A 135354-nucleotide genomic window follows, 5' to 3' on the forward strand; every position below is an offset into this window, starting at 1 on the left:
GCGCGTGCTGAATTATTGGAAGAGGTAGCCAAAGGCGCATCTATACAAGAGATTCAAGCTAGGTTGAAAAAAGGAAGTAATGCCAGTGAAGTCAAGGAAAAAACTCCTTCAAAATCTGAAAGCAAGATCCCGGATGACCTTATTCAAATTCAAGCTTACATGAGATGGGAGAAAGCCGGGAAACCAAACTACTCTCCGGAAAAACAAAGTGTAAAAATTCGAAAGCCACTTATGTTTTACTGATTATTGAGTTTTGCTATACGTTTAAAGTTGTGTATGATAATGTTTCTTTTTCCGTTGTGCAACGAAATTAATTTGAATTTCATCATCAACAGAAGGAATTTGAGGAAGCAAGAAAAGAGTTGCAGATGGAACTATCTAAGGGAACCTCATTGGATGACATCCGAAAGAAGATTGCGAAAGGAGAAATAAAAACTAAGGTTGCAAAGCAGCTAGAGAAAAAAAATTACTTTACAGTTGATCGGATTCAGCGTAAGAAGAGGGATCCGATACAAATAATTAATAAAGTTGTCTCGGAACCAGTTGTAAAAGTACTCACAAAACCGAAATCCTTATCTGCAATTGAGCTTTTTGCTGAGGCGAAAGAATCTCAAGATGATGGCTTTGGGGTGAAGAAAAAATTATTCGGTCTTGCCGACAAGCAACTTATGGTAAGTGGGTGCTGCTATACCTGTTTTTCCGTCTTACTGGGATTTACTTACTGTTGAAGAAACTAATTGTGGAGACATTTGTTTGCGTTCTAAGGTACTTGTAACTAAGCTTGCTGATAAGACGAAGATTTGTCTAGCTACAGATTTCAAGGAGCCTCTTATTCTTCACTGGGCTTTATCGAAAAATGGAAACGAGTGGTTGGTAAGTACTGGCTTGTTAATGGGTTATGCGGTTATCTTACTGAAAGTGGAACTGATAGTGTTCGCCTTTAGAAAATCTCTGACTATTCTGTGAATGTTTGCAGCCACCACCTCAAAATGCCCTTCCACCAGGCTCAGTTCTAAAAGAAAAGGCTGCAGAAACAGAATTTTGCGGTGTCTCGTCTGATGATCCTCTACATAAGGTGCTCTCGAACTTAAATTGGTTACCATTATGTAGGATCTAAGAAGTGTTAAGAAAATGGTTTCGGAATTCTTTTAATGCATTTTTCACCATTACAAAGGCAAACCTACTCACTTGGAAAATGCCCCTTATTTTGATGGGCCCTAAGATTCGTATTTCTTTGGTTTTTTTGATTATATTGGACTATATTGAAATGATTGATTATATTGTATGCGCATAATTATGTGATGGTGCAGATGATGGTTGCTACCAAGAATCTCATAAACAACCTCTTTGTTATCACTAACGAGGGTAAGGTTGCATGCAATTGATCTCCAAACCTTGTCGTAGGTGGGACCCATTTGATGGCGTTGGGGTAATGGAATGGGATGTAATATGTTCCTTGGCATCGGTAAATATTGCCTTGGAAAATTTTCACCGTTGGATGAAGTCCAAAAGGAGAATACATTGTAGAGTTTGCAGCTAACACAAAAATTATTTTGCAGTTAGGTGTTCAGACATTGGAGATCGAGGTTGAAGGCAATGATTTTGTAGGTATGCCTTTTGTCCTTGTGTCTTCTGGAAATTGGATAAAGGACAACGGCTCGGATTTCTACATGGACATCAGTGTCAGACCCTATCAGGTTTGCTGTCTTTGGTCTTAAATTATCTTCAAGAATCCCGTATTGATAACTATTTTCGTCGTGCTCTTTTTTCTTTGATTGACAATGAAATAAAATTTTCTGAATGTTGTCCTAACAGATGGATGCTAGTGATGGAAGTGGGACTGCAAAGTCACTATTGGAAAAGATAGCTTCACTAGAGAGTGAAGCACAAAAATCGTTCATGCACAGGTTAACAAATGCTAAAATAGTTAATTTTTCTGATTGACGTGGGACATAAAAACATTGAAAAATCATGTCTAGTAGTACACACGTAAGCGTTAAAAAGATGGGTTTTCTATGCCGAAGTTTTTGCATTTACTCATTTTTCTGCTTGTATGAAAAGATCTCAGATATGAATAATTTATGTACAAACAGATGAGAATAAATGTAGTATTAAATATAACATTTTTTCCTTTTTATAGGTTCAACATTGCAGCAGATTTGCTTGAAGAAGCAGTCAATAACGGTGAGTCGGGTCTTGCTGGGATTTTAGTGTGGATGAGATTTATGGCCACTAGGCAGCTAATATGGAACAAAAACTACAATGTGAAGCCACGGTAAATTTCTGCTTGTGCTTTTCTAATTGTTGTGATAGAGCAACATAATTCGCTAGCTAATTCGCTTTTTAAATTCGTGATTCGCTTAAGTTTGCCCAAGAATGGCCCAAAACCAACCATAATTCGCTTTTTTGATTCGCGATTCGTCAGGAGATTAGCGAATCATGTGACACTGGTCACGGTGCATATTATATTAGTTCTGCCGTTTGCCTTTTCTGCTTATTGTATTAGTTCTGTTCTTGTTTCTTTCTGCAGTGAGATAAGTAAAGCTCAAGATAGACTTACAGATTCTCTCCAGGATATATTCACAAGCCGGCCTCAGTATCGGGAACTTATCAGAATGATAATGTCAACTGTTGGTCGTGGAGGCGAAGGAGATGTTGGACAGAGAATTAGAGATGAAATTTTGGTCATTCAGGTCAATTTCGGAACCTGTCCGGTCAAAGTTTCTTTCCATTTTTCTCTTGTGAGTCGGGATTGATTAGTGAGAATTTATTGTTAATATGGTTACCACAGAGAAACAATGATTGCAAGGGTGGAATGATGGAGGAATGGCACCAAAAACTGCATAATAATACAAGTCCCGATGACGTTGTCATATGTCAGGTATTATGAAATGAATGATACATTTCTCTTTGTCAGTATATTGTTTTGCTTACAGATCTTCTCGTCTAGGCATTAATTGATTACATCAAAAGCGACTTCGATATCGGTGTTTACTGGAAAACATTAAATGAGAATGGGATTACTAAAGAGCGCCTCTTGAGTTATGATCGTGCTATCCATTCTGAACCGAACTTTAGAAGTGACCAGAAGGAGGGGCTTCTACGCGATCTTGGACATTATATGAGAACACTGAAGGTAGTCATTTCACATTCCTAACTGTAGCTTGCTTTGCATAATTACTGGAAGGGATCTCTATTTAATTCAAATATGTAGACAGTTTACTGCATATTCTACCTCAGAAAGTTGGATTATTAGACAAATGTGACCATCTTACCTTAAATGCGGACCATTGTTCTTATAGTCCTGCGAAAAAAAATTATATATTGTGTTAATTTTCGACTTATGTGGCGTTATGATATTTTGCAAATTATTCCCACAGTTCCTTGGAAATAGGCACCAGTCTTTAGAAGTTGTTTGAATAATTCGTAGACGGTGAACAAGACAGAAAAACAAGTGGGTGGAATCAATAAGTGGACGAGAGATTAAGAGAGATAATGAATTTGTGGATGAAGTTAAGAGAAAAATGTGGGAATCATTTGTTAGGCCGTAACAATTCGTTACATGATCACCCATGGGTGCACTTGTGTGAACGCACCCACAGGGTACCTGTGGGCTCGGGCCTACAAACCCATAATAATGAGCGTTGATTTGCATACAACACATTGATGAGTTTTACTATTTCCCAAAACCATATGGCATTAGAAGGATTACTCACCAAGCAATATATGCAAGTCCACAACCCAATATTTTAGCAATGTGGGATCTTCCTCACATGTGAAATACTTCCAACATCATTTCCATATAAAGAAAAAGAGTAAGTGGATAAACTAAAATAAAAAGAGGTGCAAATACCAAAGGAGCTAGTACCATCATTTATTTTGTTCGTGTATTGTAGATGCATACTAATCCCTCTTCGATACCATCCTTGTTCTTTGCTTTTCTAACATCGTGTCATTTTGGTTCACGCAGGCAGTTCATTCAGGCGCAGATCTGGAAGCTGCTATTTCGAATTGCATGGGATACAAAGCCGAGGTATTGTCAGTTAACTTGCCTTCTGTATATTCTGCCGTGTTTTTTTCTAAAGACCTGATGTATTTGTATCCATGTGATGTCCTCAGGGTCAAGGCTTCATGGTTGGGGTGAATATAGATCCTGTTCCTGGTTTGCCTGCAGGATTTCCGGTAATTTTTACCGCCAACTGTTTTGTTGCTTATTATTTTGGTTGTACGAGATCAAACTTAATGTATTCGTTTGGCGTAAATTTTTTAAATCATTTTTTCAGGACTTGCTTCAATTTGTCTTGGAACACGTGGAGGATAAAAATGTGCTCCCACTGCTCGAGGTACTTAGGCTGTTACATACATCTTTATTTTGATCTCTAGTTCAGTCTTTTTTTTTTTCCGTTATCATAAACTATAATTTTCTCGAGTCCAACTCCAACTAAATGCAGGGATTACTAGAGACACGGCAGGAACTCCGACCATTGCTTTTTAAGTCTCAAAATCGGCTCAAAGATCTTGTATTTTTAGATATTGCTCTCGATTCTTGTGTGAGGACAGCCATTGAAAGAGGTTATGAGGAGCTGAATAAAGCCGGACCTGAGGTATAAATACATAATTTTTTTGTCATTATCGAAAATCATTAGTCAGTCACCCTGTCCGTGTTGGAGGATCGGGATCTCTTGTTCCGACTTTGTTTTGTTTGATTTTTTTTCATCTTCCACGAGTACTAACAAAATTGTTTGAGAGAACATTTATTTTCTGACAAATCTTGGTAATTATGTGTAATTACAGGAAATTATGTACTTCATATCGATGGTTGTTGAAAATCTTGCTCTGTCATCTGATGATAATGAAGATCTAGTCTACTGCTTGAAGGTATTTACTGCTTCAAACGGATGGAAACATTTTATTTTTGGTATAATGTTTAAATAGTCCGAACATATTTATTCTTGAAGGGATGGAATCGAGCGATGGATATGTTAAAGGGTAAAGACGGAGATTGGGCGTTGTATGCAAAATCAGTCCTCGACAGGACTCGTTTATCACTTGCGAGGAAAGCCGAGTTGTACCAACAAATTTTGCAGCCATCTGCGGATTACCTGGGTTCACTTCTTGGCGTAGATCAGTGGGCTGTATGTCAATAATAGTCGTTGTTTCTATTTTTGCGGCTGTTTAGTCTAGCAATGCACTGAATCAAGCTATCATTCTGATATATACTGCAGGTCAATATCTTTACGGAAGAGATTATTCGTGCTGGATCAGCTGCCTCTCTATCTGCTCTTCTTAATAGACTGGATCCCATTCTTCGGAACACTGCTAATCTGGGAAGGTTGACTTCTGATAAAAATTGTTCAAGATCCGCCATGGCTTCTTGTTGTCTATTTTATTGATTCCAGAAATATTTTGATTAACCCTGAACTTCCCCGTCCAGTTGGCAGATTATCAGTCCTGTTGAAGCTGTTGGATATGTTGTGGTTGTGAACGAATTGCTGTCTGTTCAAAATAAATCCTACGCACAACCCACTATTCTGGTTGCGAATCACGTAAAAGGAGAGGAAGAAATTCCTGATGGCACCATCGCTGTGCTGACTCCAGATATGCCGGATGTCTTATCTCATGTTTCTGTGCGAGCAAGAAACTGCAAGGTTCTTTATTCTTTCAATTTTCATATAATATTTTCGGCATCGTAACTTCTCTATCAATCTCGATTTTTGATGTTTAAAGCTAGAACTTCACATGACCAGGTTTGTTTTGCCACGTGCTTTGATAGCAAAATTCTCTCTGACCTCCAGTCAGCCGAAGGAAAGCTATTACGTCTTCATCCAACATCAAATGATATACTCTACAGGTAATCTTGTTATACTGTACCATAGTACAAAAATGCGGTAACAGTCATAGTTGCGGTAACGGATACGGTGATGCGGTAACGGGGATGATATGGTTTCCGTATCGCCAAATATTGACCAAAACCATGATATATCGCTTGGAACAACCTAAAATACGGTTTTTGTACACCTTTACGATGCGGGTAATACCGGTTCGGTAAATCTGAAAACCTTTACGATACAGCCGATACGATACGGTTCGACCTTGTTTTTGCACTATATACTGTACACTTCGTCCTGGTATGTGGTGGCTTTATCCGTAAAATTATTCTATTGCTTCTCACTTTATGTGATTGCGTTCGTTTGTTTCGCAGTGAGGTGAACGAAAGCGAGCTAAAAGGGGCTAGCTCAAGTGAAAGTGATAATATGTTGCCCTCGGTGAGCTTGGTTAAGAAGAAATTCGGTGGTAAATACGCCATAGCGTCTGAGGAGTTCACTAGTGAAATGGTTAGTGTTTCAGTATGTGAAATTGACTTTGTGAAAGCTTCTCACAGTCGGAGCAAAGTCGTAGCAAAGTGATGTTTTTTTTTCTTTTTTGCCAGGTTGGAGCAAAGTCGCGTAATATCTCATATCTAAGAGGAAGAGTTCCGTCATGGGTTGGAGTCCCCACATCTGTGGCTCTACCTTTCGGAACTTTTGAGGAAGTCCTCTCATATAGCCCCAATAAGGTTATCTTCTATACTCTCGTTGACATTAAATTTGCTGGAATTTTTGGTTGATCACGATAGTTTTCGAAGTGATAAGACCCATCAGAAAAATTCAGAAGTAATGGCCCAATAAGTATCGAATATAACTTGAAAGCTATTCTATTATATTACAAAAGTTGTTTAGAACATCTCAAGTACTACCTTGTACTTTTTGAAACTTGACAAAGCTAAATTCTTAGACGGAGCACTTTTTGCTCTCTTTTGTTTGAGTAAGGTTTTATGTGTGTTTCGTGTTTTCATATGTTGCAGGAAGTTAAAGATAAGCTTGATGTATTAAAGAAGGAATTAGATGGCGGAGACTTTGGAGCTCTTGCAAAAATACGTAGTACAGTTTTAGGTCTTGTCGAACCACCTCAACTAGTAAGGCCCTTTGTGCACCAGTCTATTAATTTTGGTTATTTATGATTGGATTATCTAATATATCCATGTGGAAAATCATGTGATGAGGAGTGTGTAAAACTAATACAACTAATGTGAAGCATATTTTTGTAATAAAAAAATGTTCAATGTTTGTTCTTTGTTTCTCTCATTTTTCTTCAATTTAGCCGATGAAACACGAGAAAGGTTCGTTTAGATCTTTTTTTACCGAAAGACGATTATGTTTTAGGTTGAAGAGCTAAAGAAGAAGATGAAGAGCTCTGGAATGCCGTGGCCTGGTGATGAAGGTGAGCAACGTTGGCAACAAGCATGGACAGCAATAAAAAAGGTGAGCGATATTAGTAGGTTGTCAGGGTCTTTTGTTATATGAAAAAAAGTAGTTGATAAAGCTTATTTTCACAAAATGTGTTGTTCTCTTTGATACGGAATTATATTATTTAAGATGTAAGTTGAGAGCTATGTTACGTATTCAGGTTTGGGCTTCAAAGTGGAACGAAAGAGCATACTTCAGTACGAAAAAAGTTGGGCTAGATCATGAATATCTCTGCATGGCTGTCTTGGTTCAGGAAATTGTAAATGCAGATTATGCTTTTGTTATACACACAACTAATCCGTCTTCTGGGGATTCATCAGAAATATATGCCGAGGTAATGCAGTATTAACCTCGTTTAGGTGTCCATTACGTATCATTACTCGTTTTTAAATGTAAACGTCTGATTTGAATTGGCGTAGGTTGTGAATGGCCTTGGAGAGACTTTGGTTGGGGCCTACCCGGGTCGTGCTCTAAGTTTCATCAGCAAGAAAAGCGATCTCGACTCGCCGAAGATTCTGGGATACCCAAGTAAACCTATTGGCCTCTTTATAAAACGGTCTATCATCTTCCGATCTGATTCAAACGGTGAAGATCTTGAAGGTTATGCTGGTGCCGGACTCTATGACAGGTATGTTGGCAATGGCTTACAGTATTTTTTAGTCTCTCTCGTTCATGGATATCGGCTTCTTAATTGAACTAATGTCGATGTCTTCACCTCACTACTCTCTGACCCCTCTTCGTTCTGCCGCTTAAAATATTGTTTGTACATCAACAATATTTTTTTACCAATTGAAAAGTTTTCTTGCCTTAGTGCGACCGTATCGCCTCTTTCTAGTTCAGCCATATCCTTATTAGTTCCTTTGTCCCTTTAAAATTTACTATATAACACAATCAAGTGAGAGCTTTTAGATGTTGTGTCGCAAATTTAAAGGGACAAATGCGTTATTTTAGTAACCTTTAACCGGGGAATGATTTGTGTCAAATTTTTTCAAGTCAGACTATTTGCCTAATCAAAAGTATCATGACAACTATTTGGGGGCGAAATATCTGTTTCGTCATGTCTTTACTCTGTACCCTCAACTAAATACCAGCTCTAGTTTAGTTCGTTAGGCGAATTTGCAGCTTCAATGTGTTTGGGCAAATAAACTTTTAAAAGGGTTGGCGGGGCCTCTTAGCCCTTGTCGAGATAAAAACTATCGAGGACTGTGTTTATAGAGCATTGAATTTTGTTCCGTATCAAACTAAATAAGGTTTGTCGTCAAACAGTGTGCCAATGGATGAAGAAGAAAAAGTTGTGCTAGACTATTCAGTTGATCCATTGATCAACGACAGCAAGTTCCGTCAATCAATACTCACAAACATTGCACGTGCTGGGAGTGCGATCGAGGAATTGTATGGGTCTCCTCAAGATATTGAAGGTGTGGTTAAAGAAGGGAAGATATACGTTGTACAAACACGACCACAAATGTAATCATTTTCTTGGCGCATCTCCAAGAAACCGTCGTCTAGGCAAGTCGTATCCCTCTTCCACGAAAGATTGTTGGGAATGCAGGGTGTTGGAGAACCGAGCCACAGAAGTTGCAAAATGATAAGCAGTTTATGAGAGAAAGACCGAATAGGACATAGAAGACGGAAAACAGGTTAAACCATCAAGTCTTACACTTTTACTATATATGATCAGAAAGTATTTATGATTTTTCTGATTATGAACAAGATTAAATGGCTGTTTAAGTTGTAATGAGAAGAACAGGAATTAGTACATAATAAGCTGATCATGCAAACTTATAAAAAAATTACTTGTATATCTATATAAACTTGCTATTATGGCATTTGCTATTTAGCCATTTTGTTCTTGATTATGATTAATTATTCTAGAATGGTTTCAACTATTTGGGGTTAGGCATTAGTGCTACCAAATGACTTGAAACTTGTTTAGCAAGTAATTAATAGCCAATGCTTTAAGTTCATGCCTCCTTTGTCCTTGCACCTTAAAATGAAAGGGCTAATGAAATTCGAGTTTAAGTCGACAGTAGATATCGTGTTATGGAATCAATTTAATATAAAAGTTTTAACTGATTATTAAAAGTCTATGATATGTTATATGTTCGAGAAGGTCTTAGTAAATAACGATTATTTGTGAGGTTAATAAATCACTCTTATGTGGTAGGATGTGATGGGGTGAGAGTTTTTTTATTTTAATTTATCTTTTTTGATTTTGTATATTTTTATATTATTTTTTTGTTTTTTTATGGTGATTTATAAATCACGGTTATTGATTAGAAATTTTTGTATATATTCTCCGAGAGATGTTAGCACCCTGTCTTTTGGTTAATATGCAAATATATGTATATTTATGGGATGGCACGGAAGTCGGCAACATTAGTTTTCTTCGGATAAAATTTAAAATTTTGCAGAAATAATCACTCCTATGTTTTACTTATTTAGCATTATTTAGTTGCAAAAATTTTTACATCATAATTTAATGCGATGTAAAATGACTGAAATTGATTGAGGAGTGAGTAAAATTAAGGTGCATAAGATCATGATGGTTATGGTGATAATGATGATAATGCTTGTAGGAACATCCATCAATCCATAACGTAGAGAACGTAATCCATTGTTTATGTTATGTATTGGGAATGAATAACATCATCATGGTGATATACTTGATCATTTACATTTGGCATGGTGCCCCATCACTTGATATGTTGCCTAAAGCGTGCCATAAATGAAGCCCCCAATTCTTAAAAAATTAGTAGAAAAACTATTTTATATTCTACCATTAACCTAATTATTAAGACTCCTTTTTATGGTTTATTTTGGAATAATAACTTTAAAATTTTATTGATTTTAGTTGGTTTATATTAGATTGAATAAATGCAAACTTAGTAATAACTTCCTTAAAATAAATTTATACTCCCTTTATTAAATTTTCTTAAAATAAAGCGTGCGCTATCATCTACTAATACTGTATTATCAGCTTCTTTTTAAGGAGATCCAGTATTTGTTATTGTAGAATATTTAAAAGAACATATCTCATATATTAAGGAATAAGTTGATGGTATGAATTATTTTATAGGACAAATTACTATGAAAATGCCATGTGGAATTTTATAGTCTTTTTATTAGATTATATGATTTTACTTTCTCAAAGGTTATTCTGTACAAATACAAGGTGTTCGAATGTACGAAGTTCTGTATATTAGGGATGGCTTAAAATATAACTACTCTATTCCCCTTTGATGTACTATTTGCTTTTTGCAAAAAGCATGTATTTCAATATTCTATAAAAGCATTTCATAAAAAATATAAAAAGTGCATAATAAAATTTTACACATTGATAAATTTAAGATGATCTTACATAAATATATTTTAACTTGTAGTTAATAATTTACCTTCAAATGTTTCAATCCTTAAATTTGTTTTTAATCCTTAAATTTTATAAAAAATTATTATGTATTAGTTTTATATGAGGAATTGAATTTGAAACGATAATGATGAATATATTGAACAGCAAAGGAAAAAACCTTAATGAAATGAGAGTCAGAAAAATTATAAGTTTGAGATTAATTTGATTGAAGCGTATGAAGAAAAAGGTGAATATGCTTTGTTTGACACAATAATGGCTGCACATTCACATATCCATATTCCCTGTTTCAATCCATGTATGAATCTGCTTTTTGCTGTATTTTTCTTTATTATATTCTCTCTTTTTTCATTCCCTTTTATGCTTCACAAACATAAAGAATGATTGTTAGCTCATACTTGGTTTTAGAAACACAAATCTTAAAATCAATTTTACCAATATATAATTGAAAAATCCGTACGGGTTGAACTTAATAAATAAGTCGTTAGGTTGCAAATGTGACTTTCTGTTGGAAATACTTTACATCATTAAAATAGTGGATTTTAGACTTCTATATAATGTTTGGCGTATATATGATTTTAGAAAAGAGTGAATCTCATTAAGTGTGTGCAAGTAAAACATTCATTGCTCGTGGATTTGTGGCCCGAGTCTACAGGTGCCCTGTGGGTGTGTCTACACGAGTGGGCAACGGAGTGATTATATGACGAATTATCACGGCCTAACACTTCACCACTGCATGTAATTTCACATTGGTGATTTTCTATGAGATTTTAACTAGCATATATAAGCATGAAAGGTTACTTCTACGTATATCAAGTTTGTGTATAGTCAGCTTTTTTTTTATGTGGCTTATCTAAGCAAGCTTGTGACGGTTTGTCATTCATCTCCATAGGACATGACACAAAAATATTACGTGTAGTCAGCTCTGTTCTTATGAAGGTTAATTTGTCATTCCATCAGCTTGTAATTAACATGACACAAAGTGAGTGAAACAAGAACAAGACCATGCTGGTGTCACAACTCACAAAGCAATAAGTTGTTTTGAAATGGTGTTTGCTGCCAAGGCCCCATTATATGTCACTTTTTTGTTGGTACTACTTCACTTCACTCCAAATTAATCACTTTTGGGTTTCAATAATCATTGTTCAAACCAAATCTTAGCCGCGCTTTGATCAACCACAAAAAGGCATGAATCAGAGGAAAAAGCATTCTCCTCTTATAGAGTTATCAGAGAATGAGAAAAAAAAAAGTTAAGATTTAATTAAAATTCTTAATACCCTCAATTCTTAAAAAGATTTAATCTATTAGCTTTTTATTACATATACTTATGAATGATAACTATGTTGTTAATTAAATAATACTATAATTCCTAGAGAGTTTTCAATTTTTCATAATAATCATTAATGTATGCTTATTGCTCATCATTCTCTATATATTAGACCGATGACATTAACGGCCCGTTTGGTTAGTGGTAGTAAATGGTAATAATAGAAATGTTTAAAGTGTAAAATTTCATCAAAAGTCTATGTCATTCTCATGGTTATGAAACTTTTATCACAAAATTTTTTTTTTTTTTACAAATTTCCATTTCCACCTAATATTACTTCTCCCAATAGTAATGCATTGGAATGAATTTTATGAAGAAAATGAGATGATTGAAGTTAGACAAGCATAGCCATCAAGGTAGTCAAGAGATTTTTCAACCAAAATTAAACTAGTTTTCATTCTCATTGCCACCGTTTATTACCATTTACCAAAAGGGTCGTAAGTGGTTTACATCTAGATGGGTTTGTAGGATTGAATGTAAGCAATCTTAGTATTATAGATAGACTGTTTTCAATTGTTCATGGTACTAAATATCATTTGTAACTTCAAATAAATAGAAAGTGCATGTGCTCTAGTAAACAATATATTTTGATATAGTCCATTTCTCTCTTGCCCCATGAAATTTAACCTCAATTTTCATCCACGCATTTAACTTTCTTTTTTATTTCATTTATGTATTTTTCTAAATTTTCAAAAATATTTTTATATTACTTTTTTTAATTGCATTGATTTGCTCATGCACTAATCATAAAGTAAATTTAAGTTAATTTAATAGAATAGAGAAAATATAACCTAAAACTAAATAGTTATAAATCTTTCTTAATCAAAAAGGAACAAATGTATGCTTATTACTAAGAATACTTCTATTAAATATGTAGATGTGGTTGAAATATTCTAGTAATTAAATTCATATTTTTATTATTTTGTAGAATTTGGTTGAAATTTCGCAGTACTATTATTTTTTTTTCTCTTTGAATCTACCTTATAATTAAAAAAATCTCAATCTATATCTCGATCAATGCAAGTTAACCCACATAGGCACATTCCTAATATATTATTGCATCTAGTATCAATTGGATATACACATTATGAACATATTTAGTGGCAAAGCGACATAAGTCGGGGAGAGGCTCGACCCCGTAATTTAAGTATGTGCGATGAATTTCATTTGCTTTTCTAATAAATCTATAATAAGAGCCAATTAATTATGTCAAAGTTAAGTAAGATTTAATAGTCGAAGTATGATAATAAACTTTTTAATTCATGTAATTTGTTGGATCAATTCTCATCTAATTCCCTATTTTCTTACGGGCTTAGAATAAAAAAATAAAAAAATAAATAAAATACGCATGACAAAATGGCATGCCTTAATGGCCCCTACACAAGAAACAAACATGATCAAGAATTAACATTTCTATATTAACCTATTTTACTCCTGGAAAACGACATTTTGAAAGTCTTCTCAAATACCATGTAATACAAATATCCAACAAATTTTATGAATATTGAATAGTGATCATTGTTTCATTGTCTGATACTCTGATTGAATTATCCCTTGTTTTCCTCGTTGACATCGTTGACACAATTTAAGTATGTAATGTACATATTGTGAAACAACAATCTTATTATATTTCCTTCATTTCAAATTACTTACAAAATTTTCTTTTTCATATCATTTAATGTACTAATTCAATTTTCAATATCTCAAGTTATGTATAATAAAAAATAAAAAATTGGATATTAACAGTTTTTGCGTTGAAATGAATCAAACAAGATCTCACTTAAGTATATTTTAACTTATAGATTAAAAACTAATCGCAAATAAAGAGTGATAAATAAATAGTGTAATAATCTTAAATGTTGCAAGTAATTTAAAATGTATAAAATAGTTGTTAAGGACATATTTTTGTTATATGCTGCAATAAAAAATATTAAATTTGAAATATTAAGATTTGAAGAAGTTTATTAGTAGTATATGCCTACTAAACTAATGCTCTATATTGGGACTAACTTTAATAGGTTATAATATCAACTCTAATATGTTATAATATCAACTTCAATAGATTATAACACCAACTCCGAATAGGTTATGACATCAATTTCCAATACCAACTTTAATGGGTTATAACATCTGTTGTGATTAGTGTGACTTGAGTGCACAATTAAAATGTATATTCATGTGTGTGTGACTCTTGAGTTATGGAATCTTTAAGGGTGTAATTATGTGGGTGAGTATTCATGGGAATTATGGGTGTTAATGAAAGTTAATGAAGAAGAAGAAGGGACTTGATTTATGTATGCTCGATCAGAATTCTGACAGAGGAAGCAGAGAGGTCGCTCGACCTACCCGCTCGACCGAGCGAGCCATATTGGTAGGTCGAGCGGTCAGACAGAATGCTTCAGAATGCAGCTGATACTCGCTCGACCGAGCGAGCTCTCTGATCCGGTCGAGCAGATCCTCTGATGTGCATGGGATGCTGTTTTTCGACCTTTCAAGTTCTTGGAATTATTTTATATTATTCATTACCCTATATTAATGTTGTATTCAGGAGAGCTATTGATATTTTTGTATCTAGTACTATATATAGAGCTCTCATACTCAAGGTGAATATCATCCACAAATACACTCCAAGCCAAACACTAGCCTATATCTCTTCTCTATTGTAATTCTCCATATTTGAGAGTTCTTTGAACTCCTTTTGATAATATAAGAGATACTACACCCCGGAGGACATAGCCTTAGTTGGGTGAACCTCGTTAAATCTTTGTGTCATTTTATTGCTTTATTTTCTCCTACAAACATTGATATCATTGATAGCTTAATTTGTTTGTCACTAAAACTTCATACACTCGATCTTGGTAATATTGGAGTTTGAAACACATTGTTCGAACTCTAATACATCGTCGCTTTCAACATCAACTCCAAATACCATCTTTATTAGGTTATAATATCAACTTTATTAGGTTATAATACCAACTTCAATAGGTTATAGCAATAATTCCAAATAGGGTCAAACGCGCACGTCAATTTTCAAATTCTTTTCTTTTTTTAATTGTTGGGCATGGGCCTAAAGAGTCATCTTACAGTCTCTCAGAAGTGGCATTGTTTAGTTATTGCCTATAAAAATAAGCGCATAGAAGCTAATGACTCGTTTGGTATTTGTGCAGTTTTTATTTTTAAAATTGTGTAATATATATTATCTATAATGAATAATAAATTAGTTAAATATGGAGAATATAATAATTTAAAAAATTGACAACTAAATAGTAAAAATCACTTTTTGATTTCTTATTTTTGATTTTTAGTTTTCATAAAAACAAAAAACTAAAAAGATACTTCATAGCAAACGAGCCTTAAAATTTTCAATGTGTGTATTGGAGAGAATACACATTATCCCCTCCCCTTTCTCTTGTCATCCATTAGTGTTTTTCATGTTTAAAATCATACTCCATATATCACTTTATCTCAATTAAAGTATGTATGTATCACTTCCTCAAGTAAAGATATGAGTTCAATGCTCCTTATCTCTCCTCTAGTCCTCCGGCTTTTCCTAGCCTTAGTATTGTTTTATGTCATCAAACCGATCCTGGGTTGTTCCTGACCATAGATAAGATAGACATTTGCATAGACACTTAAAAATTTGCAATTTATCATTAGTTCTTTTATCATTTAAGAATTATATAATACGTCTACATTTTAATGCTAATTATAATATATAGGATATATCTTTGTTATTTTTCCAAACACTCGTTTAAGTTCAGAATCGACATTCTATAGAGAGGGCCGGACTTATTTTTTATCCAACTGAAATCACTTAAAAAAATAATAATTAATCATAATACTATCTCTTACTTTTTCAAACACTTTGACAATAAAATAGAGCATGTTTTGATCATAACACCAAGTATTAATACCTACAACCCATCATCACATGGTCATAACTCCAACAATAAAAACAGACCCATTTTCCAATTAGCTTCAATTCATTCCAATTTAATAGCTTTTTCTCATTTTCTATCTCTAAACCCAAGAAAAAATACAGGGAAGTGATTCAAAAGCAGTAGAATAGAAGCAAGTATTCATTTTATTTATCATCTTTATCCATTCAAAAACCTTGGAAATGGTAAAATAAACATTAATAACAAATGCCCATAAATTTATTATTCTAGTTTAAATCTACAATGCAATTAAATAACAGTACCCATAAAGAAAAAAAACTTATTTACCATTACAATACAAGAAAAGGAAGGAAAAGAAGAATTAGAAGAAGACAAAATAAATGTAGACAAGAAGAAGAGATAAAACAGAGCATGGAATTTAGATGCTTGTTCAATATTTCTTCAATCATTTATTTTGTTTTAATCTTCTTCTTTGTTTCTTCTTCTATGGTTTCCCCTGTTTTTTCTTCCATGGATTCTGGTTTTGCTATAAAACCAAGCAATGAAACGCAGCGTTTTAGGAATGGTGTTGAAGTTCAGCGGTTAAGAAGAAGTAGAGAACATCTTAAAAAGATCAACAAAACTCCTGTTAAAACAATCCAAGTATGTATATTTTGATTTGTTTTTCTATCTTTTATTTTTTTAGTAGAATAAATAAAATATTGCATTTTTCTTTATTTTTGGTTAATGGGTTTTCATTACTAATTTAAATATTCAAATTTTATCAATATCAATATAATTATGCATAACGGGATTATGGTGCTATTTTATAGGGTTTTGGTAAAATTATATTTTTCATAAGGTTTATGAATAATCCCTAAAATACAACATTGGATAAATTTTTAGTTTCTTTTTTTTACATTTGATATTATCTATATCTTGAATTATTTGAAGGAAATAAATTAAAGAGCTAAGTATAAATATATGAAGGATTAATCATGTCAATTTATATATAATATGATGATATATAATTTTAACCTTAATATGAATAAATTGACTACTAAATTTAATGAAGTTACAATATAATCTCGGGCTTGCCTATATTACGACTCAGATCATTTAATCAAAATTTATTAATCATATAGGAAGAAAAATGAGTGTAGTCATTGTTAATAAATATTGTTTGTATAATCAGAGTGTAGATGGTGATCTTATAGATTGTGTATTGGCACATCAACAACCAGCATTTGATCATCCAATGTTGCAAGGTCAAAAACCATTGGTATGATTCTTTTTTATAAAAACCCAAAAATATTTTTAATTTTAATTTATTCATCAATTTCCTTCTAATACTGTATTTTGGAAAATTGTAAAAATATTTTTTGATAATTTGAAATATTATTACAGGAACCACCTGAGAGGCCAAAAGGGCATGATAGTAACAATAAGTTCGAAAAAAGCTTCCAATTATGGCATTTAACAGGAGAAGAATGCCCAAATGGGACAATTCCTATTAGAAGAACTATAGAAGATGATATGATAAGAGCTAGCTCTATTAGAAGATTTGGAAGAAAACCTCGACAATTTGTTAGAAGAGATTCTACTAGTTCTGACCATGAGGTAATTTTTTGTATTTTTTATTCCAACTCTCAACATTTTTTACAAAATTATGATAATTTTTAATGTTTAAAATCATAGGGTTTTTCGTGAATATATCTTTTGAACAAAAGACAATAAATGTACATTTTCTTAAAAAAATATTGTCTTTTTTTTAAAGAGAGCAAGACAGTTTCTCGATGAGATAATTGTAACATTTCTCAGATTTCTGAGAAATGGTTCTTGAAGATGGGAAGAAGAAGAGCAAAGCTACAGGATTGAATTCTTCCTTTTTTTATTTGATTGATTAAAAATTCTTATCTGAAATAGGAGGCATACAAGCATATATATACAGGAGAGGAAAAGAAGAGGGAAAAGAGTATGGGCCAAAACAAGAGGGCCAGCCCATGGACCAAAACACAAAATACACATATCAGTAATACCCCCCCTCAAGCTGGTGGGTAATCAACAGATTGAACACTCAGCTTGGACATTAACTTGTGGAGTTGTGGAGATGGAAGAGATTTGGTCAGAAGGTCAGCAAGCTGATCAGAAGTAGGGACATAGAGAAGCTTCAATAATCCTTCCATGACTTTTTCCCTAGTGAAGTGGCAATCCAATTCAATGTGTTTCGTCCTTTCATGGTGGACTGGATTCTTTCCTAAGTGGATTGCTGATTGATTGTCACAACACAACTTGACAGGTTGTAAGTGTTGAATCCCCAGTTCAGACAATAGACGTACAAGCCATGTTATTTCTGAGGCTGCTGAGGCTATAGCTCTGTACTCTGCTTCAGAGGATGATCGAGAAACAGTGGATTGTTTCTTTGATTTCCATGAGATAGGACTTTTCCCCAAAAGCATGATGTATCCTGTGATAGACCTTCTTGTGTTTGGGCAAGAGGCCCAATCTGAATCTGAGAACCCTTGGAGAGTTAGTTCATTACTGGATTGAAGAAGGATTCCTTGACCTATAGAGCCAGCTATGTATCTTAACATATGTGAAAGGGCCTTTGCATGCTGAATTCTTGGACTTTGGAGGAATTGACTGAGAGTTTGTACCCCAAAAGCAATGTCTGGTCTGGTATGTGTGAGGAAATTTAACTTGCCCACTATGCATCTGTACAGAGCAGGATTATGATAGAAATCTCCTTGATCTGCTGCTAATTTGATGTTAACTGGAAGAGGAGTTTTGGCTGTCTTAGAAAGATCCATCTCACAGCTTTCAAGGAGCTCCTTGGTGAACTTTCTTTGTGTTAAGATGATTCCTTCATTTATCCTTGAGACTTCAATGCCAAGGAAATAATTCAAATCTCCCAAATCCTTGATGCTGAAGACTTTGTGTAGGTGATTTTTGAGGTCATTTAGGATGGTTGTGTTGGTACCTGTAAGAATAATGTCATCTACATAAACTGCAACAACACACAAATCCACATTATCATTATATATGAATAAAGAATAATCATTCTTGCTTTGTATAAAGTGTTTGTGTTGTAATTCAATAGTAAGTTTTGCAAACCATTGCCTACTAGCTTGTTTTAACCCATAGAGGGACTTGAGTAGCTTGCATACTTTTTGTTCTGGATTAGGAATACCAGGAGGCATACGCATGTATACTTCTGTATCAAGAGAGCCATGTAAGAATGCATTGTTGATGTCAAGTTGATACAAGGGCCCCAAACATCTATATGCAACAAATCAAAACAATTTTTGCTTCTACTTCCTGTTTTTGGAAAAGAATTTCTAGTTTGTTTTGCTCTAGGGCAAATTTGGCAAATACAGTCAAGACCATTCCTATTTGCTAAGTTATCATTAACAAGCTGTAGCCTATTGAATGGTATATGGCCCATCCTTAAGTGCATCAACTTCAGCTCTTCTGTAGCAGCAATGTTGACAGAGCTTCTTGTTTTACCATCATCAATTTTAACTGCATAAAGTCCGGACTCCAGATTACCAAGAACCAGTGTACTTCTCTGTGAATGATCCTGGATCATGCACTTGTCATGTGTAAAGACTATATTACAATCCATGTCCTTACATAATTTGTGTGTTGAAATTAAATTGAACTGAAGTTTTGGAACATGAAGCACATTTTTCAGAATAATACCATTTTCAAATGTTATAGTTCCAATATTTTCTATTTTTAGTTTCTTTCCATCAGCCACTGTGATTTTGTTAGGTGATTTGTCAAAAACATTGTAATTATCAAATAATTCTAAATTAGAACAAATATGATCAGTGGCTCCACTATCTATTATCCACTTTGAATTCAGACAAGTTATTGAACAAGGACTTTTACCTGCTGTGTTGGCCTTTTCTATGGCTTGAATGTCATTGCATTTTTTGCTTTCTTTAATCAGGTTTACTAATTGTTTGCATAAATCAGTTTCTGGATCTGGTTCATCATCTGATTCTTCTTCACAAGTCATGGCTGCCACTCTTCTTCCTTTTATTCCCTTGTTGTTCTTCTCATTCTTGGGATAACCTTTTAGCTTGTAACACTTATGTATGGTATGGTTTGTCATTTTGCAATACTCACAGTACAGGTTGTTCTTCTTAAGGGTTGTAGGTCTGTTTATCCCACCTCTAACTCCATCACTTGCAGTGAATGCCATGGTGGAATGTTTGTTGAGCACATCTGCTATTTCTTGTTGTCTCTCATCTTGTATGAGTAAGTTGTAGGCAACAGAAATATTAGGAAGAGGATTCATCATTAGAATATTTGTTCTAACAGCATTGTGTTTGTTGTCCAATTTCATGAGAAATTGTACTAATCTTTCATCTTGCTGATTTTTGATAAATTTCTTTAAGAAATTGCATGAACAGCCATTGCATGTGCAGATTGGAGTAGGGTTTGCCGCACTGATTTGGTCCCAAATACCTTTGATTTTTGTAAAAAATACTGCAATAGGACTATCGTCTTGATTAATCTTGCTTAAATTTTGTTGTAAAGAAAATAGTTGTGGTCCTGATATTACTGAATATCGATCTTCAAGATCTTTCCAGATCTCGTAAGCAGTGGAGAAATATAAAACGCTCTTTGCTATAGTATTGTCCACAGATCTGAGTAGATATGAAATTATCATGTTGTTGCATCTTTCCCAACCTTTGAAGAGAGGATCATTGGGTTCAGGCTTAATCATGCTTCCATCAATAAAAGCAATTTTGTTCTTCATTGACAAAGCTAAAACCATAGCTCTCTTCCAATCAGCGTAATTATCACCATTGAATTTCTCTGAAACCAAAGAAACAGTAGGGTTTTCATTTGGGTGAATGTAGTATATAGAATTTGGATCAGCAATTGGATTTTGTGAAGTATAATTCGATTCAAGCATTTTGAGATCAAGAAAGACAAGGAAGAAGAAGGTGATTCAAGAATTATGAGATGAAATCTTTTGATCGGAATTTTGGGAAATCGATATTGAAGAAATTTCAGAATTGAGATACAATTTCAATGATTGTAGAAAAGGAAAAAAAAAAAAAAAAAAAAAAAAAAACGCGGAAGATTTGTAGGAGCAGATCTCAATCCGCTCTGATACCATGTAACATTTCTCAGATTTCTGAGAAATGGTTCTTGAAGATGGGAAGAAGAAGAGCAAAGCTACAGGATTGAATTCTTCCTTTTTTTATTTGATTGATTAAAAATTCTTATCTGAAATAGGAGGCATACAAGCATATATATACAGGAGAGGAAAAGAAGAGGGAAAAGAGTATGGGCCAAAACAAGAGGGCCAGCCCATGGACCAAAACACAAAATACACATATCAGTAATAATAATTTCAAAAAAAGTGTCATATTTTAATAATTATGTTAGTTTGACTATTTAATCTATGTATGAGGAGTGTCTTACGGTGAGACTGTCTCACACAAGAATTTGTGTCGTTTAAAACATAAATTTATGTAATGATATAATTTTAATACCAGAGATAAGTAGAATTTTTTGTAAATGTAACTTTTAAAGAAAAGATGTAAAAAAAAAAGGCAAAGTACTTGAGTTTGTTCATCATTATCACCGTATGCTCATTTAGTTAGTGGTATTAATGGATAATGAAAATAATTTATAGTGTAAAATTTTATCAAAAATTGCATATTATTTTCATGGTAATAAAATTTTGATCACGAAAAAGTTTTTTTGTTTCCAAATTTCCGTTACCGCCTAATACCACCTCTTCCAATAATAATGCATTGGAATGAATTTTATGATGAAAATGAGAAGATTAAAGTTAGACAAGTATGACATTAATCAAGGTACCAAAGAGATTTTTCAATCAAAATTACATTAATTTTTTATTTTCATTACCACCGTCTAAACGGCCCCTAAAGGTCATAGTTAACACAAGGCAAAGGGGTCAAAAGACTTGGAAAAAAGATTTTTAAAGTTTTCTGGATGTCCCTCATTTTTTTTGAATTATCCTATATATGACAGAAATAAATAAGAAATTTCTTTAAAAATTTATTGTTTTATTTCGTTGACATAGCCTTACAAACTAAAATTACTATTTAAAATAAATTAATTGACTATGGAAAAAGAATTTAAATTCATTTTATAAAATATTTCCCTCCAAAAAACTTAAGCAAAATTCATTTCATCGTATTTTTCTAAACTAATAATGGGAAACAACATTACAATAAAAGGTTGTGTATGTCTTGACATGTTAAACTGTACCGAAATGAGGTTAAAATAGAGCTATTTAATGGCGTCAAAATTTATTTTAATAGTTGTAAAAAAATAACATGAGATGATAAAATACTATTTTAAATATATTCAAACTTCTTCAAATTAAACTAGTTTTTATAAAATATTATATGTTAAATTGGAATAAACAAAAATCTCACACTCGAAATAAGCAAACGTATATTCAAACTAGTTACTTTATTTATTTATGGAAAAAAGAAATTTGTACGTTATTTTTTATGGATATATAAAAGTTAAAAGTCATATGAGATTTTATTATTTTTAAAATAATGAATTTACTTTTTAACATTGTCAATATTAAATCAAAATGTGATTTACTCATTAATTTACTTATTAAGTTTCGCTCATTAATTAATTTACTTAATTTTATGCAACAAATTAATTAATTTATTTATATATTTATTTTTCATTAATGAGGAAGCTTTCACTATTTAACCATTTCATATCATGTCAAAAAAATTCAAACAAACATTTTACTAAAAATAAAATAAAAATTTAGTAATAAGAAAACATTAATGTAAAATCAGAAATATTGGTATGAAAAGATTTGTGTTGTACTCCTATGACTGAAATGAAAGGAGAAATATTTATTGTAGTTAGTTGTTCTTTAACTTATCCTCATTTAATTTTGGACAGGTTATTGCTTTATGTAGTAATACCTCATTTCCAAATTTTTCTTCATTTAGTGTAGTTCTACATAATTGTCTCTTGTATAGAGAGTTTAATTTAATTTCATTAATTTTTATTTCTTGCAAAAAAAATATTTCCATCAATAGCATTATTTCGGATTTTCTTTTTGTGTTTTTCTAGTATTCGATTTGGCTTTATTTATTTTTCTTAAGGAAAAAATAATACATGATATTTCTCTTGCTTTTATCAATCTTAACCAATTTAATTATACGTAAAAGTAGAGTCGTTATATTGTTGCAGATAATAGCAATAATGCTAAAGTCTTAGTACAGTTGAATTAAATTGGACAAGATATGCCCTAATTTATAATTGTTATTGTCGTTTATTAGTTGCAGCAACTTTTTTATGAGATCATCTCATTATAAAGCAGATCCATACAAGGAATCTAAAGTCATAAAATAAGTATACTTGTTCAAAGTGATGTTATAATTGATTTATTAGGACTTTTTAGCCCATTAAAAATGCCACAATTAGATGAGAATTTGTGTATTAGCTATTACTCAGATATTTGATTTCTATAATCAATTAAACTATAGATATCAAATATTTTATAAAACCACCAATGAATGATTTTATCATAGAAAATGGTATATAAAGTCCTTAAAATTATAAGTAAGCATAGAATTATATCATCATAAATTTCAATAACCTTGCAAAAATTAAATTTTATTTTGATTTAAGAAATTCCTAACATTTTATATATTTTGTGATTTTACAGCATGCTGTGGGATATGTATCTGGACAACAATATTATGGAGCAAAAGCTAGTATAAATGTTTGGTCACCAAGAGTGTCTAATCCTTATGAATTCAGCTTATCACAAATGTGGGTCATTTCTGGTTCCTTTGGAGATGATTTAAACACAATTGAAGCTGGTTGGCAGGCATGTTATTTTCTCATTATCCTTCTATAAATTAAACTTCAAGGGTTAATGGATGCTAATTCATTAAAATCAACTTTTATTGGCAATGTTTGAAAATTAGTTATGAACTGTTGGGTAGTTTGGTAATTTTGAAGCCAATCCTAACACTGTTCATTGTTAGTTATTTATTAGAGAAAAATATGTTAAAAAGCCAATGAAAAAATCTATCATTTTTAACTTTTGAATTTAACTTAAAAGTCTGCTTTTTAGTTGGGTTAAATAAAAATCTTAAACCAAATAATTTTTTTTAAACATTTTACAAAATCACATGCCCATTAATTAAATCAATTAATATTTGATATTTTAATTTTTCTAAACAAATTATTTATTTCAAGGGAATTGTTCTAGCTAGAATTATTAATTACTTCTAATTTTTATAGGCACTATAAATCATAAATGGAGTATTACCCTGTTTCTCTCATTAAAAAAACTCACATGTTGTAATTTGAAATAATGAGGAATATTAATATTTTGCCTAGTGTTGTTAATTGTTGAAATTTATTGCTGGCTACTACTTACCCAACATCTCAATTACTAATAGAAGTCAAGAAATGTGGCTAATTGTGGGCTAAATCAATTAATACTGTTTCAGGTTAGCCCAGAGCTATATGGTGACAACTACCCTAGGTTTTTTACATATTGGACTGTAAGTTGCCTTTCTACCATTTTTGTACTTCTAAAAAATTAGATAATAATAATAATAAAATAATAACTTCAATTTGCTCAAAATAATCTCAATTATTAGTTAGAAATATTATATAATAATTTTAAATATGAGATATATTTTCTTAAAATAATTTGATTTCTGCTCATAACAAACTCAAATTGGGTGCAATATAAGAGAAAAATATATCAATAGTTAAAATTATTATGAAATAATCATTAATTGAGATTATTTTGAGCAAATAAATAATAGTTAAAATTATTAATGTCTATTTTTTCTTTTTTTTTCTTTGAGGTGTATTTCTAATTTCTAAACAATAAAAGAAAAACTACTCACTATCATAAGATGCACTACATGGATAGGGTTAATTTAGGTCCAAGTTTGCCGTATTCATAAATTGGTTATTTAATTAAAAATCATATTAATATTGAATCATGAAAAGATAGAAATATGGCAATCAAGTTCATTCAGCAAACTTAAAAGACTGTTTTATTTTAACACTTAATTTATTTGTATTAGTTGACTTATTTAACCTGTGCATAAGTCGTGTCTCATAATAATACTATTTATCTGTTTCATATGATAATTTATGCAATTATATTTTATAATGTTGACATTTATGATTATGACTAATATACCTTGCTACCTTTGATATTGCAGAGCGATGCCTATGAAGCCACCGGATGCTACAACTTGCTATGCTCTGGCTTTGTTCAAACTAATAGTAGGATTGCTATTGGGGCTGCAATTTCACCTACATCATCATACAAAGGAGGACAATTTGATATTAGCTTGTTAATATGGAAGGTACTTTTTTTATTTTTTTAGTACTTTTTCTGGTCCATTATATTTACAACTGATATTAATATTTCACTATATAATATGTCACAATCAATTACAAGAACGGAGATAATATGTGATTACTTTTTCAACGAGATTAGAATTACATAAAAATAATCCACCACTGACTTTTGAAATTAAGCTCAAATTAATTCCATTGAAGATCAATAATATTCATAAAGTTTAAATTACTGACACAAATATTTTTTACTCTACCTAAAATTATTTAGTTCGTATAAATAGTTAGAATGAGAAATAAAAATCTTATATTACACGTTATAAAATTAGTAATAATATGAGTCATAAGTTGAACTATAAATTTTTGTGAATTAAGCTTAAATTATTTAAAATTTTCAAATAATAATATTTGTAAGACTTGCAAGACCTTAGATTTTACTACTAGTACTTGACTATCATTGTACTTGAAGACATGGAATGTTTTCAACAATTGCATGCACATGTTTGTATTATTAATCTTCCTAGCAAGATGGACATGTATGATGTACCTACTTAGATATAATATGCCTTATAAAGCGTCTATAATTAGTTTATTACTATATATAATTAAAAAGATTCATTTTACAAAAAAAAATAAAATAAAATACTAGATTGTATTTTTTTAAAAAAATTTTAATAATAAGAAAACAATTTTAAATTGGTAACCCATTAAAAAATCAATCTGATTAAGTACTTACACTGATAAAAAAAAAATAAATTTAAATCAATACATATCTTAAAATCTCACTGAAAATACTTAAAAATATCCTAATTTGATAAGTCATTTGGCACAAACTAACATGTGTAAAAGAAAAGGGACCAATATTTTCGGAAAAGAATCAGAATCAGAATTTACAAAACTTTATTTGCTGTTCATAGAAACATGATCGAAACTTGAACAAAAAATCCTCTTACCCTTTCCTATTCGAATTTAGTAAGAGTAGTTTTCTTCTTTATTGCACGCCTGCACTACATTAGGTTAGTGCGTTATAGCTTTCTTTGATTATTTTTTAATCACAGAGATATCTCATTTTGTTTTAATTAAAATAATTACTTTTTTCATCATAAGTAAGATTTTAAATTTAATTTTTACTTAATCCTTTTAGTTTTTAGTCTATCTGATAATAAAAAAAAATTATATAATAGATGCCTTTTGTTTTTAGTATTTTTTTCGAGTTTACGAGATTCTATTAATTATATCCTTCCGATTTTTGTACATCTAAAGTTACCAAACAAAATTTATGTGTACTGTGAAAGTCATTGCAATAAAGGGACATTTTATAGTTATTGAATTTTTAAGTCATTTATTAAAATTTTGTGATTTTAAGTGTTTTTCAATACTAATATAAAATCTTAATAATTAATTTTAATTACTAAATAAAAATAAAAATAAATTATTTAAAATAATACAAGGTTAAACCTATATCAAGGGTACCAAAACTAGATCTTATTCACTTTCCATTTCAAATTAGTTACAGCAAGTTACAACATATGACTTTTTGTTTAATTTTTAGATATTAGGGTTGGAAAAAGAAAAATAAATTGGATTAACAAATGCCCTAAGTAGGGGTGATTAAATTAAATTTGAATTCGTAAGAAATCTTTAGAAAATTTATAGCATACACGATAAATTAATTTGAGACTATCTAAGAGAAAATATAAACTAAATTCGAGATTAATATAGTTAAAAAAACAATTTATCCATAGTCATGTCAATGTTCTTAAATTGAGCTTAGTGTCAAATTTTGACCGAAAAGTTCAATCAATATGTATCAGAAAATTTATCTATGTAAGATTTTAACAGAATCAACTCGGCTAGGTATTAAAAGCCATTTAATAGCATTAAGGTAATGAAAGGTTATATATATTTTCTAAAAACAATTTTCTTATTAATTTTTAAAAATTTACAATTAAAACTATTTAAATTTTATATAAAAAAATCCTAATACAAAATTAGTAGTAATTCCACCACTCGAAATCACTCATCTTCAATTGATTCCCCCATAACTTTTCTATATTATTATGGAATATATATTTTGTGTTGATTACTTCGAGGTACGTTGTAATAGTCTATTTCGAGACCATAGCCATTAAGCCATATTAAATAAATTAAACTCCAAATAATAAAATCCTGCACAACTTAGTTTATACGGCAAACCATCTCTATGTTTTCACGCAACAACCTTGCCTAGTTATCGTTACCATGCACTTGGAAATACGGGAAACATGAAAAAGGAGAAAAAATAAAGTATAATACCAAATAAATTATTGATTTACTACTAATTAAACAATATTATTGGGAATATAAATAAGCATTGTATTGATAAAACAACTCTATCAAAATTTTAAATGTTCATTTATTTACTTTGTCACCCTCACTTACATAATGCATTCCTTACTATTAAGTTTAGCTGAATTTATTGTCAATGTGAACATATAATTGAGATAACACGAGATATACACACTTTATAAGCTAAGAAGATATCATCCTAAAGCTATAAGGCAATGGGAGGAAGGGCTCCAATGACTTATATAAGTGTGCACTCCATTATTCATCGATGTGGGATAAATCATCCGAACACCCCCTCACATGCAAACCTTCGTCAAATTCACATGTGTGAGTAATCAATTAGGGTAGGAACGCGATTCTTTTTGGGCTTACCATTTTAATTATATTGATCGAACCAGCAACTCTAATACCATATTAACGATCCATCTCAATCAAAAGCAGTTGATGGTTGAGGCCTTCTGAATATATTTTATATACTCTAATAGTTAGGCTCCATCAATATGTGAACGTGGTACAAGTCTCTTTATCTTTAAGGTAAAATTTCACTTAAAAATAGGAGTGAAAGAGATTAATCTTGATTTGGGCTTCAAATAACATACTCCCTAGTTCCTATTAGCTTATATGTCTCTTTAATAATCATTTTTCTTGAAACGGTATTACAAATTAAAGTTATAATATATTTTATTATTCAGGATCCGAAGCATGGAAATTGGTGGCTGGAATTCGGGTCAGGTGTTTTAGTCGGATATTGGCCATCATTTTTGTTCACCCACCTACGTAACCATGCAAATATGGTACAATTTGGAGGTGAAATAGTAAATTCAAGGGCACAAGGTTTCCACACTTCAACACAAATGGGAAGTGGTCATTTTTCTAGTGAAGGTTTTGGAAAAGCATCTTATTTTAGAAATTTACAAATTGTAGATTGGGGTAATAGTTTAATTCCATTATCAAACCTTAAAGTTTTGGCTGATCACCCAAATTGTTATGATATTAGAGGTGGCATTAATAATGCTTGGGGTCAATATTTTTATTATGGAGGTCCTGGAAGAAATGTTAGATGTACCTAGCTAATTAATTATTAGGGCACACTAAATTTTATTTTCTTATTACAATTTTGTTTGGGGTGCCTTATATATCTTTGGGGTTTTGTCAAAATTGTTAATGGGTTTGTGTTTTTTATTAGTTTTTATTTTTTTAAAATAGGAAAATTTTGGGTTCTTGGTTTATAGGTGATCCATTAATCACACTAGAAGGCTTTGTATAAATTTTATCTTGGAAAGGAAATGGTTAATATAGCATATTAGTGTGGTTTGTCCTTTATTATTTCTTGCCTTTTATTTTTCTTTTCATATATTGTTCGTCATATATATATATATATATATATATATATATATATATATATATATATATATATATATATATATATATATAACGAATTCACCCTTTATTATAAGTTAGTTGACATGAAATTAAATGAATGAAGAGTAGGAGTTAATAGGGAGGGCATTTTGACAGCAAAATAAACGCAAAATCATGATGGATCGAGGTGATCACAACAGGACTATGAATGAAGAGAATGAATGAGTAAATTTGATAAATACACCACATGCATCAATTTAATGTCATTACGAACCTGAATGATTATTACAATACAATACACAGGATAAGGACTTCTACACTTTCATGGAATTCATGAAGCATATGTATTAATTAGTCAAGAATTCATTATATTTATTTAATGGATATTTTAGCTACATTAATATATGTGTCGTCATCATCAAACTTAGTGTATTCCGACCCTTTTATAGAAAACTATGATTAGGGTCTGCAGAGAAAATAAAGACGGCAACTCATGCCGATAAAGAAAAATACGGTCAAAGAGTCTCTCGGCTCAAGAAGGATCTTTAAAGAGAGAAACCTATAACTATCCGTAAGCCTGCAATTTACAACACACGTTGATCATGAAAATAATTTTTTTTACACAAGGAATAATTAATGTTAGTAACGAGAGTTTATTTACTAGGTTAATTCATAATACTTAATAACAATAGTTTATTATAGATAATATGATATTTATATATAAGGACATTCATACATACTAGAAGATTTTTTTTATTAATGTAAAGTAGGCTGAAAAAAAGAGGGAACTAGATAAGAGTCTAATTTATGACCTTTTTTGAAATAGTGGAACTTGATCTAAATTGGTAATGATTATAATCTTACGGTGTGGTGTTAATCAGCTCAAATTCTATATTTTGTATCAGTTAGTGTGAGAATTATAGGTTGACTTAGTAGTTAAAAATATTTTTGGAAAATTTCACGTGGTAACCCTGAGATTTAGGGTTTTTCACATGGTACCTAAAACTTTTAAAAAATTCATGCGGTAACCCTGAGGTTTACCAAATTGTTCCACCGTGACCTTTTGGCACATAAAACATTAGTAAACGTTAATTTCGAAGCTTTTAAGGTTATTGTACGCCTATTTATGCGACTCACCATTTCAAATGCCATCAATTTCAACCCTCCAAAACATAAACCCTAACTCTACCATCTTTCATCCAAATTATATTTTCCCCCAAATCCAAAGAAGGTAAAGTCAGGGTTTATGTTTTGAGGAAAAGGTTGAAACTGATAGCATTTGAATTGGTGAGTCGCATAAATAGGCACATAACAGCCTCAAAACTTCGAAATTAACTTGACTAACGTTTTATGTGCAAAAAGGTCATGATGGAACAATTTTGTAAACCTCAGGGTTACCGCGTGAATTTTTTTAAAAGTTTTGGTTACCACATGGAAAACCCAAAACGTTAAGGTTGCCACATGGAATTTCTCAATATTTTTTTATTTTGTAATTTCAGTTCAATTTTCACCATCTAGATGATAAATTAATTAGATGATAAATAAATAAATTAACTAATAAAAAGAGAACTAGTGGAATAGTACATCTAATTTCAATGTTTTATTTTTTTTCAAGCTATGAGTTGTCGTCTTTCATCCTTGTTCAGATCCTAATCATAGTTTTCATATGAGCGGAGATATGATGATGATTTTTTCCGGAGCTCTAAAAAATTTACAGATTAATTTTTATTATTGCATTGTTTCGAATTGTAAAGACCTTTTATTATAATATCTATTTTTATCATAATTGTTCTGAATTATAAAGAATTTCTAAGTCTATAACCGTACACATATTAAAGATCACAGTGAATAATACACCTTTAAATTTCTTTGGAGTGTTTTATTTGATTATGTGTGTTATTTATACTGCACTAATTTAAACCCTAACATATTTAAGTGAGCATAATAATAAAATATTATAAAAAATTAATATTGATAAAATTTACATAAAAAAATCATGTAAAATTTTAACTTGACTATATCTTAGCCTATATATCTAAATTAAAAATAAAATATAAATTGTAAGTAATTGATACTTAGTAAATAACAAATGAAACACTATAAGAAACTGAGAAAATACAAAAACTTCAAACCGGAAAACAACATGAGGATTTGGATTAAGGCCTATTGTTGTCAGCACTGGGTCATGAAACAAAAGGTGCAGATATCAACTACTCCTACTTCCATACACCAATTCTTACTAAAGACCGTCTCTTAGAGAAAAATCTCATTTTGAGCCGGCTCATTTTTAAAATTAAAAAAAAATAATCAAATACAATTAATTACTCTCTCTTTCTTCCATTTTAAAACTTCTTCCTCTCAATAACTGTACAACTTTTATTTATGATTCTTTCAATTTCTCTCTCTTTCTTCCCAGACATTGATTTTCTTTCTCTTCCTCTTCAAGTATATTATTTTGGATTGATTTTCTTCCTCTTCATCTTCAAGTATACCATTTTGGATTTCTTCTCAAATCATATTACAATGGAATATTTAATGTGGGAATTCGATTGTTTTGAAAGGTATAAAAATTTAAGATTTTATTTGTTGAAAATGATCGTAATTATAAATTTACAATCTTCTGTTTTTTTTAAAAAAAAAAAAACTAACCTTCATCAATGGTGAAAACAATGATGTCGAAGAAGACAACAATGTGTACTGTTTGAGATAAGGTAATGAAAGCAATTGGGGTAATAAATTTATATATTTAGGGATATAACCAAATATAATTGGTATTATAACTATGAACATTTGACATAGGTTGATGTAGTTGGGAGTATAACATTGTTTAGTGTGGGTTATATTATTTTTTAGTTGGGGCTGTAACATAATGTAGTTGGGAGTATAACATTGTTTCGTTGGGGTTATAACATGGTTTAATTGAGATTATAAAATTGTTTAGTTGGGGTTATAACATTGTTTAGTTGGGGTTATGACACAGTTTAGTAAGGGTTATAACATTGATTAGTTGGGGTTATATGTTCAAGTTGGAGTCAACACATTTTTTATACATATGACTATATATCATCATACAAGCAAACATGCATAGTTATAATACCAATTACGTATAATTATATTACCAAATGTTCAGAATTAAAACTCCAAACCCTTTTACAAAAAGTTTTGTTCAGTCAACCTAATGTCAAATATTCATAGTTATAATACTAATTATCTTTGGTTATATCCCCAAATATATGAATTTATAATCACAATTCTTTTTATTACCTTTCTCCAAATGGTAGACATTGTTGTCTTCTTCAACATCACTGTTTTCCACCATTGATGAAGCTTAAGTTAAAAAAAATCAGAACATTGTATTCGAATAATTACAATCGAATTCAAGCAATAAATCTTTCATTGTTAGATGATTTGAGGAGCAAACAATGATGGTACATTTGAAGCTTGTACAAGGGAGATGAAAAAAACTGATTTCTTCATTTCAAGGAAGTAATAAACATGGGGAAGAGGAAAATGGACAGTTACCTTTCACACGCGTAATTTTTTGCACCTGACAGCAGTTTTTTTTAAATGAAATTAACCTCATAGCATTTTTTTAAAATGAAATTTAATGGGCTGGGCTCTTGAGAGCTGTCTCTAGGAAAGACGGTCTCTCAAGAGACTGCCTGACTTCTATATGATGATATCTTAGGCCAAATCACAGGTCACGCATGGGCGGATCCAGGTGCCCTCTTGCGCCCTCACGTGAGAGCACTACATTTTAAAAAAATTTACATAAATGGCTACAATCGGATTTGAACTTTTGACCTATGCGTTATGAGGCAAGGTTTAAACCAGCTGTGCTATAGAGTTTTCTTTATTAATAAGAGTTAATTGCACTTAATATGCATGCAGCAGTACAATAAAGCTCAATTAAATGCACTTAATTCCCAATACCTATTTAAAATCCAATTAATTTTTCTTAACTATCCCCTTTATTTTTCTTTATATATTTATAATTTTAAAAGAAATTTTTTTATCAATTATGCTCCCTTAAGTTTCAACTCTGGATCCGCCACTAAGACCAAGCCAATAAGAATTGTGGTTCTATATTCCGATCGTTACATTATCATTTTTCAATTGGTTTTCACGGATTCTTATGATGAGACTATCGGCTATTTTAATGTATATTTAGTTATTTACTATCTTAAAACAATCACTTTAAAACCTTAAAGTGATTTTTAAAGTGATTATTTGTTGTAAATGTTACTTTATTTATCAAATAAACAATAAAATAAAGTTATAAGTTTGTAGAAGGAAACAAATTACATATGACAATTGATCTGTGCACTTTATACTATACTTTTATGCTCCCTTCCCTTGCATTTTATGGCATTTTGATGTGTGATTTCGCATTTTCCATGTGGTTTTACGCTTGGTTGGAGTTTTGTGTATCTTTGATTATTTCAGGCCATTTTACTCCACTCTTGTATTGGAAGCGGATCACTCATGAGCATTAGAATGCGTGCTTCGAGATTTGGAAGATTTGGAGACCGCATTGCGACACTTTTGTGAGCTCACGGGCCCATTCGGACATACTTTGAGTCCCGTTGGGTTTCGTTTGTACTTTTGCCGCGTTCTCATGAAGAAAAGTAAGCACAAGATGATAGGCCCGGGCGGGTATTTTCATACCCGGGTGATTTCAAGCAAGAAATAAGAACGTAAGCATCCAAGCCCAGGACCCGGTCGGGTCAAGCTTAAACCCGGCCGAGTTTGTCTAAAATCACTTGCTGGAATGATCAACCCACGGACCTGATCGGGTCTTGCTTAAACCCGGTCCGGTCTGTCAGAAACCCGCTCCGGTCCTGCTTTAATAACCGTTTTCCGCGCAGTTTTCTTATTTAATCACTAGGGAATGTAATAGAACGGGAGGTTAACAATTTTTCTCAGTTTTTTAGAGACTTTTAATTCTTCACTTTAGGGAAGAAACTTTGTAACTTCATTTACTTTCCTTCGTCATTTGGTATTCGAATTCAAGTACTATTTCTTTATCCCTTTTCTTGTTATTATTTTTAATCATGTTTCTTTTAATGAATTCTTGTTTTGTTGCAATTAATATGTGTGAGTAGTTTCTTAATCTAGGGTTAGATGGAACCCTAGCCATGATTTTGATGATGAATTATTGAGTTCCAATCCCTTTTTGTTATGCATAATCCTTGTTCATGCTTGATCTCTTATGCTAGTTAACTTACGTTTTTCAATGGAAACTTTGGAAATTGTGGTTAACAATTTATTCTTCGTTAACGAAAGTTAGAGTTGAATGAATTGCCTTTTAGATCAAGGACTTGATAATCTTCATGAAAATAGATAGATTTGATTGTTGGATCTTATAGAATACTATGCTCAATGTCATTACTATACTTGATTCCATGAAAATAGGTTTGATAGTATGGTAGTGAAGCTAATAATCTTCGAAAGGAGTTATTAGTATTTTTAATGGTGTATTCGTCCCATTGAACTTGGTTATGATTGTTGTAAGGGTAGTAGGATCTCATTGTCATCATATCATGCTAGTGGGGAAATTTATCCCTAGATGTCTTAGTATCATCGATTTACCCTTCTAATTTAATTGTTTGTGCTCTAGTCATTTAGTTAGTTTAGACATATATTCTCCAAATTTGTGTGTTATTTAGAATCAATTGGTAGCCGGAAAATAATTATTTACTACGTTGTTCTCTGTGGATTCGACCTAACTGCTGCTATACTAGTTGCATATTAGGATTTGTTTGATAGTACATAAACGACCTATCAACAATCAAGAACTATGCTTATGTTCACCACCGAAAACTCCAAGAAGCAGATCTTCAATCCCGAACAAAGTAACAAGAAGATTGTGTTTGAACTTGATATTAATTCTAGGCAAGATGCTCTTTCCTAAAACATTATTTCCTCCCTACTACTAGGGGTGTTCAAAACCGGGTACCGAGTCGACCCAGATCCGGAAATCCGGGTACCCGCTTTTTCGGGTACCTAAAATTGTGATCCGGTTCCGACCCGGTTTAAATCGGGTCGGAAACCGAATACCCGGTTTTCTTAGAATGTTTTTTTTTTTTCTTTGTCTTTTTTTCGTTCAACTATGTGTTTTTATCTCTATTTTTATTTAAAATATTTTTTTATATAAAATTAAAATACTAACTCTTTAAAAATATTTAGCTTAATTAGTCATAAAAGAAAAATTAAGAAAACTAAAGAATAATATTGTTACACATTGGTTTAAGTAAGAACAATTATACAAAAAAAGTTTATCTACGGGAGAAAAATTATATTAAGATTCAACCCAAAATTAGCTTAATAGATACCATCATTATTTTATTTATGAAAAAGTAAAAAAAAATAAAAAAATAAAAAACCAGGTACCCGGTTTCCAAAAATATGTGACCCGGATCCGAATCCGGTACCCGGTTTAAAAACCGGGTATCCGATCCGGATTATCCGCTTTACAAAAACTGGGTAAATTATCCGGTTTTGAAAACCGGATACCGGGTAACTCGGATCGGATATTTCAAATCGGGTTTTTTTGCACGCCCCTACCTACTACGGTGCTTGAGAATAAACCAGAAATATGTTTTGAGATACAAAGAATTATACTAAATTCCTAGCACACGAAATTTAGAATTATGTAAGAAAAACTTAAATGGAAGAAGATACAGAAAATTACAATCGAGGATTGCAAGTTCTCTATGTAAAGTGCTCGAGAAGAAAAGAAATCAGAAATTGCATCTCGAAAATAACTACACAAGCCTTCTATATTTATAGAATAACTTACACCTTTTTCACGAAGCAAAATGTTACTCCATGAAACATAAGATTGGTTCATGAACTAATGTCGTCTTTCAATCAATCTATCCCAATATATCTGGTTAAATTACCACATTTAACCGTTGGTAGTTACATTATAACTAGCAAACGGATAAAATAACTTTGCAAAGAAGAATCCGCAAAACAGCGCGAAACGCGCGGGCCGCAACCTGCTGTTTCCACAAAACAGTAGCTTTTCTTTCCTTTCTTGCGAGCCGCGAGTTGTTTCACGATCTGTGAACACTTCTTTTTGCTAAAAACAGAAACTTTGCAACCTTGGGATATATTCAAATTAATTTATTTAAATTAATTTATTTAATTTAATTTCCGATGACCATTATACGTTCTAAATGACAACCTTATTTACTATTGAAAAAGTCTTAATGTGGTTAGTTATAACTTTAAAGTTATGATTTACTCTCTTAGAGTGATCACTTAGAAAGATGGGCTAAATATGTACACTCGTTTTATAGTAAAACGGTCTCATACAAGATAAACTGATTACTTTTTGTTTTTTATAGAAAAATTTGGGGTTACGCACATGTCATGTATATTGCATGTAGTTTGTTTTTTATTATTATGTTTTTGCATGTAAGTTGCTTATATAATGCACTAAACTAATCATAGCCAAAATCTGAATTTTGAGTCTAATTCTTGTTAATTCTAATTGTTGTTAGTTATATTAAATATAATCTGTTTTGTTATGGTTTTGCTTGGTGTTGCAGTTGTTCTGGTACTGTGGTTTGTTTTCAGCTGTGGCTATAGAGGCTGGTGGCTGGTTTCTTCTGCAGTTGGTCTTCTAGTGTTGGTTTGTGGAGGTGTAGATCAGGTTTCTGTTGTTGGTTCAAGTGTTTGTGTGCTGCTGGCAGGTACTGGCTGTTGTGTCTGGTTTACTCATCTCTCTTCACCATGGCGTCTTACATGCTAATATTTTCAGCAAGAGCGGGCAATCTTCCAGAGTTGATCCCCATTGTTAAATCATCTTTGACAAACTTAACGGTATTATGCCCTCAAGATTATTCATCGCATAATTCTTTATCACAGTTGAATTTTAATGTTCTTTACACATCCTAATTGTTGTGAGGCTGTACTTATGGATGATCTGTATTTGGAATTGGTTGACGATATCAGGCTCCAAGCAGTCATTGAGAATGCAAAAACCTACGGATTAGAAGAAGATGATTTAGCAGCATTGAAGTCTCTTACAGCGATAGAATCAGATGAACATCAGTTAAAAAAAAAACTGTCATATCTCACTTGATGTCTAAATTTGCGAAGTTATCTGAGGTATAATTGCTACTGTACTTTTATTAAGGTGCTTAGTCAATTGTTGGATTGTGAAATTAACTTAAGTACAAGTGCTTTGGTAAAAAGTTAAACTTATAGCAGAAAGTTGATATGTATTAAATGACAAGAGAATAATTGAACTTTTAGAGACAATTAATTTCAATCATCCAACCTTTTTATGGTGTTTTTTTTAAGCTATGCTACATATCTTCTAAATGGACTTTCTTTGGGTTTAATTTAGTATTTGATTTGTATGGATGAATTCCCTCTTGCTAGACATCTTTCATGTTTTTTTATACTGCTGTACATCACCCTTTGATGGTGAACGACTTCAATTGGAAAGAACTATTTGCTCATATGCATGGAGAGCGATAAAGCTGTGCATGTCAATGTCATCCTGTATTAACGTGCTTCTGTTAGGTTACTCTTTCGTGTTTCTTTTATGTAATTGTGTTGTGCGTTTACCAAAAATATATCAAATCCATTTATGCAATTATTAGTACTTGTTTATGACCGTGTCTGGAGATTATGTTGAGACATAGGTTGTGTACTTACTGCAGTCATTATATGAGTTATTCACAGTTGCTTTACAATCCTCACATAGCAGCTGTTTGGAATCCTCAGTGACACATCAATAACAAGCACTGGTGGATCCACATCAGCAGATAGCAGCATGTCAGTTGGTGATCTTGGAATATTTAGGTTTTGTTGCGTCTTTTTCTATATAAGTTGGATCAGAGCAGGATTTATTACCCTTCTCTCCAACAATGTACTTCTGATAACCTCATACTCTTCTACGTTAGATATCAGTCTCCATTCAACAATAGTATTTGTTCCGCTAGAAGTTTTCGACAATCAACAAATAAGTTGGTGAGGCTGTCAAAAGATACTGATTGGCTTTTACTTGTTGTGCAAATGTTCTTTTATAGGCTGTATTGATACAGAATTTTCAGAGAGTCAAATGGGAAGTTGAGTATCTTAAAAGCCTCAAGACATTTCTGGAAAACAGCACAGGTATTAAGCACATCGCGTTTCAAAGAAATGACTTCGGTATTGAGTGCTTAAAAGAGTCAGCAGAGATTCTGAAAAGGGATGAAAATGTCAAGGAAATCGTGTTTTGTGAATCGAATATTGGTACAAGAGGTGCAGGGATGATTGCTGATGTTTTGAATGTGAATGATAGCTTAGAAGAGTTGCAAATTTGGGAAGATTCAATTGGGTTAAGAGGAGGAGAAGAGTTGTCTAAGATGATTGAAGTTAATGTATCTCTGAAATTGTTGACGGTTTTTGATTTGAGCTTGTTTGTCGCATCCCTTTTGATTTCTGCAGTTTTAGCCACGAATAGAGATATGGAAGTTCATATTTGGAGTTCTGATAAATGCTCCAAAATGGTGGAGTTTGTGCCAGAAAATGGTACTCTAAGAATATACAGGCTTCACATTTCAGGTACAGTATAATACCAGACAGCTGCAGCATATAATGGATTATTCGAAATTGTAGATATGTTTGATACTAAGGGTCAATCAGAAACAACTTCTTTGTTATTTCTAACAATGTAAGGTTGCGTACATCTAACCTTAAACTTCGCTTAAGTGGGACCCATTTAATGGATTTGGTGGTGGTTGTTGTTGTTATCTTCCTATATAATTAATGGCATTGTTGTTGTTATTATTCTTGGATACTGATAAAGGTGAATTGTATATTCGGGTGTTCTGATCGGTTTCAATTATGATGTATCCGGATAGTTAATTTTGGTTCCTGCGTAATTGGATTTTGATATGCGGGTCAAATTGTTAACTTGATTATCGGTATCTGGTATTGACTAGAGCTGTGCATATATCAGCTGCTTGTAGGGTTGCCTGTACACTTGGGATGAATACGACAGTTATGGTTCTCGATATGACAGGAGTAAGACTAAAATCGAAATGGGCAAGGGAGTTTAGATGGGTGTTAGAACAGAATAAGATTCTAAAAGAGGTTAAATTGTCAAGATGCTGCTTAGAAGATAAAGCAGTTCAGAGACATTACATTTAGATAAAAACTGGTTTGGTGGGGTAGGAGTAGAGCATTTGCTTTGTCCATTGAGCAGATTCTCATCTCTACAATCCCAAGCAAACACAACATTGAAATCTCTCACCTTTGAGGGAGAAAGGATGAAGATAGGGAGAACCAGGTTAGAAGCGATCCTACAGATGATCACGACTAATCAGAGTGTGGTTAGGTTCGGGATATTTGATGATCAGGGACTAAGACCAGATGATATTGTCAGTTTTTTTCGGAGTTTGGAGAAAAATGCGACGTTGAGGTACTTATCATTGAAGGGTTGTAGGGGGGTTAAGTGAGAATTAATTTTACAGGCAATTATGCAGACTTTACAGGTGAATCCATGGATCGAAGAGATTGATCTTGAAAATACGCCATTGGATAAGGCAGGAATGACCGATGGGATTTATGAGAAACTAGGATAGAATGCAAAGTCCGAAGAACCAGATATGAACTGGTTCAAGGATATGCCAATGACTACACCCAAGAGTTGTAGAGTCTTCTTATGTGGGCAAGAATATGCAGGTAAATCCACGAACCATACTTACTATCTTCTTATGTGGGCATCATAATTCGCTTTCTGAATTAGCGATTTGCAATTCGATTAAATAATCGGTGCAAAAAATAGCTCAAAATTGACCATAAAACGCTTTTCCGATTCGCAATTTGCAAGGAGAGAAGCAAATCAGGTGACACAGCTCTGGATTGGTCTCTGCATAATTAGAGTAGACGATACATATGACCTAAATGCAGTTTTTAAAATGCAGGTAAAAGCACACTTTGGAATTCAATATCCTACAATTTTTCATCAACAAAGGTACCCCACGTAGACCAAGTTCGGACTTTGGTAAACCCAGTTGAGCGAGCAATCAAATCAGACGGCATGAAAATAAGAAGTTTCAAAGACGAAGACACTAGATTTTTTCGATATGGAATCTGGCAGGTCAACAAGAACTCTATTCTATGCATGACTTCATGTTCTCAGGTCATGGAAGTGCATCATTTTTCTTAGTCACAACAAGTTTGTTTAAAATAACCCAGTAACCGAGAGGCCAAAGACCCGAATGAGATTGAAGAAGAATTATATAACTGGCTTAGATTCATAGTTTCTAATTCAAGAAGAGCAATCCAACAATGCATGCTACCAAACGCGACCTTAGTTCTAACACATTTCGACAAGATCATTCAACCTTCTCAAAATTTTCAGGCTATAGTGAAGTCAATTCAAGGACTGCGAGACAAATTCCACGGGTTTCTCGAGTTTTATCCATGATCTATATTTACCGTTATGCGAGATCATATCTTCATTGTTATTTGTACCAGCTACCAGGATTATTATTATTTATTATTTCACACAAAAAAAGTACTTTTATTAAGTATTGGGAGAAAATTGTGAATTATGGAAAGCATGAAGTCAACGAGAAATGGTTTCATTTACAGGAAAGACTTGGAAAAGGTTTTGAAAGAAAGTTTCCAGAGTCAGATTCCGGGTATGAGTTCTAAGGTTTTCTGAGAATTTGGAGGCGAGAGATTTAATGAGGATGATGCTAAAGCTAGAACTCTGTTATGAACAAGATTTGAATGATCCAAAATCCGCCATTTTAGTTCCTTCATTTCTCGAGGAAGGGAGACAAAAACCCCAAAAGTGGCAGCTCAGTTCGACTGATTGTTTGTACGCAGGACGACACCTTGAATGCGATGATTCAAGCTGCACGTTTCTGACTCCTGGCTTCTTTCCTCAATTACAGGCAAGCCTAATGCCTCATTTTTACCTTATGTAAATTCCCTTCTTTTTATTGACAAACGATTATATAGTTGGTATCTTCTTGGAAATAGAATGTAAACCGATCATAATTTTCGCTTAATCGAGTAAATGGCATGACTACACTATTTTGGAATGCAGGTGCATCTCCATAATCAACTCATGGCACTGAAAGATCAGCATGGGGCAACTTACAGCTTGGGAAAATCGCTCATTTCTATTAATATCAATGGCATTGACATTAAAGTAGAGCTTGGTGGACATTTGACTCATTAAATCGATATCTTGGCTTGTTCGACCAAGAATCTAACGGAAACTGATCGAGAACATAGTTAGACCTGAATGTGTGAAAAGTTTGACCCCTCCAAGATATCGAAAGACACAATTTCTTGCATTACATAAACTTAAAGAAGCACTTCTCACTGTCTCAGCTGACGGAATGTACGATTACCAACACACCAGGAGTGCAGTATCTGATGCAGGAAAGCCCATCATACATGCAGGCTTTGATTTTGCTAGGGATCTCTAATCAGATGATGATTTTCGAGAGGTACTTCACAGACGATACCATGATCTTTACAACCTCGCAAACGAACTTGAGGTTCCACCTGAAAATGAGTCACAAAGTTTATCAGCAAATTCAGAAACTCAACCGAGGGTTGATCCATCTTTCAGTGGAATAGCCAAGGTTGTGGAGCAAGTCTTACAGAGGTTAAAGATCATCGAACAAGAGATCAGAGATCTAAAGCAAAAGATCCAAGGGTTGAGATACTATGAGCATAGGCTTTTGCTCGAACTACACCACAAAGTAGATCATTTAGTCAATTATAATGTTCAAATTGAAGAAAGGAAAGTGCCCAACGTGTTCTTCTCCGTCAGAACAGAAAACTACTCGAGGAGACTCGTGACCACCATCATTTCAGGAATGACTGCAATGAGACTCCGTATGTTGTGCGAGTTTAGGAGAGAGATGCACGTAGTAGAAGATCAAATGGGATGTGAAATAATGCAGGTCGATAATCTGGCAGTCAAATGCTTAACGCCCCACATGAATAAGTTCATGAAGCTATTAACATTTGCACTGAAAATAGGAGCACATTTGGCTACAGGAATGGGAGCAATGATACCTGATTTGAGCCGAGAAGTTGCCCATCTGCTCGATTCTTCTCTTGTGACTGGTGCAGCTGGCGCAGCTGGTGCTGCGGCTTTTGGTGCAATGGCAATGGGAAGTAGCAGTAGGAAGAGAGAGAGAGATCACGGGATATTCAACAGGATCAGAGAGCAGCACAGCAGCGGGTTCTCGATTTCTTGAGGGATCGAGATTGTTCAACAGCAAGAGATATCGCAGAGAAGTTTGGACTGTGGAGAGTGAAATATAGAGATACAGGCCAAGTTGCATGGATCTGTAGGAGGCACATGAGTTTACGGAACCATGAAATAGTTGAAGTACCCCTCTGAAATGCTGTATTAGTACAATTAAACCTGATGTTTCCCTTCTTTAGAACTCACTAATCTTCATTAATTGCTAAAATCTTTTCTAAGCTGAGTGTTTTCTGATGTTATTCGTTCTTGCATAATGCAATATGTCACTGAGGCTTAATACACAAACGTCACTTGGTCTGACTCAATAGCAAAGACTATGTACAGCAATGAGATAATTACTGATCATTCACACTATTATTCTAAATCAGTTTTTAATTTCTAAGGCATCATGTAAATTTGACTACCAATAAGCAGAGTGCAGTAAGCCCTTTTGGAACTCCCTATAGTTTAAATCTTCTTCAAAAAACCCATTTAAACTTTTAAAAATTTATATTTAAAAACTTAAATCTTTCATAAAAATAATCTTCATTTCAAGAGATTTCTATAATAACCTCCTGAGTCCTGATTCTTACCGGAAGATTTAATCTTTCTTTTCCAATTTCCAAATAAATTAGCCTTTTTCTGGATTATCTCTCTTCCTTTTACTTTTTCCAGAAAAAAGAAGTTCAGCAGGAAGATGAGGGGAGGAGAAGATAATTCGCCTGAGAGACAACAAGAGGAAATCAAAGTAGCAGCAGGAAGATGTTGTGTAAATCTAAGTGAATGATCAAGTGTTTTTTTGAAACACTGTTGGTTTGTGATTATAGCATAGTATTAACTGAATGTGCTATAAATTTAATTAATAATATATAATAATACCAATAGTCATTATCATTATTCAAATACATTATTTTCTTGGCCAAAGGCTTCCCTAACTTTGCGACTTTTTCCTGGACCTTCTCCCACAAAAAGAACATTATCAATTATCTAAAAGAATTAACGATTATAAAATTAAATACTAAAGATTAATAGTTTTACTAACTTTTTTGATTTTGTAGTTTATTTACAGTATGGTTTCTTGATTTTGAAATACAAATATCAAGTTGCCCATTGCTTGAGCAGGCATTTGTAAATGTTGTCTCAAATGCTTGATCTCACATTAGCAATACGTGTAATGCACAAACACTAAAAAATGCTCAAATAGTGACGATACAATTGCAATAGAACATATATTTGTTGTGATTTTTAAAAATTACGACGAATTTTACGATGAAAAATAAGTTGTCTTGATTTTTTGACTTTTGTGAATTGTGATGGTCCGTCATTAGATCCCGTGGTAGTCGCTATCGTAAATATTCAAAAATCGCAAACAGACTTAAGAAAACGTTGGTGGAATTTATATTTAGCGATAGTTAGATCCTGTCGCTATAAAATAAAAGTGAAATATTTCCTCCGTTTCATAATACCCCTACATTTTCGTTTTAAGTAATAAAAGAATCATTTAAAGTTCTACCTACCCCTATTGTTATCCTACTCTATACTCTATACTTTATAATAAGATATTATACTATACTCTATAAAGTAAACAATCAGCTACAGTGTAGGTCAATCACTTTTCTTAATCACCGTGCCCGTAGCGACTAAAACGGAACGGAGAAAGTATAACATTGGGAGAGAGGGAGAAGACAAGTGTACCTACCGCATTCGACATAAAGAATGACTGCTGCAGAGAATGATGAAAGGCTTGGTTTAAAAAACGTGGAAAGCCATAATCCACAGAATAATCTAACAACTTCATCCTTTTCAATTCCCCGACAAGATTACATGCCCTCCCACTCACATCTCACTCCAAAAGATGACCACAGAGGTAAGCTTGGACATAGACGAGGAAGGAATGGTCCAAAATTTTCATATTAATATTTTTTAAAAAAAAGATTTTTATTGAGGAGTGAAAATCATCAATATCTTAATACGAATTCATTTATGTACGTTAGATTGGCAGTAACACTAACGGGTTTTATAACATAAACAGAAATTTAAATAATTTGTTTCCAAAATATTACAATTTTTTGATTTTTAAAAATCGCATCCGAAGCTGGGTATCTAATTGGCATAGATGGTGAGACTTGCACGGTAAAGTTTAGAGTTTTAACCGTGTTTTCAAAATAAACAACCTCCAAGAAAACTGAATTAGATTATTATATCACGCCTTTTCATTGAACTATTATTTGCCTTCCTCAGTTTGTTACATTATTAATTTTGTACATGTTATTACTATTTTTGTTAGTTAAAAAAAAATAATATATATGAAGATAAGATGACAAAAAGGAATGTGTTGATTGATGATAGAATTATATATTTTCCCATTGCCAGATTTAACGTACATCAAATTAAATAATTGGAACAAGTCAAAAGACAAGTTATGTATAGCCAATTGACCAGTATATAAGGATTACATTTTGTTGATGTCGTTGGTATTGAACTATTTTTTTTGTTTTGTTACTTTTTAGTTTATAGGATAGGATAATGATAGAAAACTATGGTCAAGGTCTAAGGAGAGAAGAAAGACGGCAGCTCATACCCATAAATGAGAGTGCGGTCAAAAAGTTCTTCGACTCGAGAAAGATCTTTAAAGAAAGATAGGATAATGATAGTATACAATTAAAATATTTAGAAAAACTAAAATCATAGTATATGTGAATGAAAAGCTAGTCAAATATTCCGTCTGTTCTGCTTGAAATTTTTATATTGTTCAACAATTAATTTGACTTAATTTGTATTTTATTTTTAACCAATAAAATAAAATATAGTTTTGTGAGATATTGTTTGATTCGTTATAGTGTATACTTTATTAATATTAATTTTTTTTAATTTTTAGTTATGTTACATAATAAGAGAAATTAAGGATTAAAATTATACAGTAACCAACATAAAAAACAAGAACAAATATACCCAAAATTTTAAAACACAAAGTAGCATATTTAAAACATTAGATAGAATAACAGGATAATAGAACACATTGCGGAAAAGATAATAAATTATACAATATGCTCACAAATAAATTAAGTTGAATCCTAAGAATTCTTAATGGAACAATATGACACAACCATAAAACTAATTTTTATTTATAATTTAAAATTGTTTTTGAATATTTGATGCTTTTTCCATAATAGAAATAAATTAAATCCAAAAATACATATAAATTCTTCATTTCAAAGCCTTGGACTTCCATCCACTCACACTCAGTATTCACCCTTGTCCCTCTCAAATCTCAATTAACATCATATGTTTTTCTGATTGGATAATAAGAAAAAAATAAGTGAATATAAAAATAAATGGTTAAAATAAATAGATATAACATGAGGGTGAAAACAATGCAAAAGGAAAATGACGTAAAATTAGTGAGACTTAATAAAATAAAAATTGATGTTAATTGAGAGGCATAGAGAAAGTATGAGCCTACAAGTCAGTTGGTAAAGACTTGTATAATTTTGTAGGCAACCTTGGAACTACGTTTACTTGTAAAGGAGTGCTCATGTAGGTAACGACACCAGGTTTCTCTGTCATATCGATTTCATCTAATCTAACACCATTTGGTGGGTACCAATCAAAATGGTGCAAAAGATGACCTAAAGTTAAAGTCAACAAATTTATACCCATTTGTGCTCCAGGACAGATCCGTCGACCCGCCCCGAAAGGTAATAACCGAAAATCATGACCTTTTATGTCCACATCTTCTTTTAAGAATCTTTCAGGTTTAAACTCATTTACGTCTTGCCAGACATTAGGGTCACGGCCCAAAGCCCAAACATTCACATGGACCACTGAGCCCTTAGGAATATCATACCCACCAATCTTGACATGGGCTTTGGCCCTATGTGGCAACATTAAAGGGGTTGGAGGGTGCAACCTTAAGGACTCCTTAACTAAGGCTTGTAAGTATGGAAGGTTTGAAAAATCTTGTTCGGTTATTTTTCGCTCCGGCCCAATAACACGATCCAGCTCTTCTTGGGCTTTCTTTTGTACTTTTGGATTTCGTATCAATTCAGCCAAAGCCCACTCTACAACAATTGCAATTGTATCTTTACCAGCAATAACCATATCCTGCACCAAATGTGAAACAAGTCAATACAAGAAGTTTAATAACAAATTCTCAAATAAGACAGTTTTATGATGAGATAATTTATATTAAATTGGCCTAATATACATTTACAGTCTTAAAGTGATCACTTATAACCTTAAAGTAATCATTTACAATCTTAAAATGATGAATTATAACCTTTAAGTGAAGCTTTAAAGTGATCACTTAGAGAATTGAGCTGATTATATAGGCTCATCTAGTCGTCTTAATAAAAGACTCGTTGATGTTTAATACTATAGTGGATGTTTAAATTAATCTAGTTGAACAATTTGTCCAATTTTGAATTGTCTTGTAATTAGACCTTTTAAAATGAGTATTAGTATGGAAGATAATAAATGTTAAAATAGCACATTAAAGAATTACTCTTACGAGAGATGTCTCTCAGTGAGAAAACCTCAAACAAAAAGCCTATATTCTCATAATATGAAAGTGATTGACTTTTTAACTCATTTATGAAGCGCTTCTCTCGATGAAACTGCCTGACACAACAATTTGTAACAAATAAATAAAAAGAGAGAGATTGTATGCATTCTACCTCTACTAGATTAACCTAATGTGCATTTACAGTCTCAAAGTGATCACTTACAACCTTAAAGTAATCACTTACAATCTTAAATGATGATACAGAACCTTAAAATGATGTCTTAAAGTGATGAATTAGAGAACTGAGCTAGTTATATACGCTCGTCTAGTTGTCTTAATAAAAGACTCATTGAAGTTTAATACTATAGTGGATGTTTAAATTTATCTAGTTGGACAATTTAGTCCAATTCTGAATTGTCTTATAATTAGACCGTTTCAAATGAGTATTGATGTCAAAGATATTAAATGTTAAAATAGCGCATTAAAGAGTTACTCTTGCGTGAGACCATTTCTCGGTGAAATGACCTCAAACAAAGAGCCCATATTTTCATAATATGAAAGTGATCGACTATTTTACTCATTTATGAAGCGCGTCTCTCACTGGGACCGTCTCATACAACAATTTGTAGTAAATAAATAAATAAAAAGCGAGATTGTATGCATACTCACCCAAAGAAGACCACAAATAGTGTCATCCCCAAGATCATATTCATGTTTGAAAGCAAGCAATGAATGAACAAAATGTTGGTTTGCAACATCCTTCATATCCTTAGAGTTAACATCAACATATTCGTGAATGATATCCTTAAGAATTATGTCCAATTTATCATCAAGATTTGAAACCTCTTTTTTTTGTTTATCAAATGATAACAACAATTGTCTTAGCCATGGAATATGCTCAGCCAACATGCTAAAATTTGAACTTTTAACCTTGCGACTGTGTAAAACACCCTTTAACTTTAGTATCATGGGATCTTCTTCACCATTGGAATTTATGTACTTTTTCCCAAAGGTTATCCTTGATATGGTGTTGAATGCCCATATTTCTGTGTGATTCCTTATGCTCATGGCTTTGCCTTTGCTTTCTGTGTAAGTTTAAATTTAAATTTAAATTAGTTCAGATAATGAATACATACATAATAAAGTTTAGATTAAATCGTTTTGATTATTTATCTGAAAAAAAATACGTTAGAAATTTATAGGATGTTTGACAAATGCCTTTTTTCATAGTTTTTTAAATTTTAGTTTTTAGCTTTTAGTTGTACCAAAGTGTGCCAAGTAAAGAGGTAGCCTTTAAGGAAAAGCCACAAATCTACTTTGCAAATAGCCCTTTAGACTCTTTATCCACTTTTCTCTAATAAACAGTTAATTATTTACCATTTATTTTTATTAAACACTATCATAACAGCTAGCTTAAATAGTTAGACTTATTAGCTAATATTTTAATCTCGTCAAACCAACCAATAATTATTTATTCACATAATAATTTTTTTTTATTGAAACCTAAAACCCAAAAATCAAAAAAAAAAAATAAAAAAATTGACAATAGTCTAATTATTCGACACTGAAAATTTATAAATCATTCACTCCATATGAAATATTTTAACGTTGCATTTTTTGCCAACCAATAATAAATTCTTTCACTTTTTTTAAAAAAGTGTGCCTTATCTATTTCATTGAATATTTTACATCCTCCTAAATCACATGACTTCAAATCATATTTTTTTTATTCCTTTGACTGTGAGATGCTTAGGTCAAAAAATTCTAACATTAATTTTTTAGGTGTATATCTTACAAAAAGAAATTAAGAGATTAAATAAGGGATTAGGCATATACCATATCACTATCTATAAGTTCAATCAATAGCTTTAATAATCGAAAAAATATAAGATATACAACTCTACACATTTCGTAAGCCAAAAAGTCACTATTTTAAAATTATAATCGAAAAATATAATTGAAAATATATAAGATGTACAACTGCACGTATTTATAAAGTACTATACACACCATTTTTAATTTATCTATTTAGAATAAATCGTCCTAAAGATTGGTATAAATTGTTATATAGAGCAAGAAACATACCAGAAGAAGTGCAATCATTGAAGATAGCTTCAACCATAGCAAGGCCTTCATCTTCTCTAATGGGCCTATGGGCCTCAAGTTTTTTAGGAGTGAACAAAGCCAAATTACAAACTTTTCTAACCTTAACATAAAAAGGCCCATAATCAGCCCAAATAAGATCTTTACCATCTTTATTCATTCTAGATGATGATCTCCTAAACCTGTCTGCTAAATTCTGATCTTGTTCCATTAACACTTGTTTAGCAAGCTCAGAATTCGATACAACTACATGGCATTCGGATCCTAGTCTGAATGAGATTATCGGGCCGTAGGTTTGGGCCCATTCATGGAAGCATCTGAACTGAACCGGTTTTACATCGTAAATGTTACCGATTACCGGCCAAGACTTCGGACCGGGAGGTAGTTTGTACTTGAACCGTTGGATGAGGTCGTAAGCTAAGTAGAGGAATATTAAACAAAGTGGAATTAAAGCTAGACCCATTCTTCTTGTAAGCTAAAGTAGAGGAATCTAACTATAAGTACTTGTATAGATGCATTCATGCATATATATATATATATAGTAATCTAATTTATAGGTTTATTTGCAAAAGCTACATTATATATTTTTGACCAATTTGTAAGGTTAAGTTGTCTACATGGCATTATCTCATTAGTCCTCGTATTTTTAAATAATTTAAAATTAAAACACATAAATTAACAAAATAAAAATAAAAGATATTTATCATCATTTTTACCTATCATAACGATTTTTTTCAAAAAACGGACATCGCAATTATCCTTATGGGTTAACACTTTTGAAAATCCGGTCGAAACAAATACTTATTCGCCTATTTTCCTATACGTAAACCGAAAAAGATATTTGACGTTATTTTTATCCATCATAACGATTTTTTTTCAAAAAACGTAAGTTGCAATTATCCTTATGTGATAACTTTTTCGAAAATCCGGTCGGAACAGTGTTACGGGTAATCGTAAATATGCTGCTTTGAAAAATTAAATAGGCGAATAAGTACTTGTTTCGACCATATTTTCAAAAGAGTTCCCAGGGTAATAACGACATCCGTTTTTTTGGAAAAAAATAGTTATGATGGGTAAAAATGACGTCAAATATCTTTTATTTTTTTATTTTGTTAAATTATGTGTTATAATTTTAATTATTTAAAAAACGAGGACCAATGGGATACTTGCACATAGACAACTTAACATCTAAAATTGGTTAAACTCTCAAACTTAACAGTCAACTAACATTTTCCGAAAAAAATACATAAGGTAGTTTTTTTGCAAATAGACCCACATATTAGGTACTTTCTTATAATTTTTTCATATATATATATATATATATATATATATATATATATATATATATATATATATATATATATATATATATATATATATATAGGATTTTACTAGAAAGGTAATTAAAATAAAAAGGATAAGATGTATTATACATCTTTAATTTTAAAAGGATAAAAAAATTTAATGTCAATATATGAACCAAGAAAAACTATGATCACTATGTTGTAACAAAAGGGTTTATTTCAAAAATGTTCCCATTATAATATAATGACCTTTTTTTAACCTTAGCGATATGAAACTCTTATGAATTGTTCTCTCCTATTCACATCAAATATTTGATTTTCTTTTGAGTGCTTGATAGTGATCTATATATAATTAAAAATTACAAAAAATTAATTAATGTTACTAAAATTTACATTGAGATGAATAAAAGAAGATTTTATTTAACTATTTTTTATTAATAAATAAAGAATAAAATATAAATTAAGAGTAAATAGTAAATAGTGCTAAATGTAAAATAAAACATATGAAGTGAATGGAAAGGACTGTTATCTTTACTTACAACATTTTCAAAATATGGATGGCAATGCACAAATTTAATGACTAATATAAGTATTTGTACATATAAATAAGTCACAAAAACTGGTAAATTTATTGAAAAAATATAGTCCCTCCTATTTAATCAACTTGTCTCATTTGCTTTTTAGTTACTATTTATTAATGATTCTTATTTAGTATTTCAATCTCAATCTATAAGTTAAAATATGGTCAAATGAGATCTTGTTTTATTCATTTCAATGTGAAGTTTATTAATATAAACTTTTTATAACTTTTAATTATGCACAATTATATTAACGGTTAAAATGCTTTCTCTATAGTGTAAAAAAGTAAATGGGCTAGTAGGTTGAATAAAAGGAAGTATAAATTTTATAAAATCTTACTTAATTAGTATTTTATTAAAGAAGATTAAACAAAAGTTAAAATGTAAAACTTAATAAAATATTGCTAATATAAATATATAAAATGATGAGGGGTATAACATTTACTTCCTCCGTTTTATAATACCCGCTACATTTTCTATTTTTGGCAATTTCATATTACTTGCTATATTTTCGTTTTTAGTAATAAAACAATCATTTAAAATTCTACCTACCCCTATTTTTATCCTACTCTATACTCTATACTTTATAATAAAATACTATATTATACTCTATAAAGTAACCTAACAACCTATTTTTTCTTTTTCTTTTTCAATTAACAATAATAAAATACTATACTCAATAAAGTAAACAATCAGCTATAGTATAGGTCAATAACATATTTTTCTTAATCCCCGTACCTATACAAATGCAGTATCAAAGCGGAGAAAGTATGTGTTTAGACCAATAGTGTAAAACAGGACCCACCATAGTGTTAAACCCTTACGGCCTTACCTTCCCCGTACCCTTCTAATTAATAAAGTTGACTCGATTTGACATCTCATTGTCATCTCTGATCAAATGAATATGGATCATTCATCTCAACAACCAGTAAATCATCTCAACTTGGTATAACTGTCCCGTTATATTTTTTCTATTTCATTATACTTGCTATATATGATTTTTTACACAATATAATAAATTATTTTTTTATTTATATATTGAATTATACACATCTAAATATTTTTAAAAATAATATTATAAAAAAAGGCAATTAAACAATTCAAACAATATCCCATTTAATTATATTTTTTTTAAGAATTTTTTTTATTTCTCTTTAATGTAAATCTACTAAGATAAAGAAAGTACACTAGAATATGTGGTGCACATATACCCTCGTTTTTAACCTATTAAATCTTTAAAAAAATGACTGTGTTAGGTTAGACTTATATAGAACACTCTTTGGAGGAATAGGTTGTGAGAATATTTATTCATCTCACCCAACTTGTACTTCTATCATGTAATCTTTTATGCTAAAATAGGATCAATAATTAATTAATTGTCCCTGTTGTTCACTATTTGTTCAACAAATAGGATAAATAAATTTATATTAAAAAGTTATAAAGGCGATTCTTGAATGAGGCACAAAAATAAAAAGTCCAATTTTAGTTAACTAATTATATTTTTTGGATTTTGTCTCAGCAAGTGGAGTACAATTTTTTTAAAATTAAATTTTGAATTTGACTTTATTTTTTCTATGTACTTCTAAAAGAATAAGGCTTAATATTTTTTTTCTTAATTTTGAAGGAACTATAAAATGTTTTCGGAAGACGTGGAAAACTATATTCCATGCAACTCAACAATTTTCAATTTTATTCTGATGACGTTGTCCACATCTACTGCGTGGTCCTATCCAGAGCAAAGAATCCCATAGAGGAAAGTGCAGTCAAAGAATCCCTCAACTCGAGAAAAATAATATACAATGCATTGAATAGATATATTAAAGATTGAATAAATGCATTGAATAAAGTATATAAAGTAAATTAAACACTAAAAATGAATAGGAGAGAGTACTTATTAGTAGTCAGAAAAATAAGGTTATATACTCCTAATTTTAATTCACTTGAAAATAGTATAAAATTAAATTGCTGAGAAAACTGGTACCTCAAGAGTCAAGACAAGTACATAGAAGTAAATTAGTAACATTACATGACCCAATGTAGATTCATCCCCATGGTTGAATGGGAAATTCTTTACAAGTAACATACTCCATATCATTATCACCAGTCTTGATCTCTTTGACCAATAATTAGAAAACGGCTTGCAAAACTCATTTTACAGTTGAAACTACCAAAAAGCACAATGCACATGAACTAAAAAGAGATGAACAGGCTTTTCTTCACAATCATAAACTCTGGAGTGTATGCAACAAATGTGATGAGCATTGGAAATAGGCTTGAGAATGTCGACATGCCACAGCTCACGAGATTGCTCAGCCAAAAGAAGAAACCAAAACATCATCAGTGCTCGCTCTTGTCCAATTCCCCAACTTTTCAATGGGTTCGGAAGGACAGACCTTGCAGTAGTTGGATCACCAATTGAGTTACATTAGCCTCAGCTCATACTCCCCGGCCATTGTTATGTACCTCACCCAAGGCAGAGCCTGGTATCCACTCTTCTCAATGATCTTAAGATAACGAACCTGCACGTCAAATATTGATTTTGTTTCTTATTCACCACAATTGTCTTGCGCTCGAAAGAAAAATGACACAGCAAATAGGGCACACATGGGATATTAGAAGCGACTCCAGTAACTTGGCTGTTAATAATAAAACATAGGCCAAAAACTTCAAGAATGCATTCATATAACTCTACTTTGGAGGGAAGAAAGATATAACTCTACTTAAGAGGGAAGAAAGATATAACTCTACTTTAAGTAGGGACAATCATATAATCATATAATCCTTCTAATTAAGAAACAAATGTTCACTTAAGTTCTAGAGCATTTTCTCGACTTTTGCATCTCAACATTTAGAAATAATTGCCCGCTTATCTTCTAGGACAACAAATCTCATAAGCGGGAAATTGAGAAAATTTATTTGGCAAGATGGACATAATCACTAAGACTACACCATATTATACGAAGGACCTTTTCAAAGAAAAACAACAAAACTAGGGTGGCGATCAAAAATAACAAAATAAATGATCCATCATACAGCCGATCATCCAACAGCAGAAAAAGTTCAACAACAAATGTACCAATCACAAACAGCTTTAGCTCATATCTGAAGCTCTAACTTAAACTTACTTTTCCTGAAATAAGTCAACATGTGAGAGATAATCACATTTTTAGCCCTAGTATTAATTTGTATGAGCTTATTGGACCTTATAACTCATACAGAACAAAGCCTTGATCTCCCAGCCAAGCCAATCTAAAACTGTATTTGTGTGTGTGTGCACATGTGCATAAATCTACAAGTAGGCAAACCTGTGCCAACAATGTTTGATAGACCAACTTTTTCCTAGATTGATAGACCAACTTCATGCTGCCTAAATAAAACATTAAGTACCATATACTCTTCCCCTAGATTGATAGACCAACTTTTTCCTCACTTGTTCAAGAACACCCTCTTCCTCAATACACATTCATTGGCTTCCCTCTACAGAGATCCTGAAAACTACAAACAATGTTTCCAAATTTATAGACTTACAAGAATATCAGCATTAACTAAAAGTCTACAATGACAGCAAAGAAACAGTGCTTTTCAAAATAGTAAAAGGTCAGAGAATGACACAAGGGTAAAAACTTATGCATGCACTTTTTCAGTATATAATAAGATTTAATACCTGAATTCCTGAAACCGTAAAGTATGGGATTTCAAATTTAACCCGTAAGGAGCTTTTTTTCAGGAGCTGCTTCTTCACTTGTAATGCTAGGAAGACTAAATTCATCCCTCAGCATGTATTCCTGAAAATTATTCATTAAAAGGAGCTCAAGGACAAATTGCAGAATAAATTACAAATATATTTGCAAAATCCTGTACATTTATTTAGAAGTAAGCAACAAAAAGGCAGCTTAAAATGTCAACTTTCTACCTTGCCACCAGGGAAAGATTTTATCTTCCAAACTAAAGCATCCTTCTCAGGTGCATAAGCTGCAGAACCATTCATGTGCGAATATTTGGATTAGTGGCATCAGATACCACTGGCAGTTCAATTTCAACATTGGTTGCAGTGCTATAGTATTCGACAATACAAAAAATTAAATTAGTAATACATAATTGACACTACTACAAAAGGCAAAGAAAGTACAAGATATCATTGACCACTACAAAGTACAGCTATACCTTCGCTCCTTAAACTGACTTCTTGATTTCACCATTATCTCAATTCGACTTCTTGAGTGCGTCTCTATCTGGGCTTCAACCCAAATTAAAGGCTTTACCTGACGAGCAGGTACTATCAGCTTGGTGAGTTGATGGCGGGTAGGTCATGATTCGTGGCCTACGTCAGGTACTCACGTCTAATGTTTTGCATGCGGAGGATATTTTTTCCTAACTTCCCAAATTTAAACAAAATGGGAGAAAGCAAAACACAATCTAAAAGTTTATTCTCCTCCCTTTTTTTTCACATCATTTTCTATGTTATCCTAATGAAAGGAAACTTGTACTCCACCCCATCCCTACTCTTCTTTTTCCTCTCTTTCCCTATCTTTTTCTTAACGTAACCAAACACAAGTGTCAAAGATTTGACAAAAAGCTACTCTTAGGAACAGAAAATTGACAAATACTGATCTCATTCATGAAAATCCCTATAAAATTACATTAAAGAAAACCCAAATACCCAACAAGAGTTAACTCCTAGTCCAAAACAAGATATAAATACACCATAGCTCAAGCATTGGGCTAACTTATAACCCTCAGCTAAATCTCTTATGTAGTCACACTCAAATTCGTCCAATAACGTTATAAACACAATTAAGTCCTCATAAAAAGGCTACTAGATTTTGCAAACAATTCCCCCAAAATCCCTTGTCCCAACTCCAAAATAACATAGATTATTACGCACTTTTAGTGATTGGACTCATCAGTTTACCTCAAGTGGCCGTGTCCAATTTCTAACACTGAATGGATACAAAATTTCAGCACTTCACTATGGTCCAAACATAAAATAAGTTTTGTAAAATAGTCAAGTCCTACACTTGGAACTTGGAACGCGTAACAGAGTCCACCAAAAGTCGGGACATTGGTCCGAGTAACATAGCTACAACGATAAACGATAAACGACAACGATAAACGACAATAAGAGAAACCCATCAACAAAATTCAAGCACACCAATGCAGCATCAATTCAAGATCTTACAAAAATAAATTACAGTTTCCAATATCAATATAGACCATCTTCATTCAAAGTAAACTTAAAATTTGCATAAGAGCCAGTGAAGCAGCTAAATTGAAAATAATTTCAACTACATCAAACCTCAATACAACCAGATCAATCAAACAATGATGCTAAAAATCAAATAAGATGATAATAAGATAGATAAAAAAAAAAAAAAAAAAAAACCTCTTTCTCAATGAGTTTAGTGAAAAATCGCTCAGCTTGAACAGCAGAAACATCACCACGATAATCACGCCATATCAGAACTCTACCTTTTATGTCGAGAATGAACAGCGCTGAGGCCGCCCCCGACATTGTTTCTTCGATCGACGAAACTCGGTAAAAACCCTAGAAATTTAATCTTCCTGGTTGTTGATGGTTGAAAGTAGATTTAGATCAATGGAGAAAGGATGAAATGAGATCTGGCCAAATCTGTGATTTAGTGGCAAGTAAAAGAAGGTTTGATTGGTAATTTGATGGAGAATGGAGATTCCTTTTTCGTCTGTTGGTTGTTTTACGCCATGGGAGCGTAATTTAAAGCTTTTGACTGTGAGTAAAGGGAATTATAGGAGTACATCATCAAGCTTTGCATTATATACAACGTATATTTCATAAATCATAATATACCAATTCACCATATACCACATGAAATGTTTTAATTCACTATATACCATTGAGTTTACGTCCGTTAGCACAGAATATCATTAATGGCAACTGCCGTTAGTGTGCAATCAACACTTCCTTCCTCTAGGGTTCTCTCCATTGAATTGCTCCATTCCCCTCTCTCTCTCCTCATCGAGAAGGTACTAATTTCTCTTTAATTTTTGAATTTATTATCAAGAAAATTAAATTTAAGCTTCAAATTTTACTGGCTCTTCGCTTCTCGTAACGCCATTCACTCTCAGGTATTGGATGATCTTCTTCCTCTTCGTTATGGTGGTTATTTTTTGATAGGCATACGAGGATCCAGAGCTTGAACTGCTGAAGGGTGATAAAGATCCAGAGCCGTTGCCATGTACTCCGATGCTCTATTCCAGCCAAGCTCACGCAAATTCTCAGATGAACAAGTTTCTTGAAACCATGGCTGATTGGTATAAATACGCGGATAATCACAAGAAAGTTGTTGGGTTTTGTGCTTATGTGATTCACAGCTCTTTGGCTAAGTTATATGCTGCCAGGTATAAGCTCAAATCTCGTGCCAAGGTATACAGGATAGCTTCCCGTCGTCTATCTCATCCTTTGAAAGGTAAAGGAACAAATGTGGCATCTGAATACTCAGATACATTGAAGCTAGGTCTTGTAGATGCCATTCTGACATCACAAATTCTGACATCAGAACAACATAAAAGCACAACCAGCGAACAGCCCACCTTGCAAGACACGTGGAGGCCAAACCGGTACATCTAGAACTTGAGCTACAGTAGAAATGAAATCTTGGCACATGGACCTAGCCATTAAGGGCCAAGAACCCTATTAATAACTCACACAACGCTCGGAAATCCGTGTGCAAGGTCATGTAGTCAGCAGCCTTTATACTAGCTTTTGTATCAGCCATGCAACAGAACTTGTTCAATATCGATGACCAGGCCACCTTGACGGAGCAGTGCAGAAGTGACCGGAGGTCAGGGGAGGAAATCGAGGGGTAGAATTGGAATCTCTCTACATGGGCCTTGCTGTCATGGCCCAAGAACCCTCCTCAAAATAACTGGAAGTGCACGAAAAATCGAGGTGAAGGTCGGGCATTCAGCAGAAGAACACTGACAGAAGAGCTGTTGTATTCAGATTTCTGTTTTGATTTTTAATAGGCACGTGTAAACCACGAGGCAAGTGTTGACGGCACACTAACGGCAGTTGCCATTAATGGTATTCTGTGCTAACGGACGTAAACTCAATGGTATATGGTGAATTAAAACATTTCATGTGGTATATGGTGAATTTCAAAAAAACTCAGTGGTATATCATGAAATATCCGTATATACAATTATACAGCAGTGAATTGTGTCAAAATTACTGACATTTTATATTGCATTTTGCGGTCTTTCCTACTCCATTATGCAAGGCCGAAATTAAACTTCTTCACATAAGCATAATTTTTATAATCAAGTATATTTTAAAATAAAATATATATATATATATATATATATATATATATATATATATATATATATATATATATATATATATATATAATGTCATAATTTTATCTATTGCCTTCGTTGGTCAACCCCTACACTTTTATGGTGGTAAGGACAATAGTCGGTTAAAATATAACAAAAGTGCTATTAGCAAAAAGTATATAAAAGTCGAATTATTTCAAAATAATTAATAGTTAAATTATTCACAGTAGGTGAGTAATAAGTGAAATTATTCAGAATAATTTTTTCTAAATTTCATAACAATAATGTCATAATTTTATTCCCAATATCATATGATTGACAACATAAGCCAAACTATATAAATAAATTTAATAAATTATACTCTATTAATATCTATTTTTAAGAAAACCATTTTCAATGATGCTTACGTACTTCTATGTAATAGTTTATCCTAATACCATTCTTTTCAATTTGTACAATTTTTTATTTTAGCTTATTATACTGATTTTGCATATTTTACAATGTTCTGACTTTTTTTTTTTTTCATCCATTAATTTATATTATTTCTTCATCTAAACCGCTCACTCATCTCATTAACTTGTTTTTTATCTCATCCTCCAACTCAATTTTTATTTTTACTGAGTTTCACTCATTTTGCAAATTGTATGAAATGATAAGGATGGAGCCCAAAAAGATCAGGAGTATCATTTAAAGTTTATTTAAGATTTTACATTCCATTATTTTAATTAATTCATCTTTAAAACAAACTATGTAAATAGTTTTCTTTAAATTATAGTCTTGTTTTATTACACCAAAATTCTCACTATACCGTTACCAAAATTAGTATCCCAAGTCTACCATCTACGTAGGCTCATAACTTTTTTAGGTTATTGGCTTAATTTCTATATTCATATATAAAACTTTAAAATTTTACATTAATGTTAGGGTTGAGCTGTCAATATTTTAGATTTTAGATTGCCCACAAATAAGCTTGCACATATATACATTCAAAGCATGATCAATTGGCAAGTTACGTGATCACGACATGGAATTGAAGAACAAAGAGAAGAAAACAAGATTCACACCCCAAATTGGGAGTTAGAAAAATCTTATAACAATTCGTTCATAGATTTAAAACCCAACAAAATAAGGAAAAGTTTATTGACTTTATGATATTGGGATGAGTTATTCCACATCGATAAATTGAAAATGGTGTGCACATTTTATAAATTATTGAGTCCTTCTTCCCATTGTCATATGGTTTTGGAATATTATATATCTCCTTAGCTTATGAAGTGTGTGTATCTCGTATCTCTCTATTAATATGCTGACATTCACTATAAGTGCAGCTCAATTTAACATGATGCTTAAGTATATCAGAATACAAGTAAAAACTTATCATATATCTCGGCCACAATTTTTGATTACACTCGATCCACCCCTCTCTTGTGGCTCTCAATCCTCACATACAATGCTTTCCAAATCACAAGTGTTTTGCGCTCTGTTGCGTTATAAATGAATCAAGAGATACCTTAAATAATAAAAGTTAGTCCAACTTCATTTTTGCATATATAGGAGTCATGTAATAGTTAGAGCATATAGAGTGCTAGTGCACCACATCGAGAAGCCCATAATGCTTCCAAGCTCATTCTAGCATATAGGTGCTTGCCCGAGTAGATTCTGTGCTTGCTAAAGCAACACGATTGCTTTAAACAAACATATATCATGTTAGTTTTTGAATTTTCAGCTAATTTGTTCGCCAATTTAAAGAGATTTCTTGCAAATCTACAATCAATTCATTTCTTCAACTTATTGTTTTCTCACTTTTAGTCATTGCTCGCTCGAACATACATTGTGTAGCACCTAATTTTGATACACATGGCACAACACAGCAATGACGCACCCAAGTAAGTGAGCTAACACCAAGCTACCTCACGCAAACATCAATGCCAATCACCAATACTCCATTAACCAACCACCATATAGTGTCATCATTTAGTTAGACTCGACAAAAAAGTGAAAGGCTATTTTTAATGAAAAAAACCCATTATGTTAATTGTTAATATTAATAGGTGAGAATCCGAGTAATAATAAAAAGTCATTAAATATGTTATGTAATTAATTTAAAATTTACTTGCTAAGTTTGTGATAATATTTATCCTATTTTAGTTTCTAACTATCTAAAAGTATGTTATTATATAAATTTTACATTTGTCTTTTACTATTTTACTATTTGGAACCGTAGCATTCAATAATAATGAAAAACTACAAAAATATACTTAATTAAAAATAAGATTATTATTACCATTTAATGACATAAGATATTCACCAAAAGTAACACTAATTATATACGTTTTTACTATAAACACTAAGTACTAAGTATCAACAATCAAATGCAAAGTAAAATGTAAAGTGTAAACATAAAATTAGTGTCGTGTTGTAACAACGTGAGCCATGTCGAGGAGGCCATTCGCTTTGGCGAGCCGTAAATGATAACATATCATGCTATGTTGTGTCGTCCATCCATTTTCGAAAAATGGTAAATGTGACGTGTTGGCTTAATTCTTTCCATGTTTCAAATAAAGTATTCCATTGAATTATCGCAATTCGCAATAAAATCCCGTCTTCAAAGATTAAGTTTTAACTTATAGATTTAAAACTAATCACAAATTAAGAACGTTGCAACTTACGACTAAATTAGAATAAATTAAGTAATTAAGTATATACAAAGTATATCATAGTATTCGTAATCAAATCAATTTCATTTATTTGTAAATATGCAATGCAAGTAGTTCCTCTCATACTAATATCTATCAGAAAGCAAGAGGGAAAAGAGGAAAATCGTGTTTCCTTTTCGACTAAATTGACGACTGTTCTTTTTATTCAAACCCTTCATGCAAACAGCCAACTAGGCGCTACAAGCAGCCATTGTCGACGGAGTAAGTAAGTTCTTCCCTTTATTTCACCTTCTTCTCTGCAGTAAGTTACTTCTTCAATTTCTTTACACTTGATTGTTGATACCTAATTTATACTTTTAGTTGTTTCTAGTTTATAATCTCACATTTTTAGCCCTATTTGAGTTTCTAGTGGAATGCCGATATTTTTTTTTTTTGGGGAAATTTGAGGTTTCAAATCAAATTAGGGCAAATTATAGTATTAATGTTGCGCTTATGAGTTACTGACGTATACTTGGAGTGGCAACAGCGTAGTATGAATTTTATTGCCTTATTTTGATTGTGTGAATTTGAGAGTTCAATTTACAGGTTCTTGTGCTCGGTACAATTCGGGATTACACAAGACATTCGGATCATTGGTGATAAATTATAATGTTGGTACCTGTATCCCCATACACGGTGGGCGCCACCATTGATTCAGAATATTATACTGAACCTTCATTGAAAGATTTAACAGAAATAGAGGGTATTAATGCTAGAGACAGTTGTAAAATTAGGGATTTTACGGTGGGAAAGATTGGATTCGGGAGTGTGAGGTTTTTGGGGGAAACCAATGTGAGAGGTTTGGATGTGATGGAGATTGTTAAGTTTAATAGGCATGAAGTCGTTGTTTATGAAGACGAGAGTTGTAAACCTCCTGTTGGGGAAGGATTAAACAAGCCTGCTGTTGTGACTTTGGTTTTGAAGTTAGGAAGGTTGGATTTTGAAGGTGATAGATTGTGTAAGATTGTTGATAGGTTGAGAGCTACTGCTGAAAAGCAAGGAGCTGAGTTCATTTCTTATGATCCGTTGAGTGGAGAATGGAAGTTTTTGGTTCAACATTTTAGTCGATTTGGATTAAGTGTAGACGATGAGGATGACATTGTGATGGATGACGCGGATGCGGACCCAGTTGAGGATTATGTTGAGATGAATGATGATGTTGGTGAGGATGAGGGCATTGTTAGTGATAGATTTGATATGGGCAATGGTCCTGATCTTTCTCACTCACTTCCTACTTTTCTTGGGCTTGATCCTGATAGAATGAAGGAGATGAAAATGTTAATGTTTTCTGATGATGGCTATGACGTTGAAGATAATTCCGGGTTTCCTTCTTATGAGAAACAAGTAGCTCACCGAGAAAAGTCTCCTTTGTATAACTCAGGGCTAATGGTTAATTATAAACCGAGTCCTCCCCCACCCAGGAAGACTCCAGTACCCTTGCTCGAGTACAAATCTAAAGATTTTGATGTAAATTCTCCTGGAGCTCTTGTACTTTCCCAGAAGAATAAAGGATCACCTGTGAGGATGGTTAATCCAGTAGGTTTCAAGCTTAATTCTAAGCAAGAAACACCAGTTTCTGGTTACCATTCACGCAATATAGTTGATGCAGGATTGTTCATGGGTAGGTCATTTCGTGTTGGGTGGGGACCAAATGGTCTCCTTATTCATAGTGGTGTACCTGTTGGTAACGATCGCCAAGGAGTGCTTTCTTCTGTTATCACTCTTGAAAAGGTTGCAATAGACAAAATCACTCGAGATGAAACTAATGAAGTGAAAAAGGAAGCAATTGATTTGCTTTTTGATTCTCCCTTGGATTTACATAAGTCTTTGAATCGTAGAATACTAGAAGTTGAAGTTGGTTCCTTTAAATTAAGCCTTCAAAAAGTCGTATGTGATCGCTTAATTCTGTCTGATATATGTCGGCGATATATAGATGTAGTGGAGAAGCAACTAGAGGTTACTGATATGGTGGCATCTGTTCGTGTGTCTTTGATGCATCAAGTCATTGTATGGGAGCTAATTAAAGTCCTTTTCTCTGAAAAAGAGACTAGTGGACAGACAGAGGATGAGGTAGATGCCCTTGAGGAAGATATGATGTTGGATGGAAAAGTCGGTTGTTCAGAATTTGACCCTGAAGCACTTCCTTTAATGCGGAGGGCAGAGTTTAGTTATTGGTTACAAGAGAGTGTTTACCACCGTGTGCAAGAAGATTTGAGCTGCGTGAGTGAGTCTGATGATCTGGAGCAATTATTTCTTTTAATGACTGGGAAACAATTGGATGCTGCTGTTGAATTGGCTGCTTCTGGAGGGGATGTTAGGCTGGCCTGCTTACTAGGAGAGGCTGGTGGGTCTATGGTGAACCGTTCTGATATAGCTCAGCAGTTAGAACTGTGGAGAATTAATGGAATGGACATGAATTTCATTGAAAAGGACAGGATAAGGCTTTATGAATTACTTTCAGGTAACATTCACAGTGCTTTGGCTGGAAAAAGGGTTGATTGGAAAAGGTTCTTGGGGTTGTTGATGTGGTATGAATTGCCACCAGGCACTCCTTTGCCCGCTATTTTTCACACATATCAACATCTTCTTACTGAAGGCAAGGCTCCTTACCCGGTTCCAGTTTATATTGATGAGGGACCAGTGGACGAAACTGGTAAAGTTTTTACAGAGGGACGGTACGACCTTGCATATTATCTAATGTTGCTTCATGCTAGTGAAGATGGTAAATTTGATGGCTTGAAATCCATGTTCAGTGCTTTTGCGTCAACTAATGATCCACTTGACTACCATATGATTTGGCATCAGCGTGGAATTCTTGAAGCAATAGGTGCCTTTACTTCTAGTGATCTTCATATTCTTGACATGGCATATGTTTCCCAGCTTTTGTGTCTTGGAAAATGTCATTGGGCTATTTATGTTGTTCTTCACATGCCCTACCGTAAAGATTTTCCTTACTTACATTCCACTGTTATTCGAGAAATCTTGTTCCAATATTGTGATACTTGGAGTTCTCAAGAAGATCAGCGCAAATTTATTGAAGAGTTGGGTGTTCCTTCACAGTGGTTGCTTGAGGCTATGGTATGTTTGATTCCCTCCCTTTCCCATTACTTTTTCCTCCAACTTTCTTATTCCATATCTTTTGGCTTCTAAACTATCTATGTACTGTTACTTGTTTAGATATCGATTTGTCATTATCTCTAATTTTTGAATTTAGCTTGCTAGAATTAATACCTCCTTAAAGTACCTATACTTTTAATAGAGAGAATTTTCCATTCCTTCTAATCGGAAACAGTTTTAGGTTTCTATTTCATGAGGCCAGGTCATGAATAAAATTTGTGTATGACTTGAATCTCTGGTTAGATTTTCATTATGAAATTCCTCAGAACCTTAGCTTACACATTTTGTTTAGAGTAAAAATATTCAACTTTTTAAGATTTCATACTTTGCCATTTCAACTTTCGACTAAGATCGATCTTATTTTACCAATCATTATCAAACTCCCATAAATTTCATCCAAACTTCATCTCTTGGACTTATAATCTCATTGCACACCTCTGGGATTTTATTTTCAATAATTCATCAACTTTTTATTTGTACCTATGGAAATCACATTATGTCTGAAAAAAAGAAGGTACAGCTTTACAAATGTACCAAGGAAATTGTTTATTGATGGTATATCCACATCCTTGCAAAGTCTCAAGAGGGGTTTGGAAATTGAAGAGATGAAGATGCTGCTATTAAAATCGATAAAGACTGCACTTTAACCCAGCATTTGGATGAGTCTTACAGCAAGACTTTGTTTTTCTCAGCCACCTATTATCTGTAATACATTTAACTCGTGACAGCTGCTAGTTTGTCTGCTGTCCATTCACTATCAACCAACTATAAAATATAGCTTTCCACCATCATGAATAACGAACATTGTCACCATTTCTGTGATCAACCACCATACTAACCATCACCAACGTCTGTAGCAAGGCACCAGCAGGTCACGACAATCAAACAGTGAAACCACCACCATCCCATCTCTCTTTAGAAGCTTCTTCACCTCCATAATGTTGTACTGGTGTGGTGCCGCACCACATTCAGTTGGGTAATCTTCAATCCAGTGGTGATCAAGTTTGGCTTGAGGTTCCAGATCAGGAACTTGCCTGCCTTGTTTGTCCATGCAGGGTTGAATTGTAGATTTGCATGCAAGTGCATGAAATCGGACACTACAATAGAGGGTACCGCCGGTGTCTTTTTGTGAGAAATTATTGCATTAACAGACTTTTGGCTTGATAACATAACTATGCTTGAGTTAGTTTCTAGTGATGCATTACACTACATTTGATTTGGCCGTCAGCAGTGGTTTTCATAGGCATTGAAAAATGAGGGCAATGAGATGCCTAATGGGTGTAAGGATTGTACTCTATATTGTTGACTTGTTGGAATGGTGGTGTTGGGCAAGCTGTAGTTGAAGTGGGAGTTGTGATCTGTAAACACGGGATAGTGGTAAAAGTTTCACGTGGTTTATAATCAAACTTATTTGGTTTATTGAAAACCTTGAGGGTACGAAGAAACAGACTTAAGGATTTGAGGGAGCTTGAAAACCTGATTCGTGGAAACAGAATATAAAGAAAGATGGACTAACGATTTTGGTTTCTTTTGCCTTTCTTAATCTACTGTACGTTAACACCTTTAAACCTAGTAATCGTTCCTGCTGTGGTCTTCTCGCTGGTCATCTTAGAGTTGTGAATGATTATGTTTCTTTTAACTCCTAATAGTTGTGAATGTCATATCTGGAAGATTATACGTTACAGTACCAATTGTTTTAGCATGGATTCCATGAAAATGTAGGAAGTTTTGTAAAGAGAACTAACTGGATCTTAGAAACTACCTAAATCTAGTCAGCCAAATCTTGTTATATGAGTAGGTATGAGTATGATTTGATGATATAGAAAAGCTTTTTGGAAGAAGAATATAGTTTGCGAGCTGGGTTGACCTGGCTCCCTTGTACTACAGCGGCACAGCTTTCCTAGTATGTGTGAAATGTTATAAGTGACGTTTTTTCTTTTCATGAAACTCAAATTATCTCTCGTTGGACCCTTTACAAAATTTTTGAATTTCCTTAATCCCAACTGTCTTGACTGCTCAAGATGGAGAGACAAACTCAAGGAAACATGCGCGTAAAGAGCCACACTTCGCACTTGTGTTCTTTCATCCACACATTTAAGGGCTGTGGACATCCACAGAGACTCCTAAGCATATTTAAGCTCCTTACACAAGCACTGATTTATTCCCTCATTCACAGACAGGCTTATAAGATAATTTTCTGCACTTGCATAAGAGATAAATTAAAAATTTAACTGATGTATTCTTGCAACTTTGACATTAACTACTGGAAATTATTTATTCTCGGACAAGTCTGCTATTTTTTTGAATACTTTCTAAAGAAAACTCATTTAACATTACTGACTTACTCTACTTCTCTTGAAATTTTTTATGTATTCTGTGTAGGCTGTGTACTATCAGTACTATGGTGATCTTTCAAAGGCCCTAGAACATTACATTGAATGTTCCAGTTGGCAAAAAGCTCATTCAATTTTCATAACATCAGTTGTTCATTCCTTATTTTTGTCAGGTAAAGTTATGTCCCATTCCTCATTCTTATCCCCCCTTCGTAAGGGCATTGATTATTGCTTTATCATTAAATTCGTCTTTATTAGTCTTTTAATACATGTTTCTGGGGCTTCTTAAGCTTCATTCAGCTTGAAATCTCAGAGAGAAACTTTTTTTCTGGCTAATTCAGTTTGAAAAACTTTTGAAGTGCAGGTGCTGTATTTGAAATGTTGCTCATGTTTTGTGGTATTTGGAAACTGAAATAATTCCATGTTGATGATGTGCATCATAGGTTGAGTTGCACATGTTTTTGATAGGAATAGGTTATGTACTTTTGACCTTCCAAACCCCACCTAGGTGGTAGCTATTTAATGTCATTGTATAATGAAATATTGTTGTATTCTTAGGAGAGGAGGTGGTTGGCTCTGAGGTCTTTTTGAATGGCAAATGTTGTATACAACTCAAAGAATTGGACATAAGAAGCTAAAAGTGGAAAGGATGAGTATTAACAGTACATATATTGTGTAATCTAATATTTGCTTAGGAATGTAATTAATGTTAAATTGCAATACTTAGGGTTATATATATTGTAGTTGTTATCGTTATTGAATGTAAAAGTTGAAGTCGTTGCTAAAAACGTTTGGGGGGTCCCCGGTGGGTTGGGTGGGTCGGTGGGGGGCTGACTGCCACGCAGTCCTTATCTAACTTAATAACCTTATTTAACGATCTTGGTCTATTATTTGACATCAGCATCCTGTCTCCTAAAGTATCAAGTACTCTAATGTATTCCTTTGGCTTGGATTCTTACTCTCTGCACTATCCTTTAATATCAGGAATCTCTAAGTACTGCCATGACTTTTCGCTGTACATCCAATACATCCTTTGAGCTCATACTAGTTCTATAAATACAGTACCTCCTGTAGACTAGTCATTTGCTTAGATCCTCTGTTGAAAGTTCTTTATTCTCTGCCTCGTCTAAATTGGTGACTGGTGAGTCAGCAATCTTATTCTCTTTAAGAATATGCCACGATACCCTAGTCCCAATTCATCAGCAAAGCATGTCAAATCAATGATCCTTAAAGGCTAATCCATCTATGCACAATGTCATATACATGCATCCCACCCCCTATATTAGAAGTCGATTTAGAACCACCTTTCCTCTTCTCCGTGTGCTTAACCATATTGAAGTTTCCCTCAATAATCCACTGAAGTGAAGGTGATGAGGATGTTTTCTGGTTTCCCTTAGTTTTTCCGTCCGCCTTGATAAGTGGGAGAGTTGCCGAAATTAGGCTGTCAATACTGACATAGTGACATGTAGTATGTTGGAAATATCAGTTTACAAATTGCACATCTCTAACTTTAGTACGAAACTTGATGCAATTCTGGGAAAGAAGGATCTAGTTAGAGGGCAATGTAGCCATTGATTTTCTTCCCCTAAACTTAAATTTGATTAAATTTGAATTTCAAAAAAGATTTTGATTTTATGGTCCCCAGTCAAAAAGAGGGGATTTGGTTTCAGTATTCAAAAATTACACTATCCCCGTATCTTCTGTATGAAAGAAGACTGATTTCTAATGCCATAACCAAGATTATCTGAACTTTGCCCATCCCTAGATTTTCATATGCTTATCTCTCACTGTAATTCACATACAAATGAGCCATAATTCCATTATTCTCTCTCCTTGTACTTACATGAAATAGACCCTAATAGACACCTTTAGTTGTGCTGTCTCTTTTAAAGGACTGGTAAGTTGGAAACTTATTTCCTTATTATTGACCAAACCATTCTTTCTGTCACTTTTCTGCACAGATGCAAATTCTTGCTTGGGCTTTTTGGCACAACACCGTACTAATCTCTATGGTGGGAATTAGGGATGCCTTTTCTTTTCCTGTCTAGATTATTAGATGATTGGTGTGAAAACCCCTGATGTAGCATCTAGAATGGGACGTAGGGACTTTAATCTTGGATGTGTGAAAAATGTTTAGTTCCTCTATATGTTGCTTGACTAGTCTAGCCTTCAAATTTTTCTGGTGGTGTTTTGCATAATTATCTTCAGCAGTTTTCACTTCTGCAATTGGTGTCATCATTAAGCTCAAACTACTTATAATGTATGACTCATCAAGTTATGTTTTTTTTTTGATAACTAATCAATTCTATCTTGTAGAGCATAGTATGACACTTGACAGTGTAGGTGCATGGGAAAATTTTTTTTGTTCACACCTTGTCCTTTTTCAATGGAAAATTTCATGCAAAAAATCCTTGTAAGGCCTTGTTTCCTTGACCAGAATTAGTTGTTGTGTTTCTCTTTAGCCTGGTTGTATAGTGCATGTACTCTTCATTACACCAAATCGTTGGTATAAAAATGGCTGCCTTGGCAGAGTATTTTTGCACAATAGAAAATTGATAAAAGATTAAGATAAATGTATGTGTTGATCCATCATATCTCACCTCTAATTTTTGAAAAATTTCCTTTTGCCATGTCTGTTTTATCTTTATACAAGAGTACAAGACTACAGAGTGCATGATGATCCACATCTGGTACAACCTTGAAATTGGCTTTGTTCATTCGTTGATACCAGTCTACAACCTTATATTTCCATGTTATTTTTGAATATCTTTTCATTGTTCAGTGCATGGTTGAGAATTTTTATCACATTACATTTGTTACTATAACATTTAAATTTGTATTCCGTGGACATTAGAGACTCAATTTTTTTTAGCAAGTTTCACTATCTTTTTATTGTTGTTTTGTGCCTTTGTTTGTCAAAAGTGGATTTGTTGGTGATTTAGAACATTTTATTAAGTGACCACGTCTAAGTTAATCATGTTAGTGCCTTTGTATGATGCAGCAAAAGACTCGGAGATATGGAGGCTGGCAACTTCAATGGAGGATTACAAGTCTGAGATTGAAGACTGGGACTTGGGAGCTGGAGTTTATATTTCATTTTATTTGTTGAGAAGCACTTTACAGGGAGACGACGATATAAACAAACTGGTAAATATTTTTTGGCTTTATGTGGATTCTGTGTTAGCACATCTTATCCTTGGCTGGACTCATTTATTTGGATCAGCAGTTTGACTCTTTGAGATCACACCTAGAGTTCCATTAGTCTAGAATCTACAAGAAGAAAAAGAAATTCAGAGAATGGAAGTTGTTTGTTTTATCAAGTACTGATTGAGTAATACATACCCCTTCTTTCGAGAGGAAGGTGCTCTCCCAAGGATGCTACGTGTTTAATATGAAATTGCTTGCCTTTTCCCCTTCCCCCATGCTCCATTATATAATCAGATTCTTAACAAACTTCTTAAGTGTATTCCTAACAAGTCCTCCCAGCTAACAAACTCACAACAACTTTTCTTCTTGATTTACTAAATTACCCTCTACCCCCAAAACTGAAATTATTTCTTAGCTTAGCAATAATTTGGCAGTTTTAACCTTCTTCTAGTAGTTTCTTCTTGGGCCTTCTAGTATAAGTGAAACGAATATTAGGCTGGTTTCTTGCAATACCTCCCACCCAAAGATTCACCTTGTCCTCAAGGTGGAAGGTAGGATATCTGAGATTGACTTCCTCACAGGACTCCCAAGTAGCTTCAAAATCCTGCAGACCCTTCCAGTGAATCAGGACTTCCATATTGGCCTGAGAATTGCGCACCCCAAGCACAGCCCAAGGTTCCACCTCCAATATCAATTCAGCGGACAGTTGGGTAGGGAGATTGGTAGGTTGATGCCCCGCTCCTAGGGCCTTCTTGAGCTGAGAGATATGAAAGACGGGATGAATTCTGGAATCTGGAGGAAGTTGCAGCTTGTAGGCAACTTGGCCAATTCTTTCTAACACCGGATACGGGCCATAGAATCGAGGTGAGAGTTTCTCATGGACACGCTTCGCCACAGACTGCTGTCGATATGGTTGTAGCTTTAGGTAAACCATATCGCCTACTTGAAAATAACCCTCCCGACGCTTCTTATTCTCATATTGCTGCATATAAACTTGGGCTTGTACCAGATGAAACTTCAAATCATCCAAAATGGCATCACGTTCTTGCAATTGTGTTTCTACTGACGACACAGTTGTGTGGCCAGCAGAGAATCGAATCAAATGGGGGGGATCCCTACCATATAAAGCTTTGAAAGGAGTATAATTAGTGGCGGTATGGAAGGAAGTATTGTACCAATATTCAGCCCAAGGTAACCAACGAGCCCAGGTGTACGGTTTACCGTTCACAAAGCATCGCAAATAAGATTCGACACCTTTGTTGACCACCTCAGTTTGGCCATCTGTTTGAGGGTGGTACGCAGTACTTCGCAGGAGTTGAGTACCCTGTAGCTTGAACAGCTCCGACCAAAAAATGCTCACAAAAACCTTGTCTCGGTCAGAGACAATTGAGTTGGGTACTCCATGTAATCTCACGACCTCAGATATGAATTTTTGGGCCACGTTCTGAGCAGTAAAAGGATGCTTAAGTGGAATAAAATGCCCGTACTTGGTCAGTCTATCTACTACCACAAGTATGGTATCCCACCCCAACGACTTGGGGTAATTTCTCAATGAAATCCATAGAAATGTCCTCCCAAACCTTCTCAGGAATTGGTAATGGTTGGAGGAGCCCCAAAGGAGACAATGTGGAGAGTTTGTTTTGTTGACAGACATGACAGTGCTGTACATATTTGGCCACGTCCTTCCTCATCCCGAACCAAAACCATTCCTCTGCCAAACGCTGGTAGGTCTTGAAGTCACCGGCGTGTCCTCCTACCAAGGAATCGTGGTATTCCTTGAGTAATTTAGAGGTGAGTTCACACTGCTTTGGAATTACTATCCTCCCTTTATATTTCAAGATTCCATTCTCCAGAGAAAACCATTTTGGTGTCCCTTCTCCCTGTTGGAACTGAGTAATCATCCGTTGCAAGGTGGCGTCCTTTGCTATGAAGGCCTGCACATAATCCCATCGTAGCCCACAAGAAGCTACCAACGTGCTACAAGAAACCTCAGGGTTGTGTTGGCGTGAGAGAGCATCGGCTACTTTGTTCGTAGGGCCCGGCTTGTAATGAATTGTGAAAGTGTATCCCATCAATTTACTAACCCATCTTTGGTAAGCTTGTCCCACCTCTCTTTGTTCCAAGAGGAACTTAAGGCTCCACTGATCAGTGCGTACAATGAAGTGACGGCCCAATAAGTAGTGTCTCCATTTCTCCACTGCAAAGACTATGGCCATGAGTTCTTTTTCATATATAGGTTTACCCCGATTTCGTATTCCCATAATCTTGCTGTAATATGCAATGGGGTGCCCAACTTGAAGCAAGACAGCTCCTAACCCATGCCCAGAAGCATCTGTTTCAATTTCAAAAGGAAGGGAGAAATTAGGAGCTGCTAATATAGGAGCGTTTACCATGGCTGTTTTTAGGGTACTGAAGGCTGAAGTGGCTGCATCGTTCCACCCGAAATTTTCCTTGCGCAGCTGATCAGTCAAAGGAAGAGCAATTTGGGCATACCCCTTAATAAACTTGCGATAGTATCCTGTTAAGCCAAGGAATCCCCGGAGTTGCTTCAGATTCGAGGGGCAAGGCCAATCCAACATAGCCTGTATCTTTGTAGAGTCGACTTCCACCCCGGCTGCAGAGATCACATGACCAAGATAGGCCACCCTCATCTTTCCCACTTCACATTTTTTGAAGTTGGCAAAGAGTTGGTGGTCTGAGAGAATCTGCATAACTTGGGCTAAATGCCTCTTGTGTGTCTCAATACAAGGACTATATACCAATATATCATCAAAAAATACGAGTACGAATTTACGCAGGAAAGGTTTGAATACCTCATTCATAAGGGATTGAAATGTAGCCGGAGCGTTGGTTAGTCCAAAGGGCATAACCAAGAATTCGTAATGACCCTCATGGGTACGGAAGGCTGTCTTATGAACATCTTCGGGCCTCATTCGGATCTGATGGTAGCCAGATTTTAGGTCCAACTTTGTGAAGATGGCCGAACCTCCTAATTCATCCAACAATTCATCAATGACGGGTATGGGGAATTTATCTGGGACTGTTTCCTTGTTTAATGCCCTGTAATCCACACAAAATCGCCACGACCCATCTTTCTTTTATACCAATAAAACCGGGCTGGTGTATGCACTTGTGGAAGGTTGAATCACTCCTGCTTTGAGCATATCTGCAACAAGCTTTTCAATCTCATCCTTCTGTGTCTGCGGGTATCGGTATGGCCGGACACTAACGGGATTAGCTCCACTACGCAGCACTATGGTGTGCTCAATTCGTCGTCGTGGAGGTAACCCTTCGGGTGGTTGGAATACATGCTTAAATTCCTGTATCAATGGTAGGAATTCTACAGGGATGGTGGGCTCCAATTCCTCTTCTTCTTCTAACTGACTCCATTCCAGGAGATACCCTTGCTTCTTTTTCTGTAGAGTTTTGATCATGGCTTTGAGCGAAATTCCCGTTCGTCCCAGATAAGGATCGCCTTTTAAAGTGATTGTTGTACCCCCCAACTGAAATCTCAGTGTTTGTGTTTTCCAATTGGTTGAAATGGTTCCCAACTTCTCTAACCATTGGATGCCCAAGATGACGTCTGAACTTCCCAAGGGAAGAATCAAAAATTCTTCGACGATCGTGACCCCCTGGAGGTCTAGTACGACACCTTTGCATATTCCTTCCCCTTGAACTGACTCACCTGTACCTAAGGTCACTCCAAAGCTCCTGTTCTCTGTTGGTTTAAGACCAAGCTGTTGGGCTGCAATCTTGGAGATAAAATTATGGGTTGCTCCTGGATCAATCATCACTACCACACCTTGCTCATTTATGATACCGGCCAAACGCATTGTTTTCGGGCCGGTTAGTCCCATTACGGAACTCAAGGAAACTTCTGGGGTTAAATTTGAGTTGGGATGGTTTATAATGGTTTCGTTAGCTCTTACCTCGGTTGCCGCCAACTCGCCATCTTCCGCCGTTTCGTCCTCCTCCTCCTCCTCCGTGAGTAAGACGCTCAACCCACGGCGCTGGCAACGATGGTTCACCGACCACTTCTCATCACACCGAAAACATAGCCCTCGCTCCCTCTTCTGCTGAAGTTCCGTCTCGGAGAGCCGTCTCACCTCCCCGGGATTTTTGTAAGTGTTGAAGGTATTTTGGTTGGTATGAGAATGGTGGTTGTGGGCTTTGGGAATGGTTATCGTTTTTGAAGGAGAAAAGTTTTGAATCTGGGTAGTGGGATATAGATATGCACGTGGGTTTGGGTTATGGTTAGGGTGTCGCCACGTGGACGGATTTAAATTCGACTTGGGCCTTGGGCCCAGTTTCCATTTCTCCTCAATTCTTAAAGAGAGCTCCATGGCATGATCCAACGTAATCGGATCTAAGATCCGAACCTCAATCCGGATCTCCTCCTTTAACCCCTTTATATACTGGCCTTTTGCTATCTCCTCTGGAACTCCATCAATTGGGGCCAATAACTCAATGAAGCGTCGTTGGTACTCGGCCACTGTTCCGGTCTGCTCATGGGCGAGCCACTGCTCGTGCAACGTGCCGGTGGCAGTGGATCGGAAACGTCGGAGTATCAACTTTTTTAGGGCGTCCCACGAAGGCACCGTATGGCGTCGTCGTTCCCATTGATACCACAACAACGCATCTCCTTCCAGCGCCACAATGGTCGCCTCCAGTTGATCTTCTTCCCCCAGCCGGTAAAAATGGAAGAATCGCTCTGCTCTGAGAATCCAACCATCCGGATTCGTGCCGTCAAACAGAGGTAGGTCAAGTTTTCTCATCTTCCAATTTGACTGACCTCCTGGGTCGCCCCTTTCTCCGTTTCCCCCCTGAGACTGAGATGAAAATGGGTTATCCCATACCGGTGGCGACCCGTTCAGCGAGGAGTGTAGGTCTGGTCGGTTTTTTTCCTGGCCAGCAGCCAACTGATTGCTAAGGTCAGCCTTGAAAGCCGCCAGAGCCGTAGTTATCTCCTGAGCTACACGTGTGGGCAACGCGGCCACCTCCTGTTCCAGCAAATCCAACCTTTGCCCGTGATTCAATCTAGCCATCTGCTTCTCCGTATCTTTGGAACGATTCCGCTCTGATACCAACTGCTGGAAATCAGATATTACAAGAAGAAAAAGAAATTCAGAGAATGGAAGTTGTTTGTTTTATCAAGTACTGATTGAGTAATACATACCCCTTCTTTCGAGAGGAAGGTGCTCTCCCAAGGATGCTACGTGTTTAATATGAAATTGCTTGCCTTTTCCCCTTCCCCCATGCTCCATTATATAATCAGATTCTTAACAAACTTCTTAAGTGTATTCCTAACAAGTCCTCCCAGCTAACAAACTCATAACAACTTTTCTTCTTGATTTACTAAATTACCCTCTACCCCCAAAACTGAAATTATTTCTTAGCTTAGCAATAATTTGGCAGTTTTAACCTTCTTCTAGTAGTTTCTTCTTGGGCCTTCTAGCATAAGTGAAACGAATATTGGGTTGGTTTCTTGCATAAATATTTTTTGGCTTTATGTGGATTCTGTGTTAGCACATCTTATCCTTGGCTGGACTCATTTATTTGGATCAGCAGTTTGACTCTTTGAGATCACACCTAGAGTTCCATTAGTCTAGAATCTAGAAAAAGGAAAATCTGATATCATGTGAATTTTATTGCTTATAACAGCTGCTTTCTGATTAAACATGCATTTTTAGATTATATGTTTCTTTCTTATCACACAATGAGCTTTTGCATTCATGTTGATGTTGTTTCTTGGGCTGCACTATTGACGAGCTGAGCTATGGTGGTAGTCTCTTAAAGAGTTTCTGCTTTAGCTATTCTGTGTTTCTTTATTTTGCATCAAAGGGCCAGGGTTTGATGATGAGTTGAAAGATCCCTTTCACCTCATGTCCCTCATATGGTGCAAGACTGCATTGCTTATGGTAACTATACAACTACACTAATTCTGGGATTTGACCTAGCAGAAAAAAAAGAAAACAAATTCAAGATTATTATGTGAATTAAATGGATCTAAACAACTGTGTCTAATCAACCAGATGAAACTAAATCAAGTTTTGCTGAAAGTTTCCCATTAATAGTTGACTTTAGAAGTCAAAACTTAATTAAATTTAACAGAAATAATCAACTAAAAATCCTTGGTGGGCATGCTTCTTGTGATTATCTGTTGTGATTGTGCACTACTTAAGTTGACATTCATAATCCTTGATAAATCATTTTGTTATGCAAATAACACAAATAGCACGTCATACTCAGACATCCAACATAAAGCCATGTGCTGGTCACAACACAAATGGCTCATCAAACAATGTGTGCTTCTTAGTTATTATATATAATATATGTAAAGTTATACTATCAAGGATCATCTTGAAACAACCTTTGTTATTACAAGGGTAAGGTTACATACACTTGACCCTGTCTTTGCTTAGGTGGGAGCCATTTAATTTTAATAGCATTGGGGTAATTAAATGTTAATAGATTTTGCTAAAATGGAACATGGTTCCATGTTATTTTTTCAGGATTCTCTAGAGAGTAAAGAAACTGCTTGCAGGGAATTTTTTGACTGCCTGAACAAGTCTCTGGAAGTCCTGGGAAGCAAACTACCGACAGATGCAAGGTGTGCAATTTTAATTCTTAGCAATTTGATGTACGTTTCTGCTGTAGACATTATTTGCCTCTTATGGATGATGGATGTTATTTTAGAAACACATTAATATGTATTGAGCAACTGGAAAGGTATGCACAACAAACGAAAAAAAATAAAATAATTGTCGATATCTTGTTCTGCGTACCCATATATAGTGCTGCAAAACTAGAAATTCGAGATTTGACTCCTAAATGAACAATGTTTTCCTTAGGGTGGCCTATTCAAAGATGTCAGAAGAGATCTGCAGTTTGCTTGTGTCTGATAGTGGAGAAGATTCAACCCATGAGACTCAGTTGAGCTGCTTTGAAACCATAGCTACAGCCCCGATTCCTGAAGATCTCCGCTCTTGCCACTTACAGGAGGCACTGGTACTTTTCACCACTTATCTTGCTGAGACGGCTACCTGACGTCAGTTAGGCTCGAAGCTAATCAATACTTGTGGGCGCATTGGGGTAATCACAAGAACTTTTTCTTCTGTATCAGCTGATCACATGTTAGCTTGCAGCACGAAGCATTCAACGTGTCAATGGTCTTGATGTGCCAATTAGGGCGAGTCCCTGCCAGTTTCCCATGCAATCTCATTCATGTCATTTGTTGTAAATTAAATAACCGTCTCCTGGGTGACGTAAGTACAGTCTTCTTGCTCATGCTCGAGGTGGGTGTAGCTGTCTGCCCATGAGTAGAACCATGTCGTTCTCATATATACGAGGTGGAGGTCCTTCTCACTTCACGTAGTTATGCCAAAATGTGATGTTTTTCGCTCTCTTTTTTGGGTTTGTTTCCCCATTTTTCGAAAATTATGAAGTGGTTCTGTATCGAGTTATTTTCAAATCTATTTTTACTCCTTTTGTATAATTTTCTGAAAATTTATGATTAGGGTTTAGGAATATAACTGTTTGAAACATACATTCAGTTGCCTATTGAGTTGTGAGTTGTGAGTTGTGAGGATTAGGCTTGGGTAGTGTTTCTAGAGTATATTTGGACATTAGCAGAACTTTGACTTGGTTAATAGCATAACATTTCTACTCATTTCCACTAAGAAAATATAAAAATTAGAAACTTTATCAAATTTTCAAAAAAGGTAAAGTTAATTACTCATAAATATCAGTTCAAAAAAAATAAAATTACTCATAGATAAAAATTAAAATAGTCAACATTAATATCAGTTGAAATTTTGATTTTTTTTATAAGTGGTTGAATTTTGACCGTATTATTATAATTGTTTTGTGGAATACTATATTTCATCAGACATTTTTTCAGTATATGTTCTGGAGTTGGTATGCATACTACACATAAGTCATAACTCATGTACCATATTGTCATGTTGAAATGCATTCCTAACCTATTTAAAATGAAGAGGAGAAAATTGATTGTTTTAAAACCTTTATTGTACTCTTATGCTAATTGCTAAAAACAAAATGTGCTTTAAATACTAAAAGTGCAAGCTCTTTAATGACCTAAAACATCCCTCTCAAGACATTCATTTTTTAAATCCTTACTCTTTGATGTTATAATTAAAAAAAAAAAGTTGAATTTAAAGTCACGACGAATGTCACGTGATTACCACATGTAAGTTGTCATTATTATCATTATACTCGGTGTATTCAACTTATAAAAACAAACGGTCATGATCCAATTTAGAGATAAATGACGACTAGAGAGACGATCATCAAACAATAGTTTAAAACAAATTTGATGTTTTTCAAAAACAATAAATACTTTTATTAGAAAATCTTCCCTATTTAAATTTGCAAAATTATATACTAATCATAATTTAAAAATTTTAAAATATTCTAGATTTCATTTAAAAAAAAAATACAAAAGCTACATGACATTTGATTTGCAAATTGGAGTTACCTATAATTAAAACTAAAAAATCTAAAAAACTCACAAAATGCTTTTGCAAATCACCGAAGTACCATACAATTTTTTGTGTTCCAAAATGGATAAAGTGATAAACCATTGAATAAAGCAAGTTTCAATATGTGTCAAATAAATTTCATTAGCTTCAAGCCACACCACACTTCCCCATTAAATTTTATCACTTTTGTAATTTTTTTTTTTAAAACCATTTTGTCGAAATTTTTTTTAAAATATTAAATAAAAGAAGAAAAATCAAGATAGGATTATACAATTATTAGTATCTCAAAATTTTCTAGTGGTTGTGGTCTTACCATATGTCAATTGATATATCTTCATATTGAATTGCCTTTTATTTTATACTTAAACGACACTTCTTTCCGCCGTTTTATGTACTCTTAAATTCTCACTTTTTAATATTTTTTCTTCAACAATCAGCAACTCCAAGTTTCCTTGCTGCTTCACTCTAAGCAAGTACTCTGAGGTACACCATACATCTTCTTGGATAATTTTTTTTTCTTTAGAGGAAAAACTACAATTATATAATTGATATGGGAGAGTTTTGTTCTTTTAATCCATGAAAATTTTGTGGTATTTTTTGTGGGATTTGTTTATGTTATTTATGAGTAATTTTGTGATAATGTTTTGTTGGGAATTGGGATTAATACACTAATGGGGTCATCAGGATTTTCATTTTCTATGTTCAATAGGGTTAATATTTACCTAATATATTACAAATGCAATTTTATTTATTGCTAACATGGATGTATGGTGACTTCTAATGGGGTTTCTAAGTTTTTTGAGTTTGTTTGCTTGCTGAAATGTGTGAGAACTGAAAACCCCATTTGTAGGTTTCTTGATTTTTGATTGATTAATTTAATCACATGTTTTAAGGTTTGCTGGTTGTTTTGGTAGAATATGATTTTATCATTAATTTAGATTGCTGTCAAACTTGGTTAACTTTGTTTTACTTTTGTTTGTTACAAAAGTAAAAGAGTTCTTTAAGAAGATCAAGAAGAAGAGTAGTGAAATTGGAAATTTGATTGCTCTTTTTATTTATTGATATTTGTTTAGGGGGAATTAATAGATGGAAATGGGAGTTTAGGATGAGATTAAATAAATATCTTGTTTGTTTGTTTGCTGAAATGTGGGTGAACCGAAAACCCCATTTGTTTAAGGGGATAGGGAATTAGGAATCGGGGAAAGAAGGACATTGGAAATTGGGAAGGGAGGTTGGTATTAGGCCTATTGTCTAGACATAAGACAATAACATTCTATTATCCCAATACCATTGAATGACTCTCATCTATAGAGGATTTTGGGGGGCTTGGATGTATGCAACCTTACCAGTGATAATAAAGAGGTTGATCCTGATTGACTTCGTTAGCAAACATACATACTAAGAAGTGCACATGAGTAATGACCCATATTAAATATAATCTATCGCTAACTTGAGAAATAAACCAAAATGGTATTTTTGTCATTGATTATACCAGAAGTTAATGGGGAGACTAAATAATAATTTGTAACTTTGGTTTTTATCTTCAACCAATTCACAATCTATAAGACACCAAACATTTATTCTTAAAATCCCAACCAAAGTCTCACCCCAAGTCTTACTTCTAAGTCCCTCAATTCTCATTTCCATTTGTCAAACATGAAACAACTCCTTAGGATTATAAAAGTTGGAATTGATTGTACTTCGTTATCTTACCTAAATCCTATATACTTTTGGTCTACTTGATATGTCGTAGGAGAACTTTTTTTGAGATTTTGTAATACTTAAAAGAGGATATCTTTGATAATCATGTTCATAAATTTTTAATTTAGCACGGTGTTATTATTTTTTGGGATATTCAAATTCATTATAGAGGATAATTCTGATCATCGTGACCGAAGGGCTGTTTGGTTCTTGTGTTGTTAGGCGGAGGAAGGGGAAAAACAATCCATTACCCTTCCTTCAATTCTTTATTATCCTTTGTCTTCCATTTGGATTTTTGCGCGTAATTTTCTATCAGTTTTTCAGTTTATGCATGGCTTCTAATTCATTTCATTGAATATCACATGTTCATTTTCTTTCGATGATTATGCACGTATAAATTTATAACAAACTTTTCCATTTTGAAATGATGGCATAAAAATGTTTCAATGTATCTATGTGCCTAATCTTTGTCTTACTTGACAAAATATATCTACTTTCATTGTGTCTCACGTATATCTTTCTTGTTAAATCTGTTTTAAATATATCGTTGGATTTCAGGTTTATGATCTAAGCTCATATCTATATACTTCTGCTTAGTCTCTCATTTTTGAGTTGAGGGACATCAGCTTGTTTATTGTTGAAAATGCCGAAGGGACTGGACTACGAGTTGCTGAATGAAAACGTGAAAAAGTGCCAGTATGCTGTCAGGGGTGAGTTGTATCTTCGAGCTTCTGAACTCCAGAAAGAAGGGAAGAAGGTGAACTCAATAATTCTCTGACATACTTATATCAACTAATGAATAAACTTGCAAAAATCTATTGAGCTATGTGGGTGGATCGTTCTGCGTTCTACACATTTGTCTTTTAATGTTGCTGTTCCACGCAAACTCTATACCGATTCTATAACTGTTCTTGTATCTTTGCAGATCATCTTCACTAATGTTGGAAATCCTCATGCACTAGGGCAGAAGCCATTGACATTCCCGCGTCAGGTTCATCATGATAGGAGTTATTTATAATTCTCAACTCGGTGTTCAACCCCCTCACTGTGTGAGTATTTAAGCCTGTGTTCTAACATAAGAAATCTATGTTCCAGGTGATTGCTTTGTGTCAAGCTCCATTTCTGCTCGATGATCCTAATGTTGGACTCGTATTTCCTGCTGATGCAATTGCAAGAGCAAAACATTACCTTTCTTTGACTTCAGGCGGTCTAGGTACATCTTCAGCTTTTATTTCTAAAGTTTTGGGCGTCAGAATTCTCGAGATTGTAAAATTTCTATGTCATTGTTATACTAATGTTCATGAAAATTGTAAGTATAACATAACATCTGCTGTTATGTAAATGAATTAGGTGCTTACAGTGATTCACGAGGTATTCCTGGCGTAAGAAAAGAGATTGCTGAGTTCATTGGACGACGGGATGGGTATCCTAGGTGATTAAATTACTTGAGTTTCATGATTGTCTCGGTTTGTCTCGGTTTTCTTTTTTAATATAAGGCAAATGCTCTTTACGAAAATCCCAGTGATCCGGAACTCATTTTCCTAACTGACGGTGCAAGCAAAGGAGTTATGCAAATCTTGAATGCTATCATTGGAGGCCAACAAGATGGGGTGAAAATTTTTAATAACAATTTTTTATAAATTTCTTATTTTCTTGTTCTTCTCTAAGAGTCCTGATTCAGTTGGCGTTGTTTCTTCTGCTCTAAGGTAAAAGTTTCAATCTTTGATGATTATTGCCTTATTCATTCCTCTTTCTTCCAGATCTTAGTTCCTGTTCCACAGTACCCACTTTATTCTGCTACAATATCTTTACTGGGTGGCTCTCTTGTCCCGTATTATCTGGAGGAGTCAGCAAACTGGGGCCTTGACATCAATAATCTTCGTGATGCTGTTCGACAAGCCTCGTTCAAAGGAATAACTGTGAGTATGCGTTTGTGCAGTATCGTGTTTGATCTTATATTACCCTGACTCTTCATTTTGCTTCACGTACCCGTGTCCGATCCTTGATGCTCAGACATTGGTGGGACACTTAGACACTTCATTTTAGACGTAAAATTGAATATTTAGACGTATCCGAAACTTGGACACGTACTGATATCCGACATAAGTATCCGAGTCCAAGTAACATAGGTTTGATATGGATAGATGAGAATATTTATAATTTTTTTAAAAAGAACCTAAGTCGTATCCAAATAGTGGTTGTTCCTTAGAATACTATCAACTCTATTTAATTTTAAATGCCGTTAGTTGAAATTGTTGAAAGCTAAGGGTCTAACTTAAATACTCAATGTCAACTAAGTTGTCATTTTCGGAATATGTGCGCCAAGTATATGTCGGTCTTCTAATGGCATGCTGATCTCTCCTGCTACTGAGTTCCTAAAATATTTCTGATGATGATCACTGAAACATAATTCGCTAGTTAGTTCGCCTTTTGAATTCGGAATTTGCTCAAAATGGTTCAAAAGTAGCCTAAAACCGACCATAATTTGCTTTTTTTTGATTCGCGATTCGCGAGGTGATTAGCGAATCATGCAACACTACAATGATTCATGGAGGCTTAATTAGCTTGCACTGCTTCATTTAGTTCTTAATTTTGGCTAATGTTTCAATTTGGTCGATATTTTAGCAAGATAATGCTGCTTATTTTGAACCATTATGTTGTTCAGGTGCGTGCAATGGTCATTATAAACCCGGGAAATCCTACAGGACAATGCCTTAGCATAGCCAACATAAAGGAAATTGTGAATTTCTGTATCCAAGAGAACTTGGTGCTTATGGCTGATGAAGTATATCAGCAAAACATATACCAGGATGAGCGCCCCTTTATCAGTGCAAGAAAGGTATATCTTGTTAGTTGTTATAACTCTCGACTGAAAAAGATGGTCTGGTAAATTTCTTTTCTTTCCGCTCTCCTTTTTTTAGGAACTTAAATTTTCTTTATCTTCTATTTTTGGAAGGTTTTATTGGACATGGGCCCACCACAGAGCAAGGAACTCCAACTTGTGTCTTTCCACACTGTATCAAAAGGATATTGGGGTGAATGTGGACAAAGGGGTGGATATTTTGAGATGACAAATATTCCCCCAAAGGTTTGTTTTTGTCTCATTTTTTTCTTCAATTTATTACTCTTTTCGCATCTTTGACGTTTTTAGCCTTAGCAAGCTGCCGACTTTATTTTGTGATATGGGCAGTTGAGTAAGTTTAGTATGTAAAGCTCGTGGGTCACTTAAATACTCAACCATGCTCGGTTTTGTCAAAAGCAGAGAAAAATTTGGCAGTGATTAGCTAAACTATATGTCCCATAAGGGAGTGTCGTAAAGATTACTGAATGCGACAAAATTAACTGAAAATTTCGTGTTACACGGGAGTAAAAAACGGGTCCTTCAATATGCATATCCTTCAATCAGCAAAGTATTAACTTTGTCATTTGTGTTTTTGATTTCAAATAACGGACCTTCAGTTTCGCTAACTCTTCAAAATTACACAACTTATACCGATTCTGTTTATCTTGTATTTCAGACAGTTGAAGAGATATACAAGATTGCTTCAATTGCACTAAGTCCTAATGTACCCGGGCAGATATTTGTGAGTTTCTCGAACATTATTGCAGTTTCCATGCCGTCATGGTTTACGTTCTGGACCCGTGTGTATAAAATCTTTGTTTATCTTTTTAGCTAGGATTGATGGTCAATCCACCAAAGCCCGGAGATATTTCATATCTTAAATTTGAACAAGAGAGGTAAAACGATCTCCTATGTGTTAATTTATGTTTTAGAATTTTACTCTCCATTTCCCTTCTATTCACCATTTCAATCGTGCGGGGACAAAGTAACTTTAACGATACAACAAAACACCGAGAATCATGGGTTGACTCAATGGTTGAAGGTTATCCCTTTCACCCTTGTGATGGGGGTTCGATTCTCACCACCTTTTGAATTTTGTCCGACTCCCTTCCCCTCTTGCATGTAGAGGATTCTCCTTACCTTGGAATTTAAAAAAACAACCGTAAAATAGCAAATAATTTCTTGATAAACTATGGAGTTATAACTAGTGTTTGCATTATTTTTGCAGCAAAGGGATCCTTAAATCATTGAGGAAGAGAGCACAGATTATGACTGACGGATTTAACAGTTGTAGAAACGTCGTGTGCAACTTCACTGAAGGTGAAGACTAATTTTCTTTGGGATCCTTTTATCGTCTTCATTTTATTTATCTTTAATTATATTTCGGTTTGTTGTTCCGTTCTTTTGACTGAATTCATCGACGAAATAAATCATGGATGCAGGTGCCATGTACTCGTTCCCTCAAATATGCTTGCCGCCAAGAGCAATAGAAGCCGCAAAGTCGGCTGGCAAACACCCTGATGTCTTCTACTGTCTCAAGCTCTTGGAAGCTACCGGCATCTCCACTGTTCCTGGATCGGGATTTGGGCAGAAAGAAGGGTAATCAAACATTAAATTTGTCTTTCTAAATTATTCTGCAACTTTGGATATCAAAGGTCCTTAACCTTGTTCCTAAATCCGATTTGCTATGCTCAAAGTATCATTTTTGTTCCTAGAGGTATTCAAAACAGATCTGATGATTCAATCATTCGACCTTGTAATCAAATCTGATTTGACCCGACTTAAAAAATGGTTAACAATAATGTAAAAACTAATATGTACACAAGACCTGATTTTGAATTGACCCGAAACACTTGATCTGAAATCGACCCTGTGACCCGAATGAACACAGTTGTTCCAACCTTGGCTCACTCTAATAATGATATCTATAGCTTCGTTTAGCTGACCCGATCTCTTGAGATTAAAGCTTTGGCATTGTTGTTGTGCTAATAGCAAAAGGCAGAGCGAAAATGAGCCCACTTATTGTTTTATATCAAAACCTTTTACCAACTAATTTATCTTATACACTCGAATATATTATGTGTCATTTAATATTTGAGGCCCCTTATTTTTTAGGTCCTGTCAAAACCATTCCTGATAAACTTGTTAACAAAATAAACTCTCGTGAACATGTTCGATTTTTATGTGAAATCAATGAATTACCATCTTGTACCAAATTTCAATCAAGCACTGCAGTAAACTGGTAATGATGTTGATGATAAGCTTGTTTTCACAGGGTCTTCCACATGAGGACTACCATCCTACCGGCTGAGGAAGACATGCCTGCTATCATGGATAGCTTTAAGAAGTTCAACGATGCATTCATGGAACAATACGAAGATCACCGAGGATACTCGAGGATGTAAAAAATAAAAAAAGTGAGATTTCTTTGAAATCCCTTGTTATTTTCTCGTAATGACCGAATATTGTATACTCGCACCCACCCCCACCATGCTTGTAAAATTCCTAAAGGCGAATTTGATGTACACTATGCAAATCAAGATCAACTTCGAATGATTTATATACGTATTGATCGCTTTCCTTTTACTCGATCTATATATTCCCCCAGACTTTAATCATAGTTTCTTATGAGCGAAATATACTGGGTATACTGATGATGATAAATCTGACATGAACATAAATTTAGCATATAAAACTCTATTAAAAAACTAAAGCTAAAACTGCAAAGATTTTGAAAGGAGGCATTAATCCAAGAGTTTTAAACACTACTCCATTAATATAACATAGATTAACGAAAATTGAGTTTGTTCAATAGTATGTAGAGATGTCTGATCGGCATACCTTATACTAATATCTTGAATGATTGATCATCTCTACTTGCTATTGAACTAACTCGACTTTTACTTTGCTATATTATGTGTTGCATAATTCAATTAATACGGTTTTTAATTCAAATGATCTGAATTATGATCTAAATACACAAAAACCTAGATTTATCCTTATATGTATGTACGACTTACAAATAGGCAATAATAAAGTCATAGACTCCAATCCCAAAGTTGGTTTAGTTTTAAAATAAGATTAATTTAACTTTTCTTCTAATTCCCAACGTTGTCACATCTTTTTATACTTTTCACTTTACTTTGTTTTTAATTTGTATCTTCCATTTAATTTAAAATATAATAATCTTCCTCCTTTGTTGTTGTTGTGCTTGATATTTTCTATATCTCATTGGAAACCTTAGCTTTAGGGAATGTTGTATGTCCTTGCAAAGTGGGAGATTACTATCATAGATTTCATATCCAATTAAAAAATATAAGGCTAGATTGAATTTAGGAATTTATTCTTTAAAATATAAGAACACTTTATTTGAATAAATTCATTTTAGATTATCACTTGAGTTTACTTCCATGTGTTAAGACTTTCCTATTATTAAAAAACTCAGCAAATTTTTACAATAAAATACATAAACTAATTCATGTATTAATTAACTCAAAATCTAAAATTTAAGAGAATAATAACTACTCAATTCTTATGTTTTTAACAAAGTATTACAAGGAAAGATAGAGACCCTCCCATAAATATTTTCTTGGAGTGAGTCTTGTAGTAAAGTCTTTGATGATCAATGGGTCTTCCTCAGATAAGATTATAGAATTAATTTTCATCTAACTCTCTCTTTTCATCGGCCTATCCTGAAATTCAAAAAAAAAAAAATCATTAAGTAAAGTACTACTTAGAGTGCTCGATTAGTACTTCATCTGCTTCATTAAATTAGTTTTAAAATTATAAAAAAAAATATATGTTAAGACTTTTACATCGAAGGTAGTTTAATAAGACCTCACATGAAACTTATATATATTTTTCAAAAATAATGTTTAAATTCCTCTCTAAAATAAAATATAATAACAAGGGAGAGAGCAGATGATAAGGTTGTATTTAATACTTAAATAGGATTCTAATAATCTGTTATGTACATCCCCAAAAGTGTCTTGTCCATTGTTTAATTGCAAATAAAACATTAAAAAACTTTATGACAAAAGCAAGAAGGTAAAATAAAGAGAACCTTCTTAGCTTTCTAAGTTCATTATTCCTTGGTACACAAAAAAGACATTATGTAGTGGGGTTGTATATTTAAAGCCTTCAACTTCAACCCAAAGAGAATTTATGTAAATTTTTTTTGTTGTTATTATGTTTTATATGGATAATTGTATTAAAGGTGATTTGTTTTTATACACCGGCACAATTTCGACTAAAAGTTTCCGAATAATTGAAACAGTCGGAAATTTCCGACTGATTTTCCAACTGACAGATGTTAGTCGAAATTTCCGACTAAATCGCTAACTGAATTAGTTTTTGGTCGCAATTTTAAATTGGAAGAAAAAGGAAAATTTTAAATTTAATATTTCCGACTAAATTTTAGTCGGAAATATTCTGACCGAATTCCGACTAAAATTCAGTCGGAAACCAAAATATCATTTTCCTTCACATATTTGTTACAGTTATGCAAGTTGCAAATTTTTAGTTGAAGTTGACCAAATTGTAATTATACTAATAATTAAATATGTAATTACTAATACGTAGTAATAACTAATACTTTATTAAAATTGTAAAATCCTGAAATTGAAAGCAACTCTCAAAATTAAATCGTGAAATTGTATCGTAGAATTAACCGATTCTACCAAATACGACTAACACTTTATTAATATTATACTATACGACTAATACTATGATAATAATGAACTACTATACAAGTAATTATATACTTATACATCTAATTAATAACATATATTAATACTACAATAATATGGCTAATAATAAATCAATACGGGTAATAATATACAAATACAACTAACAATATACTAATACTATACTACGACTACCATCAAAAACAATACTATACTATGACTAATAATACATTAATACGACTGATTATATACTAATACAACTAATAATATGAATAATTACAAATTAATACTACTAACAATACACTAATAGGACTAGCTAATATTACATTAATATGACTAATTACATACTAATACTACATTGAGACGACTAATTACAACTAATACATACTACATTTAATAATAATAATAATAATAATAATAATAATAATAATAATTATTATTATTATTATTATTATTATTATTATTATTATTATTATTATTATTATTATTATTATTAAATTATTATAATAAAAAATTATACGACTAATACGAGTAATAATATACTAATACAATGAATCATATACTAATATAGATTAATACGACTAATTATATACTAATACTACATTAATCCGACTAATTATATACTAGTACAACTAATATTATACTAATAATACGTTAAAACGACTAATATTTGTGTAATAATTATATCGGATACGTGTATAGTTAATTTATAACACGTCTTTTGGTTTAAAAACTCAAGTAGTTATATGCTAATACTACACTAATCCGACTAATTATATACTAATACAACTATTATTATACTAATGATATACTAATACGACTAATAATAATAATAATAATAATAATAATAATAATGGACTAATACGACTATTTATTATATACTAATACAACTAATAATATACTAATACAAGTAATAATATACAAACGAACTACTTATATACAAACGAACTAATAATATACTAATACCACTAATAATAATAGTAATACTACACTAATACGACTAATAATATAATAATAATGCATTAAATAATACATTAGTATGATTACTTATATACTAATAATAATAATAATAATAATAATTGATAGAACTGTTATGTTATAACTATAATAACATTGCTTAGAGTATTACTAATTAACAGATGGCCTAGTGGTTGGAGTCTTAGTGTAATAACCAAGAGGTCAACGGTTTGAAGCAATTGTGTGGGTGTGGGAGGTATTGTGCAGGTTGAGGTGTAATGTTGGTGCTACGTGGGTGCCATGTGGGCGTGACGTGGGCGCCAAGTAGGCATGACGTGGCACTTCCATTTCAGTTTTTTTTTTGACCAACCAGGTAGTCGAAATTCAATAGGAAAATTTTTTAAAAAATTTTTCTTGTCATTTTGGGATAAATTCTGAAATAGAGTTTTCTAACTAATTTTCGACTAAAAAATAGTGGAAAATTAGTCGGAAATTTCCTACTCATTTCCGAATTACATGATAGTCGAAATTTCCGACTGATATTCCGACTATGGTTAGTCGGAAATTCCGAGTGTTTTCCTAATAAAATGAAATTCCGACCATTCTGAACTGACTATCCCAAAATAGTCGAAAAACAGTCGGTATAGCTCTATACCGACTGATTTCCGACTGTTTTGGGTGGTTGAAAATTTGTCTTTTTTCTGTAGTGATATGATTTAATTTAATACTAAAACATTTAAATGTTTAAAAATTTCAAATAATATGTTGATTTGTTTTTACATGATTTAATTTAATACTAAAACATTCTTCAAAAATATTACATAATATATTAATTTGAATTTGTATGTAAGCTTACAGTTTAAAATTAATAATCCCTTGTTTTTTTCTCTTCTCATATGAAAATACTAAATTTTGGAGTCAATCTTTGACTAAATTACTTCACAATAATGATATTCTTGTAGATATGTTCCTTTTACATTTTTCTTATAAACATAAATAATTATTATTTTAGTTAATGGTAAGTTATTTTTAAGAAATTATAAATTATTTTTTTTTATTTTAACTAGAAAAGAGAACAAAAAACCCAAAAAAATAAGTTTTTTTGTCAATTGGAGAGCTCATTCATTCATTCATAAACAAAGATATATTCTAGAAATGTGTCTTAATCAAATTTTTTACTATGGAAGGATATATTCCATGAAAAAAAAGTAATGGAAACAAAAAATTTTTGATCTTTATTATAGTAATTTCTTTTTCACTTTTTTCACTTATCTTTTGGAGAAGTCTTTTTCTTGAACTGCAGTAAGCAACTAGACAAGAAAATCTATAGAGATGGATAATGCCATAATGGTATTGGTATGGTAATGTCCAACGTATGAGTATTACTGATTTACTAGCCAATAAGTTAAATTTTAAATTATCACATAATATATAGTTATTAGCTGAAAACGATGTTATGTTAAAGATCAAATAACATATTAAATCTCTAATATTGATCACCAAGATTGAATGTATGAAGTCTTGTGACAAAGAAATTACACTATCAATAAAACCGATGTTTGTAGGAGATAATAATGCAACAAAACGACACAAAAATTTAACGAAGTTCACCCAATTAAGGCTACGTTCTCCGATGTGTAGTATCTCTTATATTATCAAAGGAGTTCAAAGAACTCTCAAATGTGGAAAATTACAATAGAGAAGAGACTAGGATAGTGTTTGGCTTGAGGTGTATTTTGGGATGATTTACAATGGCATATGAGCATTTTATTTATAGAGGATAATTTCATTTAATGGGTTAGCATAGTTAAGGCTAAGTTTAATGCAATAATAACCAATTCTAGCATATGACACAAATAGGAATCAACATCCAAAGCTATCTGATAGCCTTTGCTCGTTCGAGCTTCCAAGTGGCTCGTTCGAGCACTCCTAAAAACAACTACTGTTCTGTAGCCTACTGCTCGCTCATTTGAGCAGGTTCATGCTCGTTCGAGCTCAAGCTTCAGTGATGTTTTTGACTTCTATTCCACGTGCTCGTTCAAAGCAACACACATTTTTTGGATGCCTCGTTTAAAACATCTTATTGTTACATCACGACCTTTTGTAACTCCCCCATTAAATCATCATTCATCATGCCTCTTAATTCATATGTTTAAGTCTCTTGTTAAAAGCTTCATTACTTCATGCATTCAACACCATACTTAAACACCACATTCAATCACACACTTTAATCACCTGTTACAAATCCTTCATAGGATTCCATCTCTATGCAAACACTATAATTTATTTAGTGCACTCAAGTCACTATTAACACTAACAGTTATCTTTTAACTTTTGATTTTTTATTGCTTATTACAGAAAAAATAAATGAAAAAGTTATTCATATGATAAATGCCGTTTTTTCATGAGCTAACATGAAAATCATTTATTAAATATTTTTTGACTTTTTAGCTAACTAAAAAGCTAAAAATCAAAAGTCAAATAAAATCAAATAAAAAAAAATCATTTATGAAACACATAACATACATTATGGAGACTTATTTCCAAAATTTTTATCAAAACTATCATTAAAAACATTTCAAGAAAAACTGACGTAAAAAAGCTATGTAGCTATTAAAAAACTAAAAATAGCAAATATCAATATGGTTGGTTGATAGCTATTATATTTCGAATTATAATGCATTATAGAGATGATTTCCAAAATTTTTGTCACCAAACAACAAATTTAATATAGGTTGATCATCATATTAATATATCAATATATCAAGTGTAAATCGCTCATAAAAATTATGATCAAAATTTAAAAAAGATAGAAGATAATAAAATATACTCATATTACCAACTAAATTAATATTTAAGGTCTTAGGACTGAGTATGTAATAAATGCATGGTTGGAAATTGTTTTGTGTAAATAAAAAATAAATATTTTGATATTTATATAATGATATAAAGGATTGAAATATTTAAATGGAAGTGAGAGTATTAACTAATTAATGTAGTAAATTTCTTTAAAATAAAAAAAAGATGGAGTATATCTATACCTACACAAAGGATTACTATTTGTCATGCATCTTCATTAATATGAATAACTTATATAATGCATAATTAATTCTTTATAGAAGGAAAAAATAAGTAAATTAAGGAGCCCAATAAGAAATTAATTGCACCTATACATGAAGTATTTGGTATACATGCAATATAAGAAAATAATATAGAAAAAAAAAACATAAATTATTATTTGTTTAAATTGTGAGGCTATACACACATAAAATTAAAGCTCCATATAATGATACAATAACTAAAACTTAATTAATTCTCTAATACACCCCTAATTAACTAAGGTCTATGTCATAAATCTGCCAAAGCCATACATATCAAATTTTTATACGGTAATACATAATAATTCGAATTGATTAAACACGCATACATAAACAATTGTTCATGTTCAATACTAATATTTTGAATTTGTCCGTAAATTCGTTAATTCAACGTACACACCAACACTATACAAAAAGTATTATAATAATATATGATCATATGAACCTGAATTATTTTCCCGCCTAAATTAACAGCCAACGTTATGACGGCGTATGAAGACAGTTTCCAAATCAGGAGGAGTGACGAAGAATTCCATTTTACCGTTATATAACTTGCTATTGCCGTTTATACTATTCTTGCACCTCATTTTGTTATGGGAGGACTTCTGTTTTCTAGGTGGCGGCGGGCATGGAAACTTCGAGGGAATTCGAGAACCTTCTGATGTCGGAGTTGTGGGCGTCGGAAATGTAGTTTCTCCATCGTCATTGGAATATTCTAGAATTGGTGATTCAGTATAAATGGGTTTAAGTTGAGATCTTAAAGGAACAACCCAGTTACTGAAATTACAATTATTTTCTGATGATGAAAAACCCATTTATGAAATCGATGAAATTGACTTGATTTGAAGTAAAATTTGGGGATTTTAGGGGAATTATAGGGGTAAAAAGGTGAAAATATTGGTGGGAAACAAAGAATTTTTAGCTTTTAATGAATGGTGAGCTTTATGGGTTGATTTTGTGAGGAAATGTAGGAAAAGAGAAATGAAAATGGGTTGAATTTGAATGTTCAATAGATGGGAAAAGTTTTAAGGGATCCAGAGAGAAAGAAAAAAGGAACCCGAGGAAACTCGTGAGCTAAGCAAAGGAAAAATGTAAAAAGAAGGTTTTCTTCCAATTTAAGGGTGTTCTTATTAGTTATTGGGGTGTCCGGTTAGTTAGGAACTCTGGGATCTTCAACTTAACTCCTCATTTATTAGTTTGGTCTTTTTTTTTAAAAAAAAATATTTTTTAATTCTTGAATTATTAAATTGTTGTTTATTACTCCTAAAATTTTAGATAAAACAAAAGAAAAAATTTAAAATGTATAGATGAAATGAAAAGATAAAATATATACATATAAATGTACACAAAAAGTGTGGTGTTTTATTTTAAAAAATATAGCAAATTAAATAAGACACTACTATATTGAAAGTTAGAGCAAATTCAAAAAATAAATGACAATTTAATGCATAAAGCATTTTCACATAGTGAAGATCTAGGAAAAAAAATGAAACTAAAGAATTCAACAATATTAAACCTTTGTTTTGACTAGTAACCTATGTTTTGACAAGTTATTAGATTTAAAAATGAGTTCAAATGAAAAAGGGTCAAAATCTTAATTTATGTTATGGTATATTTGAAAATTTTTAAAATTTAGTTTGAGTTCAAATAAAACTACATTATCTAACATTAGTAAACCTATATTTTGATTACTTATTACCTACCCACCAAAAAATACTTTTCTACATATTTTTACTTTGATCCTTACAATTTGGTTTGATATTAATTTGACTCATAAATTGTTTTTATCTATACTATACTTAGGGCATAATAACTAATGGCGGATTCAAAAAGTGAAGTCAAATTAAAATTAATAAATAATAATAATGGTTATTTTGCATTTTTCATTAGTCAAATTGACAATTTTATCAATTTAATAGTAAAAATCTCAATCTCAAAAATTTAAATGATGTCAAATGAAAAATGTACATAAACAAATAGGACATTTATGGAGAAATCAAGAAAGTATTACTTTCATTATGCTTTGGCTTCTAATTAATAATGAAGACTAATAATTTCAAAGCTTTCATCCTAACACGAAATCGCAAGAGATGGTGTATAACATGTATTCACGTGTTCTTGCATTCTTAATTCAGTCAATATTTCAGGGATCCAAAGCTATTGTTGGCACTTGGTACTCTGCACATGTTGGGAAATTGTTCCAGCACACAAAGCAGTGTCAAAATGATATAATCCTTCCTCACTCATCAACTCCATGCGAATTAATACTTCTAGGAAACCAACTAACATTCCTCACTCTAATAAACTACCATATTATTCTAAAAAAAAAAATGCATGAAAAAACACAATACTTATTGATTTACCAACAACGTGTACGTAACCATTAATACAGGAGATTACATAACATTAGGAGGTATAGTCAAATAATGGAATTTATGTCGATATTGATATACAGAACGTGAAATCAAATCTCATCTTCATAAAAAATATAATTTGAGTGAAAAATAAGACAAATTCGAAGCAAATCGTCAAAATGACGTGATGTGAGAATACAAAGAGGAAGTTTGCTCAGAGTTTTGCAATAAGCCCATTTTGAACAGGCTTAGCAACCACGCCATTATTTTCCTTGACATCGGATTCGTGAGTGTTGGGTGGAACATCAACCGCTGGTGAACAGTTGAAGAATCCATGAGGCTGCAGGATCAAACCAGGAAAATACATGAGTAATTCTTCAAGAACAAACATACTGGCTGACATCACAAAGCATAGGTTAACCAATCACTATTACGATATACGCGGAAGCAACGTGATGATACCAAAGTCTAGGGTCGGCTACACAATGGAAATCAATAACGTGAGAGGACATAGGTGCAAATCGTTTCAATTCTTTTAAACAAAAATATAGTATTTTACAAAATGAAATCGGTAAGTTCAAATAGCAAATATCAAGTTAGTAGCGAAGGGTACATTGTTCAAGTGCAAAGAACGAAGCTGAATTGTTTGTCTTAGTTGCTAAAAATGGTTCTAACTGAAATGCGAGGCATACACTACACCAAGATCAAGATTTGAGGTTGAGAAATGGGTGTCTGGCGTAAGCAAAGACTTGGACTAAAAGTGTATAATGAACGACAAAGTGAACAAGACAATAACAAGACCAAGATTTAAGGTGGTTCACCATATAAACACTACATCCACCATACCTGGATAGGATTGTTTTAATATGTGTTTAAGGACAAACAACAAACTTGAAAGAATCATAATGGAGAGATAAATGGGGAAGAGAGGTTTAATATCAGGGAATAATAAGCAAGAAAGGTGGCTAATAAAAGAAACTTTTAGCTTGCTAACAAATGACCTAGGAGTGTGATATTTATAGGGTAACATAGGGCAAAAACATGGCAAGTGGATAGAACAAACGAGACAGAAAGCTTCAGGAGCCCCGTGCTCGTTCAAGCACAGTGGTGCTCTCAGCTTTGGTTGGATTTCGACTTTGTGTAACCTATCCAATGGTTGCCAATGCTCCCTTTAGCATCCTACACTTTGTCTTGGACTCATTGCTAGCCTTGGTGACCAAGGTTTATCCATCCAATGATTGCACATTCATGTGCACCTTGATTATACCCTAATCAGTTCCATACAATCCCAACCTAACATTTGACTCTTCTCTAATCCATGCCAACATACTCAATTTATTTCCTTGGTCTAATCCTAAATACTTGATGAACATAAGTCGCCCATATTCCTAACACTAACCCTCGATGGGGGCCTGGTATTTAGCACCCTCTACAACAAAGCAAGAATATAAACAGTTGTAAATGGAAACTTATGCAGACATGCTTGGTTATATATCAAATTTAAGGACTCAGTTTCAACACCAATTACTTTTTCATAGGTAATAGAATGGTCCAGAAACCACGGCATTGATTTTATTCAATCTTTTTTCAGTGGAAAGTGTTCACGTTTGATGAGCTAAAGATTTATGGTTCTATAATTAATTATAGTAAAATAACTCATTAAATCATATACACTTCTTATTTATGTGAAGATGCAGATAATGTTTGCTATTAAGAGTTAATCAGAAACAACGTATATGTTCTACAAGGTTATGGTTGCGTACATCCAACTCCCTCAAATCTGGTTTACTTGTTCGGATAATGAAATTTTGCTTTTCCATTGACCTCATAGTCTAATTTAACAAGCACAGACTAGCTTACCATGAGCATAAAACCCAGATGTTCCACTGGCATGACTGGCCAGTCCTCCAAACGTGGTATATGTGTCAACCCAAATACATACCTACATCATCAAAAACAACAATTGATAAGCAAGAACGAAATCAAAGTCAATTGATGGACGACCACAGATTTATTAAGCATTGCTAAAGAATAGTATGTTGTTAAAGAAAAGGTTTCGATCACAAGAATTATCTAAAACTAATTATTTTTATCAAAAAAGAAATACATTACATTTATTAAAATGAACTACATAAGTAAATGCAGATACTTCATACATTAAACCCTGCAGTATAAAAAGAGAACTCACCAAAGAACTATATCAGCCTCTTCCAACGGGCGGTTTTGTTTAACCCAAGTAGCAAGACCTTCACCAACACGAGGATTTTGATTTGGAAATTCTCCACCGGGAAACATCTCATCTCTGGCATACGGTGTAACCCATAAGTTATGCTTCAAGAAGGTTGCTCTCCTTAGAAACTTTGCCTCAGAACCAGCTAATGGCAAACAGTTTGACCCCGGCATTAACTTGTAACCGGTCAGTTGGCCTGTACGATTAACAGTTCTTGTATTCCTAACCTAGATCATGAATTTAAAGGTAAGTACAAAATAAGTATATAACGATGCAAAAGTAGATAGCTGAACAAGCTACATATGTGAAAAATGTCAAACAGGCACATGACTGCAGGTATCCGTAAAAAAGATGACACTAACAATATAGTAATGACAGTTATATCAGCAACTAACTCCATTTTGATGATTGAGTACTCAAACCCCCATCCCTCCAGACACAAGGGCATTTATTAATGAATACATATACTAGATTGAGGGGTGAAAACAAACACAATGATCATCCCCAACATTACTCTGGGCATCACGGACAAAGATCATCACAGAACGAGCCATGACAATGAAAGCAGTAAATTGGTTTTGGGCCCGGAGATTCAGGAAGCAGATTAGAAGCTCACAAACCACAGGTATTTTCCATGTCATGTTATAAGGTAAAAGGATCGACAAGTCTACAAAAAGGAACACCATGATTAGCCTATTCAACCAAAGCTTTCATATTGATCTTTTGCCAACTCTGACAACTAATAGACACCAAAACCAAAACAGAACCATTGTAAAAACATGAAGTGACCAATGCCACTAGAATTAGGATAGCACATCACCATGTCTATACCAGATCTCTCGAGCAACATTACCTCATCAATATACTTAGGTCGACAAACCACCCACTAGGAGACACCCCCACCCCTCTTTTTTTTTTGTTCTAACCACACCCTATAGAAAAAGCTCCACAGATAAAAACCATAGAAGAAAAGTAATATCTTTCAAAACAGAAGGACGATGAAAAACAGTAAGACAAGTCACTGTAGTCTGTAGCAGGGAAGTAGGGGAAGGACAAACTACTATAGATCAGCTGCGGAAAGATACTTCAAGAGATCAGATCAAATCTTACAATCCAATGGCGGGCAGTCAAAGGATTACAATCCCGCATCGCTTGTGATTCAGATTTAAGTACTTTCTCCTCAGCATAAAAGGCATTGTTATGAACATTACTTTTACCTGGTTCCTCTACCTTGACATTCAACTCAACAACCTGAAAAGAAACAAAAAATAGCCATATATAGATTAAGGAAACAAGGGCATAACAAAGAAATTAAAGCAAGTTACAAAGTTGATGAACTAGATATGTCAAGACCCATGTGACAAAGCATATTGGACCTGCACATTTTCCACATCATCTATATACAGCATATAGCTTATTACCATACTACAATAGCTAATAAAGAACAGTAGGCATGTGCAGAGCAATTAATAGCATCCATTAAGAGCATAACAAACAAGTGAGCATTTCTATAGCCTGAATCACATAGTTACCTGATTAAAAGCTTCACCAGGCTTACAATCTACAGCCATATCCATACGAGCAACAAAGAAGTGTTGGTGTACAGGGGCATACAACCCAGGGGCAATTGTAGTACCATATTTCCGAACTTCACCAGGCAGAAGAGCTCCTACACTAAGAATCCCAGTAAGTTTGACCTCAGCCTCAATTTTTCCATCCTGCAACAAAATGCAAACTGTTTGGTCCCCAAATATAAACATGCCAATTGAGTCCACATAAATTCATGTTCATGCTTTTAACAAGGCAACAATCTTCCTAAGACCCAACTACTCACTCAGGTTTTCTGTACTAACTTAACTAAGATCCTGTTCTCCAAACTTATGAACCTATTAAGAAAAAATAAGTTTTGAATAGCAAAAAAGCACAAAGGCGTTTTAAGCAACGAAAACAAATTTTAATTAAAAAAGTTTCATATAAGCAAAAGAACAGAATCTGTCAATATCAGGAAAAGTCAGTTTCAACATAGTGAAATTTTGATTGAAATCAATCATAAAAAATAAAATACATTTTAATCAATCAAAATAATTTAGTTCAAAAATATAAGCTGTGGAGAAAAAGTCTTAGGCGCTCTCTCGACTGGATTTAGGAAGTAAAGCTCTCAAGAAATTACTTCTAAAACAAAGATAACTTCCCACGACACTTTCCAGTTAAAACCCCTGGGAAGTGAAAAGTATCCAAGTGGAGAATACCCAAAAAAAATTGATTCACAATTGCAGTTTTCTCTAATGTTCAGGGCTTCAAGCAAGCTAGGCAACTTCCTTATTTTTTGGGAAGTCCCAATTTGTTGCATTTTTATCAACCAAACAATTCAAAACATGGGCACTGCCAGGAAAAAATAGATACTACATCATTCTTGTGAGTTAAATGATGGCTAGATAAAGCCCATGCAGAAATCAGCCCAGAGAGAACTTGCCTGGTAAAAGTGCCAGTAGAATCCATACTCATAATTGGCCACCGTGCAGATAAAGGATACAGTGAGCCTCCTAGATCTTCTTACTTCAGCTAAGCCAGTTCGCCAATCTTGGTGCTTCCATAATATCCCATGGTCTTCCTCGTGCAAGCAGACACAATTTTCAATTGTTTCAACACCTCCAGTGAAGTTCGTAAAATGGGCATCAAAATATTTAATATAACCTAAACAATCACAACCCTGCAGCATAGAAATGGTACAAAAGCAATCACTTGCATTGTATCAAGTCAATTCAACCACAAACAAATAGCTTAAAATTAATCCAACAAAGAACAAAAAGCGACACACACCCAAATAAAGGGTTGATACCTAACCTTTTTCAAAGAATGAGCATTCTTGCCCAGGCCATCTTCACCAGCATCAAAAGCATTCTTCCTGTAATGTGGTTCATTTGGATCACCATAAGGAACCACCATCTCAACAAAGCTTAACCTCTGAGCTACAGCACGACGGCCTCTACTTCCATCAACATATGCAACAGAATGTATGACCAAACCTTCCCGTGGAGTAAAACCGACACGGAAACTCCACTACCAACCAGAATCCAGACAAGCAGAGAGAAAGAAATATAAGTTTAACAAGCAGATATACAGAATAATTCCAACTTGGAAGGAAGTAATAAATTACCTTTTGCCATTCAACAAAATGGCCATTCACACGAAAACTAGGGCCTTCAGGCTGAAGAATAAGTAATGGTTTCACATCACTGCGGTCAACACCACCTCTTGTTTCACCAGGAGTGTAATTTCTTAATGGATCAGCAGGTGGGAGCGGAACAAATTTCCTGTCTTCAAACTCAACCACTACCATATTTTGCATATCAACAAGGACATATATTCCTTCTACTGGACGAGCATAACCATTCTCCATTGGACAATCACTCTCATTTCTGCAGAATATAAGAGGCTTAGCAAGCCTACGGCTAGGCGCATCAGCCTCGCTGTGATAACCTACACACCTGCAGAATAGAAACAATAAAAGGAACAAATTAAAGGGGACAATTAACCTCCTCTTTTATAGATCAAACCATCAGGAAATAAGTAATTGAGCACATGAGAGAGTAAACACAGAAAGCAGCCAGAGTTCAGAAAGGACACAAAGTTTATATAACCCACCATGCATCCACCATAACAAGCTCCATATCATCAATGCCCCTCTTTTTCATAGCCTCTCGAAATGGAGGATAGTCCTTTACAACAGCTTCACATTCAGCATATTCTACAGCATCCTGCAATTTTATTTAAGGAACAAAACAAGAATGAACATCTACGGGAACAAAACAAATGATAAGAAGAAATTACACCCATGAGAATTACATCTGGTGTACAGAATACAGTAGCAACTAGCAAGATCAATGCTGTACTTACCCATCAATGAGAAGAAGAGACTTATTTTAAGGAGTACATAGATGATGAGAAGCTAAGGAGATGACTAATTCAATAAAGTAAGGAAATCAACTTTTAAGGGGACTCAAGTTGAGTGATAATTAATTGTCATTCTGAAGACATCCTGATAGATATTTTTCAGCGATTCGAAGCTATTGTCAGCACTTCGCACTTTGCGCATGTTGGAAAATTGATCCAGCACAAATGTAGTGTAAAGTTTTATAATCTTCCCTTACTGTCCATGGGATCAAATTCCTTCAAACCACAGACAACTATGGGGTCATTTTGCAGGTTCATACTTAAAGTTTAACCATATAACAAAGCATGTTTTCACATTCCTGATTTCCTATTGGTACAGGATTCTGGAAAACCTTATAAAGCAGTGAGCATGCCAAATGCAATTCCATGGCTAGTTATCATTGGATAGCTCCCAAACAGAAGCATAGTTGTCAGCTAAAATTTTGCATCCAAGATACTACATGTCTTCAAACCATTACAAGACACACATCCTCAAAGAACTGATACAAAGCGCAAATTCCTTGGCACAAAATTTTAATTGAGAAAGCTGATGCACAAAAGTGCAAAAATGGGTGCACTAAGTTTTTGTTTGCAATTTCAAGCATTACCCCTACACTTCAATAAGGTAAATGCCACACAACTAAGCTTAGAGCGACCCCTATCGCCTGAGTGATGTGTACCTTTATACTTATTGTTGAAGAACAGACCAACAACCGGATTTAATTTTCAAGAAAGCATGAAAGTTGTTCTCTTTATCACCCAAAACTCCACTCCTCCAAAAGAGTGGATCAGTCCTTGGTATTGAATTCATATGATAGGCAATTAAATTTAAAACTCAGCACTATTACTTAAAATGGTTAGTATCAACAAGAAATTTTAACTAACTACGGAGATACATATGTGAACAAAAACATCAAATATCAAAAGGCAAAAAGCTTCAAACACATTACTAACAAAATAAAATCTTACGTGAAGCCTTGGGGTTGGGAACAATGTCTACCCATGTTGGATTAAAATAGCAACTTTTAAAATCTACAATTAATAAGGAACAAGTAGGTGCTAAATTGACGAGAAATGAAGCCTTGGGGTTGGGAACATTCTTGACCTATGGCCATGATTGAAATAATCACGATCAAGAATAAGGATAACACCATCAATTTGGATAGAGCATGTAACTGTAAACAAGACAATATCAACTAGATGAAACTCTAAAGCTATAGCCATTTTGAAAACCTTTTAAACAAAGCTTTATAGGTCCAATTTTCCTTCAACCACATCTCTTCACCAAAAAATGGCTCAGTCCTTCGTTAAGCTCTCATATAAGACACACTGAGTGCTTGATGCTACAACTTAAGCGTTCACTAGAATGTAAATTGTAAACCAATAATAATTAATAATGAAACCAAATATGTGGAAGAAAACACCACTAGAAAAGAAGCATTGACCACACATGACATAACACATGAAAAATATGGGTCGATGCATCCTACCATCGGAGGCTGCACATCAGGAACAACTTTGGAAGAAATGACTTTGCCCCTATGATGGCCCCCTCTTGTAGTTGCATGAACTTCAGTGAGCTCAACAATCCATACACTAGTCTCGTTCGACTTTTTGCTGTAAACCACAAGTCTTGCCTGCCGTGGAGGAAGCTTAGATGGTATAACAGGTTTGCCTTTTGTCCTGGGAAGCAAAGAAGGCTGAAAAGGAGGGAAGAAATAAGCATCTGCCATAGCAATCACACGCTTTTCAGGCTCCAATAAAACCACCTCAATAAATCGCATGGCATCTCTCTCCTGACAAAAAACATAAAATACAAAATGAAACTAGAAACAAATCTAGTGTATACTTCGTTATACTAGTCAATGATTACTACCATTTATTACACAAACGACATCTGAACCCCAGAAGAAATAGCAATATAGAAACAAACCTCAGGAGTTGCTCCAGCAGCCCTGACGGTAGCAACAGCCACTTTGATTTCGGTGGCAGATAATGGATCCAAAGGGTGGCTTGACTGAGCCCTTAATGGAATTGGAATCCCTGAAAAAAACCACACAGAGAAACAGAGATGGGTCAAATGTAACCCCTTCATTCAAGATATCATGCATTAGTTTGAATTTGAAAAATAACTTCCAAATGTCAACAAAGCCTTTCTTGTGAAAAGGACAAAGCCAAATAATGCAGTAACCTGGTAAGATTAATATTTTTTCCAGGCTCTTTTATTCAAAGACTCTGCCAACTCGCATGATGTGAATTCTCATTAAATGCATCAAGAGGCCATAACACCATCACCAAAGTTACAGTACACAGCGAAAGAACTATTACAGCTCGGAGGTAAGAGGAAAAATTATTAGTGCAAAATCAGATGCCTTCATACCTGGAATCCTTTTTTACCAAGAAAGCAAAAGAACAATGCTGATAAGAAAACATATCTATCTAATTCTTCTTTTTTATTCTTCATGGAAAATTCTCAGCACACATTATTTAAGAAAAATGACTAAAAGACTCAAGGTTACTTCCAATAGGTCTGCAACGACACATGTTCTATAAAACAATTGTATCAAATACTTCTCTCACAACATCTCGGCTTTCTAAAAGCTTTCTCAGTTCATAGCCTCATACTGGTAAAAATTAAACAATACCCTAGTCAGGATCTATTAGCAGCTCTATTACGTGGACTCCAGAACTCATATCCGATACGGGTACAAGTCATATACAACTCCCTAAATTATAACATTATATAATATTTTTGGTCAATAATAGGTGTACATGTGGATATGAATCACCAAACCATTAATCAAAGAGTCGAATAAATCCAAATAGCTCCAGAGAATGGACTGATCAAAAACTGATCGACTAATCATCCTTACGTTGTATTGTATACATTGTTATAATAAAGGTGACTTTGCTCCGTAAGTACATCTCTTAAGTAGCTAAGCAAAGAAGAGGTTAATAAGGAGTAAAATTAGAATTGACAAAGATGGCTTTAAAAGGAAAAATAGGAGTTGGAGTCAGAATTGGCCAAGAAAAGGTCGACTCGGCTTTATGTGCTGCAATGTTGATGCTTGTTTTTCCTAGGCTTTTTTTGTTTTAAGTCTTTTCCTTTGCAGGTAATTAGGACCTATACATTATAAATACGTCTAATTACATAGATTTAAATATTTAGTTTTTTCATACCCTCTCTCTCTAGATTGCTTAGGAATTTCTCTCTCTCTAATCTCTCTTATTCACAATTATGATCATTCCTCCATTGTAGCACTTCAAGCTCCATTGGAGTTTCTTGATTGATAATAAAGACATCTAGGCTAGCCATGGACATAGCCCAATCAAGGGTGAACCACGTAAATCGTTGTGTGCGCTTTTGATTGAGTTTTATTGCTTTGCATTATTGATTCTTGATAGCATTGATTCTGTTTTTGATCATAAGTGTTCAAGATCTTTCTTGATCCACTAATCAGTGGTCCTAGGTAGTGTGGGGCTCAAATTCATCATACATGCACTGATGTTCAGTTCATAAACACATCTGCATTATGAATCAGATTTACAGGTAAACGCATAGCACTAATTCTTTTTTCAAAGGCAAGTCTACTAATTTCAACCACGAACTTTAGGTTATTCAAAGAAAATCAAATCATGTACAGTAAGGATCTGATCTCGCCCACTTATTTCCATTTCCAAAAAGTTCAATTAACATCAATTCAGCTCTAATCAGCTTTGTCCATTACTTATACTCTCACGTTTTAATTGCTTAGGAAGTTCAATTCTGTTCTAATGGCGGGAAATTGGATCCTAAACCGTCCACGCTAAACTGCTAAAACACTTGGCCTTTTCATATCAATGTGTTTTCTATTTCGATAGTGATGCCTTATAGTGATTGTTATGTTACCAACGTTTTTACAACTTTTACACAAGAAAGCATAAGTATTACTTTCTTTCACTACTTCCACACAATTCACACAAAACAAATAACCACAAAACATCAGTCAATAATTGCAATAAAATCACAAATTACAACCAAAAAATTATCCATTTGTAATAAACTAAATTCTAAAAAGATAGAAAAATGACCTTTGGCTTTTACAGCCGCACCAGCAGTTTGACTTTCAGGAAGCACCTCAACATTCCGAATCAAATTCGACGATCTCTCATCGGAAACCCTATCTCCGATCGCCGAAGAATTCGGATCATTGACGATCGAAGATTTTGCCATCTCAGTGGAATCACAACAGGAAGACGTCGCTTTTTGCGAAGTTGTGGCCATTGAAGAGGATTAGATATTCCACTGTAATAATAATAGTAATTGCAATAATCGTCAGCAAAAAAGTACTCCACAACTGACATACAGCAACACTTTCACTCTCTGTATCCTTCTCTTCTCCTCCAATGGAGCTTTCTCTCTCTAGGATCTCCTCAATTTCTCCCTCTACTGTTTTTTTTGCAGTGGTGATGAATGATAAACTGATAATTGAGGGTATGAGTGGGTATTTTATAAAGAAAAGTGCAGGTTTTTTTACGTGCAAATATCGGGGTAGATGAATCCGGACATTGATAATGGTACTCTATATTAAGTAACTTTTTTACTCATTTCGAACATTTGTCGGCTTATATTTCCTTTTGTAGGATTGATACGATATGGACCAATCGAGACAGGTTACGGTAAATTTATTTACTGTCTTAATAAAAAAAATTAATAAAATATTAAAATTAAATAAATTTAGGAAAAAAGTTTTTGTTTAATCTGTCGTTTGAGAAAAAGATCCCATAAAATCAACTAAAATTTTATTCACTATTATTACCTCACAAGTTTTGGATATAATTTTCATTTTAATTTTTTAATACTAGAGGTGTTTGCTAACTAATATAGTTTATTAGACAATTTTAACTTATTTTGATATAAATTACGGATTAGATGGTCATATCAGTCAATGCTAGTGTTTGGTAAATTCATTTATTGAAACAGCTTATTATTGTGGATAAGTTGTTTTTAAACAATATGCTTATAACAGCGAGTTTATAATCAGCTGGTCAAACTAGTAAATAAAATTATCAGGTCAAATCAGCTATTAGTCGTTTGAAAAACACCCCCAATGTTTATGGTCTCATATATTTTATTCTAACTTCATTCTAATATTTTATTCTCATATGTTTTTCATTAACTTTATTTAAGTATTTTTTTGAATGATTGTGATTCTGTATATTTTTCATTAAATTTATTTTAATGTTTTAAAGTCTCATTTTCCTCTATTAAATTTATTATTTAATAAAATAGTATATCTACCATTTAAAAGGGTTCTATTCATAATTTACGTGTACATTTCTTACAAAAACAAATTTTAAAAACAAAAAACCATAATATATATATATATATATATATATATATATATATATATATATATATATATATATATATATATATATATATATATATATATAATCTTTTTTATCGGTTTTACCAACATCCAACAAAAAGGAAAAATTGTCCAGAATAATCTCACCTATTTACCCATTTGCTGTGAATAATCTCTAGTCCCTATTATTAATTATTTCTAAATAATCCAACTTTTATATATTATTTGCTAACATTACTCATTTTCACAATTTAACTGGCTAATGTAAGTATTAGTAGGCTTACACTAACTTTTTCTTCCCCTTATGCTTTTTCGTTGTTCTAACTTTAAACCTCTTTAGTGGTAAGTGTCTAAAATAGTCGGTTAAATTTTGAAAATGGGTGCTGTCAGTAAATAATATTCAAAGGTTGGATTATTTAGAAATAATTAATAGTAGGTATTATTTACAGCAAATGGACAATAAGTGAAATTAAGTTGCAAAACTTTTCCAAACAAAAAAAAAATTATTTATAACTTGTTCAATCATTTGCCATTTATAAATCCGGGTTCAATCAAACTATCAAAGAATGAAGGATGAGGAGTCTAAAAGAAATACCGACGCTTTTTGTTGCCCTCTCCAACCTGGTACATACACCCAGGCCCCAAGCAAAAGCTCCAAATGCAGTGAAGAGGATAGCCATGGCGCTAGGGCCTTTGGCGGCGATTTGACGGTCGTAACGAACGGGAGCAAAATCACCAAGTGGAGGACGACCATCTTGAATGATAGGCATGTTTTCGTCCTTGATGCCCGCCATTCCTGGCTTGTTCCTTATCACTACTTCTGTCATTTTCGATCTCCTCAAAAAATCAACACTTTTCGATCTTGAATATCTACATTATGCTCTAAATCCAAATCAATAGTTTTGTCTAGGATTAAACTTCTTATGATATCTTTTACAGAAAGTCGTTAATTGCTGGAGGAGAATCTTGTTTCAATTGAAAATTCTTGTTGCTGGAAGGCTGGGAATACTTCTCAAGTCTAATTAAGGCTACTTTTAGGGAAACAGTCGGTAAAAGATGCCTGACTTGAGCGACTTCCATAGATCATCCAATATACTATGGTATGTCTACAATCTATCGGTTGTTCTTCTAAATTCAATGATCTATTCGAGTTAAATTACGCCCAAAATCTTTTCTGTTGTTGAATTTGATGTAGTGATATTATTTTCAAAATTGACATGAGATAGATCATAGAATGTCACTCTATTGGGGAAACTGGCTTTGATTGAGTAAATTTTGCATCTATAAATACACTGTACGCTACTCCCTGCCAGTGTGCTATAACATTGAACTTTATGAAAAGTGTACTGAAAGACTGAACTTTCCGAAAGATATTTTGTGAAACACGCTTTAAGAGCTACATCTGTATATATGAAATTGCCTAGAAGGGTTTGGGTCGGAAATACGCAATCTTATCCTGTAGTAGTAATAAGGGAAAACATCATCTAAAACTATGGAGTATGTTCCTGCTTGGTTTTGTAGGACCTTTAATTAAGGACTTAATCCCCTGATTTGTGATTAATCAGGAGTTAAGTACTGGTGGAGGCACGTCTTTGTTATCTTGCCCAGCTATGCAATAAGAGCATCGGAGAAGATAACTGTTCCTATAAAATGCAACAAGGGATTAGCAAGGTCCGAATGATTTTCTGGGGACCCATTCTGACGCCCAAGTCAGTATCAGTCTGAGACAAATTGCCTAATAGATCTGATCGAGACTTTACGTCCTTTAATGGTAATATCGCAAGTGCACGGCGTAGCTTAGTACGACGGCAAGTACCGGTCGAATCCACTAGGAAGTGGGGGTTAAGTCAATAGTTTCTCGATTGTTCGAAGTGTATAATATGGTGTTTGGTGGTAGAAACAATTAAAGCAAGCAATTAAAAATACTTTATGAAAATGAAGCATAAAAATAAATAAGAATACAATGAACTAAAATAAAGATAAAATGATCAATAAGCTAAAGAGACATAGCTTAAGTTTTCTCACCAAAGTAGTGTTTATTAAACTTTAACCTAAGATCATGGATGTTTTGTTATAGGGAACAACGTATCATAAATACTAATGTTCTCTCTCGAGCAACAAAAGCTTCCTAAAACACACTCGACTACCTATTCTCATAGAGCTAAGCATAATTTAAGACGAAGTACACATTTAACATTTCCAATCAAGGCATCTACCTATTCTCATGGAGATGACTTAATTTTTAAGCATAGATTATCGTTAAAAATCGACTCTCATCCTCAATTCAACGACACTACACATGATAGCAAAATCCATCTTAAACCATAAACAATACAACCAAACCAAAGGTAAGGAAAGCAATTTAGACTACGCACATGGTGATAATGCCTAGCCTAAGACAAAATAAACTACTCACTCATACTCATTTTGAGATTGTAAATTGCAAATAAGCTAAGAACCATAGATCAATGAATTTAACTAGAGTATTCTAAAAAGATGAATACAATATAAGTTGGAGAACTACAAGCATGAATATATGAAACTAAAAGCAATTAATCAAAGATAACTAAGTGACATGAATTGAAAATAATATAAGAAAAAGGATAGAATTTACTCTTTTGACTTCAATCTAAGGATGAACAAGATGATTGTTGATGATTCAAAGTAATACCTTCCAAAAGTTTCAATAATAATACACCAATGGTTGAAGAATTCAAATTGCAAAATGTTATAAAAGAGACTTGAAATTAAGATTGTAATTGGAAATTGAAAGGGCTTAATTGAATTGAAAGAGAAATTATCCTAAAAACCAATTCTTAATTGAAAAGAAAGCTAAACTATGAAGAATACATAAGAGTTACTCAAAATGAAGGATGAAATCTGATATGTTGAGCTTCATCTTCCTCTTTTCTATTTATAGCCTTCAAAACAAGTGGGGGTGGTGGTTTCATGATTGCTCCACCACCCTTAGGTTGTAGGAGGGAGGTGTCATCCCTAATTGATAGGGTAGGGTGGTTAAGCAATCATGGCAGCAACAAAAAAGGAGTAAATGTGATTGGACCTCAAATGATATTTAAAAAGATCACAAAAGTTGCTGCCGCCCATCTCGTTCGACCAGTCGAGTCACCATCAGGTACAATATCAGAAACTTCAAAAGTTGGTCAGAATGTGAAAATTAGCTCCGCTCGACCCGAGCCATCTCGCTCGACCTGGTCGAGCGTGTCCTGTACCCTTGTATTGAATTCTGCTAATAATCAGAAGCTATTGAAAGATTGACTGCAGTTCGCTCGACCCGAGCCACCTCGCTCGACTAGTCAAGCAAGCTTTAGGAATGTGATACTCGGCTTCTGAACTGCTCGAGCTAGCTTGGCTCGAGCTAATTCTAGTCGAGTGGGTCTACTTTGGCTTCTTTTGGCTTGTTCTAGTGGCTTGGCTCATGATGTTTCACTTCTTTGAGCCCTCGGCATTTAGGTGAGCAATGTATGCAACAAAAAGGGGCTAGTTTGTGCTCGGTTTTGATGATTAGATCCTGAAATGAAATAAAACACCAAAGCAACAAAACAAGCGTAAAATCCAATAAAACAATGCAATAACATATATTTTCCTCACGCTAAACAAGCCACTTATACGAGTAAAAATAAAGATCAAATGTAGCTAACAAGGTCTTTCCAGGAGCACTGTGGCGCAAGGTAGATTACTACTTAGGACTTGTTTAGACGTGATGTCTTTGTGATTAATATCTAACAAATGTTCTTTTGAAGATTAGTTAGAGCAATTGTAATTACTCTCTTAGATTTATGATTGTGCTATTAATGTTCTTCTGAAAATGAATGTGGGTCCTTGAAAATCAGATGTAATAACTTCTTAGCAATAAATTACTTAGAGTCCTTTGTATCTCTCTTAATAATAGAAGTTAGTTACCTCATTTATGTGTATTTATAGTCCATCATTGTGCATGTAGAACATTCCTTCTGTTATTTCATCAATCTCCAAAATTCCCTTCCATGCCACTGTAGTTGTCTTGAACGTGTCAAGTTCCTCCTTATTTTGGTGATTTTTCCTTTATTCACTAGTGGAAAAAATCTTATTTGCTACGGTTTTTTAGCCATAATATGCTGCGGTTTTGGCCCGCAGCAATAGTGATAGCAGCAAATGGCCTATTTTAAATGTTGCGGTTTAAAACCGCAGCAAAAAAAAGGCTATTTGCTGCGGTCTTCTTAAAAACCGCAGCAAATAGTGTATGACTATTTGCTGCGGTTTTTAAGAAGCCCGCAACAAATTTTATTTTAATTTTTTTTTGCTGGGTCAGGAGGCTCTCTGCGTGCCGCAGAGATTTGGGCGAGGCGCGGAGTTGGGTCTGTCTGCCTTCAAATTTATTCTTCACTTTTTTTTTTTGCTTTTTTCGTTTAATAGTATTAAATAATCTAATAATGTAGAATGTAATAAACAATGATTAATCCAATGATAAAGATTGATAATTAAATTATATGATGTCGTTTACAAGAATAATTACCCATTGAACCATTTATACCACATACATAAGTAATCATTCACATTCAAATATACAACTACATATATACATAAGTAAATTATTCACATTCAATCTACCCTAAAAATCCTAATTAATTAAAATTATTCACATTCAAATATTCAAGTACATACATAAGTAAATCATTCACATTCAAATATAAAATACATACCTTGGTAATGAGATATGATAATTTTGTTTCTACAATAAGATTAGTATAAAAAAAGACTAAATCCTTACTAAAACACAATGACTTGAAAAAGAACAAGACTAGCCCTAATTTCGTGGCTTTTGAAGGAAAAGCAACAATGGTGGGTTGAAAAACTTAAACAAAGATGGAGAAGGAAATTCGTGCAATGGGTGGTTATTAAAGCAACAAATTTCAATAACACAGGAACTTGAAGAACTTAAACAAAGTCGTGGGGTTTGGAAGATGATGAACGAAATGAAGAGAAAACACAGTAGAGTCGTATGATTTGAAAAACTTGAAGAACTTGAAGAGATTTTTCGTGGGTTTTTGAAGAAATTTTCTAAAATTGAAGAGCTTGAAGAAGAAGACAGTCGCCGTCGTGGGTTTTTGAAGAAAGTTATTTTAGGGTTTGAAGAAATAGAACGTCAAAACACGTTTTTTATATTTTTTGAACCAACTATTTGCTGCGGGCTTTATAAAAAACCGCAGCAAATAATAGTTTTTTTTTTTTTTTTTGCTGGGTCAGGTTGCACTCCGCGAGCCGCGGAGTAGGGTCTGTCTACCTTTAAAATTTTTCTTCACTTTTTTTTAATACTTATTTGCTGCGGTCATTCAATAACCGCGGCAAATAACTACTTATTAAACGAAAAAAAATAAATAAATCAATAAATAAGCATTATTTGTTGCGGTTCTAAGAAGCCCGCAGCAAATAAGTGCTTATTAAACGGAAAAATAAATAAATAAATAAATAAAAATTAAAATTTTTTTTTTAATACTTATTTGCTGCTGGCCTAACAAAACCGCAGCAAATAATGCTTATTTATTTATGTTTTATTTTTTTTTCGTTTAATATGCACTTATTTGCTGCGGGCTTAGCAAAACCACAGCAAATAAGCATTATTTGCTGCGGGCATCAGGAAAACCGCAGCAATTGTAGTATATATTTTTTTTCTTTTTTTTTTGCTATTTAATGTTCCGTCTAAGGAAAACCGCAGCAAATGACACGCAGCAAATGAGGTTTTTTCCACTAGTGATTTTATATGACGCTTTTTACTTCTTCTATTAACATGTATCCCACTAACTTATAATGACCTTCTATAATGGACAAGTGCCTTTCAATTACACATGACCTTCCCATGCACTAATACTACTAATGTACGTTCGATGCTTCTTCAATCCTCTCAAATGAATGTCGCCAGATTACCTTCTAAATTCATGAATTCCTCCCAGATTAGCACTACTTTACCTTCCCAGACGGTTTTCTGCTAGAATTACTTGTGACTAATATTTTTCATACACAACTATGGAGTATTTAACTAAAAGGCGATAATTTAATAAGTTATTTTACCTATAGAGGAAGATTAGAGATATGTTTAGACAGAGGGAAATGGAGAAAAAGAAGGGGAGAAATTTTGAGAGAGGAATAATCCATTGTTTAGATAACTATAATGTGGGGGAAGGGTTTAGAGGGAAAATATAGATTTATTTTGTTAAGAATACAATATCTCCTAACGTGTAAAGATTTGGAGGAAAAACTCAAAATTCCTTTTTTTTTTTTTCTTTTCCCTTCCCCTCTATACAAATAAGGTATATTGGCTCCTCCTTTCTCTCCCCTTCCTTTCCCTTTCTTTTCTTTCTTTTTTTTTCTCTTGTAATTTGCTATTCAAACATAGTGTGGAGTCAAAATTTGATGAAAATGTAAATATGATGAATTAGAGTCTTATTTGAAATTCTTGGCCATGAAATATGGGGGTGAAAAAGGAAAAGAGAGGAAAAAGAAGGGAAATATGGGCATCAAGCATGTTGAATTAGAGTCATATTTGGTGGGATAAAGGGAGATTTGCTTGAAATGAGTGGTAGATATTTATAGTATTACAACCACACAATTTTTGTCTAAAAAGGTCCATGTTATCAGATTCTAAACTATATAATTCTCTTGTCCATAAATGAACATGTTGATGTAAGAATCACATATTTCATCATTTTATCAGGACATTTTCACAACAAATTTCATTGTTTTAGTAAATTTTGTTATGTTGGACTGATTTCTCACGTGATTAACTAAAATTTTGGTTAGTTGGGCAAGTTCAAGTAGACTTGTTCAAAAATTGTTTCCAAAATGAGGCCCAAAGAATTATAACATTATTGTATCAAGCCTATTTCACATGGAGATAGAGGATTTACCATTAATAATTCAACCTGTTTTGTACGAGACCGTTTCACGGTGAGATAACCTCAAAACAAGAAGCTCATAAGCTAAAAGTTTCTATTATTAGGCTATGTAACCCAAATATAATGCATGTCTTATAGTGAGACCGTCTCATATAAGAATTTGTGTAATTTTATCTTTGATCTTTTTCTCTCTGTTCATTATTTTTATCTTCCACTTATTTTTTATTTTATTATTTAGTCTAATTTATCATTTTACTAAATCTCTCACAAAATACAACAGATACTAATCTGAGAAGAGAGGATTAGTACCTCAAAATTACCTTAGAAAAGAAATCATGGGCTTTGGTGCCTTCTAGAAATAGTAGTAGGTTTAAACTTTGAAGTAATGGAAACAAAAAAGCCCAACAAACTAGTCATTGGTGCTTTGATAGCATATAAAATGTTAATTTTATCTATGAATTAACTATGAGAAAGACAAATGAAATCTATATATTAAAAGTTAATAATTTATTACTTTCTTTTTTTTTAATTTGTATATTACACTTTAATAAAAAAATATTTATAGTAAAAAAACGATTAGTTGTAAAAACTACTCGTATCTCACTAGTGGCCATTTTGGTTGCAAAACTTAGGAAAATTTTCTTTTATGAAAAATAAATATTTGGATGTTTGTCAAATATGCACTTGAGGCCTGAGGGTCGATTTTGGCTTAAATGCTAACTTATAGAAGTATATAATTATAATTATTATTATATCTTCATGAATAGAAATGTCACCATTGTGGCAAATTCAAATCCTACTGAACTAGGTTATTTTTTTTTATTTTGAAATCACATTATATACTTTTAGTTTTATTTATACATTTATCCTTTTATTTTATCCATATAATTCAATTATTTCAGTCTCTTTCTTTACTTGGTACCAAATTCTCTCATTAATCAATAAAATATACTAATGAAAAAATAATTTGAAACACGAATCACACTGTTATTAAAAAAATTTCACTTTTTTTATTATTGACAGGGAAACTTTTGATATTTAACTTAAATATCAACAACTAATTTCATTATATAAACAAAAAATACTATACATGTAAATATTTATTTTTCTATACATGTAAATATTTATTTTAACATAGATAATAAATCATCATCAAACTCCTATAGTGAATAACATAATTAATTTGACTATTTTTTCAACTAAATTCTTCCTTCTATTTATCACAGTTGAAGACTTTTTAAATTTTATTTGTCACAATTATTAATAATTACTATGAGTATATGTTTTAATATTGTTGTATAATAAATTATTGATTCACTTTGATAATGATAATATCATATCAAATACAAAAATTTAATAATTAAATTTGTGTTGTAAATAAATTAATTTTATAAAATAATATTATTATTCATATTAACAAATATTTACAGCATTCATATTTTACACGAAAATCTATCTAATTCTCTTAAAAATACATCATGTTTGCAATTGATACAAATACAAAGATAGAGGGTAGCATAATATATTTTTAAAATGGAAGTTGCAAAAAATAATTTTTTAAAAATCTACACTTTTTTCGATTTGATATTGTTACATCACATAAATCAAAATCCTAATTTGTATAAGTAACAAATTAAATTGGAGGAATGGTTATCTTTTAAATTTGATTGTAGAAAGCCATCTAATTAGGAATGAACATGAATTCAATCTGAATCAAATTTAACAAGACTTAAATCAAATCTCTCTCAAATTTGATGAGTCCAGGATTATTAATTTAATTATTCATTACATTTTAAAATTTTCATTAACACTAAAATTAGTAAGTTATATATAAGTGATATAGTGTTATTTCAAATGGACAGAAATAACAGTGAAATATAACAAAATATAAAGTTTTACCGAATGTACGATTGTGCTCATCCAGTCACCAACTTTCTTGAGCAAATGGGCGGTGCATTTACTACAAACAGGTAAATAATACCATGACACTTGGCTATGAAACAACACCAACCTCCTATGTCTCATTCAATAGTCACCAAAAGCTATTACTCCCTCTATTCTTTTTTATCTGCATTGATTTTTTAAAAATATGATAATAAATAAATAAAGAAAATAAATTATGTGGATAAAATTAAAAGAGAGTTAAAATATATGAACGAGATTAAAAAAAAGTAATGGACCATCATTCAAAAATAAAAATAATATAAATTAAATGAAGCAGACCAAAATAAAAAATGCAACAAAGGAGGAAGAATATAAAAGTATTAATTAAATTACTTCTTCTTTGACACCTGTCAGAGGACTCAAAATAAAATATTTTGCAATCACATTCTGACTTTCTAATTTCCACCTAAGCTATTGCATAAAATAAATAATGATGCTACTATTATTATTTAAGAAAAATTATCGTAAATAATACAATTTTTTGTTAATTTTCTATAATAAATATCAACTATTAATTAATCGTAAATAATACCAACTTAGAAAAAAAAATTTCCTACAATAATATCAACTTTAGTTTTTAACTAATTTACCAAATTTTTTAGTCATATATTCTCTTATAGATTGATTTTTAACATGTTAGTATATCTTAGGATAACACCCTTAAAGTTGATATTATTCATAGTTAATCAAAAGTTGATATTATTGTAAGAAAATAATTAATATTATTCATGTTAACTTTTTCTATTATTTATTATAAGGAAATTTTACATCAATTAAGTTACCAAAGTGAGTAACAATTATTTTTTAATTTTTTTCATACAATATCAATAAAGTTTTAAAGTATTCCACAGTCCACACTATAACAAATTCTGTTATTATTGAAATATTCTGTTAAGATTCTATTAAGTTTTTTCTCTTTATTTTTAGTTTTTAACACCATCATTCCACACCACGGACCACCATAGATTGCGCCTCCGAGCCTGCCCTACTCTCAACCTCCAACCACCACAACAATACCTACGAAATGCCAACATCTAAAACACCACTGCTCCAACCACGCGCACCACATTTATCCACTACCCATCTTAGATGGGTGGTTCGGGGTTGAGGGGGTGAAACCCCACCATTAAACCCATTTTTTGAGGTGGGTCGAGTGTATGATGGATCCACCACCATCATTAACGCTCTTTGCAACTAGCAAGGGCGTATCAAGGCGAGGTCGGAGGAGTGGTGCGGTTGAAGGGGATGCTTAGATGGCTGGGGATGGGTTAGGGTTGGGCTTGGGCGAGGGGTGGTCAAGTGTATAGAACTTTTGCTTTTTATTTCTTATCAACTTTTAAAAAAATTAACTAAGGTAAATGCAAACCAAAAAATTTTTAGAAATAACAACTCTTGTACGTGACTTTCTCATCATGAAATACTCATATAATTAATTTACTCCCTCCATTCTGAAATACTTGCTATATTTTCATTATATGCACTATTTATCGTTCAAGCTTATTATATATATTATGACTATTGTGTAAGTAATAATATAGTCAAGTGGGATCTTGTATGAATCGTCTTATCGCATACTTTCATAATTTTAACTTTTTATAATTTTTAGATTTGTATAATTCAAGATATAAATAAACAAAATACTTCCTCCAATTCAACATTAACGTCTCATTTGCTTTTTGAACACTATTCATCTCTTACTCTTAATTTGTAATTTATTATTAATTTACAAGTTAAAACATAGTCATGTGAGATCTTGTTTGATTCGTCTCAACGCAAGGATTATTCATATCAACTTTTCATAATTTTTACTAATGCACAATTAGAAATATTAAGGAATGAATAAGTGCATTGAATAGAGTGCATAAAGTAAATGGGACGTTAGTGATGAATTGGAGAGAGTAACACATTGAAATGCGTAAAACGTAAAATGTAGCAAATATAATAAAACAAAGGAAGCATTACTCTAATTAATCATTTTTAAGATTATAAGTGATCATTTTGAGGTTATAAATGATTACTTTTGAGGTGCAATTGATCACTTTATAAGGTTATATAAGTGATCACTTTAAGATATTAAGTGTACAATAAATCAAGTCAATAGAATTTATTTCACCGTAAGATCCTTTTATTTGAAAATTTATATTTTAGAAATTTCTTGACACTACTGTCTTGAAAATAGCTTTATAATTTGTATATTATAATTTCAATAATATTTATTTAGCAATAGTAAATGGCATAAAACGCTGAAAGTGGAAAGGTGCAAATGACTAAATAGAATTTACTCCTAACAACTGGTACCAAGTGAGCAGACATGCCAACCATGAAGCACATGACCTATGATAATAAGGACAGACTGCCTTAACATGGGATGGTTAGCATGTAGCAACTCATTTTAGGCCCACCCACATCTTTTAAACATCATGATATAGCACTATGTATTTCAAAGATACCAACCACTCCTTGGAATATACTTCCTCGATTTCAATCAGATTGCTATATTTAAAAAAAATATCTTAACAGAAAGAAAAAATATAGCAATTTAATTAAAACAAACAAATGGTAGCGAAGATGCTAAATGTATAATCAGCAATGATAAGTTGATGAATTGATCCATTCTTGTTGATTTTACAATGAGATTAAGAGTTGTACAATCCCATTAATTTTCATTTATAGTTTTAACATGTCAATGTTTCCTTCAGGGTTTGCGGGAACCTTAAAGCATGACTTATTTTAATTCGCAATTCGCAAAGAGATTAGTAAATCATGCAACAGAAAACTATTTATCGCAATTCGCAAATTCTATGACCCACATTGACCTCAAAGGCTTGATGGAAGAACCAAACATCTCTTTATCCGAATCCAAACTTATTTTTCTATCTACAATAATTTCACGGTTACAACAGAAAACTGCTCGGAACGATATCAAGTAAAACCATAAAGGGACTTATTCGGGCAAGGGCTCCCGCCTTCATGTTTACTATTCCTATCATATGGAATTCGCAAAAAGTACATAAAGTTGCTTTATCGATTTTGTTGTTTGGTTTTAAATAGAACACAAAATATCTGAACTGGGTGGATGAGATGAAAATGCTACATGTAGCGAATTACGTAAGACGGACTAAAATGAAATACGTAGCAAATTCTATGGGACAGACGATAGTTGAATCAATTCCTTTTCAGTTAAGAATAATAACTTAGCACTCATGAATCCTTAACAAAGAAGGCTTATAGTGGTGTATGAATACAAAAGCAATAATTCCTATCCAGCAATATATTCTACATTACAGCTGTCTGAAAAATATTTTCCATCAACCAGAAAATTCAACCAGGAATAAACAACTCCCAGTCCCAGCAAACTAACAGATGGATTGTTCTTCTCATCTAGTCTAGTTCATCAAAGCAAGAAACCCAAACATGCATAATATATTAAGGAATATGAATCAATGAATTGAATAACTGATAAGCCGGAGAATCCATAGAACATGGTATACCAAAGATAGAGGTGAAAGAATGTACGAATATATTAGTCTAAAACCACGACACAAAACTGTCTAATGCTCGAAGAAACAGCCTCATATTATCTCAATCTACGAATATACGAGATTAGTCATAGCGCCATACCAAAGCTTATACCGGAGACTCCTGAGCAATCGGATGTGTACCAATTTTCAAAACAAAAACGAGCTCCAGGGATTACATATGTACAGGATTCCAAAAACTCTGATTGACCGATTGTGATTTCGAAAACATCACAGAGAAAAAAGTTTTGGTCGAAATGTATCTCGGAACACCACCCGATAGACAAGCAGCAGATGAAAATGAAGAGCTGCTTGAATGTGTTTACTCACTTTCCCTCATGCAATTTCCGGGCAAAAGAAATTTATACTTGTCAGCGTTTTCCAAGAGATATGACGGTAAATGAACTGCGGAGTAAGAATGAGGGACGGACCCCATCTTTGCGATTATAGCCTTAAACGAGTATTCCTCGGGTAGCATATCGAACAAGTCGGCACCTTTGCATATTACTCTCTGAATTCTTTTGGGATTTAAGAAATGAGCAAATCTCACTCTATCACTATGGCTATAAGCTTTCATTTTGAATATAAACTCACTGATACGACGAAAACAAAAGCTGCAATGCCACCCAGCATCAGCCAACATATCATCAGTTTGTCGAAAATGGGCATATTTCGTCTTCCCTGTTTGATATTTATGAACTGAAGCTCTCCAACTGTTGTTATCCACGTGAAACTCAAATGAGTATAAGTAGTTCTTGAGCTGTAAATGAAGAACATCAGGGATATCGTCGCACCACCTCAAGAGATTGATGGTATGCCTACTCGGTATCTCATCAACATCCGACATAATCAAAAGATCATCATCTGAAATACCCGCAATTCGTAGGAGCTGATCCAATGCAACGCGTTGATACGCTTCCTCGACAAAAGGGTTTTCTCCCTTAACAAACCGACCCCCAATAGACCCATAAGTCAAACGAGGCTCCACAAATTTAAACTGGTCTCTATTGGCAGCAAACACCAGAGGCTTTGGAATCCCGGTGAATGTAGAATTCGACTCGAGCAACACAAACTGAGTAATATAAGGGTACAGCTCCTGCCATCTTAAATTAAGTATATCGACCTCATTACTGAAAAGAACAGCATCATAAACACGCCTTGGATACTCACGAACACCCCAACCATGAAGCTTACAAAGATGTTCCATAGTCACATTTTCATTGTAATAGTGAGGAATCATGTGAAAAGGTTTGGGTGGTTTTTCCCACAACGGTCGAAGAAAATAGGTAATCTTTTGCCCATGTATGTAGATACCAATAGTGCATACCGGAATGATCAAGAACAAGAATAAACAGGCCTTCAAATCGAGCCCTCGAAGAACACAGCATAGTCTAGACATGCTTGATTTGCTTGACTGCTAGAAGAAAACAATTCATAATCCATCAATAACTAGCTTAGAAATATTCAATTAAATATCAAATTGTACATAAATCCTACACTTTTTGCAATGAATTCTGAGGAAATTCAAATCAGCACAAATTGACATAGAAACAAGTCAACAACATAAGCAGCGTTTTTATAATTATTTTTCTGTGAGATATTGAAAGTCATAAATTATGAACATCATACAAATTGTTTCTAGAAATTTTGAATATTATATGCACAAATCAATAATAATAATTTAAATAAAAACATCAAACTTGAAAATTTCTAGAAACAAACCCCAAATCAAAATCCAACAAAAACAGATCCAACTGCAGTCTACATCAAACAACACATGGTGAGTAGAAAATTCCAATCAATTGACAATGCCAACAGAAAACCTAATTGAAAAATAATAATCAAACTAACAAAACCAAAATAAATAAGGGTAACTAAAATCAGATAAATTCAATCATACAAATTCATCATCATCGTACCCAGTCTCGCTTATAAAAGCTATGAACAGGGTCTAATAAGGGATTGAAGATGGCAGATCGTACCCTTCTCAAAAGGAGATTCAATCATACAAATTAAGGGTTTCAATTACATAATGACGGTAATGCAAAGAAAACCCAGATCAAATTAAAATCACAAAAAATGAATTAAAACCAAAAATTACCTGGCAACAACAGTCTTTGCATAAACTATCCGTTTTTTTAGAACAATAATGTCCTCCTTGTTCCGCCATCAATAACATTTTTTCTGCTAAATCTTGAGCAGAACCTAATTTGGTCGACATCAGGAAATCAAGTTTCAACCCTTTCAATTAATCTCTCAATCTATCTTAACTGCTACAAAAATTCCCAAATTTTTTCCACACTCACAGATGTGTCAGAAACGGCAAAAAGAAAACCCAAAATAGAATTAAACTAAAGTTATAAACCTTTTCAATTAATCTCAACAACAAAAAAAATTCTCAATTTATCTTAACTTGTACAAAACTTCTCAACTTCTTCAGCGATATAACGAAATCTCAGATTATAAAAACTGAAACTTGAAACAGATGTGTATGAGAAACGACAAGAAGAAAAACCTCAAAAGAGGAATTGTTCAAAAATTAGCCAAATTTGAGGGGATTTATAAGTAAGTAAATAAATACTCAGATTGAAGATTATGAAAAGATTGAAGGGGAAAAGAAAGAGTTTATGGATTAACGGGGTGCAGATGTTTCAACTTTATTGAGGCTTTTAGAGGGATAATAGCCGTTTTTGAGTAGTTTTTTATGACACTTTTTTTTTTTTTTTATTCTTCTTTAGATTTAATAAATAATACTATTAATAATAATAACAAAAATTTTTGTAATAGAAGAAATAGTAGTATAAATTATGGGTTGGGGAAACGCGTCAAGGCCTTAAAGGGGGTGTTTGGTTACTTTTCAATTGACTTGCAAAATCAACGGTTTAAGTTAGCAACGGAAACTTGTTGTGTGGGCCGGTGACGTCGTGACCATGTGTTTGCTCGTTCTCTTGGGCCCGCCTTTATTGCTCTGAGGATTCCTCCGTTTTATTTGATTTTTTATATAATTTAATATATTATTTTGATAATTTTTATATTGAATTATACACATTTAAAAATTGTAAAAATTTAATATTATGATAATATGTGATTAAACGATTTAAACAATATCTCACTTGATTATATTTTTTCTTACACATCAGTTGCAATATAAAAACAAGCTTAAATAATGAATAGTTTAAATAACAGACATGAAGCGAGTATTTTAGGACGGAGGAAGTATATAGTGGTAACGAAAAAAATTAATATTGCTCATGATTTTGATTTAGTCGATTTGTTTCATTAGTTTTTGGCTAAAAAGCTGGTATAATGAGATGACAACTAGTGACAAACCGTCTCTTAGGTTTTGGTTTAGTCGATTTGTTTCATTAGTTTTTGGCTAAAAAGCTAGTATAATGAGATGACAACTAGTGAGAAACCGTCTCTTATAGAGATCTCTTATAGGGACGTCTCTCTAGACTCAAGTCACTAATATTTTTCAATTAAAAAAATTCGCACTATATATACTTTAATAGGCTACAACACCAGCTGAATAGATTAAAATATCAACTTCAATATGTTAAAGAACCAACTCCAAATAGGTTAACACAGATAATGAAGTATTTGTTTAAAATTTTTCTCCAATAACATATTGGGCCGGCCCAAATGAAAATGTCTCTCAGAGAGACCGTCTTTCACAACAATTTGTTATGAAAGTGTATTAGAGTCATTCAAAAATAAAAAATGAGACAATCTAAAATAAAAAAAATGAGACAAAGGAGTATGTTATGTCATTTTTACGTTATGAAAGTGTTATTTAAAAAAAAAAAGTGTAGGAAATGCTGAGGGTAATAGAGAGCCATATAAGAGGGCGATGAAAATTGGTTTGAAAATCTTGGATTGGTGAAGTGGAACATCTTTCAAACATGACTAAAATTTCAATAGTCTTATCTTAATTTGTGTTATTCCTTGTGCTAGCGATTATCAATTTATATTAGTCTTCTAAGTGTCAATGGTCAATGATTAATAATAAATTTTGTAAGAAAAAAAATTGATTTTGAGTGAAAAAAAAATAAAAATTATACTTGTTAAGTGATTTTCTTAACTAAATAACATTAAATTTTCAACAACTTAAGAGTAATTCATGGTTGATAGAATTTAAGAAAATTATTTTATGCCTTTGGATTTGATTGGTAAAAAGTAATCTTCTTAATGTGATTCACTATATATTATTTCTTGGTTCTTTTACTATTACAGTAATTATTAACTTTTTTTATTCATTTTATTTTACAATATTTTTTTTACAACATTATTCATTTCTATTTCTTCTCTATTCACTTTCTTTACTCCATTAATTTTTACTACTTTTTAAAACAATTAAATTTAAGGGTTATAAAATTATAAAAGGACAAATAAAATATTTGTAGTATAAAAACACACACACACACACACACATATATATATATATATATATATATATATATATATATATATATATATATATATATATATATATATATATATATATATATATATATATCAACAACAATCCTAAGTGTTTGGTAATGTTGCAATTTGAATAGTTCATATGTGCCTTACAAAGTGCTTGTGTACGGAAATGATAATAAAAAAAATATAAGGGGAATAAGGTATTGGGTGAGATTATAAGAATAAGTCTAGTAAATGAGTTACTAAATTTGGGATTAAATTTTATTTTCTTATTTTTATCTCTTGTGACTCTTAATGCAATATATTTCGACATTTTGATAAAACTCCAATAAACTCACAACATGAGCTACTACACTAAACTACAATGGAGAGCCTTCTACAAGTTATCCCCTCTCCTAAAAAGTGGTTTTTCCTTCTCACTCTAACTCATTCGATTTTTCTTCGGTAAGAACTTTAAAGTTTGGTAAACATCAATGAGATTCAATAGCTTGACCATATTTTGAAGTGAGTCCCCATGACACTTCTTTAAGATTTTGAAAGTTCAGACTTTAGAGAAATTATTCACATTATGACGTCGATTTTCTCCAAATAATTTGCAAACAAAAGAATATAAAAATGATATTCTTATAATATTTTCTATAATAATAGTAATATCTAATAAAATAATAAACTAAAACTTGATAGTTTATTTGAAAAATAAATTTATAATATTAACTATACTTTAAAGTAATAATGGTATGACCTAAAAATATTAAAACAAAATTATTGCCTTAAAATATGACAAAAGACATAATTATTTATATTCTAAAATAAGCAATTTTTGTATTTAAATTAGTGTATGTATATAATAAAAAAATGTCTAATTTATACCAGTTAAACTTTAAAATAATATTGGTAAAAATATAAAATGATAGATAATATCAAAACATTATTTAATGACAGATAACGTAATTTGAAAGATTAGATCTTGTATTTTTCCTATTAATTGTTCGTAGTTTTAAAAATTTTGAGAAACAATAGATCTAATTTACAATATTTATGAATTGAAAAGATTTTCCTATTTTACTCACATAACACGTTTTGCATGTGTAAATGCAATTAATAATTTGCCCTGCCTTTAAAGAAGAAGATTTAGATAGGACAACGTAATTTCAACTTTATGTTTTCAACCAAATAATGGATTAGGTAGGTTAACTTAAATTTTAATTATATGCAAATTCTTGTGTGAGAGGTCCTTTCATGAGACAGTCTTTATACATAGGATAAATAGGCCAATTAATACAATTATTAACATACAAACTTTTTATTTTAAGATCGTATTATCTATAATCCATCAAGGAGCTCTTACCTTCAATTAAATGTCTATTTCTAATTACATAGGTGATAGGACACTTATTTCTCTTCTTATTTCTCCAATAATTATACTCCTCGATCACAACATAGAATACAAATAACAAACAATTAGATTTTGGTGGTCTAACAATCTTTATCACAATTAAAAAAAAAAAAAAAAAAAGGAAAGGAATTTATTTCTCACTTTACCTTAGTTCATCTTTCCATTTTTATCAACCCACATTATTCTTCTTCGTCTTCTTCAACAAATTCTCCACACATTTTTCCACCATAACATTGTTATTTCCCATGTCGAAACCTTGGGGTGGCATCGGCTCATGGGCCGCAGAAGCTGAGCGAGAAGAAGCCGAGGAGAAGAGAGATAAAACAACAACATCAACAACAACAAACCCTCAAACCTTTCCATCTCTTCAAGAATCAATCAAAAAAAAACCCAAGAAGAAAGCCATACCATTTTCTGAGTTTGTATTGTCAACATCATCCGGATCCACTCGTTTAACACACGATGAATTGCTTCAGTTACCCACTGCTCCTAAACCTCGTACTTCCGATGAAGAGTTTAGTGGGTCCCGTTTAGGAGGTGGGTTTTCTAATTATGGTGATGATCGTAGATCTTCTCGTCGTGCGTTTGATGATGATCGAAAACCACGACGAGGGGATTTTGATTCCATGCCTCCTCCGCCGTCGCTGGCAGATGAGGTTGATAATTGGGGTTCAATGAAGAAAAATATTTCAATGGAGACCCGAACTAGCGGCAGTGGTGGTGGTGGTAGTAGGTATGGGTCATTGGGTGGTGGGTCTAGGGCTGATGAAGTTGGTAATTGGAGCTTTGGGAAGAAATTAAATCCGGGTCCGGCTGTGATGGGTGGGAATGGTAGTGGAGGAGGGAGATTGAATAATTTTGGATCAGGGTTTCGTGATTCGGGTTCAGATTGGAGGAGAGGAGGAGGAGGGGATAGGGAAAGTGGGCTTGGGAGACCCAAATTGGTTTTGGATCCTCCAACTGGGAGGAATGGGGAGAATGGGGAGGAGGGTGTGAAGAAGGTGAATAAGGCGAACCCTTTTGGGGCGGCAAGGCCTAGAGAGGAAGTATTGGCTGAGAAAGGGTTGGATTGGAAGAAATTGGATTTGGAGATTGAGGCTAAGAAAGTGTTGACTGGTAGTGGAAGTAGGCCTACTAGTTCACAGGGTAGTCGGCCAACAAGCTCGCAGAGTAATCGTTCAGAGAGTGTTGGAGAGGTGAGGAGTAGACCAAAGTTGAATCCTTTTGGAGATGCTAAACCTAGGGAGGTTTTGTTGGAAGAAAAGGGTTTGGATTGGAGGAAAATCGATCTTGATTTGGATCATCGCCGTATTGATAGGTGAGTTAATCAATCTGGATAGGAATGTGCTTTATTAATTACTTCTTAATGAATGAATGAATTCCTATTATGTTGTAGTTCTTTTTGTGATAGTTTGCTTGAGTTTATTGCAGTCGACTGAACCAATTTTTTGGTACTAATGGGAATGAAGATCTTATGCAAATTGTTTGTTTAAAAGTTATGTTTTGATATTATCTTTGTTAATGTATTTTGTCATTTGCTTGAAATATGGAAGGGTGTTCGCGAAGAGCTTTTCGTCGTGTTGAGTAAGATTTAACCCATGGTTATGCTTTCATAACCTGTAATGCATGTTGCATCTCTATGCATTTTGTAACTCTTATTTTCATTTTTCTTTCTAATGTTTTAACCTTCAAATGTGATCTTATAGTTATTCACTTTCCAAAAGTATGTCCGAGTGCATGTTTCTTTGATAAACGACTTATGAGTACAGTGAATTGTGATGGATGCCATTTGATTAAGGGTATGCTGCTAGTGTGCTTTTGAATCTGATCTTGGAGATAGAAAAGGCTATTGTACGGGCAAATGCTCATCCTGGCTCATAGGATAAGTTAGTAAACAACAATGGTGCAGTTGCATGTAATGTTGGCGGCTGGTAGATGGGACACCACAGAAGGGCGGCAGCTGCGGCTGCCAGGGGTGGTAGGGGCTGTTTTGGGTTGTTGCACAGTACTTGAGTAGCTTTCACTCCGAAATAGCCAAGGACATTACATTACACATCCAAAAACATGAGAGATTACACATTACAACCCATAGTGTATATAATACTTCTACTCATCCATAACTCTAAAAACAGCAAAATATACTAAATAGCATTAAAAGGAAAGGAAAATGTGTGAATAAGAATGTGAAAAAGTGGGGGAACATTTTGCTTAAAAGTAAATGCTAAAATGTTAAATGGGATGGATGAAAAGAGAAAGTGTTAGCTAATTCATGGCAACTGAGGCCTGGGGAGTAGTAATTTGGTGAGAGTAAATATGATTTTTGGCAAATGCCTTTCGATTGGTGTCAAAACTCTCTTTTTCGCCATATAAAGAAGCTAATTGAAGTAATTTAAACTGCACACATCCAAGAAATTAAATGAATGTTTCGTCAAAAAGTAACGTTTTCATGCGAATGACTAGACTATTCTATTGAAGGTAATGTCATTTGAATATTGTAAGGGCGTGCCTATTGAGGTCTGGATCTTGGTGTTGTGTTTTTTTGGTGTAATGGTTGCATTTTTCTGCTAATATCATTGTGCTTAATCCATGATGTTGGCATGGTCATGGTAACGGTTAAAATTGGACTTTTGCGGTCAATGCCGAATTGCTGATGACTTCACAGTTGTCTTAGCCTATGGGAATATTATCTATTTATCTCAAAAAGCTGTAAATTGATATTGCAATGTGGTGATTTGGACGATATTTTGCACTATTGTTGACATATAAGGAAAAATTTGTTATGTGGGATTATATGCTAATTCCTTTCACTGTGCATTTTTAAAATATCAATGATTTACAAGTTTCTTTATGTTCAAGACATTTATAACCTTTATAGCTGTGTATGAGATGCTAAAAGAGGAAATATTAGCATTAGTGACATAGATCAATGCGTGATTTTGTCATAACTTGTGAACTTAACACAATTGTGGTTAATATTTTGAGTGCTTTTATGTAGCCTTAAGGCTTTGGCATTGCCATTGCACATAGCCTCAAGGCTTTGTATATCTTAAACTTAGTGATAATAGTCATAATAAGTTCTCTGAAATTAGATGTAGATCAATAATAAGTGATAAGTTAGTAGCTATTTTAGATAGTTCTTAATTACAAAATCCATTCACAACCAACTGATACTATCAAAGCCCAAATGTTAGCAACTTTAATAAGTAAATTTGATTGCTATTAAGGCTTTTGTCTAAGCTGTTTTTGTGGTGAAATATACTTGTTTCTATCCATTGATTGATTGACTAGGCTCGTTAATTCTGCTCAGTTGACATATTATGTTGTTCACTTGGTTGATTTAATTTTTAAGTATGTAATGCATTTGCTCTTTTCTTCTGTTGTATTCTAGTTTATTTCAATCGTGGTAAGTGTTTTCAAGCTTATTTGTTATGCTAATTTTTCATTCTTTTGTGGCCGTTATAACTAATATGATCTCTTATGCTTGATCATTAAATTTTGGGAGTTTTCTAATTTTTTTTGATCTGAATGAAGTTTCATACAGTTGAAAATCAACAGACTATTGTGAATATTTAACATTGTATTTGTTTGGTTCAACAAATTTCTTGGCAGCATATCATGCATATTTTTATTTTTTGAAATTGAGTTGTGTTTCTTGCTACAACATTATGGCTTGCTTTCAGAACTTGAAACAGTTTCATGACATTTTAGCTTATGTTGTGCATTTTGAACTTGTTTTAGGCCGGAGTCTGAGGAAGAAAAACTTTTGAAGGAAGAAATTGAGAATCTAAAGAAAGAACTTGAGAAAGAATCTGGTAATGATGTTTCAATGGAGTCTAAAGGTGAACAAATAAGTTTACATGATCTTATACAGAGCAAGGAGAGAGATTTGGAAGCTTTGGTACGGGATCTTGATAACAAGTTCCGGTCTGGTCAGAAAGCTGTGGAAAGGCCAAGCTCAAGGCCCAGTTCTGGAGCTGGGAGATTTACTATCTTTCCAGAGAGGCCTCCTTCACAGTCTGGATCTTATGATGATGTCCGGGGTCCAGAAGTAATGGACAGACCCCAGTCCCGTGGATCAAGAGATATATGGACAAGACCTGGTGAAGATAGACGTGGAGGCTTTCAAGGTTACAGAGATAGAGGAGGTTTCCAAGGTAACAGCTATAGAGGAGGTTTCCAGGGTAACAGGGATGGAGGAGGTTTTCAAGGTAACAGAGACAGAGGAGGTTTCCAGGGCGGCAGAGATAGAGGAGGATTCCTGGGCAATAGAGACTTTGAAAGGTAATTGTCAATAATACAATGTGATATCTTTTTAAGTGAGATGTCTTTCACCGGTGGTTGTCAATCTCTGTGCTTAACTAGGTTATACGATAGGAAGTTGAACAGACCTTGAATAATGTAGCTCTGCCCATGATTTTGATTTATTTTCTTTCCGTATATGTTTTCGCCTTAGGTCATTGATCTTGCATTTCACTAGCCTCGTTGCGCATAAGTAAGGTTCAGTGATTATTATGTGTTCTTGTATTTGCTTTTTTGGTTTATCGTGTCATAAATTGTCAATGTTGTTCATTGTTTCTTATAGGTCTTTGCATTAGCTTTAGATTGCTTGTGTACATTTGGTTTTCTGTTTTCTGGCCATTTGCCTCTAATCATTCTTACACTTCCGTCTCTTTTTAGTCGGAACCAAGTGGTTTGGACACAAACTGTGAATATATATCTTTTTGCATAGATAGATTGATCGTGGTAGGGAGGGACTGTTGGTTAAGTAATTGAGGATATAATTGCTAATGTAAGATTAAGTGGAAGGAGAGAAGAAAACGGAAAAAGTGGCATAAGAACACTCAATAGAGAAATGTTGCACCGAATATGACATTTCAAAATGGAAGGGGTGTAACTAAAAAGAGATGGGGGTAGTTTATCTTAGTGTAGATAATTTGGAATTAAGCTGATACGAAACCTGCACTAATGGGAATATTGGAGAACGGGATCATTAATTTGTGCGATAGCTGCTTTCTAACTTCATCTTATTTACTGTTTATCAGCTTATCCACTCATTTCTCCTCTACTCTCTCTTCCCTGATTCGCTCCCTAACCAACAACCACCACCTGAAACTCCACGACAACCAACACCTTTTGGCACTCCTCCCAACCACACCTTTTGTTCCACCACTGCAAGTCCGTAAGTCCACTTACAGGAGATGTCACTTGAATTTTGGCTAACCCTCTTGTAGAGCTTATATGTTACTCTGATTATATTTCAAGTATAATTCTGAGGTTCGACTAGAGTTGAAGTAGTAGAGTTAGGATAAGACTTTGAAGATTGTTGTTAGTACCGTAGTAGGATTATAGAGGTTTAAAATTGGGATGATGAAGTATGTATTTGGTGGCTGTCAGTGTGGAGGTGAGGTTAGACTAAGTTGTGGTGAAGTTTGGTAGTGGTGTGGTCTAACTGTTGGTGGTTTGTTTCACATGTCACGAGTCTTGGATTAGCACGGTAGGATTTGGCGTTTGTCAGAAGGTGATTATCAAGATTCAATGATGGCTATGATGAAGAGTTTTGGGCTTTTGTGAAGCAGTTGTGAGAGGGAATAAAGTATAGGACTTTGAGGGGCTTTCGGAGACCGAGAAAGGGAAATTCAAAAAGTATCAGCGATAATGGTCGCGATCATGGTAACAAAACTATAATTGCGGTGACTAGAGTGTTTTGGCTATCATAACGCCAACTGTCGAAAGCGTGAGATATCCCTCAAAACGGCTTAAAACACAAATTTTTACACCTTTATAACATGGGAAAATATCGGTTGAGCTTGTGATATAGTCTTATTATTTTCTCCGCAATCACTTCTTGGCTTTTTTTGTGACTTGGGTGCCAGTATCAATTGGCTGATCGTTAGATTTTGTTTTGGCAGGTCTAGCTCAGGAGACAGATGGTGATTCGAATTTGTTTGATATTTTTGTTTCGGAAAAACTAAGTGTGGATACTTCAGACCTCTCCTTTGACATTCGGCAAGCAACGGAAAATAATATTTTGTTCAATTTCTTAAAATCCGTCAAATTATTCTACGGCTAAGCCCTCACAGGCATTGATGACTTTTGTTGATTAACTGTTAAATTTTGATAGCTTGTATAATTGCCATTTTTTGTTTGTATTGAGGCAAGCATCTTGTGTTTTGTGACTGACTTGTAATCGGACATTATCTTATACTTGTCATTCCCTAAAATAGACTGTTTCCCAAAGGCTTCATTGGCCTTTGATTTTTTTTTTTTTTAACTTTTTGCGGTTGCGGATTAGTTTGATAAAGCTTTCACTTTGATTTGCATTATGTAGAGTTTTGATTTGCGTAATGCAGCAAATTCGTAGAATCAAGGAGTAGTTATTAGCACAATTAAAGCCCTATTCTTGCTAACTTAAAGACTATTCCGAGACGTCCATCTTAGTTACACACCTTATCGTTAATGCTTGAGGAAGTCCAATGAGCTATTGCTTATTACATTCTCTATATAAAATAATAAATTAAAATAATCAAACAATATAATATAAGAGAGGATGTTGTCAAATGAAAAATTATGCATGAAGTCTCCTAATGTCATTTAATTCTTGCATTTTAAGTTCATTTATATTCACTAAAGTGAAAATATAATATAGATGTAGTGAACAAACTTATTGTAATGTCCTAAATTATACCATTATGAATTTAGGAGTATTTTCAAAGTACGTGATAAGTCTCGAAGGTTGGTGAAAGTTAAATTTAGAGTTTACATAGACAAAAGGAAAAATTATTCAGAATAATTCTACCTATTGTCCATTTGCTGTAAATAATTCATACTACTCTCTCCCTTTCCTGATGCTCTTCACGTTTAGAATATTCTACTTTGAAGAGAGAAGTTTGATTAAGATTTGTAAGATATATATATATATATATATATATATATATATATATATATATATATATATATATATATATATATATATATATATATATATATATAAATATAATAAAATATATCCATGTAAGATTTCGTTATATTCGTCTTAATGTATACTTTTTTATTACATATTTTTTATAGTTTTTTATGATGCGTATTTAAAGATATTAAGGCTTAAAATTTACTTTAAAAATTGTGCAAAAGGTAAACGGGAAGAGAATTTAGAAGTGGAGGGAGTATTAGTTATTTTTAATTAATCCAACCTTTGTATGTTATTTCCTGACAACATTCTTTTTCACATTTTAACCGGCTATTATAGATACCTATTAGCCGTTACACTTACTTCTTCTCCCCCTTATGCTTCTTCGTTGGTTTTAAACATACTCATCTTTGGTGGTAGGTACCTATAATAGCAGGCTAAAATATGGAAATGGGTGTTATCAGCTAATAATATACAAAAGTAGGATTATTTAAAAATAATTAATAATAGAGATTATTCATAATAGATGGACGACATATGAGATTATTTTGGACAATTTTTCATACAAAAAATTATACACGCTCCATTCACTTCAACTTTTAAATTTTTCATTTTTATATGTATATGTGTTTGCAAAATTTTCTTTAAGTATTTCTTTATTCACTCATTTTATATTATTCTGAATTATGACGGATGTGTTTGTAATCCTTTCTAGTGGAAAATCTGTGACACGAAAGTCTTATAGTATAGTTTTTCGGCTTGATTTAGTAAATAATTTTTTCATAGACTTTTTGGTTTTATGCTGGCTTTTGGTTTTTTGTTTGATCAAAGTGCCCAGATCATATTTGTGAATTTCAGCGTAGAACATTTTATTAATGAGTTTTAATCCGTTATCCGATAGTTAAACTCTGAAATTAGGAAAAAAAAAAAGCAACAATATATATGATTTGAACCTGTTGTGGACTGGAATTGACGAAATTTCTACGAGTGTTTTTTGAAGATTTGATGATTTCTGGAATTTTGTTTTGTGAAAGATACTGTTTTTCTTTCTTGTTTATTACTTAGAATCATATTCAATATATACATGAGCACTTATTCAATTATAGTAACTGACAAAGGATAACTGCCTAATATTAACTGCCTAATATAATGTAACTGCTTTCCAATACTCCCCCTCAAGTTAGGTCTTGAGATCACCAATGCCTAACTTGCATCAAGTGCTATTGAAGACCTGTGATGAAACTGCATTTGTGAGAATGTCGGTTAGTTGGTCTTTAGATCTAATAAAGGGGAGACGGATGACCTTGCTTTCTAGTTTCTCCTTGATAAAGTGTCGATCGATCTCTATATGTTTCGTTCGATCATGTTGGACTGGATTTTCGGAGATGCTTATTGCTGCTTTGTTATCACAATATAGAAGGCTTGCCTGTGTCTGGTGAAAGCCTAGCTCTCCTAGGAGTTTCCTAATCCATAGAATCTATGTAACTCCTTTTGCTATCCCTTTGAATTTAGCTTTAGCACTGGATAGAGCAACCACCTTCTGTTTCTTACTCTTCCAAGTGACCCCTACAAGAGTGAAGTATCCTGAGGTAGACTTCCTGTCATCCCGATCACCAGCCCAATCTGCATCTGTGTAACCAATAAGATCAAGGTTATCATTCTTTGAGTAGAAAACTCCTTTATTACTGGTTCCCTTTAAGTATCTCACGATCCTCAGGGCTGTTGCCATGTCTTCCACTTGAGGTCGATGCATAAACTTGCTTACAATCCCTACTGCGTAGGCAATATCTGGTCTCGTGTGGGATAAGTAGATCAGCTTTCCCACTATCCGTCTATAACAATCTTGATCTGCCGCTTCTGCCCCTTCAACGCTTCTGCCCCTTTCCTTGATCTTAGAACTTCTATTCCTAGGAAGTATTTCAGTTGTCCCAAATCCTTCATCTCAAATTCTTGGAATAATTTGCTCCTGAGACAATCAATTTCCTTGGAGTCGTTTCTGGTAATCACCATATCATCTACATAAATCACGAGGAATGTAATTTGTTTTTCACTCCGCCTGAGAAATAGAGTATGGTCTGAGTTGCTCTGTTTGTAGCCAAATCTCTTCATTGTTGTAGTGAATGTCCCAAACCACGCTCTAGGGGATTGTTTCAAGCCATATAGTGCTCTTTTAAGTCGACACCCCTCTCCTTGGCTATACTCATCTGAACACCCGGGTGGTGGCTTCATGTATACCTCTTCTTCAATCTCTCCATGTAAGAAGGCATTTTTTACATCAAATTGAAACATAAGCCACTCTTTATTTGCTGCTACGGAGAAGAGGACTCGAATGGTATCAATTTTAGCCACAGGTGAGAATGTTTCCGAGTAGTCTACCCCGTAAGTTTGAGTGTATCCTTTAGCAACAAGCCTTGCTTTATACCGCTCAATGGTTCCATCAGCATGATACTTGACTGAAAAAACCCATTTACAGCCAACCGTCTTCTTATCACCTGGTAATCTGCACTTCTCCCACGTTCCGTTTTTCTGGAGAGCCATGATCTCTTCGTCCATAGCTTGCTTCCACTTTGGTTCTTGGAGGGCTTCTTCAATGGTTTTCGGAATGGTACTGGAATAAAGGGATGCATTGAAGGCAACAGCTGTTTGTGATAGTTGTTCATCATCCGGTCTACCAATAGGATATCGGGATCTCTGGGATTCATACTTAGGATCATACCTCTTCGGAGCATTCCTCTTGTACTTCGAGGGGAAATTATATTTCCTGGGGACAACAACACTCCTTGGCACAATATAGTCAGTGGATATATCAACGAAAGGAGCAGTAAGACTCGGTGTTATCTCTTGTTCGGCCGGATGCTCAGGGATTGGATGCTCAAGGACTGGAGTAGTAATCTGAGGAGATGATTCAGTAACAATGTCAGTGGCAATATCGGTGGTAGTGCCTACTTGCTCTTTGGGAGCTCGACTGTCAACCAAGGGATGAGTCAATCAGCTGAGATCCTCACTCATACTCTCCCCCTGAGATCGAGGTTGGGTGTAGTAGGGGGATTGTTCAAAGAAGTCACAGTCCATGGTCGTATAAAGCTTGTAATGGATAGGATCATAACATCGATAGCCCTTTTGCGTAGTGCCATACCCAAGAAACACACATTTGACTGCCCGTGGTTCAAACTTGGTTCGGGCTAGTGATGGAAGATGGACATACACAATACACCCAAAGATGCGAGGAGGAAGGGAGTGAGAAGAGGGAACAGGGGTAAACGTATTGAGTGTGGCAAAAGGGGTCTGAAATTGGAGGATTTTTGTGGGAAGTCGGTTAGTGAGATAGGTGGCAGTAGCAATGGCCTCAGGCCAAAAGTGTACAGGTACATGAGTGTCAAACATGAGGGCCCGTGCTACCTCAAGAAGGGTACAGTTTTTGCGTTCAGCAACCCCATTTTGTTGTGGAGTGTCGGGGCAGGATGTTTGATGAATAAGACCATGTTCAAGAAAAAACTATTTCATTGCAACAGAGATATATTCACCACTATTATCTGAGCGAAGTATTTTAGGTTTTGCATGGAACTGAGTGAGAATCATGTCATAGAATTTTACAAAGACATCAAAAACCTCAGATTTGTGTTTCAAAAAATAAAACCAGCACATTCGAGAATAGTCATCAATAAATAACACAAAATATGAAAAACCATGAGAGTCAGTATGTGGGGCTGGGCCCCATACATCAGAATGCACTACATCAAAGGGTTTGGGAGCACGAGTATTATTAGGAAAATAGGACTGTTTGTGACTCTTAGCTAAGATACAAGTTTCACAATCTAGGGATGCAGTACAACTATTAAGTGAAGGAAAAAGTTGTTTTAGATAACCTAAGGATGGATGACCTAAACGGAGATGCCAAGTCCTCAATTGGTGAGTAGGAGATCCATGAGCAAGCATTGCACCATTATTTTGAATCACCTCATCGACATAGTATAGTCCACCTCGTTCAGTACCACGTCCATTGATCGTCCCCGTCTGAGCATCCTATACAATACAATTATCAGAGGTTAACAACACAGTACATTTTAAGTCCTTTGTTAACTGACTGACTGACAATAATTTATGAGACAAATTGGGAACTAACAAGAAATTTTTAAGATGAAGAGAGGAAGAGATATTGACTGCTCCAGCTTTGGCAACCGGTACACATGCCCCATTAGCTGTCTGGATGTGGGTTCTGTTAGTAGGATGGGTGGATAAAAGATCACTGGGGTCAAATGTCATCGTATCAGTCGCCCCACAGTCAAATATCCATTAAGAATGTGTGTTATGACTAAGAAGACATTTGTGTTTGCTGTGTTGGGGGCTAGAAGAGCAAATGGGCCTAAGGTTGGAACTTGGGCTGAAAAATAAAGGGTTGGAGGGGTATGAGGTGGGTTTTAGGGTTTGTTGATTATAAAAGGGAGTCTGGGGTTGGAACTTGGGACATTTGGGCTTCTCTTTCCCTTCCTTTTGGCTGACGGCTGTTGCTCCTCTCTCTCCTCTTTCTTCCCACTTCTGATTCTCACCATTGTTGGCTCTATGTTCTGAGGTTATTGTTGCCTCTCCTTCCCCTGTGCTCCATCCTTCTAGTTTACCTGATTTTTGACATGATGTCGGTTGATCGGCAGTACTAAGGTTAGCCTTGCCGCCGGTCCGGCTTGCTGATGCCTTGGTGGCGGCTCTCCTTTTATGTAGATCGTCCCACCACTCGGGGTATCCCACAAGTTTGAAGCACCCCTCCTTTGTATGCCTGGAACCACCACAGTGAGTGCATCGGAGTTTTCTCCGGTCATCCTCTTCTCGGCTTCTTTGGAAAGGTTTGTTTCTCGTGGCTAAACCCGAGCCAATCTCTGAGGGACTAGTTCCCGGTGATGAGACGCCGGTCATAATTTTCCGGCGTGTGATCTCTCGTCTGATTGATGCGTAGGCGTTTCCACCATCGGTAAAGGGTCACTATTGAGAATGTCCCTTTTTTCTTTGTCAAGATTGTCGTTAAACCCAGTGAGGAATTGATAGAGTCTCTGTCTTTGAATGAATTTATTGAATTCTGTTATATCCTGTGGGCAAGTCATTGGATTTGGCATTCTCCTATCGATTTCTTTCCATAGTATGTTGAGTTTACCGTAGTAAACCTCGATAGTGTTGTTGTTCTGCTTTAATGTTGCTGCCTTTGAACTCAAATCGAAGATTTGCAGTTCGTCCCTACCACATCCTAAGAGACTTTCGATCCCTTGCCATAGGCTGTGTGCTGTTGTGTAGTCCAGGAATTGATTTACAATATCTCCATCTATGTTCTCAATTATCCACGCTATGACCATGGCATCTCTTTGTTCCCATTTTGTATAATTGTAGTATGTGAGTTT

General features: G+C 33.5%; 9 protein-coding genes and 2 pseudogenes across 13 annotated transcripts in view; 6 read left to right on the plus strand and 5 right to left on the minus strand.

Moving 5' to 3' along the window:
* The window catches only part of LOC130820450 (alpha-glucan water dikinase, chloroplastic-like), a 17416-nt gene extending 8286 nt beyond the window's left edge, over nt 1-9130 (plus strand). Inside the window, exons 7-32 of the mRNA XM_057685831.1 lie at nt 1-210; nt 336-671; nt 766-873; nt 977-1075; nt 1560-1697; nt 1816-1907; nt 2141-2275; nt 2531-2693; nt 2792-2881; nt 2951-3136; nt 3971-4033; nt 4120-4182; nt 4284-4343; nt 4452-4604; nt 4795-4878; nt 4959-5135; nt 5226-5332; nt 5435-5648; nt 5748-5851; nt 6203-6335; nt 6431-6556; nt 6845-6955; nt 7203-7301; nt 7447-7620; nt 7706-7914; nt 8553-9130. The exon at nt 1-210 is cut by the window's left edge and continues 11 nt beyond it. Coding sequence (XP_057541814.1) covers nt 1-210; nt 336-671; nt 766-873; nt 977-1075; nt 1560-1697; nt 1816-1907; nt 2141-2275; nt 2531-2693; nt 2792-2881; nt 2951-3136; nt 3971-4033; nt 4120-4182; nt 4284-4343; nt 4452-4604; nt 4795-4878; nt 4959-5135; nt 5226-5332; nt 5435-5648; nt 5748-5851; nt 6203-6335; nt 6431-6556; nt 6845-6955; nt 7203-7301; nt 7447-7620; nt 7706-7914; nt 8553-8757 — 3639 coding nt within the window. The 3' untranslated portion in view covers nt 8758-9130. The remainder of the gene's footprint in view (nt 211-335; nt 672-765; nt 874-976; nt 1076-1559; nt 1698-1815; nt 1908-2140; nt 2276-2530; nt 2694-2791; nt 2882-2950; nt 3137-3970; nt 4034-4119; nt 4183-4283; nt 4344-4451; nt 4605-4794; nt 4879-4958; nt 5136-5225; nt 5333-5434; nt 5649-5747; nt 5852-6202; nt 6336-6430; nt 6557-6844; nt 6956-7202; nt 7302-7446; nt 7621-7705; nt 7915-8552) is intronic.
* A 6775-nt stretch (nt 9131-15905) lies between these two features.
* Nucleotides 15906-28866, plus strand: LOC130820993 (uncharacterized). Of its 2 annotated transcripts, none has more exons than XM_057686579.1 (7): nt 15906-16521; nt 17054-17140; nt 17266-17478; nt 23558-23722; nt 24354-24407; nt 25086-25232; nt 28245-28866. In XM_057686579.1, exons 1-7 carry the CDS (start codon nt 16162-16164, stop codon nt 28620-28622), a joined length of 1404 nt encoding a protein of 467 aa, XP_057542562.1. In that variant the 5' UTR covers nt 15906-16161; the 3' UTR covers nt 28623-28866. The 2 variants fall into 2 exon arrangements, with proteins under 2 accessions (XP_057542562.1, XP_057542563.1); XM_057686580.1 differs by having other exon boundaries at nt 16385-16521; nt 17076-17140; nt 28245-28852.
* LOC130820994 (uncharacterized) lies at nt 19270-21062 on the minus strand. Of its 2 annotated transcripts, none has more exons than XM_057686582.1 (2): nt 19753-21062; nt 19270-19438 (listed from the first exon to the last, which is right to left on the minus strand). In XM_057686582.1, exons 1-2 carry the CDS (start codon nt 20786-20788, stop codon nt 19404-19406), a joined length of 1071 nt encoding a protein of 356 aa, XP_057542565.1. In that variant the 5' UTR covers nt 20789-21062; the 3' UTR covers nt 19270-19403. The 2 variants fall into 2 exon arrangements, with proteins under 2 accessions (XP_057542565.1, XP_057542564.1); XM_057686581.1 differs by having other exon boundaries at nt 19270-19450.
* A 3543-nt stretch (nt 28867-32409) lies between the features above and the next one.
* LOC130821772 (protein TORNADO 1-like) lies at nt 32410-42339 on the plus strand (annotated as a pseudogene).
* A 2775-nt stretch (nt 42340-45114) lies between these two features.
* On the minus strand, nt 45115-49268 carry LOC130821286 (cytochrome P450 98A2-like). The gene is made up of 3 exons (XM_057686979.1): nt 48732-49268; nt 47316-47731; nt 45115-46246 (listed from the first exon to the last, which is right to left on the minus strand). Exons 1-3 carry the CDS (start codon nt 49210-49212, stop codon nt 45602-45604), a joined length of 1542 nt encoding a protein of 513 aa, XP_057542962.1. The 5' UTR covers nt 49213-49268; the 3' UTR covers nt 45115-45601.
* An 11433-nt stretch (nt 49269-60701) lies between these two features.
* LOC130820501 (nuclear pore complex protein NUP96) lies at nt 60702-76798 on the plus strand. 2 transcript variants are annotated; one of them, XM_057685901.1, is made up of 6 exons: nt 60702-60867; nt 61188-63719; nt 66141-66264; nt 69093-69238; nt 75751-75848; nt 76090-76798. In XM_057685901.1, the coding sequence occupies exons 2-6, from the start codon at nt 61251-61253 to the stop codon at nt 76283-76285; spliced, it is 3033 nt and encodes a 1010-aa protein (XP_057541884.1). In that variant the 5' UTR covers nt 60702-60867; nt 61188-61250; the 3' UTR covers nt 76286-76798. The 2 variants fall into 2 exon arrangements, with proteins under 2 accessions (XP_057541884.1, XP_057541883.1); XM_057685900.1 differs by having other exon boundaries at nt 60708-60863.
* A 1065-nt stretch (nt 76799-77863) lies between these two features.
* Nucleotides 77864-84868, plus strand: LOC130820856 (glutamate--glyoxylate aminotransferase 2). The gene is made up of 14 exons (XM_057686396.1): nt 77864-78222; nt 79999-80197; nt 80366-80431; nt 80536-80653; nt 80791-80872; nt 80963-81050; nt 81201-81359; nt 82106-82279; nt 82397-82528; nt 82959-83024; nt 83114-83178; nt 83511-83602; nt 83725-83881; nt 84558-84868. Exons 2-14 carry the CDS (start codon nt 80084-80086, stop codon nt 84685-84687), a joined length of 1443 nt encoding a protein of 480 aa, XP_057542379.1. The 5' UTR covers nt 77864-78222; nt 79999-80083; the 3' UTR covers nt 84688-84868.
* An 8485-nt stretch (nt 84869-93353) lies between these two features.
* LOC130820282 (amine oxidase [copper-containing] zeta, peroxisomal) lies at nt 93354-104125 on the minus strand. Its single transcript, XM_057685603.1, has 12 exons — nt 103611-104125; nt 101473-101582; nt 101030-101335; nt 99252-99364; nt 98764-99094; nt 98451-98666; nt 98080-98316; nt 97139-97324; nt 96717-96857; nt 95565-95833; nt 95237-95318; nt 93354-93716 (listed from the first exon to the last, which is right to left on the minus strand). Exons 1-12 carry the CDS (start codon nt 103801-103803, stop codon nt 93591-93593), a joined length of 2310 nt encoding a protein of 769 aa, XP_057541586.1. The 5' UTR covers nt 103804-104125; the 3' UTR covers nt 93354-93590.
* An 875-nt stretch (nt 104126-105000) lies between these two features.
* LOC130820284 (NADH dehydrogenase [ubiquinone] 1 alpha subcomplex subunit 13-B-like) lies at nt 105001-106250 on the minus strand (annotated as a pseudogene).
* A 10634-nt stretch (nt 106251-116884) lies between these two features.
* Nucleotides 116885-120029, minus strand: LOC130820956 (uncharacterized). Of its 2 annotated transcripts, none has more exons than XM_057686524.1 (2): nt 119344-120029; nt 116885-118659 (listed from the first exon to the last, which is right to left on the minus strand). In XM_057686524.1, the coding sequence occupies exons 1-2, from the start codon at nt 119461-119463 to the stop codon at nt 117565-117567; spliced, it is 1215 nt and encodes a 404-aa protein (XP_057542507.1). In that variant the 5' UTR covers nt 119464-120029; the 3' UTR covers nt 116885-117564. The 2 variants fall into 2 exon arrangements, with proteins under 2 accessions (XP_057542507.1, XP_057542508.1); XM_057686525.1 differs by having other exon boundaries at nt 116885-118656; nt 119344-120027.
* A 3093-nt stretch (nt 120030-123122) lies between these two features.
* LOC130820988 (eukaryotic translation initiation factor 4B1) lies at nt 123123-129284 on the plus strand. Its single transcript, XM_057686573.1, has 3 exons — nt 123123-124381; nt 126802-127344; nt 128973-129284. Exons 1-3 carry the CDS (start codon nt 123309-123311, stop codon nt 128995-128997), a joined length of 1641 nt encoding a protein of 546 aa, XP_057542556.1. The 5' UTR covers nt 123123-123308; the 3' UTR covers nt 128998-129284.
* The last annotated feature ends 6070 nt before the right edge of the window (nt 129285-135354 follow it).

The sequence above is a fragment of the Amaranthus tricolor genome, chromosome 8, assembly GCF_026212465.1.
Source record: "Amaranthus tricolor cultivar Red isolate AtriRed21 chromosome 8, ASM2621246v1, whole genome shotgun sequence".
Classification (NCBI taxonomy): Eukaryota; Viridiplantae; Streptophyta; class Magnoliopsida; order Caryophyllales; family Amaranthaceae; genus Amaranthus; species Amaranthus tricolor.

What these genes read in the sequence shown, in the direction of transcription:
- LOC130820994 (XM_057686581.1), bottom strand. Translation starts at nt 20,788, where the DNA reads ATGCTTGAATCGAATTATACTTCACAAAATCCAATTGCTGATCCAAAT. An exon ending in AGAAAAGGCCAACACAGCAG is followed by an intron (nt 19,451 to 19,752) that starts GTAAAAGTCCTT and finishes ACACATGACAAG; the next exon opens with TGCATGATCCAGGATCATTC.
- LOC130820856 (XM_057686396.1), top strand. Translation starts at nt 80,084, where the DNA reads ATGCCGAAGGGACTGGACTACGAGTTGCTGAATGAAAACGTGAAAAAG. An exon ending in TCCAGAAAGAAGGGAAGAAG is followed by an intron (nt 80,198 to 80,365) that starts GTGAACTCAATA and finishes GTATCTTTGCAG; the next exon opens with ATCATCTTCACTAATGTTGG. An exon ending in CGACGGGATGGGTATCCTAG is followed by an intron (nt 80,873 to 80,962) that starts GTGATTAAATTA and finishes CGAAAATCCCAG; the next exon opens with TGATCCGGAACTCATTTTCC.
- LOC130820956 (XM_057686524.1), bottom strand. Translation starts at nt 119,463, where the DNA reads ATGTCGACCAAATTAGGTTCTGCTCAAGATTTAGCAGAAAAAATGTTA. An exon ending in GCAAAGACTGTTGTTGCCAG is followed by an intron (nt 118,660 to 119,343) that starts GTAATTTTTGGT and finishes GTTTTCTTCTAG; the next exon opens with CAGTCAAGCAAATCAAGCAT.
- LOC130820282 (XM_057685603.1), bottom strand. Translation starts at nt 103,803, where the DNA reads ATGGCCACAACTTCGCAAAAAGCGACGTCTTCCTGTTGTGATTCCACT. An exon ending in CTGATGTGCAGCCTCCGATG is followed by an intron (nt 99,365 to 101,029) that starts GTAGGATGCATC and finishes ATAAAATTGCAG; the next exon opens with GATGCTGTAGAATATGCTGA. An exon ending in ATGCTCATTCTTTGAAAAAG is followed by an intron (nt 98,317 to 98,450) that starts GTTAGGTATCAA and finishes TCTATGCTGCAG; the next exon opens with GGTTGTGATTGTTTAGGTTA.
- LOC130820501 (XM_057685901.1), top strand. Translation starts at nt 61,251, where the DNA reads ATGTTGGTACCTGTATCCCCATACACGGTGGGCGCCACCATTGATTCA. An exon ending in AGTGGTTGCTTGAGGCTATG is followed by an intron (nt 63,720 to 66,140) that starts GTATGTTTGATT and finishes TATTCTGTGTAG; the next exon opens with GCTGTGTACTATCAGTACTA. An exon ending in AAACTACCGACAGATGCAAG is followed by an intron (nt 75,849 to 76,089) that starts GTGTGCAATTTT and finishes TGTTTTCCTTAG; the next exon opens with GGTGGCCTATTCAAAGATGT.
- LOC130820993 (XM_057686579.1), top strand. Translation starts at nt 16,162, where the DNA reads ATGCAATTAAATAACAGTACCCATAAAGAAAAAAAACTTATTTACCAT. An exon ending in TGCAAGGTCAAAAACCATTG is followed by an intron (nt 17,141 to 17,265) that starts GTATGATTCTTT and finishes ATATTATTACAG; the next exon opens with GAACCACCTGAGAGGCCAAA. An exon ending in TTAGCTTGTTAATATGGAAG is followed by an intron (nt 25,233 to 28,244) that starts GTACTTTTTTTA and finishes TTTATTATTCAG; the next exon opens with GATCCGAAGCATGGAAATTG.
- LOC130821286 (XM_057686979.1), bottom strand. Translation starts at nt 49,212, where the DNA reads ATGGGTCTAGCTTTAATTCCACTTTGTTTAATATTCCTCTACTTAGCT. An exon ending in CAATGATTGCACTTCTTCTG is followed by an intron (nt 47,732 to 48,731) that starts GTATGTTTCTTG and finishes AAACTTACACAG; the next exon opens with AAAGCAAAGGCAAAGCCATG. An exon ending in CTATTTGTGGTCTTCTTTGG is followed by an intron (nt 46,247 to 47,315) that starts GTGAGTATGCAT and finishes CATTTGGTGCAG; the next exon opens with GATATGGTTATTGCTGGTAA.
- LOC130820988 (XM_057686573.1), top strand. Translation starts at nt 123,309, where the DNA reads ATGTCGAAACCTTGGGGTGGCATCGGCTCATGGGCCGCAGAAGCTGAG. An exon ending in GATCATCGCCGTATTGATAG is followed by an intron (nt 124,382 to 126,801) that starts GTGAGTTAATCA and finishes AACTTGTTTTAG; the next exon opens with GCCGGAGTCTGAGGAAGAAA. An exon ending in GGCAATAGAGACTTTGAAAG is followed by an intron (nt 127,345 to 128,972) that starts GTAATTGTCAAT and finishes TTGTTTTGGCAG; the next exon opens with GTCTAGCTCAGGAGACAGAT.